Source organism: Sabethes cyaneus, chromosome 3, assembly GCF_943734655.1.
Source record: "Sabethes cyaneus chromosome 3, idSabCyanKW18_F2, whole genome shotgun sequence".
Lineage (NCBI taxonomy): Eukaryota > Metazoa > Arthropoda > Insecta > Diptera > Culicidae > Sabethes > Sabethes cyaneus.
The window spans coordinates 151164706-151308884 of NC_071355.1; the positions used below are offsets into that span (position 1 = coordinate 151164706).

The 144179-nt window shown below is 40.1% G+C and overlaps 1 protein-coding gene and 1 non-coding gene across 2 annotated transcripts; one reads left to right on the plus strand and one right to left on the minus strand.

The window, feature by feature from the left end:
- Nucleotides 1-5688: 5688 nt before the first annotated feature.
- LOC128740273 (prolyl endopeptidase FAP) lies at nucleotides 5689-86472 on the minus strand. The gene is made up of 15 exons (XM_053835812.1): nucleotides 86254-86472; nucleotides 75260-75374; nucleotides 72689-72783; nucleotides 64402-64529; nucleotides 63062-63273; nucleotides 62371-62530; nucleotides 33126-33239; nucleotides 32008-32131; nucleotides 25478-25592; nucleotides 24815-24929; nucleotides 24061-24672; nucleotides 12190-12542; nucleotides 12003-12121; nucleotides 11271-11456; nucleotides 5689-5763 (listed from the first exon to the last, which is right to left on the minus strand). The coding sequence occupies exons 1-15, from the start codon at nucleotides 86470-86472 to the stop codon at nucleotides 5713-5715; spliced, it is 2718 nt and encodes a 905-aa protein (XP_053691787.1). The 3' UTR covers nucleotides 5689-5712.
- Nucleotides 71177-71285, plus strand: LOC128744849 (U6 spliceosomal RNA). The gene has a single exon (XR_008412471.1). It is a non-coding gene; the product is annotated as a U6 spliceosomal RNA (small nuclear RNA).
- Nucleotides 86473-144179: the final 57707 nt, after the last annotated feature.

Below are 144179 nucleotides of genomic sequence, written 5' to 3' on the forward strand. Positions count from 1 at the left end.
ATCACCACGTCGCATCCACGTGAAAATTCATGTAAACTTCTGTACAGCACTTACGTGAACTTCATGTACCAGCTAATGGGAAAATTGATAAAATTTACCGGGATCGTACGTAGACTGGTTAGTATGAGTGCGAGTTACCAACAATTCACGTGAATGTTACATGAAAAGTTTGATGGATGAGAATTACCTATGTTTTCACGTAAACTTGACGTGCTGATTTTTTTGAGTGTAGCAAACTATGCTCGGATAAACTGAAGACCATCGTGGAGGGACTTGTCCCGACACACACCTTTACAGTGTGGTGAAATACGTTACGGTTTGGAAAAGGCGGAAAATGCTGACAGTCTGCAAGTTTCTGACGATGAGATAGTGGCAGTAGCTAGACGACACGCGCGCGGTCCAGATGAAAACCCTAATATGGCCTCGAAAGCAGCAATAAAAGCGTACCCAAATATGTTCTGGACAGTACTGCTTAAATGTCGGGAGGATGGTTATTTCCCGGACAAGTGGAAGACATAGAAGTATAGGCCGATATGACCGAGAAGTTGATGTCGCATCGCTCGCGTGTATTCGTCACTGGAGGCCGTAAAATGTCACTCGCGCTCATGAGCTGTTGGTATTGGCTTGCATCGTAAGTGGGCTGTGCAGAAGGACGCTACGAGATTGTGCGCTCGCAACTGGTTGTTTATCCTACCTCGCTTCTCACGTTGGATACCTCGCTTCTCACACTCGCTTGCGTAAGAGTGGGTATCGTTTGCTTCTCGCTCAATTTGCAACTTTGGTTGCAATATGCATGCGCTCAAAACTCTCAATGGTTAAAACATGACATCACCCAGCTAGCATTTTTATATGTATATAAAAGTTGAAACTAACCATTTAGTACATATATACATGCTAATAAATCGTATTTGATGCGCAAAATTGGCATATCCGTGGTATTTTGGAGGCGATATACGTGATGAGGAATAAACATACGCGTTTCATCGATATAAGTAATTATATACGATAATATCCAATTAAGCCCGACCCGCTTCGTACTGCTATACGATTCTGTGCTGAATATCGCATGTATGTCAGCTAATATCATTATATACGACTGAAAACCAACTTTGGCGGCCTTTATTCAGCTTTAGTTACGATTCTGAATTTGTGAAGAGTTATTTACGATAATTTTCGGTTATTGGTGTACGATTTGGTGCTAGCTGGGCAAGTCGAAAGTCACGACCTAACACTAAGCATCTGCGGGGCATCGCCGTTGCCATAGTATACCCGTAGCGGCTGGAGATAGTGAAGAAACTGTGAAGATGCATTTAAGCAAGAAATCGTACTCGAGTAAAATTCAACGCACCATGAAGTTGACCATCCTCAAAACACTAATAAGACATAAGAGGTTATGCTTACGGTGAATCAGCGCGCCTTTACTGTCTTTGAATGGAAGGAGTTGCGCATCATCTACTGTGGACTGCAGGCAGATAATGAAACAAGGAAAAGGTGAATGAAAATTGACCGGCTACAGTAGGCTTGCCACAATGTAACGACGTCGGATGACAGCCTACTGAAAATAATTTCTGGACAACGACCGGGCTGGAACGTGAAGACAAGGCGCACATCGGGCAGGATGGCTAGACCAACGCAGATTGTCAGTCTGACGACGAACAGCCATGAATCGCATTGAATGGAGACGTCTTCTGTGTACAGGACAGGCCACTCAGGCAGAGCCGTAGCGTGACATTATGGCGCCCTTGGCGAAGACGTAATTTGGTGCCCCTTCGTATGCTTAATCAGTATTCCTTCCAAATTTATCGGTTTTCGAGTTGTACAATCGTGCACAATTCGTAGAATGATCCTTATACAGGAGGCTATACTTAACGTATGCATCATACAAAATAAGCTGATTTTAACGATTTTCCATGCGGTTATCCTGCCACCTGGTGGTAAATTCACCTACGCATTGTCAAATGCCAATCGTAGCAAACCGGTTGTGTACAGAAAAAAAAATTGACAGCGTTATCAGTTGATTTGCAATTGCACTGGCGACAATTATCAAGCAACTACGCTCGATGCTTTATTCGTACTGCTAGCTTCACTCCGGAGCGAAGAAGTTGGATATCGTATGGCACTTCGTGTCCGCCGAATATAACCGATCAGCTATTTACAACATCCCCTCCTACTGGAGAAAGGCGAGAGCGTACCACGAAAGTTTGGTTCCGGCCGCTCAACGCTGAAAGGTGATAGTAAAGTGCAGCCGAAGCTTAATAGATAGATTAAGAGCAAAGTGGCTAAACAAAACGGACATTTTTATGCGAAGTGTCAGTCGAGGTCGGCCGTTTTTGAGCAGCAAGCAGTCACCCAGAAGGAGCGGCGTAAGCGTCAAACATGTCCTACGATGAGCCGATGTAGACGATGACATCAAATATATCTCGCACACCAAATTCTCGACGAAAGTCCTTCTTTAACTGACGATCTGTAAGAAGGGAAAGTGTAAGCCACTATTCTATCCTTTGGGGCTTGCGATGAACGGAAAGATGAACCTGCTGGAAGTTGCCGGTAAGGATACGACCATTTGGGGAAAATTTAATCTGTTGCATTCTATTTTGCAATATTTTTTATCACCATCTGAAATTAATCCGTTTTAAAGCATACGTTACTGTAGTTCAGACCTTTTTCGGTGCCCTCAAGGGCTAGCGCCCCTGGCGGGTGCCAGTCTGGCCAAACGCACGATACGGCGCGGTTGTCACGGAAATTTACCTTAGGCAAGAAACAATTTTCTGCTGTTGTCTACAAAACCATCTGCAATACTTTAACATGAGTATTAGTTTAAACAGATTCCTAAGACAAACCATATAATTGATATTAAATATCTTGATATAGTTGTAAGATGATAGTTATCAGTCCAACCGGTACCTATATTGTGCATATTCAAACAATCCATTGTTTGAGTCTACTGAACAAACAAGTGGACAATTTCATTGCGACATTTTTATTTTCGAGGAATGTGTTGAAATTTAAACATCAACACTGCCGGGCGTTATCAGCTGTGGCTGAAAACCAGAGAAATTCTCTTGCGAGACGCATATTTTTTTTCATAATCTCCTTTACAGCTCTGTAGGATTTAGAATTAATTTATGGTTTCGCATTAATGCTCCGAGGAAATTAGTATGCTTTAGGTTTTACCGTCGCTGCTGCGTCGCAGGGGCGCGATATTGAAGCCCCAATTGCTGTGGTTCATTAAGAAAGTCTCACCCGACGGTGAATTTTTATCGACGTTTTTATTCCGATTTGCTGCAGTGCAAAAACCATCAACTGGTTGCGATTTTGACCGTGGCATAAAATTTATTGCCCACAAATCGCTAGCTTGTTCTACAGATGCTGTTGAATGTTGCATCGCGAGCATTCACAAGCTGCTTCACAATCCATTGAAAATTGTGGCATTACACACCGCCGAGTATGAAATAGTGCTCTTTGACAAAAGCGTACCCTCGTTCGATTGCGCGCTGCAAACGTGGTGCTCGAATAATGGGCGAGACGTGTCCTTTGATGCTGTGTAGGGGAGATTTATGTTCGCTGAAAGCGTCGGTCGTTCGTACCTGCTTCACCCCCATGAGAGGTTATTTCTACTTGAAAATGGATAGTGAAGATATCAGTGGTTTCATATTGGACTACCGAGAATAGTGTATTGCAAATTCAATGCAAAGAAAAAAGGTTAGAATCTTTTATTTAATTTACTTAATATGAACGACGTAACTACTCATCACTAAAGTCATTACTGTCTTTGTCTTTATTTTGTCGATCAACTAATGGAAAAACTTCTTATGAATCAATAGGGGTGAGTCGATAAACAATCCAATTGGAGATTATATTTAAAACTTAGAAAAATTGAAAAATAAGTAAATTGGTTTTTTAAGAATTGCTTTCCATTAATTTTATATTCGAACATAATACGCTTTTCGTATTATTTCAATGATTTTCCTGATATCCGACACCTCGCCGCAAAAGTTAAATATGATGCTCCAAATGGTAAATACATTAGCTAAGCAAATGTACATTCGCACAATAAATATTACCCGACCACCTTTACAATTGCTTCGTTGAATAGAAATTACACGGAGTATTGTTTTCGGTCTTCCTGGTTTGCTTCAACGGAGCAAACCTCCCCACTCGGTTATCGCTCCGGCACTTGTTTGAACTGGCCTGCCCAAAGGCCAAACGAATGCATCCTTTCTAAACGATTTTATCACACCTCAAATTAACCGGGTAAGGCGAGAAAACTCCCACTCAAGCTCCCACACCCCGCCACACCAGGAATGAATCTGCTGTAGGTAGCCCACCGAAGAAGCGGGTTTAAAGAAAATAACAGCGTTAATTAGTCGACATTCCCTGGACTCTGCCGTGGGACGTGGGCATGAGCATCTATCGGTATTAGCTTTGTTTGAAAATGAGTATAAAATATTCAGGACTTGATGGTTGTTTTCGTTAAACAGTCATTATACGCATGATGGCCACGAAAGTCGGTAGAATATTGTCGCGGTTTATTAGTTTCCAAAATTTTAATACCTCTTGTTATACCACAACGAATGCGATTACTTTTGTGTTCAAAATTTCTTACCATTTTTTTGCTCAAAAATGTCTGGGCGGATATATGGAGCTGCTATTAAATGATACTAGTACGTACTAAATCATAGATAATGCTGAAAGAATAAATAACAGTGAATATTTTCCTGTCACATAACAAATGGGGGCCGCGATTGCTTTAAACCTATTCGATCCTCTTGAGCCTTTGTTCATGATGTCTAACGTACATGTTACTGTTCCGTAAATATTAAATCTCTCAATGGTTTCGTGGTATGGGGGCGGTCTTTATTATGAAAATATAAATTGATTTATGCAAATAGCGAAGAAATCGTTTAAGGATTTGCATTATTTGCATAGATGTCGTTTTTTTTACACAAGACAGTCTATACCAGAACGAATGCTAACAACAATGAAAACTGAAAAGGATTTGCTCAATTCGGTAAGATCTAGATTACTGCTAAATGCGAAACAGCCTATACAGAGATAATACACAAATCAGTTCGTTAAGCATTGCCAAAAGAACTAAGCACCTTAATGTCGCATTTTACTCCTTAACATGGTTTGCTTTAAATAATCCATGCTAAAGTTAAGTATTGCATTCATTTATCGCTAAATTGCAACCAGCCCGCAATGCACCGTCAATTCGGAAGTAAGTCACAACCATATTTTCCCGGACTTCATTTCACTTGCATACTGTCAGGGAAGGAGTACCTAAACAGTGTGTTTTTTGCATCCTATAATTTAATAAGAAAGCTCTCTTCTTTGCTTTCGGTCCTACTACTACGCGACCACCAGCTACAAGTTTACAGTCTAAAGTTTTTCCTACTGAAGTGATTCGTTATGATGATGTTCAACGAGATATTTGTTTTGTTGTTGTTGTTGTCTTCTCAAGGCTATTAGAGGCAGCACCAACTGTTTCTGCTACGGTTAAACGGTGTGAAACGTAGGGAAAACACTAAATGTAAGGCGGCTCCGTCTGCATCGAACGGTGGAGCCACGCTGCCGCTAGTAAATGCCTACCTTTAGAGCAGTTTCAGATCATACTGCTCTGCTGTGCTACGAGATGCTCGAAGAAGTAGGAAGAAACTTTTACATGAAACTTGACGCTGGGTCAATGTCGCCGAAGTAGTCCAGCAAATATTAATCGCTGGAGCCACCGTTACCGAGGCCAGCTTTCACTTCCTGGGGCACCTGTTGGAAAATATAGAAATAATTGGTTAGTTTCCATAAACTTGAAAGTTGATCTTAGATTAAGGTTCAACTGAAGGCTGAAAACATAATTTATGTTGGATCCACGCTGTTCTATTCGGTTATTTTGAATCGTTTTTTTCTGGAGTTTAGCATTTCGTTTTCGTTTTCAATAATCTGAAATACTACCACATGTCACAATCCACAAAAACTAATTCTCGGGTAATTTTTCAAATAGACCTATGTGACAATGAGAGATTCTCTTCCTGTCTCCTTTATTTCGCTTTTTACGGCGATACTAATGCATTTTAACACATCAGCTTTGCATGAATCGGTTCCCGGTGTCACTAGTTAGTTTATTGTTTTGAAAATTTTCTGCTCCATGCATTTATGTAGCCATGAAAAGCGAAGGAGACGAGACGCGAAGAGAATCTCTCATTGTCACATAGGTCTATTTGAAAAATTACCCGAGAATTAGATTAAAATTTTGACAACAAACGTTTCTCTGAATTACGGAGTGTGGTTACAAACTTCGGGTTTTCAACAAAAAGAATATAGTTTTGTTCATTTGCAAATTTGCCAACTTTTAGCAAGACAACCTGCTACTAGTTCATGGTTTCCCTCAAAGCACCTAAAGCACTTTTTTGTCGAATTGAAAAGAAATTCTTTATATATAGGTTTCTCAGTGCCGCGCGTGGGCTTCAAACTTTTATAGACCACTTTTGCTCTATTTTATTAGAGAAAGATGAAACTTTTTCTTTCTCAATTTTCGGCTTCTGTTAACATGTTCAACAAAGGAACTTTATTTTATTAGCTGCTAGCTGACCCGTTAAACTTCGTACTGCTACAGATCGAACCGAAGATTGTGTTCATTTCTATTTGAAATAGTTGATCTAAAAATAACTAAAAGGTGTTACTTCGTCAAACAAGAATGCGTGAAACTGATTAAAATTTCTAGTTCTATACAGTAAACTTGCCCACTTTATTCATTGTACAACGCCAATTTACCCTAAACTGTATCTGGTTTCCAACAGTTTATTGGGTTTCTTAGGGTTCCGCTTAACGATAACCCAACTTTTCTCGATTTGCTGAAGCTCTGGCCCATTGGACGGGATTTTGTCCTTGGGCATCACCTGCACCCTGCACGTAGTTGGCGCCATACAACTCCGTTGTCTTTGTTCCATAATGGCAGGATGTCAAATCCGACCAAAACAACATGGAACAATCGTATTGCTTCAGGAAAAGCACTGGCAGTTTTTTCTGACGCTTATTCACATAAACTTTTTGATTGACAGTACCGGCTACAATGAAAACGTTGAAAAGTCAGTGGTACCAACACAGCCTGTCAAGCTAGAGATATCGTAGCGAAGTTCGACAGTTTCATATACGTAAAAATGTCTGCCAGTGTTCCCCTACCGGTTGCCTCATAGCATTTCTATTGGACGTCTGCCGTAGGTTTCGTCCTCTGTCACCACGCAATCTATCTTCGTCACATACTGCTTCCGGGATTCAGTTTGCCCGTCTTATTTTGTTTAATGTCGGGATTTGGAGTCCCTATACCTTCTGACGTAAAATCCGCATCCACGCCGAACCGGGATGGATTGTGTTGATTCAAACAGTCTTGTATGGGAGCCCCCCCCCCTCCTAAAAAGGTAAGCGGTTCTGATTCACCATGGAAATTCTTGCCTCCAAAAACACCCACACGCCAAATATGCTTCCATTTGATTGATTAGTTCTCGAGTTATGAAGAAATTTGTATTTCATTTGTATAGGAGCTCCCCGCCCCTCCTAAAGTGGGGGGCTAATTCACCATAGAAAAAATTCTTGCCTCCAAAAACCTTCATATGCCAAATTTGGTTTCATTTGCTTGATTAGTTCTCGTGTTATGAGGAAATTTGTATTTCATTTGTATGGAAGCCGCCCCCCCCTCTCTGAATCGCCGTGAAAATTTGCATGCACGGGTTTTTGGGAGCAGAGAAGGTTCTTATAATAGTTAGAGACTTCTCCCATCGCTAAGAGGGGGGCTCCCATACAAATGAAACACAAATTTCTGCATAATTAGAGAACTAATCAAGCGAATGGAACCAAATTTGGCATGTGGGTGGTTTTGGAGACAAGAAATTTTTTCTATGGTGATTGATGACCCCTTCCCTCTTTAGGAGGGGAATTATGACCCCCAGCTAGCATTTTCATATGTATAAAAAAGGTAAAAATCAGTATTACGTACAGATATACATGCTAAATAAATCGTATTTCATGCGCAAAATTGGCATATTCGTACTATTTTGGAAGCGATATACGTGATTACGAATAATTTTGAGCGTTACGACTATATAAGTATTTATATACGATAATATACGATTAAGCGCGAGTCGCTCTGTACTACTCTACGATATTGTGCTGAAAATCGTAAATATGTCAGTCATTATCATTATATACGATAGAAAATCAACTTGATCCCACTTTATCCAGATTTAGTCACGATTTCGAGTTTATTAGGAGATATTTACGATTGTTTTCGTACATTGATATACGAGTTGGTGCTAGCTCCGTTGGAGGGAGGCTCCCATACAAATGAAATACAAATTTCCTCTATAGTATATCACTATTCACTATTTGTTGTCAGCAATAGCCCGTGGTAGATCAACGGATCTCGGGGTTGCTCGAAGGACTTATTTCTTCAGTCGGCGATAGCCCGATTGGGGTCGCATTGAATACACTAAGTCTGAAGTCGAAATGGCTTGCTTTATTAGTCAAAGGGTTTGCTTTTACAGTTGAATTTTGGTGGAAAATATCGGTAATGCATATCGATATTTTCCCTATTCTAAATGCATTCTTAAAGCTAAAAAGAGATAGACTACTGGGACAGAAAGATTCTTTGTTCGATACATTTGGTTCTGGAGCTGTAATTTGAATCCTTACTGAACACCGAGTCATATCGGCCACCGACGGGTCGGAGAAACAGCTCAGCAGAATGCGTGCACTTGTGAAGTGTACGCATGACGCTGGCGCTTGCGTTCGGTGCCCGCCGTGTGTCTCAATACGGTCGGAGTTTTGTCTGTTTTGTTTTGACCTGTTGCATAATATTTGTTTACATGGTGATGTGTATGGCTAGGGTTGAGTACGGATAGTACACCTCCTATCTCGAGAACCAACCAAGCAAATGGAACCAAATTTGGCATGTGGGGGTTTTCGGAGGCAAGAATTTTTTCTATGATGAATCAGGACCCCTCCCCTCTTTAGCAGGGGGGGCTCCCATACAAATGAAATATAAATTTCCTCATAACTCGAGAACTAATCAAGCAAATGGAACCAAATTTTGCATGTGGGGGAGGCGGCAAGAATTCTTTCAATGATGAATTGGGACCCATCCCCTGTTTAAGAGGGGGCCCCCATACAAATGAAATACAAATTTCCTCATAACTCGAGAACTAATTAAGCAAATGCATCCAAATTTGGCATGTAGGGGATTTTAGAGGCATGAATTTATTTTATGGTGGTTTGAGACCCCTCACCCCTGTAGTAGTGGGATAAGGACTCTCAAACAAATAAAATAGATATTTTTGAGTAACTGAAAAACTAATCGAACTCAAGAAATTTCAAACTCTTCCATAAAACATTAGTCAATAAGGCTACTATAAATATTTTATCAAGTTGTTGTCCTTCCAGTGTTGGGCAACTGAACGGAAAGAGAATTTTTTAATCGAGCAAAACTAACGTATTTTTACCTAAAGTTTAAACGTGAAAACCAAATCTGTTCTTGCTTTTCATATACATGATATTGTTTTCCATGCAAAAACCTACGAAAAGAAAAAAATGGCGATTTTTGCAAATTCTATTGTTTGAATTTCCATTTCTGTCTGGTGTTAGACGCGTTAACATGAGTGTCTGGAGTCATTTTTCGAGTTCTTTTAGGCTGTAGAGCCCACAGACAATTAATTTTATTAAAAAAAATTCGACTTACATCCCACAAATTATTTTTTGCCTTCCGATTTTTAAAACCAATTTCAAAAACTAAAATTTGCTCCGCTTTATCAGCCGCTTTCTGGCTAAGCAATGGGAGGAGTTGTTTTCTACTTTACTGTGAGGAAAAAATTCAAATTTGTATATTAAACTACCCATGCTTTCATAGTTACGTAACTGCCAAAATGAATCATCTAAGGTTGACCTCCTCAGAAACTTGCAAGACTCGAGATTGTGACAAAGATCATTCGAGATTCACGATTTATGTACAACACAGTTTAATTTGTGGCAATACGAAGTTTGTCGAGTCAGCTAGTGATATATAAATATAAATATGAGAACGGATGGTACTGTTGTCTCCGTTTCTTCTTCCCCTGTAGATTCGAAAATGTATCATTCATCAAATTATATTTCATCTAGATACATTTTAAGAATCATCTCTGCGGCAAATGTTGCTCAGTGGGTCTGGCAGATTTAATATTTATTTTGTATAAACATATACCCGGTATATAGAATTATACATGGTAAATATTAATACAAGAAGACAAGATGTGCGTTTGAGATTAACTCTAACAAACACCAGGATCAAACTGGCTGGGTATACATTAGATTAATTGATTGATTGATTGATTAAAACTCAATGCAAAGCTTGTTGCTCTACTATCTATCTTTATATCGAGAAAAATATAAAGCTAATCTATCGACAACCGCGGCGGTTTCGGTCTGTTAGCAAAAAGTATTCGTGGAGTTCAGTCGGTATGTTTAGTGTTAATCATAGAAACGTTTTATTCACAGGATGGTATAACCGCGTTTCGAGTCATATAACATGGCACTTTGCCAAGCTAGAAATATCTGCAACTAATTTTGCAACTGACCACTGTAATTATTAAAATACATTAGGTCCTTTTACAATTCGGATGTCTTTTTATGATATTTTCCACTAACTTCGAATAAATAGATATAAAATAAAACAGAAATAAAGTTGCACAAAATAGATAAGATGTCATGTTTAGCTGTTTTACTAAAAACGGTAAATCTATACTAATAATTTTGAGGTAGTGGAGAGATTTATTGTCATATTTTTTGAACAATGTATCTCGAGTATTTTCTTATTGCATTAATATAGTAATTTACTGAATAGTTTGGGAAATTAACCATTACATTAAAAAAACTGCGGTATTAATAATAAGCAATGATGTGCGTCTACCTAAAAGTTATTAAATTCAATGTCTTATTTCGTCATTTACTTATATAGCTTAAAATTACGTGATTCGCTAAATCATTTAAAAAAGGTTTATTGTCATAATCGTATAAGAAGCGAGTTCGTTCACAAAAAAATATCTCCTCACACCTAGGCTTACCACTGAACGCCACCGGCAACGAAACGATTAAGCCTCCGAGATTGAGTCGAAAACAAACTGTTACGAGCTTTCCAGAAGCATATGGGTAGTAAAGTAATTCGTTCCAGCCTTTTCTTCGAAATGGCAATTCACTTAACCCTCTATGTAGTGTTAATGGTTTGCTCGGAAAATACACTCTGCACTTACCAGCTTCCGGAAGCAATCCTCGAAGAACAGCGTCATCGATCGGTACAGATGCCGCTTCACGCCGGCCAAGTTGTGACCCTCGTCTGGGTATATCAGCTGCTTGAAGAGGGCTCCTTTGGCCGACAGTGTCTTAGAGAATACCATGCTCTGTTGAAAGTGCACATTATCGTCTGCCGTGCCATGGATCTTTCATGGGTAGCCATGGAAAAAGGAAAGTGTGGAAACGGATAGATTAAATACAGGAGAATTTAATTTTCGAAACATTCACTACACAAATTGCATATTTTGTGGTGAGCGGAGGCAGTAAGTTAGGCCAGAACCTTCCAACCAGTCCACTGGTGGTTGTTCTATGTAGCGTAAAATTGAATGATTAATGACCGTGTAGCGTACTCTACGCCCATCGAGAAGTATGCTTTATGCTTGACTGGAGTTTGCTCTATTCTGATGAACAGTTGCGCTTAGATTAACATTTACTCGCAGCATGCTACGGAAGGGAAACTTCCGAGTTTTTGATCAATATTTTCTGTCAAACATTAATGAAAAACACTAGCAGGTACTTACTGTTTCGCTCTTAATTAAATTAAATTATAAGGTCTAAGCGAAAACTAAAGGGCAGTCTGCAAATATTTCATATTGTGTGACAATATAGCGTATGTAGATTTTGCGCTTGCATAAAACAGCCTGAATTGAATATAGAGCAAACAGAAACTGCTTGCTGAATGCTAAACTCACCATTAGAAACTGTTTATCGCGCAGCTTTTCAGCATGTTTAGATAAATCACTATCATCGTAGCCTTTGTAATTGTCGGTAACGTTCGGCAGGCCCATGTAGCGTTCCGTGTACGCCGAGTCTGTGCAAAGAGATTGAGTCGGAAATAATTTTGTCAGATGGCTTCATGGAGTGTGCAGGTCAATTTACCGTAAAGTTTCCAGTTAGTGACAGGAGCAACGCTGATGCCACACTGGAATAGCGTTGTCGGGCTGGCCATTGCCAGGGTGGCCGTGTAACCACCGTAGCTCCAGCCCCAGATGCCAACTCGTCGCTTGTCAACAAAGTGTAAACTATCGCGCAGGTATTCCGCCACTTCAAGCTGATCGGACACCTCCACGGTACCTAAACGGCGGTACACCTCATGCAGCAGCTGATAGCCCTGTCCACTGGAACCCCGGCCATCGATTTGTGTGATGATATAGTCTTTCGTTCCAGCTAGATATGTGTTCCAATCGAAGCGCCACTTGTCGGTAACGAGCTGTGTCCCAGGACCGGAGTAGCTGCGGGATGGAGTAAAAGTTCACTTGTTGGTTGGAAATTCTTTCAGGGTTGTTCATACGTTATGCTTATATCATTGTAAAGTGAGACATCATACGTATATTTTAGTCGTGGTGCATGGTTTTGAACCGCTACGTTGTTTAGAAATAGGATTTCCGTCAGTTTTAGATTTTAAGAGAAGGTGCGGAATTTTCTTTGGCTCGAAGGCGAGTAAATAATACACAATCTGTGTCACTGCTTTTATCTGGCACATTGTGTTAAAGATAAATTGTTAACATTTCCAGATGTTTCATAAATATTTTAGCATTTCTAGCAATATGTTAGCAAATGTAATAAATGTGATGCAACGTAGTTAGTTAACTATTGACTAATATTTTTGCAAGTAACATATTTTGTTATAAACTGATACTTAGCATGTATAGTGGTGGAACCTATATTGCTTATTTATAATTAAATGAGTTACAGTTGTCAGAATCTGTTATTGCGGAGATTCCACTTATTTAGATTCCCACGCGAAAATTATTAGCGTGGTTATTTGGTGCGTGTCCCACACATGCTTGCAACTTAGCAATTTGAACCATTAGTTTTTTGTTATTGCTTCCCCACCTCACCATTCCTTGCTTGACAAGCATTTTTCAATGTACCGTGGACCCCCGTTCATTTGAACGTTTTTAATCTGAACACTTTTTAATTTGAACCCCGTTGGCACGACGTGCAAATTAAAAATGGTTCAAACGTCATTCTCAATATGACATCATTTGCTTATGCAGACAATGCACATAAACACGATTTGTTTGTGCTGATCTAGCGTGTTTAATCTGTTTCACATACCACAATAGATCAAAATAATGGTCGTAGTGGTCAAATCTTCCGACAGAAAAAAATCTGTTTCACATTGCGTTTTCCCAACGATTATGGTAGAAATCCGATCGGAGAATGAAATATTCGTTGCTTGCAACTACCAACTGAATCAAACCACCAAGACAATAACAAAGAGCAGGGCAGCCAGGTCACATATATTTAGGGTTACCAGTAGTTCAAATTAAAAACTGACCCCGTTAGTTTGTATGAGGAATCGTTCAAATGAACGGGGGATCACAGTATTTGGTAAGTACATGATAATTATTATTAAAACATGCTTTTGCATAGGACTCGTAAAATTGCTGCAAGGCCCAATACAAACTCTCCTTTTTTTATTATTATTACTCATATTGCTATAACATTATTATTTAAGAGTTTGTAGAAATTTTTTAGCTATTATTTCAGCTATTTTACCTCTTATGTCAAGCTCGTCAATACCAAATTCAGATATGCAGTTATTCACCAAAAAATATCTGGATCAGGTATCCTTCAGTAATTTTCTCTTGCTCGGGAATGGACGATAGATATAATAGACGATTACTGGCGTGCCCAGACCAACACAGAAAGTGAGGAACTGACCTTTCAGTAAACATGTTATGCCCTGAAGAAATCAAGTAATCGTAGGATAGCGAATCTATTTTTACCCAATCAACTTAGGCTGCAGGATGGATTGATCTATGGCGGGTCTTCGTCTACTTTCCCGACATAGAGACGAAAAAACACCATTAGATGCCAATTGCATTTGAACTATTGCTTGACATTAATGTTTATGGAACACTCCTTCGTTATCGACGAAAAGATAATATTGAAAAAAATACAATTTTTCCCTATGATTTTTAAAAAAAGTCCACTTGGGTTTCCTACCTGCTTTGAATATGACGAAGAGAATTTGTTGATCACCCGTAGTTACTTGAAATGTTGAGCTGTAATTCAAAATATTTCTTTTTTTGCGGGAGTTGGATAGCGCTTGCACACGGTTTAAACAATTCGTGCATAAATTTTGGCAAACAAATGCTGTCTGTCCATGATAGACGAAAGAAATGTTACGTATGACGATGTGCAGTTTTCTTATGACAAACTTCCGCTGCAGCGTGAAAAATTGTTTCACTAAGAAATGTAAGTTTCGAAATATTTTATCTGCCTAAATAAATGGTGTACATGCCATGCCAGTAAGAAGTGTCAGATTAATCTCGTGTGAAAAACTTGAGTACTTTAGAATATAATTCTTTTAAAAACTCCGAATAAATTATAATAAATTAAAGCTCCGGAATTGTAGGTTGCGCTATGAAGATTTTTTACCTTAAATTTCATAAAGAAGACTGGAAACGTTCCCCAGCCCGGTAGACTTGATCAAAAAATTGCATTTGGACTCAAAGTGGCACTTGAATTTCGGCTTAAAATAGATATGAAATTGAACATAAAATTGAACTTCAATTTTGGGCCAATTGAGACGTAAAGACAGACCTGAAATTTAGATGAAAACTAGGCTTTGAATTGAACTCAAACTTGAACTTGAATATGGACTTTTGATTCGATTCGAAATCAGACCTAAGACAAGAATGGACGTGATACTTGAAATTTAACTTGCACTTGAAATTAATTTTAAAATTAAAGCTGAAATCGTACTTGATCACTAGACACAATCGTGGACAAGACACTTCTAACTCTTACAAAATGTTAAAATAAAACAAATTACTTTCACTTACTTACTTACTTCAGGACGAGAGCCGATGTCCAACCTATTTGTTTTATTTTAACATTTTGTAAGAGTTAGAAGTGTCTTGTCCGCGATTGTGTCTAGTGATTGTGGTGCTCTTACGTTGCACGAAAAATTTATTTGTTAAATCGTACTTGAATTTAGACAAAAAATTTACTTAAAATTGAACTTGAAGTTAGATTTGATATTGAACTCAAATTGGCTTTGGCATTAAATTTATCTTTGGGCCAATTTGGATTGGAACTTTATTGAATTATTAAAATTGAACTTGGTATTTTATTTGAAACTAGACATTATTTGAACGTGAAATTGGATTTGAAATTGCACTTGAAATTTGACTTCAAATTGAACCTGAAACTAAACATGAAATTGGAGTCAAGTGGACTTAAAATTGAATCGAAATTGGACTTGAAATATGATTTAAATTTGAATTTTAACTTCGACTGGAGAAGGTGCACATTGGGACCTCAGTGTGGGCACGTCAGTATGGACGATAGGTATAATGGATGACAGGCATAATGTGTGGCAGGCATAACCCAAGTAAAAAGTTTAAAGTCGATTGATTTTTTTTTAAATTTTCTAAAGGTTTTATTGCGGCATGAATCATTATCTCTAATTTTATCATGGTGCTGCGCAATACCACGATAATACAAGTCATAAACTACATATAACTAGCTATAAAACCATAAAAAACTGTTAATAAAACAACTGTATTGTGGTTGCTTATATTACCACTATAAAACTGGTAGGCTGTGACACATCTGTTATAAACTTACTATAAGTGGGGCGTAGCAATAAAATATGGCGCACCATTCAAAGTTGATCTTATTACGGTTGCAATAAAACTGTTAGTTTTATGGTGCTATTAATATGGCAACATCCTGGCCAATCAGATATATTGCTGCTATTTGTAGAATATTATGTAGAATATTAGAGGTCAACACCGAAATCATTTTTTAGGCGAGGCCATATTGCCGTTTTCTAGCAATTTTTTTTCACCAAACAACAATTGATCTAAGCAAACTATAACTTGCAGAAAGGAAGTTATTATTAGTCGGTTTTCATGTCAGAATGCAACTAGAATAATTTTGCCAAACTAAGATTTTATTTATTTATTTACTATTTGATGGGGCTTTCAACCGTTGGTTGGTTCGCCCCAAGTCAAACTAAGATTGACTAATCGAATATATTTATTCTGTTTAAACAACAGGTTTTCAAAAATAATTTTGATGACGCGTTAATTTCAGTTACTTATTATTCCAATATGCACGATAAAATTTAATGCGCATATGCTGCACAACAACGGAAATTGTTGAAAATTTATTGTATATGCTTTTGGATATTTTATTACGATAATGGTGCTGTAAATCAATTCGATCATGATGATCCGACAGTAAAACTTCACTGATTTAGTTTTTTGGGAAGCTTTGTTGGCCAAAGCGAAAAGCTTCGTTAGATTATGGCGGTTGCCGTCAAGCAGCGAAAGCATAATCGGTTTTGTTTATGCTTTCAGCAGAGCGTAATAAACTTAGGTACTTGAACTTATGACCTGACTCGTCAAAAGGTTATGAAAATCTGCCTCTTGGCCGAAAGGACGTTTTATAGCGGCCATCAGAAGGTTTTAGTGGAGCTCATAGTTTTATTAGCGATTTTATGAAATGGGTCATGAACGCCTCTAGAGGAACGAAATAAAGCTTAAATTGCTGCTTGGGAGTGGACGTAAGGCACTCTGCCGTTAGCTAGTAAATGGAGCTGGTATCGAATGGCCAAAACACAAATGGCCGAATCACAAATGGTCGAAACACACATGACCGAATCGCGAATGGTCGAATGTCATAGGAAATATTTGTAGCTTTCGACCTGCTCAAATCTTGGGTAAATACAGTCCTTACTTGCTGCCGCTCGAATAGACTTTATGGTTAGTTGCGAGTAAACACCCACGGCATGCGGCCTTTGCATCCTGAATCATCTAGGAAACGTTTGCTACTGACACGGTAAATAGACCTCGGATCTTATAATGAGTGTAACTCACTTGCGCTTAAGGGAAAGAAAGAAGTATCAATCATCTATAATGTACTGATTGTACTCCAAATGATCGCTAAAATAAAAATTAAGGTGCATTGTGTTTGTCTTTTTTCCGAGACTGAGATACCAGAATATTACAAAATGGTTTTTCTTCATATTGTACTATCCGTACTCTACCCTAGCCATGCACAACATCATGTAAATAAATATTATGCAACAAGCAAAACAAAACAGACAACTCCGATCGTATTGAGACACACGGCGGGCACCGAACGCAAGCACCAGCGCCATGCATACACTTCACAAGTGCACGCATTTCGCTGAGCTGGCTCTCCGACCGCTCGGTGGCATATGTGACTCGGTGTAAGGACTCGAATTACAAATTCCAGAACCCAATGTATCGAACAATGAATCTTTCTGTCCCAGTAGTCTATCTCTTTTTAGCTTTAAGAATGCATTTAGAATAAGGAAAATATCGATATGCATTACCGATATTTTCCACCAAAATTTAACTATAAAAGCTAACCTTTCAAACAATAAAGCGAGCCATTCTGACTTCAGACTTAGAGTACTCAATGCGACCCCAATCGGGCTATCGCCTACGGAAGAAATAAGTCCCTTGAGCAACCCCGAGATCCGTTGATCTACCACGGGCTATTGCTGAAAGTCGAATAGTTATAGTAAATCTCGGCAAACCGTCCGCGTCGATAAACCTAAACAAATAGTGAACAGTGACGTTACATGGCGACACGTGACGCCTAACTTGCAACCCTCTGAAGTGCGGGATGTTACCTGATTCGCCGGCGGAACCGCCACAGGAACATTACATTGCCACCCCACTGGTGGAAGTGATCTCCATCGATAACATTGTCATAGATCACAGCGGCAAACCGTGGCCGGCACCAAAGTGGTCGGCGCCAGAAGCGGCGTAGTGTTATGTTCGAAATTTCAAAGTGACAATTTAAAAAAAAAAAAAAGAAAAACAGTAACCAAAAACACACAAGAAAAAAAAAAACAAAAAAAAAAACTTTTAGTGAAGTGCACAACAAATAATGGCCAACAAACACCGACCTACACTTCGAAAACGGGTTGAAAGTAAGACATACATTTCAGATAGTCCCGGAGAACTTTCCCATCCCAACGGACGGAATTTTAGGACGAGATTTTTTTACGGCAAACAGATGTGTCATTAACTACGACACTTGGATGCTACAATTTAATATAGGAAACGCAACCATAGAGGTCCCTATAGAAGAAAACTACATGAACGGTTTCATTCTCCCACAGAGAAGCGAAGCAATTCGAAAATTGAACAAAACTTTTAAACATGACATGGTCGTGCATGCACAAGAAATCCAACCCGGAATTTTTTGCAGCAACACAATCATCGCACAAAACGACCCACGAATAAAATTTATTAATACCACAAATAAAACCGTATACATACCTTACGACCAAATAAAGACAACAATAGAACCACTCGACAACTACCACATACTTCAAACGACAACTAAAATAGAACCACACCACAAAAAAAATGTACTGCAGGAAATAGATCTAAAGGATACCCCAAAATTCATCCATCATGAAATTGAACAATTGATAAAAAATTACTCAGATATCTTTTGCACCAAAGATGAACGCCTAACAACAAATAACTTCTATACTCAAGATATCCACCTAACAGATAACAGACCAAGCTACATTCCAAACTACAAACAAATACACTCCCAAACGCACGAAATCCAAACACAGGTAAATAAAATGCTGAAGGACGGCGTTATAGAACACTCAGTCTCAGCATACAATTCACCCATCCTATTAGTACCGAAAAAATCAGACGCACAAGACAAAAAATGGAGACTGGTAGTCGATTTCCGCCAACTAAATAAAAAAATCCTACCGGATAAATACCCCTTACCCCGTATAGACACAATACTAGACCAACTTGGCAGAGCCAAATATTTCAGTACACTTGACCTTCAGTCGGGTTTCCACCAAATACCCCTAGAAAAAGAATCCCGCAAATACACAGCCTTCTCCACTCAGTCAGGCCATTACCAATTCACACGAATGCCGTTTGGACTTAACATATGCCCAAACAGTTTCCAGCGCATGATGACAATAGCCATGGCTGGACTAACACCAGAAAACGCATTTATTTACATAGACGATATTATTGTAACAGGATGCTCGACCAAGCACCATCTGACAAACCTCAACAAAGTTTTCGAACGACTTAGACATTACAATTTGAAACTCAACCCTAGCAAATGCAAATTTTTTCAGACAGAGGTAATTTACTTGGGACACAAATGCACTGACAAAGGAATATACCCAGACGAATCAAAATATTCAGCCATCAAAAACTTCCCGTTACCAAAAAACCCAGACGACATCCGTAGATTTGTCGCATTTTGCAACTACTATAGAAAATTCGTCCCAAACTTCGCAGGAACAGCTAAGCCACTTAACGACTTACTAAAGAAAAATGCAAAATTCGAATGGACTAACAAATGTCAACAGGCCTTCGATAAACTAAAAAATCACTTACTCTCCCCACAAATACTGAAATACCCAGATTTTACTAAGGAATTTATCATAACTACAGACGCATCAAATGTTGCATGCGGAGCTGTACTTTCACAAAATTTTGACGGGAACGACCTCCCAATCGCATATGCAAGCAAAACTTTTAACCAAGCTGAAGCCAGAAAACACACAATACATCAAGAAATGATCGCCATTCACTGGGCGATAAATCATTTCAAACAATATATATACGGCAGAAAATTTAAAATCAGAACGGATCATAGACCGTTAGTATACCTTTTCGGCATGAAAGAACCAACTAAAAAACTCACACAAATGCGATTAGACTTAGAAGATTACGATTTCGAAATCGAATATATAAAAGGAAAAAGTAATGTCGGGGCAGATGCACTTTCAAGAGTAGCAATCACCTCAGACGAACTAAAACAAATGACAATATTAACGGTTAGCACTAGAGCTATGACCAGAAATAAAAATACAAAGGAGCCGGAACACGTAAATCAATCAGCGAATCAACCGCTGATCTACGAAACGGACTATCCTTCAAAAATTTGCAACCTGCCAGAGCTACAAATTAGTTTGAACTCAAGGAACAGGATAGAAATACAAATAAAAGATAATAAAAAAGAAAAAAATTTATATGAATGTACTACCGATGGAATCCAGACTCTAGCGTCTGCCTGTCTAAGGTTAAATACGATATTAAAGCAAATGCAGATAACAAAGTTAGCTATGTCAAAGCAAAATGAAATATTCACGATTCTACCAGTAGAATCGTTCAAAGAAATCGCAGTGAGCAATTTTAAAAACATGGAAATTATTTTATATAAACCACGAAGGAAAATAACCCAACAAGCCGAAATAGAGAATATACTACACGACTACCATGATTCCCCAATCGGAGGACACTTAGGCCAATACAGATTATATAAAAAACTAAAAGAAATATATGAATGGAAAGCAATGAAGAAAACAATTGCCAGATTCATTAACAACTGCCATCGCTGCAAGAGAAACAAGGTGTATAAACATACTAAAGAACCACTAATCATAACCACCACACCCACTAAACCATTCGACGTCATATCAATTGACACAGTGGGCCCGCTGCCCAAAACGAAAAATCAAAATCGTTATTGCATTACGATACAATGCGATTTAACGAAATTCATAGTTATTATACCTGTACATAACAAAGAAGCCCCAACCATAGCAAGGGCTTTAGTAGATAATTTCATTTTAGTCTATGGAAATTTCCTTGAACTAAAATCAGACCAGGGAACCGAGTACAATAATGACGTACTGAAACAAATTTCAAAAATCCTAAATTTCAAACAAACGTTCGGAACGGCTTATCATCCACAGACCATCGGAGCCTTGGAAAGGAATCACAGATGTCTTAACGAATATCTGCGATCATTTTCTAACGAGCACCATGACGACTGGGATGAATGGATAAAATTTTACTCTTTTATTTACAACACATCCACCCATACCGATACAGATTTCACACCATACGAATTAGTCTATGGAAGAAAGGCAAACTTACCACAAGACATGTGCAAGAGCAAGGTAGAACCAGTATACAACATTGACCAGTACTACAATGAGCTAAAATTTAGATTACAAAAATCCAGCATCATAGCAAGAGATAACCTACTAAAGGAAAAACAAAACCGAGTGCAACAATGTAATAAGAATACTAATCCAATTAAGTTAGAAACAGATGATCTGGTATACATAACTAATGAAAATAGAAAAAAATTAGACGCTCATTACATAGGACCGTTTAAAGTAATAGAAATCCAAGAGCAAAATTGTACAATAAAGGACCTTGCCTCAAAGAAAACCATTACAGTGCATAAAAATAGGTTAATTAAAATGTGAATAATAACAACTACTTTTATATAGTGACATCATACCTAATCAAATTGTTTTTTAGTAAATTTTTTTTTAAATACCTTATAATATTTTTTTTTTATCAATTACATTTATCTCATAGTGACAAGCAAAACATATTATAAAAACAAAAAAAATCAAGAACAAAAAAAAAAACATTTCAAAAATCACAAATTTGTAAAGGCATCTGGGACAGCTATATTTTTGGTTTTTCCTGAATAATTACGTTTCACTTCATTATTCAAAAAAGGGGGGAGGTGTACTATCCGTACTCTACCCTAGCCATGCACAACATCATGTAAATAAATATTATGCAACAAGCAAAACAAAACAGACAACTCCGATCGTATTGAGACACACGGCGGGCACCGAACGCAAGCACCAGCGCCATGCATACACTTCACAAGTGCATATGTGACTCGGTGTAAGGAATCGAATTACAAATTCCAGAACCCAATGTATCGAACAATGAATCTTTCTGTCCCAGTAGTCTATCTCTTTTTAGCTTTAAGAATGCATTTAGAATAAGGAAAATATCGATATGCATTACCGATATTTTCCACCAAAATTTAACTATAAAAGCTAACCTTTCAAACAATAAAGCGAGCCATTCTGACTTCAGACTTAGAGTACTCAATGCGACCCCAATCGGGCTATCGCCTACGGAAGAAATAAGTCCCTTGAGCAACCCCGAGATCCGTTGATCTACCACGGGCTATTGCTGAAAGTCGAATAGTTATAGTAAATCTCGGCAAACCGTCCGCGTCGATAAACCTAAACAAATAGTGAACAGTGACGTTACAATATGTTTCTAAATTGCACGAAAATATTTTTCAATTATTTTGATGATAACTTAATCATCGATCTTCAAAACATTCTTATCAATATTATAAATCTAAAAAGAAGTTTTCGACGAGATTCAGGCAAGTAGAGATTAAGTCTTTCGTATTTCGGTTTTTGTGACTTGACTAAATAAGGGTTCGGCCTTTTCTGTGACAGTTGTTGAAATGAGTAAATGAATAAACCTAGATAGTTGTGATTTCTGTTGGAGGGTTGCCTCTCCTCCCGGCAGTGGCTGGTGCCACCGACATTACTCGCGGTTTGCGAGCCTGAATCTTCTATGAAAAGTCATAAAATAGTTTTTAAGGAATTATGCCAAATGACCCCTTATGATTACGCCAATGTTTTTTAGGCAAATGAACTTATGCCAAACAGCCTTCCGCCAAAAGACTGTATGCTAAATGGAAGCAAGCGCGTATTCATTCGAAAGAGAAGTTTTGTAAATTATGCCTATCGTCCATTAGACCTACCGTCCATTATGCCAAACATCAATTATACATATCGCTCTGTGAGAGTAACGCCCATTATGCCTACAGTTCACATGAATAACATTTTTATGCCTATCGTCCGTATGCCTGACGTCCGCACCCATTTTACAGACGCTTTATGTGGTAATTTGCTAAATATTTACGATTCGCGCTTTTCCCGTACACCAGAAAACAAATTTGTCTGTTGCGGCTGTTTTAATTGTTCATTAGAAGTACCTATTAAAATGTTTTACTACACATACCCCAAACTCTTTTAAAGATGAATGTTTCAGCTAAAGTTTAATCGGATGCAACAAGAAGGAAAGCATTCGCCGCCGGTTGCTCAGAATTTCTCGTTTGGCCTGTGGGAAACTTTAGTAAAGTGAAAATTCATGAGGTAACTTTCGAACAAACTTTTTCTTCCTGCTGAGCAACGGTAACCCGAAAGTATAAGTACATATCTCATGTTGTAGCTCAAGCGTTAGGTAAGACCGGTGCGGTGCTCATTAGGAGACAGCTCCGGGATTGAGACATCATGTTTCAGTTTGCAGGATTTTGTCGTGCTTCAAATTAGGTCGGCGTGATAAATTCGACACTGAAATGAAATGTACTTTTTCTACATTTTAAAGAAAAGGTCATTTGAAATGTATGCGCAGCGCAGCCTCTTAAATGTTGGCTTGAAAAAAAGACTAGGATTTTCTGATAATAATAAAATCAACCTCCAACATGAAAAGAAAATCAAACATGATGAGATTATAGCAAATATCAAAATGAAAAACGACGGAGTAATATTATTTGAGTAAAAACAATGATCAGTTTTTTAAGGCTTTTTATACAAGCTTGGATAATATTAAACTATTTGAAATGATGTATGCCCGATTAAAATTTCATTTTACAGTCATAGCCAATTATAATAATACTTAATTGCTACAGTCATCTTGATAACAAAATAAATGTGTCCTGCTTTCTGCACAGGGCAACTTTGGACTGCTGCCAAAATCAACGTCATGCTGTGATACCTACGAAATTAATTCAATTCGAGCAGTTTGGTGCGACATCACGGCTATGCGAAAACAGTTCAAACTAATAAACGTTTCGCTTGCTACCAGACTGAAAAGCATTTCGTAATGAGCGTCGTATGCAATGCAATATACTTACACATGCACAATCATCGGATACCGTGTGATTTCGTCCTCTCGCAGTCCGGGTGGCAGGAATAGGCGCACCTGTGCATGATAGCCTCCTGAAATCATTACCGGGAACGATTTAACCTGTGGCAGTGCAACTCTGGATACACGTTCCACCAGTGCAGTATTGTTCTGCAGGAAGAATAGAACCTGTGTGGGGCTTTTGCTCGGATCCAGCAGAATTCGGTAAATGGCACTGAATGGCACTACTGGGCCGAGGCACTCTATTAGTGCAAACTCGTTGCTGTTGGGCGCGAATGTGGCCGTAAAGAACTGGCAAGGGGCCTGCGGAACTATCGCAGGTTCCTCTGCTTTTCGTTTCTTTTTTGGCGAGGCCGTTATCACTGGGATTTCAATGTATTCCTCCCCGTCTTCTCCGTCGTCTTCCCAGTCGTCGTTCCATTGCTGTTGTACCCGGTTAGAAGCCTTCACTGTGGTCGCCTGATGCGGATGGCCACTGTGTTGATGCGAACAGGTGAGACACCGAGGTGAACGGGGTGACGTGCCCTGTTTCGGAGGCAGTGATGATGCCCGGTATAAATGTTGCTGTCCGGGTGAGTGCTCTGGGACGCCCAAATAATAGCTGTTAAAGAGTGACGGGTATAGTGTAAAAATCGTATAAAATCGAATCTCTCGACAGCAGCGGTGTCCACTGTCAGGTTTAACCGATCTTTGGACAGCGGGACTATAAAGCCGTCATACAGTAGTAAGCCACATATACTCACACAAAATTGTTGGTCTGGTCCCAGTGGAGTATTTTGTTCACCTCGAAGCGACCATGTGTCAAAGGAATGATACGTTTTTTACCGATGTGTACATGCACCAGATGTCGGAAGTGTCCTGTAGGAGAGGATAAAATACAATGAAAATGGGCAAAAACTCCGCTCAGCCGAATCCGTGAAGCCCTGAAGGCTCGAATGGATAGTATTGAGAATAGAGCAAACATGAAACGAACAAACTCGAGTAGCAACTGAACCGACGGGAAGAGATATAAGCAATACAACCAATTGTTTTATTAATCTTGTATGCTAGTTGTTTATGCACTAGGTTGTGGAGTTAAGTTTTGGATTCCCATTGAAGTATCCATTATTCATTTGAGATTACGGGGATAAATTTGGTATTTTATCCGACGCAAAATAATTTCAATACACCCGAATTACAACTTTTAGCAATTATTCCATTACGTTTTTCAAACTCTGGAAGCTTGTGCATTCAATCCAAAACGAATCAATCATTTTTTGAACTCGAAATTTATGTTCTGTTCTGAATTACCGGTCTAATCGTAGCTACAAACAAACAAACGTCAAGTGAGGAGACGGCTGCACAACAAAAGAGCTGTGAACGCCTACACCGGATCGTCTACACGGTCCCTATTATTCATCACTTACCTGCCGCTCCATCTCGTAACGGTGAAATGGCAATGTATGAACTACCGTTCTGGCTGAAGAACGGGACAGACATCTCATCCACCCATCCGCGCCCGTCACCGCTAATCCGATGGGTCTGGGCGATGGCAACGTGTGGAAAAGTAGAAAAGAAAAATATATATATTACAATGCATATAAAAGAAATCCAGTGCCCATCAACAATCATCCTTTCGAGAAAAAAAAAATATTTATCTTTTACAAACGAATGATTTTTGATTGAGAATAATGCACGGCTCAGTTACAGAGCTGATTTTAGGCAATAAAAAGGAAACGATTACGTCCGCAGCATACTGATTGATAAATGATGAGGCTGGCTGGGGCGTTATTTTTGAGGCCTTACAGCACACGATAAGATTGATGTTCTTTTTATTGTTAGGTTCGGTACAAGTTAAAAATAAAACCACAGTTTGATGTTTAATATATTTGAAAAACACTAAGAATTTTCTTTTGTGGATAAAACACTCAAATCTATTAGGTTTGTACGACATTTTCAAAATATTTTGAACAAAATGCATACGAATGTCATGCTCTAATGAGCGAACTACTAAATATAACTTTAGGTCGTTGGCATACACCAGCTTACAGCCAACTCGAAACATCGAAATAATATCGTTGAAAAACTACACGAACTGGAGGGGTCCTATGTTGCTACCTTCAGGAACACCCGAGAAGTTAGCAAATTGTGAGCTGCACTGCACACGTAGGACACACGTGGCTGGTGAATGATTGGATAATGCGTAAAACAGACCCCATAGTGGTCCTTAGCTTAAGCCCTGGTACGGCTACCTATCTAAACTCACTACTTACTTTACTTTACTTTTTCGGCGACAATCCTCTTATCAAATCCATGCCGAATTCAGGAGCCGTCTCCACAATACTTGGTCGTGGGCTTCCGCTCTCCAATTACCCCTATCACCCGCTGTAGTAGCAGCCTCGTCAACAGCGCTCATCCAACGGGTACGGGTCTGTCTCGAAGTCGTCGGCCTCTGTCGGGTTCTCTGCTAAATATTGTTTTCGTTAGTCTCTCATCCGGCATCCTTGCTACGTGGCCAGCCCTTTATAGCCTGCCGCATACCAATCGCTCCACAATATCCGCATCTTTGTATACTTGGTACATTTCATGATTCATGCGCCTGCGCCACACTCCTTCGTCTAATATGCCGCCAATAATTGATCACAGGCTCTTACGCTCGAAAACGCCAAGAGCTCGTCGGTCGCCTTCTTTCAAAGTCCACGCTTCGTGGCCGTAGAGTACCACCGGGAGAATTAGCGTCTTATAGAGCGCGAGTTTTGTACGGAGTTGTAGGCTACGGGACCTCAGCAGGCTACGTAATCCGTAGAAGGTCCTGTTGGCAGTCGCTATCCGCCTTTTTACTTCACGACTCACATCGTTGTCACATGTCACTAACGTACCAAGGTTAACAAATTTGTCGACCACTACAAATGTATCTCCCTCTATCATCACCGCAGTTCCAACACCCGAAGGGCTACCACGCTCTTTATCAGCCACCATATTCTTTGTTTTGGTAGAATTTATGATAAGCCGTATCCTCGCAGCTTCCTCCTTAAGATGCGTGTACGCTTCTTCCACAGCTCTGTGGTTAACACCGATGATATCGATGTCGTTCGCGTACCCTAGGAGCATATGAAATTCCGTGATGATGGTACCGCTTTTCTGCTCGCCTGTCCTTCGAATAGCACCTTCCAATGCAATATTGAACAGTAAACTCGATAGTCCGTCACCTTGCTTCAAACCATCTATCGTCACAAACGAGTCCGATGTCTCATCTCCTGTCGATGTCGCTATCCTGATGCTTGTTTTTGAACCATCAAGGGTGGCACGTAGCAGCCTAATCAGTTTGGTTGGAAAACCATGTTCAAGCATAATCTGCCACAGCTCATTTCGTTTAACTGAATCGTACGCCGCCTTGAAGTCTATAAACAGATGATGAGTCTGCAAGTTGAATTCTCGGAATTTATCGAGGATCTGTCGAATATCTTTAGTATAACCTGATGGATTGCCCAATACAGCCGTTCGCTCCCGACTTTCAAAATTTCGGCGGGAATGCCGTACTTTCCAGCTGCTTTGTCATTTATCAGCTCTCTCGCTGCTTTCCTAACCTCGTCCAAAGTTGGTGGATCCACAGCTTGTTCATCATCCTCAATCGTTATCCTGTTTCTGTTGACCGCTCCATGTTGTTCACCATTCAACAATGCATCGAAATGTTGTTTCCAACGCCTAGCCACCTCCGATCTTTCGGTAATCAGGTTACCCTTCTTGTCGCTGCACACAACAGAAGTTGGTACGGTCCGGTTCCTGATTCCGTTGATCGTATTAAAGAAGCTTCTAGTATCGTGCCTCTCGAAGCAATTCTTCGCCTCCGCAAGAACACGATCCCAGTGCTGATGTTTCTTACGACGGTGAAGTCTTTTTTCGGCAGCTCTAGCATCTCGGTATCTCTCTCTCTGCTCTAGTGTGTCACAGTTGCATCCAATATGTGACTTCTGGCCTGATTCTTCTGTCTGGCTGCAGCAGTATTACCCAACACTTCTCGCGCTGTAGTGCTGATCGCGTCGTGGATGTGTCTCCACTGTTCATTCAGGTTTTCTCCGAGATGTTCACCGATCCGCTCATCAGTCTTCCGAGAGTACTCCGCAGCAACTCCTTCCGCTGATAACCATCGAACGTTCAGTCGTATCTTCATCGTTGGTTTCGATTTAAATACGTTGGAAACCGGGCGCGGATACCACGCTTACCACGAGAAACTAAACTAAACTCATTAAACTAAAACTAAAAAGAGTCAAGAAAATTCTACTCGGAACATTCTGCATGGACAACGGCGACGAAATAAGGACATGGAATGGAGGCTTGGTACCTGGAATTGCAGATCGCTGATTTTCCTTGGTAGCGACAGGGTGCTGCTCGATCAGTTAGAACCCCGAAAGTTTAGCATCGTGGCACTGCAGGAGATCTGTCGCAAAGGCGAAAAGGTGTGGAGGAACCGTGGCAATGTCCAATTTTTCCAGCGCGTTGGAGCGACCAACGAGCTGGGAACGGGCTTCGTAGTTTTGGGCAAAATGCAGGATCGCGTAATGGGCTGGAAAGTGATCCGTGAGAGAATGTGCGTGTTGAGGATAAAAGGCCGTTTCTTCAACTACAACATCATAAACGTCCACATGAAGATAGACCCGACGACGAGAAGCAAGTGTTCTATGCGCAGCTGGAGGCAGCGTATGAAAGCTGCTCACGACGGGACATCAAGATCGTCATCTGGGATATGAACGAGGAACGACCAGGTCGGCAGGGAAGCAATGTATAGACCGGTGATCAGGCCCCATAGCCAGCACACCGACGCGAACGATAACGGCCAGCGATGCATCAACTTTACAGCTTCCGGAGGCTTGGTGATCAGAAGCACTTTCTTTCCCCACAAAGATGTTCTCAAAGCCACCTGAAGATCACCTTACTAACGAACTTCGAACCAATCGACCATATTCTCATTGAGGGTCGGTTTTTCTCGAACATCACCAACGTACGCTCGCTACGGGGTGCGGATATCGACTCGGACCATTACCTAGTAACAGTACACGTGCGCTCAAAATTATCGACGGTTTATACCTCGCGACAAAGCCGCCCTCCTCGGTTAAACATTCGGCAACTGAACAACCCGCCAGTTGCCGAAAACTACACGCGCGTACTGGATGTAGCTCTGCCTTCCTCTGTGGAGCTAGTTGCTTCGACCTCGAAAACGGATGGAGTACGATACGCTCGGCCGTCAATGAGGCCGCAAGCGCGGTACTAGGAGTGGAAGCTATTCCGAGCCAATAACACGCGCAAGTTTTACGAGAAGGTGAACCAAACTCGTAAGTGCTACACACCCAAACTTGACATGTGCAGGGACGAGGGAGGGGATCTAATCACAAACGAGCGCGAGGTGGTCGACAGCTGGAAGGCGTTATAGCAGCGGGAGGCGCAACGGAACTTAACCTCGGACTGACTACAAATGACAACAGTGTGTCGGCTCCTGATCTCGAAGAGATCCGGCGAGAAATTCGCCAGCTGAAGAATAATAGAGCCGCTGGGAAGGACAGACTCTCGGCAGAGCTCTACAAAAATGACCATGAACCGCTAGCAACGGCATTTCATTGGATAATTTCTAGGATTTGGGAGGAGGAGTGGATGGAAAGTGTAGTCTGCCCCATCTCAAAAAGGGCGACCGGCTTATTTTTCGAGTAAGGAAATCTGCTGAGCACTTTAGAAGATACGGTACTGGAAACTACTAGAATATATAACTACTACTACTGGACTATGGTAGCTATAGGCTGTTTATTCGCCATTGATCGGCTCTCCAGCGGTTTTGTAGCTCAAGTACAATCTGGGTAGCAGCCGCATTGACCGCTACCCAGTCATCCGAGCTGAAACAGAACCTTTGGACTAAGTTATCCGGAGTAGTGTCCTGTCCGCTCACTGGCATCATGTTGCTTCAAGCGCCTGCGAAACGAGGGCATATGAAGAAAGCATATTCGACAGTTTCCTCAACATCCACGCATTCGGTTACGCGGGGGACTCTCCGATCAAATTTCTACCCTCCGACAAATCCTCCAGAAATGTCGAGAGTACAACCCATGAATCACATTTGCGTGGATTTCAGTACAGCATACGATACAGTTGAACGAGAACAGCTATGACAGATAATGCACGAGTACTGTTTTCCGGACAATCTGACGCGGCTGCTCAAAGCTACGCTGGAGCAAGTGATGTGCCACGTGCGCGTTTCGGGGACACTTTCAAGTCCTTTCGAATCGTGCAGAGGGTTGCAGCAAGGGAATGGAATGTCCTGTATGTTATTCAATAACCATTGAAGGTGTGAGCGGGCATCGAAACGAAAGGAACGATCTTCAGCAAGAGTAGCCAACTCCTAGTCTTATGCTCACTTGCCATATTTCAACGAAAGGTGTTGCGGATTATTTTTGGCGGTTAGCGGAGAGTGGCGTACGCGTATGAACCACAAGTTGCCGGCACTACTTGGAGAGATTCCCAGCGTTCACCTGGTGAAATTTGGGAATTGGGGCTGGTTGGGGATACCGGACGACTGCGCAGTGCAATCCGTTCTTTTCAAGAACCCCACCGGCACCAGGAATAGAGGGGCCCAACAACTAGATGACTCGACTAGGTTGAAGCCGACTTGCGTGTGTCGAGACGCGCAACGAATTGGCGAGGAGTAGCCCAGGACTAAGTACAGTGGAGAAGATTCTTGATACGGCAAGAGCCACCTCGGCTCTCGGCTGGTAGAAGAAGAAGATGATGAGCGAAAGTAGTTCGAAACGTCTGGACAAATTGGTATTTAAAAATTTCTATAATTAATTCGCCGAAAAATGTCGATTAAATCGAGCAACCATATTTTTCTGGAGTGAAAGCATTGAACCTCAGTGGGATAGAAATGCGCTATTGTGGTAATCTCAAAATTTATAGTTATGACATTTAGAAATAATGTTACATTATTTTCATTTTTTCGTATGTTTTATGTAGAGCTTCTTCTTGAAGATTGGAAACAGAAACCAAGCACTAAAGTATAAACATAATTTATACCTTTGCACGGACAGATTCAATAATCGAACATTAATATTCCGGTGGTTCAAACTACGCTATACCTAATTGAAAAGAAACAGGTTACTGTTTAGCTCAATTCTCAAGTGAACCGCTGCCAGTAACTGAGAGGGAAATTCAGTCGAAGTGCTAGATTATCCTCCGACAGGCTCGCCGTTCAAATGATTCTGTCGTTTGGCTGTGTTAAAATGAAGATTTATTGCTTCAATTTCACAGCTGGTAGGACTCCGTTTCGTTCCGATGGTGCAAGTTTTTTATCCTCACTTGGTTCAGGCATGAGACTCGGTCGAGCCTGAGCAGAAGTTTTGAGAGCTGTACCATTGGGTACCATTTAGTGTATAGGGTTAGATGTTTCGAAAGTGGGAAATTACAAAATGAAAGCATTCCCAGTTGTCCTTACACGAACACTGTTTATCGGGACTAATTGGGCTGGCCCTAAGTACATTGTGGTTTGCGTAATTTTAGCAATAATTTATGCATGTGCGTTTTCTGTTTAAATATGTGAATATGATTGGCACGTCTGTTTGACTGTGGAGGTTCCGCAATACTTGTGTGTTGTGTAAGAGTGGAAAGTAATGGGTTTGGAGTTTTCCACTGGGATGGTGGATGTATGGTGAATGGTGGAAAATGGTTACTGACATGCGATGTAAAGTTGAGTGTTGAAGTTAGAGCATGTACTTGGAACTTTTGGCAGCAAAATTGAATTATTTTGCGATTGATGCAAATTCATCGCAAACAGCTTGACAAGGGAACGTACATTCGAAACAATCGATTGTTGGAAAGTGAAACTTTATTTTTCAAGTTATTAATTGGACGGCAAGGGAATATTCGTTTTTTTCTGGAAAATAAGTTTTACCATTACGCAAATTGTTAGACTAGTTACCTCTTGGCAGTACCACATCGGACTTTTGCACAACGTTACCACCGACAGATTCTGGGGTCGGTTCATCCATACTACACTGACTTCAGTCTGCGATACCCAAGCGGCGCTTGTGAAATAGTGTTCCCTGTAAGAATAGTGCAGAGCAAAAGCAAAGAAAAATATTACTATGTATGTTCGTCTTAACTGGACGATATTCCATTGAAAGTTAGTCTCAACAAAGAAATGGAAAGTCGAATGTTATGATGGGAAAAGACTGCATAAACTTTGTTCGAAGTATTCGATAACATTTTTGATGATGCGTTTTCTCTATCTGAAAGGAAAAGTTATGATCATTGTAATGGTGATATGATTTGTTTCCTGGATTTATTGTGAAAGCTGAGTTGGGAATATGGCTATAGGGCAAAGCTGGCACATTTTATTCTGTTTCGATGAAGACCGTGGTCGTTAGAAAGTATATCCAATGAATAAATCTACAATGACAGATTTCGATACTATTAGGCAACATCGAAGAATTATTTTAGACGTAATAAACTTAACGTTACTAATGGAAGTTCTTATGAATATTGCAGTGTTGAAAGAAAAGGATTCTAGATTGAATCTTTCACGCCGTATCTCCCTGAGGAACGACCTGATCCGTCTAACACAAATATTTTGAAAGCATTCCGTTATGCCAATAAGATATCATTTCTTTTATTGACAGAAGGATTAAATTCGTCTAACAAACAGAGAAAAACTGATTCACTGCATCAAATCCAATTCGGCACAGTATGCATATATCCAAATCAAGCAGCTTTTCCTTGATTCAAAAGAACCAGAAGTGATTCAGTACATCACATAAATAAAAATAGCTTTTCCGCCTTTTACAGCCAATGAATCTCTTCTCTATTGCAGTGTAATTTCATAGACTTCCGGCCAAATTAAGTTTGCAGCTTTTAATTTGTAACCTTAGCGAATGTTCTTGGCTGACCATGAATCACCGTGATTGGTCTTAATTCGGTTTAAAACACCGCAAAATCTTTTCAGGTACATAGTCTTGTTTAAGCGGATGAGATCGCAAACCGGAAGCTTCGGGGCGAAGGAAAAAAACATCGTTGGTCGTGCAAAAAGAATTCACTTACTGATTTAACAAGATCGGCGGCGGCGTTAGTTCGCGCGTTCGTATGCTCTTGGGGTCTGCCAAGTCGGCAACTTTTAGCGTGATGGTGGGATTTTTCGTGCCCGGTTTCGGGTATCTGCAAAGAGAGAAGAACAAACAAAAACAGGAAGTAAGATATCACTTTCAGACAGTTTCCAACGCAAGCAACTTTGATGGGCGGGCAGCGATGCAGAAGATTGTTTTTTTTGCTACAAAATGGCAATCGACACCCTGCGCGAGAGGTAGCGTTTTCACTACAAAAGCGCGATGAGTGAACAATGCTGCAGTTTGTAGTAGCAAAAAAAAGTTTCAAGTTTTCATTTTAATTTCCACTGCCTTCCATAAGAGCGCCTTGATAGGTGGAAACGAGGTTTTGCAGTGAATTGTGAAGAACAAAGTTTCCGGCCTAGCTGGGGAGTATTTGTGTTAACATGAAAATACGGTACCTAGATGTTATGAGGAAGCTCCAAACAATTGCGAAACATTAAAGTTCATTCATCAACTTGCCAGAACACAGTTTTCTGTTTTCACTAAAATCATGTCATGTCTAGTTTTGCTAGTTTCTTTTGTTGTATTCAAACATATTTGAACGTAATTCGTCTGAGGTAATGATTCAGCACAAAACATAGATGTTTTAACATCATTTAATATTATATTTTAATTAGGGTAGGCGTACCAGTAATAGTGGAAACTCGAATTATTTCATAATTTTGGCGGATTTTGAATTAATTTCGAGGAAATTTCAATTTTTTATTGTTTCTTTATTTCTTTATTTATTTTATATCATCTGACAAAATTTGTCTTAATGAACTAACATATAACAATCAAAATAAACGGGATCTAGTGAATTCTGTGAAATGTAATTGCCACGCATTTAGCCGTGCTTATTATTAACGAATTTAGTTTACAGCACGTCACAATTAAATAAAAACTGGAGACGATAAAAATCCTCGATGCAAGGAATGGTTAGATAGATCTTTCAGTCATCGGCCTAAACTAGTCGGCAACTTCCTATGGCATTTACTGCGTCATTGAAGGAAATGATGAAAAGGTAGGTGATGAATCCGATCCAAGCTTAAGTTGCAGAATTCTATCACACAGGAATGATTTTAGCCACATAACAAACCACTGTGAGGTTCCTAGACGTAATATTTTTTAAGCAGGATGTGATGATTAATTCGGTTGAATGCAGCTTTCAGGACATCGACATCGACTTGCGCTTCATGTTTAATATCCCGAATGCAGTTTGACGTAAAATCGAGGAGTTTCGTTGTAACGGAACGACCAGGGACGAATCAATACTGATCGGAGGATATGAAGTTCCTCGTGCTACTCAACATAACACAATTATTTCGTACAACTTGGATGCAGTTGATAAACTGATAATCCCACGGTAGTTTCGTACAACGGTAAACCACTATTGTAGGAACATTTCCCACTATTACAGGAACATTATCACTATTGTAGAAGAGCAGACTAATGTCAGGAAAAACAACATTTTAGATATATTAACAAATAGAATGGTATAATTTTGGTATGTTTTTGAATCCAACATTATGGTATACCATATTATCATATAGTTCAATTTGAAATTGATAAATTGAGTATTACCCCGGACATAATCCCACTATTACTAGAGCATTTACTCTATGTTTAATTATATTTAATTATGTTTCAAGTAATATTAAAACGAATATGATTTATAATTTTCTAGATTTGAAGTTTTGATGATAATAATACACAATGTGTTAATTCTGTTGGAATTCATAAGCAACGGTGGTCGTTCGACAATCCATTTCAATACAAACCATTTATCAGAACAAAGTGTTTCTCTGTAGATTCTTTCCCCTAAAGCAATTCCATGAATGGCATCTACATAGACATCATCGACGCTTATTAGACCGGTTGTTCTCTACGGGCATGAAACATGGACAATGCTGGACCTGTGAGTGCTCGGAGTTTTCGAACGACGAGTACTAAGAACGATCTTCGGTGGCCTACAAGAGAACGGAGTATGGAGGCGGAGGAAGAACCATGACCTCTGGCGGACCTAGTATATAAAAGATGGTTAAGGCTGGACAGATACGATGGCCTGCCTGTTGCAAGAATGCTGGACAACTACCCTGCAAAGATGGTGTTTGCCTCAAACCCGGTAGGAACAACACGACCAGGATCGCTGCGAGCCAGTTAGTTAGACCAGGTTGAGCTAGATCTGGCGGTGAGTACTCGGTGTTCGAAGAATTGGAGAGCGATAGCCCACAACCGCATAAATTGGAGAAGTCTTGTTAACGAAGCTTTGTCTTAGGACGAAAAGTCACTTAAGTAAGTAAGTAAGGTCCCAAGTGCTCCATAGCCTCTTATCCAGCAACTCCTAACCCTACCTCCTCGCGGTACCAGCTGGAATACGAGTAACTTTAGCAAAGATCGGCTAACCCACCCCGGTGGAAACCAAGGTCGTATACCGAAAGAGAAGCTGGAACAACTATTCCGGGTTAGTGACTCGCGCAAGTTTTACGAGAAGGTGAACCAAATTCGTAATGGCTACACACCTAAACCTGACATGTGTAGGAATGAAGAAAGGGATTTGATCACAAACGAGTGCGAGGTAGTCGACTGCTGGAAGCAGTTCTTCGATGAGCATCTCAACGGTGATAGAGCAGAAGGCGACGTAACGGAATCTAGGACCAAGGAGTGCATATAATCAACAACAACGTGCCGGCTCGCGATCTCGAAGAGATTCGGCGAGAAATCGGGCAGCTGAAGAACAATAGAGCCGCCGGACAGGACCGACTCCAGGCAGAACTCCAAAAAAAAATGGCCAAAAGCCGCAAGCAAGCACTTCACTGGATAATTTGGGATTTGGGAGGAGGAGAAGTAGATGGAAGGTGTAGTCTGTCCCATCTACAAAAAGGGCGACCGGCTAGATTGCTGTAACTAATGCCGTATTACGCTGGTCAACGCCGCCTACAAGCTGCTCTCTCAGATTTTATTTCGTCGTCTATCCCCAATAGCAAGAGAATTCGTAAGGCAGTATCAGGCGGGCTTTATGGAGGCCCGTACGGGCTGGTACCGAATGGCCGAAATCCAAACGGTCGAATTCCAACAACAGTCACAGAAGGCCGAATCGCGAAAGGCCGAATCACGAATGGCCGAATCTCGAAAGGCTGAATCACGAATGGCCGAAACACGAAAGGCCGAATTTCCCCGGAATGCTCAAATCAACAAAATTTTTATTGCTCATTTTGTTAGATCTTATACATTATGAATAATTTTTTACATCTATTTCACTCCACGAATCTGAAACTTCCCCTCGAAAAACTTTTAAAATTTTCCCCTCTATTGCCTTTTGTTCCACTCGCAGCTCTGTGATGATCAGCGTCAATGATAGGTGAAGGAAAAAAGTTTTTCCTAAAATTCTGCACCTTAGTTTCAGAAAAACAAGACATACTCTGCGTCTTATTTTTTATTTTGATAGATATAGTATAGATGATTGATCGTTGTTTCTTTCCCTAAACGCGAATGATTTACGTTTATTATAGAGTGCGAGGCCTATTGATCGTGTTAGTAGCAAATATTTCCTAGATGATTCAGGGCGAGACGGCCGCCGGCCGCGAGTGTGCGCCGGTGACCCGCCGTCGGAAGCGTCGGCCACCGGGGGGCAGCCCTTCCGCAGAAATCACTACTATTTAGGTGCATGCATTTTCCTAGGTTTATTGACTAGTAGGGATTATTCCTTAGTTAAGTCCGAACGAGCGGCAGCGAGTAAGGACAGCATATACCCAACATTTGTGCAGGCTGAAGGTCGTGATTATTTTCGGCGGAATATGACGTTCAGCCATTCGTGTTTCAGCCTTTTGTGATTCGGCCATTCGTGATTCGGCCATTCGTGATTCGGCCATTAGATATATTATGCCATTTGTTATTTCGGCCATTCGTGATTCGGCCATTTGTGTTTCGGCCATTCGTAGGTAATCCGCCCGTACTATTACGGATTAAAGTTTCACTCTCCGACCAGTTTTCCAGAAATTTAGGGAGTACAACGTGCCCACGCATCATATTTTTGTGGATTTTAAGGGCAGCATGCGATACAGTCGAGCGAGCGAACAGCTATGGTTTTCCGGATAAACTGACGCGGCTGATCAAAGCTACCCTGAACCGAGTGATGTGCTACGTGCGTGTTTCGGGGCACTTTCGAATCGCTCTGCGGGTTGCGGCAAGGGGATGACTGTCCTGTATGTTATTCGACATCCCTTTTGAAGGTGAGATCCGGCGAGCGAACATCGAAACGAGAGGAACGACCATTAGCAAAAGTAGCCAACTCATAGCCTTCGCAGACGACCTCGATATCAGTACTAGAAACCTTGGGATGGCGGAGGCAATCAACACCAAATTGAAAACGGAGTTTAGGTGGTTTGGGCTACAAATTAATGCGTCTAAAGTCTAAATCTAAATATATGGTTCGGAAGAGACTCTAGAGTAAGCAATGTTGGCCTTCCGTACGGTGACTTAACGACGATGAACTGGAAGTGATTGATGACCTCATATATTTGAGATCTCCGGTCACCGATGACAATAATATGAGTAAGCAGATTCAACGACGCATTCAAGCTGGAAATCATAACATTGCTTAACGGACAATATACTTGAATGCATTAGAACGAAATTTTTTGCGGGCCATTTTTGGCGCAGTGCAAACGGAGAGCAGAGAGTGGCGAAGGCGTAAGAGCTACGAGCTGCAGGCACTACAGGAGAGATCCCAGCTAGCACCAACTCGTATATCAATGTATGAAAACTATCGTAAATATCTCCTAACAAGCTCGAAATCGTTACTAAAGTTGGATAACGTGGGATCAAGTTGATTTTTTGTTGAATATAATGATAATGACTGACATACATACGATTTTCAGCTCAAAATTGTAGAGTAGTACGGAGCGACTCGCGCTTAATCGGATATTATCGTATATAAATACTTATATAGTCGTAACGCTCAAAATTATTCGGAGTCACGTATATCGCCTCCAAAATAGTACGGATATGCCAATTTTGCGCATGAAATACGATTTATTTAGCATGTATATCTGTACGTAATGCTGATTTTTACCTTTTTTACCTTTGTTATACAATATAACAAAGGTTTAGGAATTGGTCGAAAAACACGAAGTCGATCTGAGGCCCGGAGGGCCGTGTCACATATACCAATCGATCAGGTTCGACGAATGAGCAATGTCTGTGTGTGTGTGTGTGTGTGTGTGTATGTGTGTATGTGTGTGCGCTTCAATTTTCAATCGCCTATTTCTCGGAGATGGATGAACCGATCCGTCTGCTATAACTTTTATTTGAAAGGTATTTTTACCTAGTATATCACCATTAAATGGTTTCGTGGTCTGACTTTTAGTTTAAAAGTTATAAGCAAAAATGTGAAAATTACGTGACACGATTTTCTCCGGAACCACATAACCGATTTCATCGATCTTAGTACCAAATAAAAGCTCTTACTATTGCTAAACTTCACGCCAATTTTTATTGAAAACAAACAAGTGGTTTAAAAGTTATGCTTAAAAAACCAGTTTTGACAAGGTTCAAATGATCGCCTGTTTCTCAGAGATGGCCAAACCGATTTACGTGCTATTAGTTTCATTTGGCAGGTAATATAGCCGGATAGATCACTATTGAATGGTTTTTTGATTGGATGTTTAATTTGAAAGTTATGAGTAATTCAATACACCACACCAAAATAACCAATAATTTATAATGATTTTAACCAAGAAAAATAACCTAATTTCAATTATTTTAAGGGGCCATCCATATACCACGTGGACAGCTTTGAGGGGGCTATGGGGTACGTGAATGTCCACGCTTGTCCACGGAAGGGGGGGAGGGGGCATAGAAAATTTCCACGTGGACAAGCGACATTTTTTGCAATAAATAGAACTTTCATTTGTGCCTTTTGAATTAACTAAAATTAGGTCACGACGCGTATTGTATTTTGCCTTACAATCAAATGCAGCTCGCCACGAAAAAGAAAATCCATTGACAACGTATTTGAAAAATAACTCGTCTTCCTAAAATTTCACGAACCACAACGGAGAGGTCTTGTGATGTGTTAAAGTCAGCGACCAAGCTAAGGTACTCTTGTTGAACAGGGGTTGAAGCAGATGAATCTTCAAGCGAATATCAAGCTGGAACAGACTTTCCTGTAGTCCATCATTTATTTGTAGTGGACAAGATCAGCATGGATAGAAGAACTAGATCTAGATAACATGCCTAGTTTAGCTTGCTTTTTTTAAATTTTTTTATATTACAGAATAACGCAAATGGAAACAGAATTGAGCACAGAATTTCACATAAGAAAAAAAATGTCCACGTGGACAAACAATGGAGGGGGGTGGGGGTTGAGTCGATGTCCACGGTTGTCCACGGAGGGGCAGGGGGGTGTTGAAAATTAGCATTTTTGTGTCCACGTGGTATCTGAATGGCCCCTAATATCAAACGAGAGGTTTTCACACTACGAATATATATGCAAAATTTCATAAGAATTGGTTTTGCCGGTCAAAATATATTAACCCTCGAACACTCGCGCCAACTTTTATAACACAGTTACTCGCGCGCACAATAGCCCAAAACCAAAGAAAACGTGCGCACTAGAGTTTTGACTAGGAAAACCTGGTTTTAAGTTTATCGAACCTTTGAAAGAGTTTCTTGAAATTGAAAGCTCTATCGTCTGGTAGAATTTGAATTTTGATTAATCCCCCTAAAAGTGAAATAAAAAAATTATTTTCCTTCAGTTTCAATATAACACATTGATGTGTTCTGCAAAGTTTTAGAGCATATTATTACAAGAAATTTTGCTGAAGACAGTAACCTTCTATCTCTTCAACGAAGAGATCTTATTTATTGTATATGAATTTGAAAAATCAGTTTTTCTATTTTAGCTCTTTTTGTAATTGTTGTATGACTTTTTCATGTATTACAAAGTTGTATAAATAATAAAAATACACAACTTTGCTGAACATAGTATACCTCTATGTTTCCTTGTTTACGAACTGTAGAACTTTGATTATAAAAAATACCCTGATTTTGACCCCGAATTACTCGACTACCAACAGACGGATACATTTTAAACATTTTACATTTGCTGGTAGTTTTGCTGCACACAGACTCCATTTTTCCATATGAAGAAACGAAAGAGAATTCCAGTTGTGGCCAATTGCGGTACACCTCACATGCTACTTGCTTCGTTTCTGTGATGTCGGTTTATGCTAATCTGTTTTCCTAACAATTTAAAGTGATAATGCATTGAATAATTCTGACATTTTGCTCATAACAAGTTTATTGAAGAATATACGTTAGTATATACGTAATATACGATTTTTAACTATATAACAATATGGCATTCAAAAACCTACATATGGTGTACAAAATACAACAACGTGAGTAACCAAAGGTCCATAAAAATTGATGAAATTTATTCAAGAGAACTTTATTGTTGTGAATCAAATAGAATGGCGTTACAGGAAATTATGCATAGTTCAAAAACCTTTTAACTAGACCTTTACTACGCAATGTATATGTTAAAGAATAATATTTCATCTTACAACTTACTTTTACTTGCACTTACCCTCATTAGTAACAACTTACTCAGCAATTTCATGAGAAAAGGAACTATAAAAATTTATAAGTGCTTCTATTTGGTTCAAATTTTGTACAAACTTATTCAATTTCCAAAAATTTCATGTAATCCAAACGTGTCGATTTCTATCTCAAATTGCAAGTAAGACGGTATAACAAAGGTTCCTTTCACCACTAGGTGGATTAAATCAGGTTTTATACATATGAAAATGCTAGCTGGGATACCTATGGTGCACTTGGCGAAAGTTGGGAGACTACGGTGGGCCACGTCACAAGGATACTGGACGATTGTGTAGAGAAACCCGGTCATCTTCTAGAACCACTGAAGTTTCTGGAGCGTCTTAGGTTCTAGAACCACACCGGCATCAAGAATAGGGTAGCCCAACGTGCTAGATGGCTTTACCAGGTTGAAACCGACTTGCGTTTGTTGAGGCGCTCAACGAATTGGTGACGAGCCCAGAAATCCTTGATACGGCCGCTCCGCCTCTATGCTGCCCTTTTTTTCAATTTGACGCCTAGGAGTCCCGTTTTTCCCAGTCACAAAAATCATCGTTTTTGCTAATATTTCTTTGAAAATTCATAACTTTTGAACGACTGAACCGATTTTGGTACCAAATGAGAGGCATTTCAATAAACTTTTCATAACATAGGGCTGAAGCGCAACGTTGTCTATGATCGCAAATATTTTGAAACCTGGCTTAAACCCGCTGGGTTAAAACTACTTTTTTAAAAAAATATGCATTTTGTGGTGTTTTAATGGAGTGCAGACTAAAAAGCTTCCCATTTTTATATTTTTTTCTGGAATGCTGAGAATTCTTTACGTAACACATCGTGCACTTTTAAATTTTAGTATAATTAAGCATAATTTCTAAATTATTAGATGTATTTTTTTAAACAAATTGCGTTGCGAGAATGCAATGTAGACGCATAGTGTTTTGTATTTGTCTACAATAAACCGGATAGTTTTGGCGAAGACGAAACAAGAATATGCGTTTCTTTCAATACGTTAGTATAACATACTTATGAATTTTGGTCGTCATTTGTGGGAATATAAAAACACTCGGAATTCGTATTTTATTCATTCTTTATTCATTTTTAATATTTTGTTTTATTTTTATTTTGTTACGTCACGGCTTATAGTCTGAATGACAGATGGTGAGACAATAAATAATGAAATTGAGTACAATAAATCCATTAAAAATCAATCTCAACATACATAAATGGATGTCGATCAAGTCGGTATCGTTTGCATTATTATTATCATCGCCATTTCATTCACTATTGTCAATGCTTGCGCTAGCGTAAACATGCAGGATTGTTAATTTCAGAGCTCGGACTTGTGTCATTTACGTTCAAAGGATGAACAATAATATTTCCAACCATGAAAGGCACTGCCTGCAGTGCTCATGAGTGGTGGTTTGTTTACGTTAAGGATATTAAATCAGAAGTCGAAAAGAATTATCGTTTGTTTGCTAACTTCCTCTTTCTTTTGTCAGGCAATTTTTCTTTCGGAACCATTAAAAAATGGAACTGCTTTTATTTATCCATTCTCTAGATTTATAACACCGATGGCAATTTTGCAGCAACTTGTTTGAAATGATGGGATGTTTTTCAAGAAAACTTCATTGCTAGTCACGCAACATGCTAGAGGCTTTTGAATGCGGATAAAAACAGAATTAACTCTCCCATCACTATTCCCGTCCCGTTGAGTTGAACGTTAATCTTTGCGATTCACTTTTATTGGTGAACCGATGAAAGATAAGGATAAACGATTCTTTATTATGTACGGTGCGGTGTCTTCTGTCCATTATTGGTATGCCAATAATGGACAGCGCTTAATGGTTGACGATCAGATTTGACTTTCTTGATACGTCCGGGAAAATTGACACTTAGTCGAAATGAACTGCTGCTGTCGTTTATTAATGAGGGCATTAGCAAAGTTTTCACAGCTGTATTAACGATCATCAAATGTTTTGTTTAGGATAGTAAGATTTAATCTGCGGTAACTCTAAGTATAGTAGGGTACGGGATGGTATTTTCAGCAGTTTTCTAAATTCAGCCTATTTGCCTTTTCTTTCGCCAATAAAAATACTTTGCCGACATACAATTTTAATATGTTATAACTATTTTCTTAAGACTGCTATTTTTTGTTCATAGCATCTATGGCTCAATATTCTATTTATCTATTTAGATCAAATATCCGGACTTTTTCTTCTTTTATTTTCTCTTCTTTTTAGTTTCGAATCAAGTTACCCAATCATCCGCTGATTTTCGGTATATCATTTTCATATTAATTTTATACATTCCTCACAGTTATATCGATCACTGGCCAGATCGCACCATTTATAACGTTCATTTATTCAAACTTCCCAGCGCTGAACAATTTTCGTTTACCCTGCGGAGGACATTCTCGGTATCCGTCGTAATTTGCGATAATTTGCACCCGGCCAATAACCCGCGCTCGCTCTATAATCAGCTGTTCGGGCCCCTCGGAGCATAAATCGTGCAATTCTCTTTCGGTACCGATTCCATGGGCTTTGATCTGTAATATTTCATTTCAGTGCTCGAGCACTTTCCATATTCAGTGCAGCTTTCATACCAATATTGATCTGCAATTGACACCAGCACCACCGAACACGACAGATGACTGCATTTGCAATTTCAATAACAGTCAAAGGCCTTAAAGCTTGGCAATTAAGCCACGTGCGAAAAGGGACCGGCTTGTGATAAATTTTGCCAGACGGGCGACGGAAAATGCTGCCACCGAGAACAGGCATAATGGCGGTAAGTGGACAGGGATTTGGTTATATTTTTACTGTTTCTATATGATTGCGACGGCATAAAATTTGATAAAAAACGCGAAATCGATCCGAGCCCGATATAACTCATATACATGTGTATGGATGCATGTTTGTGTCTGTTATATTAGTGTGCAATAAATTATTAGTAGATAGTGAGAGTTAAATAGTGAACGGATCTATCGAAGCATTGTAAGTGATACATCGCTCCGTCTGGTTTGCTAATCAATACAAATAAATGTATTAAATAAACAAATTCTATGTTGAAGCACAATAAATTATTTTTCAACATTTGGTCCACTTGAAATTAAAAGTATGATGTACTTTTATTTTTTTTATTGATTAAAGAGATTTTAAATTTTATATTCATTCATCTCTTATATGTACTTTTATGATAATTGCTAGATATTAGCAATTTGTAAATATTTTATTAACAGTAGCGAAACACAACGAAACACTATAACCAAATGCTCGCTGAAAATCTCCCAGGGAAGTCACCATAGCCTACAATCGAATATGACAACTTAGCAAAGGTGTTTATCGCCATTTGGTGGATTGAATCAGATCGTTATCAGCAGCAGAGACTGTGCATGGCGATTGAAATTGGAAAGCTGATGAACCGATGAGCGGAAAATTGAAATTGATGGAATTAAAAAAAAAAAAAACACTACTTGGTCCTAGCGCTGCTCACGCTGAAGTGTGATTAATGATATTTGAATTGAATTTCAGTTAAATACAGATGTGTGTACATTACTACATTACTCGTAGCTGTGTAATAATAAGCAAACGTACTCGCTAAAATTGGCGGGATTTTTCTTTGAATGGAAATGATGCAATAAAATAAATTCCGATGGAATCGAAAATAACCTGAAAGGAAAAAGGCGGCAAATAATTACACTTGATTGTACTGACATTCATTATGATGAATATAAGTGGACAGAGGAATTCACGGCTGCGGCTGGATATTGCGTAAAGCAAACCCCATAGTTGAGAACCACCAATCCAGCAATTTCTACCTCCTCGATAGCTGCCCAAGACATGACGGCTCGGGTTGGCCAGGAGGAGGGATTCAGACCGGTTATTGGAAAGTTCAACGCACACCCGCTTACGAACGAAAACGACCATGGACTCATCGCTATCCCCGCCTCCAAAAATATGGTCATACGAAGTACCTATTTCCGACCTCTCATATCGGTACACCTGGAGATCACCACAACGCAATTGGACCACTGGACTGTGCTGCCGGGTGAGGGAGAGCTAACCATTTCAATTCGAAGAAATTAAATTTCGTGACATGGACGCAATAAGTAAAAACGATGTTTACCAACTATTTGTTGGTTCAGGTGTCAAACGTTATATTGCCTTTAACGATAAACACGAAATAAACTGAAAAGCACGGGAGAGTGATGTTGCCACGCTGAGTAAATTTATTGTTGCGCAAAATTGGGTTGTCTTCAATATGTACAGTATGCGTTACAAGTAACGATATCTGTTGCATTTAATAGGGAAACATTGATTGTCTCAAGCATACTCTCACGCATGGCGCATGATGAAACAGTAGCGCCAACTGCTGTTTTTTATTATAAGAAACTAGAGGCGGTGTCTTATAATTAACTTCTCCCAAAAATATCGAACGATCAGACTAAAACCTCTGGATTTCTAGGATACACCATGAACATTTTGACGTAGGACTACGTCTTATGGTAAGTTTTGAGATAGGGTGTCATTCCAAAAAATCGAAAAATGCGAGCGTCACGAAAAATGAAAGGTTTTGAGCGCTAATAGCTCAGCGGTTTTCCGATCGATTTTCAATATTTTTACACCAATCGTTTGGAAAATCTTCTAAGAATTGCCCCAAATGAAGAAAAGTATGGATTCTTGTTGAACTATTGAAAAATTGAAAATGATGAACCTATGTTTTACCAGAATTCTCGCTTCATGATTGGTTAGAGGATTCTTTAGGATGATCTAAACCTATACCAATTTGATAGCTGTGCTTGGGAAGTAAGCCAGAACAAGTGATAAAGTTTCCTCATTTCAACAAGATTTCTTAACACCGCGATTAAACCTAGACCATTTTGATGTCCTTGCTTGGGAAGTACGCCAGAAAGAGTGACAAAGCCTCCTCGAAGCGTGCCAGAAAAAATGACACAAGTTCGTTGTCCCAGCAGATCGCAAATTCTTTACTGCGAGACGAATCAACTTAGGCGAATTTGATATCTGTGTTGGAAAAATGTGCTACAGCTGTAGTGTTCGGTTATAATATGACTCTGTATGAATACGCATGCTGGCCGTTTCATTAGAAGTGTAGTGAAAAGATGTGCTGTTGATAAAATAGGATTGATTTGGTAAAATCCCTTCAACGTGGGTAACCATGGGTAATAAAAACAATCTTTAATTTCTGTAAGGTAGCAGGAAAGCAATAGTTTGTGTTCTTGATTTTGTTAAATTGTTTCCATATGCACATTGAAATAACTCTGAAATCTTTTGAGGATTGAACGTATGCAATGTTACTACTTTGATAAATGTTACATACAACGCATGTAGCATGTATATATGTTGCATATAGCATGGATACATGAAGAAATGAATGATTACAAGCATGGATACATGCTACTATCACTACAAAGAGACTTACGTAGTCCTGCGTCACCTATATATGCGGTCGTATCTTGTACACAACCCCTCTGTTTTTTTACATTAAATTTTATAGAGAAGACAGGACCCGTGCCCCAATTTGGGCCCTCAATGGAAAACTAGAATTGAAAATAAACATCAAATGGGACTTAACATTAGATTAGAGATTAGAGTGGATATATAATTTGGATTGGCACTAGAACTTGGACTTGAAATTGGAAGTTAAATTGGACTCAAAACTGAACTTGAATTTGCACTTCAAATTATGTATTATTTTCAAGAAGGGCGATAAACGTAATGTAGAGCAGTATCGTGGGATCTCCTGTTTGTGCGCCTGTTCGAAAGTGTTCGAAGCGATTGTTTATGTTCATCTAATGTTCAGCATAAAAAATTACATCTCTACTGCACAGCACGGCTCTTTCCCAGGAAGGTCTGTGACTACAAATTTACTTGAATTCACTTCTTTTTGCTTACGTGGTATGGACCGATGCCTTCAGGTTGACGCTATCTACACCGACCTGAAGGCTGCATTTGACCGTGTGGATCGTGGAATACTTTGTGCTAAATTTAATAAACTAGGCGTCTCTGTTGTGTTGGTAGCTTGGTTAGAATCGTATCTACGCAGCCGGAAAATTGCTGTAAAGCTGGGCTTATCCCAGTCTAGCTGGTTTACTAACAATTCTGGAGTTCCCCAAGGCAGTATTTTGGGACCCTTCCTGTTTTCGCTATTTATCAACGATATTACAAAACTATTACCACCCGGCACACGACTATTGTATGCGGATGACACCAAAATTTATCAGCTTATTACTTCTTATGACGACTGCACTAGACTTCAGATGCTGATCAATTTGTTTTCTGACTGGTGCTGCCGCAACTACATGAGTTTGAGTATTGCGAAGTGTACTGCAATCAGCTTCCATCGTAAAAAACAGCCCTTAATGTTTGACTATTGTATTAATGGGATAGCGGTTGAACGCTGTGATGTGATCTCTGATCTCGGAGTTGTGCTGGACACACTATTCAATGATCGTAAACAAAGCAAATCGACAACTTGGTTTAATCCTGAGAGTCGGTAAGGAATTCGAGGACCCTGCGACTCTACGCATCCTCTATTGCTCTTTGGTGCGTTCAATTTTGGAGACAGCTTGCGCTGTGTGGGACCCGTATTACGACAACTGGGTAAAACGCATCGAGCGCGTGCAAAAACAGTTTGTCCGTAGGATATGCCGTACACTGCCATGGAGAGACCCTGACAATATGCCACCATACACTAATCTCTGCCTCCTGCTTGGTATTACTACACTTGAACAACGACGAAAGGAAATAATGGGTCAAACGGCTCACAAAATTTTAACTGGCAGCTATGACTGTCCAAACATCCTCTCAATGCTACAACTACACTGCCCTCTGCGCCCACAACGCCATCAACGTTTGCTATGGTTAAATACTCATCGCACAAACTATGGCCAACAGGAACCTATCCGTCGCCTTGCTTCATCATACAACAGTGCTGCACACAACTTCAATTTTTGATTTTTCGTTATCTGTTGCCTGTAATGTGAATTGTTTGTAGTGAGTAAGTTATATCTATGTATTATTTATGTCAAAAAGATGCTGGGTTTTTGTGCCGGCTTGAAAATTGTCATCCATGATTTTCAAGGTGGCTTTTCCCAGCCATATTCATTAAGACACTCCAGTCGGATGAATTTAATAAATAAATAACAAATAACAAATTAAATGGGTTGAAATTAAATTGGGTCAATTTAGCTTGCAGCTTAATCCTAAATTAAACCAGAAATAAGAATTTAAGTTCAACTCAAAATTGGACTTGCATTTGGACTTAAAATTCGAATTGAAATCAGGCATAAAACAGAATTTGAAATAGGACAAAAATTGCTCTTGATATTGATCTTAAAATTGGACCTGCAGTTAGAGTTGAAGTGTAAGGTTACAAGATTGATATTATTCGTCGGAAATTTTAAATTTACCGGCAAAAATACAATGATTGAAAATACATAAACTATGTTCTGTCTTAAACTTTGTGAAATGGTTTACAGCAACAGATACAAAATGACACCTTCACATTTGTGCAGTTGATTAGAACATTTCAAGTTGAAGAATCTAGATGGTAGTTTTTATGAAAACATTTTTGGATTTTGAATTTTTAAAAAGTTAAGTATTACTGTAAACGTTTTTAAGAATTTGCTAACTCAATCCACAATAATCTTGTTTGTTTTCGCTAAAAATTTATTGAAAATCGAACTCTTTTATTTTTTCAGAAATTCTTCGACCAACTTTTTTTTTGGTTTCAAACTCAAAGAAATTAATAGAGTACAGGAGGGTATTTTCAGCAGTTTTCTAAATTCAACCTATTTGCCTTTTCTTTCGCCAATAAAAATACTTTGCCGACATACTTTTAATATGTTGTACATTTTAATATATCATAACTATTTTCTCAAGACTGTAAGTAATCTACTATTTTTTATTTAAAGCATGTCAAAACCACCTGTTCTTCGACTAGAACTAGGCCATAGGCCGAAAACACCCTCCCGCGCCCTTCATAAAATCATCTATTTATATAAGAGGCTTATGTCTGTACCGAAAACCAGGTTTCTGACAGGACGTCATAAGAGGCTTATCGGTAACTAAAAACAGGTCCCTGACAGGATGTCATGTTTTCGTAGCAATGGGTTGTATTCTCAGTCACCTCACTGATCGACTGCTGGACTGCTTAACTGGTTGAATAGACTGCTCGACTGGACTGGTTGATAAGATTGCTCGATTTGATTACTCGACTGGACTGCTTAACTGAACTGCTCGACTGAACGAGAGATCGACTTGACTGCTTGGCTGAACAGCTCGATTTAACTGCTCGAGTGGACTACTCGACATAACTACTCGATTCGACTGCTTGACACAATTGCTTGATTTACTACTCGACCCGACTGCTCGACTGAACTGCACGATTGAACAGCACGACTGGATTGTTCGATTTGATTGCTTGACTGGACTACTTGACTGGACTTTACTCGACTTAACTGCTCGATTCAACTGCTTGATTCCATTGCTCGATTGCACTACTCGACTCAACTGCTCGATTCGACTTCTCGAATGAACTGCTTCACTCAACTACTCGATATAACTATTCGAATCGGCTGCTCGACACAACTGCTTAGCCCGATTGCTCGATTCAACTGCTCGACTAGACTACTTTATTTGATTGCTCAACTCAACTGACAGCTTGATTCAACAACTCGACTAGACTGTTCGACTTAGTCACTCAACCCGACTGCTCAACTCAACTGCTTGACTTAACTGTTTGATTCTACAGCTCGACTTAGCTGCTCGACTGGACTACTCGACTCGACTACTTGACTGAACTGCTCGACTCAACTGTTCGACTTTACTGCTCGACTGAACCACTTGACCCAACTGCCCGACTAGACTGCTTGACTAAACTGTTCGACTCGGGTGCTCGACTAGACTACCCGATTCAACTGCTCGACTGGACTACTTGACTTAACTGTTCGATTAAACTGCTCGATTGGACTGCTCTATTAAACTGCTTGACTCGACTGCTTGATGTGACTGCTCGACTCAATTGATTGACTTCTGTTTAATTCGATAGCTCGACTTAACTACTCGATTTAACTGCTCGACTGCTCAACTCAGCTGCTCTACTGGACCACGGGTGTTAACACCCGTTGGACTTAACACCGACCATATGAATCGGTTTGCGGCAGACAATAGACGGTTCAGAGCCACTCACACAAAAGAGCCATATTGTCCGCCTATAGTATCAGCACAGTGGAGATAATGTTTTTATTCTGTTAGATAAAATTCAATACGACCATAAAAACTAATTGTTTCAGTTTCCGGCTATGACTCTTTTATGAACAACATCTTAGAGCTATATTATGCAAAATAAGAACTCAAAGAACTAATACAAAGATTAAACATCTTCGCAAACACCGGTCAATGGAATGTATCCGCAGTTTTCTGAATTCTGAACAGACATTTATATGTTCCGGATCGTAAGATTCGGGCTCAACTACTTTTTAATAAGGCGTGAAATTCAAAAAAAAAAAAAAAAGATTCATCGTATCTTTTTTTCTAATTAATCTTTTTCGTTAAAATGTGTTATAATTAGATGCAAAAACATTTCAGGACACCCTTCTAAAACAGTAGTCGTTAAGAGGGTAATCAGAAGTACGACAGAAGCGATTTTATGTTGCGTTGACGTAAGTGATCAATACTAAAGTACGCTGGCCTGGCAGACACGCTGTTGAAAAAGATTTTGTTATGGGTAAAAGTTTTGATAGACCGATTTTTCCTGTGGTTGGTGAGTAGAAGCAGGTAAGGACAACACTGATTTATTAGTTTGAAGTTTAATTTTGCAACAATTTTGCTGAAAACCCATGAGTGAGGAATGTTATTATTATCGCATGTATTGACCATACAACCAACACTCACTATATTGTGCATAGTGTGAATGATGGTTGTTAATACTGATATTAACAGAATGCATTGTTCACCCGATCGTGAATATAGGTAAAGCTATAAATCACTTCCCTGCAAATAGGCGAAAAATACTTTATGCGGTTGAAGTTTCGGTCGGTATGCGTCACGTAGAGTACAAAAACAGTGAAAACCGAAAATAGTTCTTCCGGCCATCGGAAAATAGTTGGAAGACCGAATGCCTAGTGCAGTGCGCGGAATACATGCGGGCAAAGTTTTTCTCGACTGTGAACTGGAATGGTATTTCCGCCCATTCTAAACATTAAATTCAGCCGTAAAGTGAAAGTTGTGCTGAAAGCATCAACTAACAACAGTATGTCGTCGAGATTGGTATTAGGATCCGAGGCAAACTTTAACAGTTTGAGGACGAAACAAAAGGGCATATGTTTGGCAAGTAAATTTGAATAGCAGAGAATTGCTAAGCTTTTTACGATTATTGTTTTTGCTAGTTCATACATCGATTCTCTTTCCTACTATAAGGCTTTAAAGCTAAAGACTGTAGACAGGAAACTAAACATGCTAGAACAAGGCTAGACGTACCGAATAGAATGAATGGTTTTGGGATTTCAAAAAAAAGAAAGCATGATTTAAAAGTAATCTTTATTAGTGAAGTAGTGTTTGGATAATATTTTTAAACCAGAGCTTTGCGCAAAATACAAATTTCAGAAGTTTGTGCATTTAATTTCTTTAAAATTTACATGAACTCAATAAAAAATTTCTCTCTTTATATTTTCGGACCACAAAAAACAAATGAACATTGTTTGTGCACCTCTAACAGTTCCATTAGCAATAAATCTTAATGAAAAAGCTGCAGAAAAAAAACGTTTACTTTCCTTCGCTTTCACTCAACCTTCTTGACAGGAAAACATTCGTTTTCGTAACACAACGTTTTCTCAAAGTATTGTTTCGTGCGTCACTGTTGTTCAAGCGTTTCCTTCAGGATAAGCTCCTACTTGACCTACACGGTGACAATAACAACTAACCGTAGATCCCATTCAGACTTCAGTCCGTCGAGTGGTTCCGTACTGTGCTGGTCGTGAAATGGCAATGGCTTTGTAAGTGGGAAATGAACAACTGTGAGTGAGTTCCGCCTACACTTCCTTTCCGCTTCCCGCTTCCCGAAGCGGTTGGGTGACCAAATCGGGAAGGCTAAAATGTTTTGTTTATACGTCAGTCTGGAGCACAATTGCAAATCGTAGCTAGTCGTCACCACAATAGCTTACTTGTGGCGTAGGCGTACAAGACTATAGTTGACTAGCTTTTCGGTTTGCGGTTTTGCACGAAATTCTGCTTGCTTCCGTAAGCGGCACGGTTTTTGTATTTGCTTAGATTCACGGTTTCCCGAGAGAAACACGTAGCAATTGTTTTGATATACATAAATATCACAGAAACAGGGAGGCTTGTTTCGTTGGTACTAATGGCTGTTGACTGTTTCATTAATTTGTCGGTTGCAGAAAACATCTTATTTATGTTTGGTTAATTATACTCGGATCTAGTGATTATGGGAAAGTCGCAGATGATTCACTATACCTAATAAATTTGAAAAAGTCAGAATCAATGTTGATATCTTTGTGATAGAGTACTGATAGTTTCATGTCGTTGACAACAACTTTGGTTAATATTCTCTATGGTTAGACCATGTTTATGTGAATTAAATTAACGAATAAGCATCCTAAGTAGCCACACGACGCACGAATGCGATAAAAAACGTAGTCGACTAATCGGTAAACCGATTTGAATACCAATAGCAGCTCTGGCTTTATTCTGAATTAATGCAGGAGATTGAGTTTATCTGTCACGGTCAGATGCCACATAGACGCAAGAATATGCACATAGTCTTTATAGGATGTTACTTACTATTCTCAACATATTGCTGTTAAATTGTTGTCATTAGTTTCTTGCTAATATAATTCAGTAGTACCGAATAATTTAATAATACAAAATCAACAAAAAAAATTACTGACTGAAGATGGCCGAGTTTGAACCATCCTAGTCAAAAAATTGATATTCCGATTGTGACCAACGCTGAATATAGACCGTGGCGCTGCCAGAAAAACTCCTATTAGGCTCTCTATCCCATTCCCGAACGTGCTTCTGTATGGTAAAGTTTTTTTTCTCGACAAGCGCTGTGTACCAGAATCAGTTTTGTGTATATTGACCGATGAAAAACCGCTGCCCATACGAGTTTCATCCAAAATCCGCTCAAAACTGACGGCTACGGATGGCGTATAAAAAAAATACAGTTGCGTGGAGCTTTGATATGCGTGTTGACGGCAATCGTTTATCAGCTGGTGTAGGAAATTGGCATTCGAATTCGTAACGATTTGTGGTGTGATTGATTTCTCAACGTGCTTTATTTGACGGTTTGAGTTGTATCGAAATATGCGTTACTGGTAGATATATTGAAATGGAAATGTGGAATTTTTTAAAAAGTATGAGCTGCCTATTAAAATTGCATAGAAAGATATTCTGATTTTTCAGTGCTAGCTTTTAATCTCGATAGTTTTAAATCATGCTAAACGGATTTTAATTTTGAGTGCATTTTAAATTTGATTTTAATTTTGATAAAGTTTTAGTTACAAGCCTGTAGCATTGAATCTTGAAATTTTATCATTAATATTTCGTCTGGTTTCGTTCCTCTTTTATTTTTCATTTTTCATTTTTCATCTTTCATCTTTCATCTTTCATCTTTCATCTTTCATCTTTCATCTTTCATCTTTCATCTTTCATCTTTCATCTTTCATCTTTCATCTTTCATCTTTCATCTTTCATCTTTCATCTTTCATCTTTCATCTTTCATCTTTCATCTTTCATCTTTCATCTTTCATCTTTCATCTTTCATCTTTCATCTTTCATCTTTCATCTTTCATCTTTCATCTTTCATCTTTCATCTTTCATCTTTCATCTTTCATCTTTCATCTTTCATCTTTCATCTTTCATCTTTCATCTTTCATCTTTCATCTTTCATCTTTCATCTTTCATCTTTCATCTTTCATCTTTCATCTTTCATCTTTCATCTGTCATCTTCTATCGTTTTCTATTCTCCAGTTTATGGCAACTAAAATCTATTTTTGTTCATTTGTGTTTTTCTATAAACTGCACAGTGGTAAAAAAGCTTTGAAAAAGTAGCTTGGCATTGCCATTAGGTGGAACTTGGTCAAATACCGACGAGCGTCGAACTAATTGACTATGAAATTCAGAAGGGAAAAATGCCAGATTCCTTCCTATTGATACGCACAGATTTTACAAGAAGGTGAATTCTTATCGTAAGAGAATGGAAGGTAAACTCACTAGGGGAGCCCATGGGGGATGGTAATGTTCCAGCATCAGAACTACAAGAGCTTATAAGAAAATTCGGGTGCACATGCACCAACAAACCGACAGACCCGCCAGTAACGAGCCAAGTCAAGGACCAATAACAACAGAGCTTTACAAAAGTGAGGAGGAGACGTCAGCGAAAAAGTGGATTGGTTTGACCGTTGCAACTATCGCGTCATAATGCCGATAAACGCCGCTTACAAAAAGCTCTCTCAGATCTTGTTACGCTGGCTGTCACCGATAGCCCAAGGGTCGTTAAAAAATTACCAATTATCAAATTACCGCTGCCACATTTTCACTAGCTCGAATTGGATCTCTTTGCGAGATGTTACAATCAAGAGGTGTTGTGGACGATCTTTGCGGAATACAAACTGAAAACGGAGAGTGTGGAAGCGGATGAATCACGAGCTACAGGCGCCGCTCAGTAAGAATCATACACCTGCCGAAAGTGGGGAGGCTATAGTGGATCGAACAAATCGTGAGGATGTTGGAGGATTCTGTGGTGAAACCTGGAATATACTGGAAAGCGGGAAGATAAACGGCTGAATAATGTGTACCACCGGTGCTTTGCGCACCTGTAGGCATAACATATACCCTACAGTGATTCACAGCCTCTTATTCAGTAACTCTCCCTACCTCCTCGTGGTACCAGCCGGGATACGAGTAATCTCAGTGGAGATCGGGTAACTAACCCTGCTGGAAGCCAAGGTCGTATGCTAACAAGGAAGGAGGGCTCTTCCGAGCTTCGATGGTCCTCCGGTGAGACACAGGGTTGGGGCTTACGCCTTGTAAGCCGTCACCACAAAAAAACTGAAGCAATAAATGGAGAACAAGGAAATTTGGACTGGAACAATCGGAATAGACCCACGCGACGAAAAAGAACTATGGATTGGAAACTCGGGACGTGGAATTGTTCAAATCTCAACTGCCAAGGGAGCACTCGAGTGCTCTCCGACGTGTTGAAGAGCCGCAAGTTTGACGTCGTAGCGCTGCAAGAGGTGTGCTGGAAGAGCTTAGAGAATCAAGGACCGGTTCCTCAACATAAACGGTGTCCCACATCAAATTGCACCACGGAAGAAACGCGATAGAAAATTATTCATAGGGTATTTTCTCTTGAAAATTTGGGTAGAAGTAGTTTAGAGTGTATTGTGCATTGTATTTTTATCACTGTCAGTTTTACGAAAATTGAAAAAAAATAGCGTCACCCGAAAACGAACGTCGCGAATTGATTTTGCGCAAGAACCTGCAAAATCCTCAACTATCTCATCGGGACGTCGGAAAACAACTCGGATCGTGCATTCAACTGTGAGTTGTGTGGTTGAACATAACTACGAAACTCTGAGTATCGAACTGAAGGAGCGGTCAGAATGGACGTTCTACTAGTGATCAAGATCACAAGCGCCGTGGAAGCGTTTATGGAGAATCCCAATGTTTCGATCGGGGATGTGACTAAAAAGCTGAATCTGTCCAAGTCTTTCGTTCATGGAACCAAGAAATGGGAGGGACTGCATACGTACAAAGTGCAGAAGGCTCCAAATCGTGACGAATGGCAAAATACGATGAGAAACGGAAATTGCAAACCCAGATGATGACGAAGCCTCATTGTCCCATCATGAATGATGAGAAAGTTTGCAAAGTTTGCCAAGAAATACATGATTTGGCAAGCGATTTACTCATGTAGCAAACGGAGTTCGCCGTTCGTGACTACTGGGACCCCAAACGGGTAGATCAACCTCAAGGAGTGTCTACAGAAGCATCTGTTTCCTCTGTTGAAGCAACACGAGGGCCCTACGATCTTCTGGCCGGATCTAGCTTCGTGCCATTATTCAAAGTATGTCCTGGAGTGGTACGAAGCCAACGGGGTTACTTTCGTACCCTAGGGCATGAACCTCCTAAATGCACCGGGACTAAGGTCCATCGGAAAATACTGGGCTATTATGAAGCAGGCACTATGGAAGTATCCCAAGGAGGTCAAATCTGAGGAGACATAAAGAAAAAGTGGGTTTCCGTACAGGAGAAGCTGCAGCCAGGTGTTGTACAGAACCCTATGAGTGGAGTTAAGCGTAAGGTGCGAGTATACGGTTATGGTATTGAAGCTGAATGAAATCAATATGCCAAAAGTTTACTAATGGGTCATATTTTATTGTCTGAAAGTTTGAAAAGGATCGGTCAGTTAGGTCATGTTCTACAGCGTTTCTTCCGTGGTGCAATTTGATGTGGGGCACACTTTAAGCATCATCAACGTGCACAGCCCTCACCTCAGAACGATGACGAGAAGGATGAATCTACGCGCAGTTGGAGAGTGAATACGACCGCTGCCTTAAATATGATAAAAAGATCATCATCGGGGACTTGAGCATTAAAGTCGGCCAGGAGGAGGAACACACACCGGTGATTGGAGGGTTCAGCGACTACCAGCTGACCAATGAAATGGTCCTAAGACTTATTGACTTTGCAACCTCCAAGAACATGGCCGTATGATAGTACCTTCTTCCAGCACATAGTCCTACATAAGTACACCTGGAGGTTACCAAATTAGACAGAATCACAGATCGACCACATTTTGATCGATTCTCGGCACTTCTCAGGCATTATCGACGTCAGGTCCTATCCAAGATGCGCTCAAAACTCTACGTCGTGAACAACTTTTAGTACCGACTGAAGCAGCCAGATGTCGTCGCAAACTATACGCACTCACTCGAAGCTGCGCTGCCACAGGGCGCCGAGCTGGACGAAGTTCCTCTCGAGGACTGTTGGAACACCATCAAAACACTCATCAGCAGCGGAGCGGAGCGAAGTGTAGCGGAGAGATCCATCGGGCATGTAGCACGGAATCAGCGGAACGATTGATTTGACGATGAATGTAGGAGGGTGATGGATAAGGAGAACGCTGCGCGGGCGGTCACGATGCGCAGTACCACACGTCAGATATAAACGAATACAAAAGATGCAAACAGAAGAATTTGCAGCGAAGCCAAATCTTCCGGGCGAAAAGCGCTACCTGGAAGAGCAGGACTCTCCAAAGTTGGAGCGGCTGCATAGTTCTCAGAAACCGCGAAAGTTCTACCAGAAACTGAAAAGATCCCGCAAAGGCTTTGTGCCGCGAGCCGCAATGTGTCGGGATAAGAATGGCAGTATTGTGACAGACGATCGTGTGGTGACCGACAGGTGGATAGGCGCACTTTGATTAACACCTGAATGGCGGCCAGGCGTAGAATCCGGGCGGCGGGGAAAGCGATTTTGACGGTCCAACAAACGGGAAAGTGGTGTCAGCCCTAACAATAGCTGAAGTTAAGGAAACCATCATGCAATAAATGATAAATGGAGCCTAGTAAAATGGTAGCAGAAAAAGCTCACTGTTTGAATGCACCGGATAATTGTTAGAATTTGGTATATGGAGAAGTGGAAAGATGGGATTATCTGCCCAATCTACGAAAACGGCGACAAGTTGGACTGTGAGAAGTATTGAGCGACCACCATTCTCAATGCAGCCTAAGTGCTGTCCCTAATCATTTTCCGTCGACTACCACCAATTGCGAACAGATTTGTGGGAACTTTTCAAGCCAGCTTCTTCGTGGATCGGTTAACGGATCAAATATTTACACTGCGGCCGATACTCCAAAAGAACCGTAAGAACCGCACGCACAATTTGTTCGTTGACTTCAAGGCTGCAGATGATATCCTCGACCGGAAAAAGCTATAGAAAATCATTGACGAGAACAGCTTCCCCGCATTGCACGACCTTCAACCAATCTAGTCAATTCATCTGTTTTGCCGATGACATGGGTATTATCGGCAGAACATCTGTAGCGGTGATTGAGCAGTACACCTGACTAAAGCACGAAGTAGAAAAGATTGGGTTAATGGTAAACACGTCTAAAACAAAGTACATGCTGGCCAGTGGAACCGAGGCCGATCGACGCCGCTTGGGCAGTAGTATAATAATCGACGGTGATAAGTTTTAAGTAGTCGACTAATTTGTCTACCTTGGCTCACTCTCGTACATAGTGTACCCAGTTCATGACGCTCATAAGACCAGTTGTTCTCTACGGGCACGTTACATGGACCGTGCTTGAGCAGGATGAGAGTGCTCGAAGTTTTCGAAAGACGAGTGCTAAGAACGGTCTTCGGCGGCGTGCAGGCGACTGGAGTATGGAGGCGGCGGATGAACCATGAACTCGCACTCTATTGCAGCTCTATGGCGAACCCAGAATCCAAAAGGTGGCTAATGCTGGACGGATACGATGGGTAGGGTATGTTGCAAAAATGCCGCATAACTACCCTGCAAAGATGGTGTTTGCCTCATGTTGAAGATTAAAGGTCGTTCCTCATGACCAACGAACTTTGAACCTTAACTATATTCTCATCGCTGACCGGGTTCTCTCGGTAGGAACATCGACTAAGACCATTACCTAGTAGCCGAACGTGTGCGCTCAATACTGTGGTCTGTACATCGCGACAAAGCCGCCTTCTTCGATTACATTCGGCAATTAGACAACTTAGAAATACGTGCGCGTACTGGAAGAACCTTCCTTTGTCCACAGCGGTGGAGACGGATGGAGCAGGTTACGCTCGACCGTCATTGAGGCCGGTCGGGTTTGACGGGAAATGTTAATACGCGATAGAGAGGAATGAAAGAGCTTGAAAACCTATCTATAGCCACCTAAGTATAGCCACGAGGGAGAATTTGGCCAAGTATCGACGAGCGCGGATTGAGTTGACCACGATCCTGACAAGGAAAAAGCAGCAGAAAGAGGACAGAGATCGTGCGAAGATCTAGAACAATAATTTCGGATTAATGAGACGTGCAAGTTCTATTAGAAAGTGAACCAGTCTTTTAAAGGATACACACCGAAGCCTGACAGGGACGAGGAGGGAAACTTGGTTAAGAACGAACGCCAGGTGATAGACAGGTGGAAGCAGTTCTTCCTAGGAATGCTTAAAAACGATAACAGTGTTCTCAAACCTGAATGACCAAAAATGATTAAAAGGTCTCAATTATGAACAAACAACCAAACATACCGGTGGATAAGTAACAATTTTTGTTTTATTTCACTCTTATGATGGCATTTATGATCAAAATGGGTCATGAAAACCACCATAAAAGTATAATAAAACTCACATTGCTTCTTGGGTGTGCCTGATCCCGATCTTGATAAGATCCGATGTTACGTCGTCTTTCCCTAATAGCAAGAGAATTCATAAGGCAGCATCATGTGTTAATCAGCTCCAGGCCGTGGTTTCCTCTGCTGTACGAAGAAGTCGTCTCCATTCTACTCGGTCCATGGCCGCAATTCGCCAGCCACGTAGTCTACGTAGGGTCCGCAGGTCGCCTTCCACTTGATCGATCCATCTTGCTCGCTGCGCGCCCCGCCGTCTCGTTCCAGTCGGATCGTTATTGAGAACTTTTTTAACCGGGCAGTCGTCCAACATCCTCACGACATGCCCAGCCCATCGCAGGCGACCGATTTTTGCGGTGGCAGCGATGGGTGGTTCTAGGGAAAGCAGCTGATGCAATTCATGGTTCATTCGCCTCCTCCACGTTCCGTCTTCCATCTGCACTCCGCCGTAGATGGTGCGCAACACCTTCCGTTCGAAAACACGCGTTGGTCCTCCACGAGCATAGTCCATGTCTCATGGCCGTAAAGGACTACCGGTCTAATCAGCGTCTTGTAGATTGTTAACTTCGTGCGGTGGCGAATTTTGTTCGATCGCAGCGTCCTACGGAGTCCAAAGTAGGCACGATTTCCTGCCATAATGCGTCTTTGTATTTCTCTGCTGGTGTCGTTGTCTGCGGTAACCAGTGAGCCCAGATACACGAACTCTTCTACCACCTCGATTTCATCACCGTCTAAATGAATCCGGGGAGGGAGGTCAGCATTCCCTTCTTTAGAACCTCTTCCTTTCATGTATTTTGTTTTCGATACATTAATGACAAGTCCTATCCGTTTGGCTTCAGCTTTCAGTCCGATGTACGTTTCCGCCATCCTCTCAAAGGTACGTGTAATGATGTCAACGTCGTCAGCGAAACCAAGAAGCTGGACGGACTTCGTGAATATCGTGCCACTCGTGTCTATACCCGCTCTTCTTATCACACCCTCCAAAGCGATGTTAAACAGCAAACATGAAAGCCCATCACCTTGCCGTAACCCTCTTCGAGATCCAAAGGGACTCGAGACTGCCCCTGATACTCGAACAACACACATTACTCGATCCATCGTCGCCTTGACCAATCGCGCTAGTTTATCCGGAAATCCGTAATAGTGCATAATCTGCCATAGCTGATCTCGATCGATCGTGTCGTACGCCGATTTGAAGTCGATGAATAAATGATGCGTGGGCACGTTGTATTCGCGACATTTCTGCAACACTTGCCGAAGCGCGAAAATCTGGTCCGTGGTGGCACGGGCACCCATGAATCCCGCTTGATATTGCCCCACGAACTCCTTTGCAAATGGTGATAGTCGACGACATAAAAGTTGGGAGAGTACCTTGTAGGCGGCGTTCAACAGTGTGATTGCGCGGTAGTTGCAACAATCCAACTTGTCGCCCTTTTTGTAGATCGGACACACGATGCCTTCCGTCCACTCCTCCGGTAGTAGCTCATCCTCCCAAATCTTGACAATGACCCAGTGCAGCGCTCTAGCCAGTGCGTCACCACCGTATTTCAGCAGCTCGCCGGCAAGGCAGCATCAGGCGGGCTTTACTAAACAGGCGAGTGATATGTTACGTACGTGTTTCGTAGAGGGTGGCGGTAAAGGGATGCACTGTCCTGTATATTATTCAACATAGCTATTGAAGATGTGATCTGACGAGCGGGCTTCGAAACGAGAGGAACTATCTTCGGCAAGAGTAACTAACTCCTAGCCTTCGCAGACGACCTCGACATCATTACTGCAAGCCTTGAGACAGCGGAGGTCAGACTAAAAACTGATGCTAGGAGGATTGGGTTACAAATCAATGCGTCGAAAACCATATATATGGTAGCAAGAGGCTCCAGAGAAAACAACGTTCGCCTCTTACAGACAGTGATTATTGACGGCGATGAACTGGAAGCGGTTGATGAACTCGTATATTTGGGATCTCTGGTCACCGCCGACAATAATACGAGTAAGGAGATCCAGCGACGCATTCAAGCTTGAAAGCGAGCCTACCTTTACCTCCGCAAGACGCTTCAATAAAGAGGCATACGCCGCCGCACAAAGCTGACGATATACAAAACGCTAACCAGACCGGTAGTTCTCTTCCAACTCGAGACTGTAACTTTGCTTACTGAGGACATGTGAGCACTTGCCGTATTTGAACGAAAGGTGTCTCGACTATTTTGGCGGAGTACAAACGAAAAACAGAGAATGGCGGAGGCGTATGAATCACAACCTACAGGTACTGCTTGGAGAGATTCCCATTGTACACCTGGCGAAAGGGAGACTATGGTGGGCCGGCCACGTCGCAAGGATGTCGGACGACTGTGCAGTGAAATCCGTTCTCTTCAAGAACCTCACCGGCACCAGAAATAGAGGGGCTCATCGTGCTGGATGGCTCGACTAGGTTGAAGACGAATGCGTGTGTCGAAATGCGCAACGAATTGGCGACGAGTAGCCCAGCACTGAGTACAATAGAGAGGAATTCTTGATACGGCAAGAATCAGCCCGGCTCTCAGCTGGTAAAATAAATTATAAATAATAATCGCCTCTATTCTACATACCAATCGGAGCCGGATCCGATCAAAAATTGCGCTTCGATCGGAATACATCGTATGCTATGACACACGTCGATCGGGACGTTTCTGATCGGAACGAGCTCGATCGGATTGCAGAATCGAGGCGAATGTCCCCTTAAGAGTGATTTAAATATGTGCATTGTTTTATGGAAAAAGTACGCAATGATGTTTTTATGCATTTCAGTGTGAGCATAACGTGAGTTTCATTCTTTTTAGTCTGTGATGTTGGAAACATTATGTTATAACTTTGTCATATCATTCTGATTGGTCACACACCATTTCTTTCAATAAACTTGAGCTCATTTTCGCTGACCTCGTTATTGTCAGAAAACTTACCGAACCAAATCGTACTCTAGTATTTGGGAAAATGGAAGTCAGAAGCAAAAGTTGAATGAATCGTGCATAAAGTAGAGCGTGAGTGTGTCGGTAAAAGTTTCTCGGTTTTGTTTCTTATGAAAGCGAAGTCATATTATGTATCTTTCCCATTACAAGAATACGCATTTAGCGAGAAAGGTTTCCAGACAGCTGGTTTACCGGTCCGGAACTTACGTACACACATACATATTATTATGGCAACGGAGAAGCAACTATTCAGCAGCACTCACCTCAGCGAACGGATCTCCGGGTAGAGATTAATGTCTCCGCCGGTCATTCCATACCAGGAAAACTGCTGCTCTTGCACCATCGAATCGTTGAAGGTACCGTACAGCATCAGGTGGCCATCGTTCGAGAGCCAGATAGCCTTGTTGCTTTGCAGGATTTCTTCTGTAGTTTTTTGTTTTTTTTTTAGCACGGATGTTAAAGGCAGTTTCACGGCAGCCAAGTGTAAGAAAACGGAAGGAAAGAAGGATGTTAATTAGTATGTAATTATGCTGGGTATTTTAATGTTGAACTGAAAGTTTCGAGTAACCTATTGTGAGTTCTCAAATGTTGGCTTGTTTTTTTTCTCGCTAAGAATTCACACTTTCAAGAAAATGACTGGTATTTTACAAGTCCTTAATATTTCCTGGAAACCTATTGCACAATTTGGCATAATCAAGCAAGCCTGGGAGAATTATGTTGAAATCCAGTAGAACCATTCATTATCTACTCTACAGTCTAAGTTTTCATTGAAGTAGCGGTAATCATTATCGCAAAACACTTTTCTGTCAGAATGGCGCCTTGTACTACCTATTTCCAAAAAGTTTTGCGATAACGGCGCTAACACAAAACGGAAAATCATCAGCAAAAAGCTGTGATAAGCCAGCTCGAGTGAGAACTAATTCAATTTTTCATTTCTGCCGCTTTATAAATTACCCTCGTATAGCCAATCCGGCACGCCATTGTAAATAATTCCCGGGATGGCACTTCTCGTGAGTCGATAGGTTTGGGTGGCTCGCGCCGACGGTTTGTAGTAGATGTCGTACATGTGCACCAGCACTATGGACTGTCCTTTCGGGGTGAACTCGGCATGCAACAGGAACGACCATTCATCATCATCGGCTTTTAGCGTTAACGGAATCGTTTCACTGGAAATGAACAAAAGTAAAGCTTTAATTGCAACGAAGACCAATTAGGTGTGGAGCAATAGATTAATTATTCAAGCATTCTTTTGAGTTTTGTTGAAATTGTACAGCTGGTTGGTTGAGTTAGTTTTCAAGCATATCTTTAAAGCCAAGAAACGTTATAGAATAGAACTTTAATTCTAAAAACCTTTCATTTTTATCGCCCAGCAGTCAATGCCAATGAGCCATTAAATATATAGCAACGGGTGTTTTACTTTATCCGCTAATTCCGCCGCTAAATTGTGCCCGTTAGATTTCGCCTGGAAGAACATCTGTTCAGCGGAAATTTCATTGAGATGCCAATCAACTACAATATTGGCAAACACAGTACACAGAGCGATGGTTTCCGGCAGAAGGATGCTGAGTGGATTGAGAGTGGGGAGACTTAAAGTTTGAACAGGCGGAATTCGCTTCGATTTTATAAAAGTATGTGCAAAGTTTATGACTATTCTCCAATGGATTCCACTTTTGGAATGGCATTTTATCGGAATGTCCTCAAACTGCAACTTCTACAGATGCAACCGAAAGTGATCGTAAAGTGATTGATCGAAACAATAAACTATCCACAAAGCAAGCTTGTCCAGTATAGTATTTTATAAGAATTGCGCTATATTGTTAGAAGCAAGTCTTTATTCTTATTCAACTATTTGCAAAAATAAAATGAAGTGAACCTTAAGAAGTGATCCATAGATAAGTCAACTATCATCAAAATCGTGGCGCATTGCATTAGTTAAACAATTAGTTAATATCGAAAATCTTAATAGGTTTCAACTAATGTAGTATAGAATTGATGCGAAAATATCAATCTCATTCGCCTGATTATATCATTTTTGTTATTTTCGGTATATTTTAACCTTCATTGCGTAATATTTTTAAATGGTATAACGGGAATAATTGTTGTTCGGGAGCGTAGCTCCCGTTAATTAATTAAAGAAATCTGTTCAACGAAATAACACGTTGAAAGATAAGATGTGCAATTTGTTTTTATTTTGGCTAAGCAATTAATATTGTGTTTCATGCGGTCAAAGTTCGGCTTGGTCGAGAAGGATTCTAATGAAGGCATTAATTATTTACGAAATGTACGGTACTTACCTCGTTGTAATATCGTAGACGGTGTATTGAGCAAGGAAGGAATGGCGAAATAGTTTCTTCACGTTTTGCGCCAGCAGAAGAAACTTTCGGTCGGCTGAGATGGAAAATTTGGCTGGAGCGAGCGTTTTCTGGAAGAAGAAAATGAAGAAAATATTATGAATGGTAAAGTATTATATTTGCTGAGCTATCATTGAGTCTTGTAACGGATGAATCGTCCGAATGATGTTTGGAGAACAATGTAGTTTTAAGAAAACAACAGAGTTCAGCGTTGCGAAAACTGTTTGTAAAGTTCTGATTTGAAAATTTAAACCTGAATCATGAATTGCGGAAGAATGTTGAACAACCTGAAACCTGACTGATCTTTTGTTAACCAAACAACCATTACAACTTTAATGCTTTAAAACCTATGCTTCACAATTTTACAGGTCAAATCTGAACAAAAGTTTTTCCGCTCAATTACTTTTACTAATTTATACATCAAAATCTTCATTACATGCTATTAACTCTAATAAGGCGTTTCCTTGTTATTTTTAGAGCGAAATAAACCACAAGGGTGGCAAATCGGAAACGTTTTCATTTAACTATTATGGTATTCAATATATACGAGTAGATGCAGAAAGTGTCATTAGACTGGGCAATTAAATTTATGACCGCCATAACTTGCTTCGTTGCATCCAGCAGGGCTAACGCTATGGTTTGCAATCGAAAATGCATTAGGTGAAAACGATGTAGTCGTGTAGGAAATTTGGTGAAGTATCTCTGGAAATTTTCCATTGTCCTCCTTTGAGTTATGATTTTTAAATTCTTTTTTAGAGAATCGGTGAAATTAAAACATGTTTTCAGTCCTAAAATTAACCGTGAACCAAGGCGTCAGCCCTGGTATTGTGTTTAGTACGTGTTAAAGGGCATTGTTTTGTAAATATAAACTAGGCGGAAATGGTCGTAATTCTTACCCACCGGCTAGAGAAATTTTCAATTTTCTTTTACCGGTATCCATCAGGAGAAAAGGCCTTAATTTAAAAGTGTGCATTATTTATGTAGATATGTAATGTCAGTATAATTATAAATAAACATCCTACAAACTTACAGTTTCAATTCAAGGTGTCATTTATAGTACTAATTACTCTCATTTAGAACATGTAATATTTTTGAAACCACAGTGCTAAAATTATTGGGCACGTCTGCTATAGCCACATCTAGAGAGATTCAGGATTTCACCAGGAACTGTACAAGAAGCTCCACGATTCACAAAATCGAGAACAGGATCGTACCGGATCACGAAAATAAAATTCGATCTTCAAAATACAAAAACTCATTCTAGTGTATCATTTAGGACATTCATATGAATAATAATCATTATATCATTGACTTTTTGCAGTACAAAAATGAGGAGAAAAAAGACTCATAGTTTCAGGATTTTAGTGTCTACTGAGTGTGGCGTGCCTTATTTACAAAAAGGGCCATTGACTCGAATGCAGTAATTATTGGAGCATCACTCTCCTCAATTCTGCATACAAAATTCTGTCCCGCATCCTGTTTCTCAGATCGAGGCCGTTGCAGGAAACCTTCGTTGGCGAATACCAGTGCGGTTTTCGAGAGGAACGCTCCAAGACGGATCAAATGTTCACCTGGAGACAATTCCTCGAAAAATTCTGGGAATTCAACTTGCAGACTCACCATTTGTTTGTAGACATTAAGGCAGTGTACGATTCAGTTTAACTAAATGAGCTGTGGCAGATTTTACTTGAACATGCTTTTCCAACAAAACTAATTAGGCCGATACATGCCACTCTTGATGGTACAAAATCAAGCGTCAGGATAGCGGGTGAGACGTCGAACTCGTTTGTGATGTTAGACGGTTTGAAGCAGGGCGCGGGCAATCGAATTTGCTATTCAACATGACATTAGAAGGTGCTATTCGAACGGCAGGCGTGCAAGGAAGCGGTACCATGGTCATGAAATCTCATATGTTTCCAGGGTTTGCGGGCGACATCGGTATCATCGGTGTTAACCGTAGAGCTGTGGAAGAAGCGTACATGCATCCTAAGGAGGAATCTGCGAGGATAGATGGAGATACTTTTAGAGAAGTCGACGAATTTGTTTCGTGACGACATGTGTCCACGATGTGAGCCCTGAAGTAAAAAGGCAGATAGCGGCTACCAACAGGGCCTTCTACGAATTATGTAGCCAGCTAAGGTACCGTAGCCTGCTGCTCCATACAAAACTCACGCTCTGTAAGACGCTAACTCTCTCGGTGATACTCTACAGGTACGAAACAAAGGCATTGAAAGAGAGCGACTAACGAGGTCATGTCGTTTTTGAGCGTATGATCCTACGATTAATTCTTGGCGGCATATTAGATGAAGGATTTTGGCACAGGCGCGTCAACCACAAAATTTACCAAGTATGCAAATATGTGGATATTGTGAATCGAATAAACCACAGCAGGCTACAGTGGGCTGAACACGGATAAGAGACCAGCGAAAACAATATTTAGCAGAGAAGCCACAGAGATCGACGACTTCGAGGCCGACTCCGTATTCGTTGGATGAGCGCTGGTGACGTGGAGCAGCGGATGTTAAAGGCGACTGGAGAGCGGCAAACCAAGCTCGAGAAACGTGGAGATGGCTCCCGAATTCGGCACGGATTCTTCAGGCGGTTTCGGTTGAACTGTTCATCGCCGTCTCGGATCACATGGGATGAATAACAAAGTTGTGCGAAAGCAAGGCAAACTAAGCCAAAAAAGCTGAAGTGTGCTAAGTCGCATGCTGGTAGGGAGGGAGGGAGCTTTGGAAAACGGTTCTCTGAACGAACAAATTCGAGCTGATTAACTGAAAGCGGTGTATTCGTTTACGATGGAGCATGGGTGAGAAGCTTCAGGAGCGTCGTATCCCAGGCACGGTGAAGCATGGAGAAAGAAATGTGATGGTCTGGAGGAGTTTTACGTGGGGTTGAGTGAGAAGCCTCGCGAAAATCAATGACGGATAATGACGACAGATTTCTACACCAACATCCGGCGGAAAAATCTAGAGGTTTCGCTCATCTAGATGCTAATCGGACATCTACGGGAGAAATCTTCATTTATTTCAGCAAAACAACATCCGAAGCATACCGCCAAGAAGACCAAGTCTTTTTGCCGGTCTTGTCCGATCAAACCTTCACAAAGCCCGCACCTTAACCTCATCGAGAATTGATGTTACGATTAAAAATAACTGGTAGCCGGCTTGGTAATGTGTAATACAGATCCTATAATGGCCCATAGCCTCTTATACAGCAACTCCTATCCTTATTTCCTTTTAGTACCAGCCAGAATACGAGTAACCTTAGCGTGGATCGGGTAACCAACCCCGGTGAAAACTAAGGTCGTGTATGGACAGGGAACGAGGCACAGGTTGTCTTGGCACTATAAAATGGCAGCCCCATCTCGAGACTCGGTAGCGTAGTATTCAATCCAATTCGAATTGAAATATTCGGCATCAACCGAGGCAACGAAACAATGACGACCAATGGATGCTCGGCACTTGGAACTGCAGATCGCTAAACTTTGCTGATGGCGAACGGATGCTGCTCAAACAGCTTGAATGCCGTAAACTCGGCATCGTAGCTCTGTAGTTAATCTGCCGCAAAGGAGAGATTGTAAGATTCGCTGCGGAAAGGCTTAGTTTATTCTGAGCGGTGGTACTACCAACGAACTTCAAACGGGATTTTTATGTTGGACAGAAGGCAGGATCGCGTGATAGATTGAAAGACGATCAACGAGGGCGTTTTACGCGAGGCTGGAGGCAACGTACACTGCACAGCTGCACGCCACGGGACATCAAGATCGTCATCGGGGATATGAACACCTAGGTTGATGGGGAAGAATTGTAAAACCGGTGATAGAAACCAATAGTCTGTACGCCTTCATGAACGATAACAGCCAACGGTATATGAACTTCGCAGTTTTCCGAGGCCATATACCAGACACGTCAAAGCTGTCCTCTTCGGCTGAAGATCAGGCAGTTAGATAACCCGCAATCTGCCGAAAACTACGCGTAAATACTGGATGAGGCACTACCTTTTTCCGAAAAGTTAGGTACTTCAAACCTCGAAGACAGGCAGAATATGCTCGGCCAACAAAGATGCCGCTACCGCGGTAGTACGTGCAGACCTTTGGAGAATACAACAACGGTTTGTCCCATCTACAACAACGGTGATTGGTTCGACTGCTGCAACTACCGCGGCATAACGCTGGTACATGACAAGGTCTACAAGGTACTCTACCAGATCCTGTTACGCCGTGTGTCACCGATAGCACAAGGTTTCGCAGGCAATTATCCGGAAAGCTTCATGGGAGCTCGCACCACTGCGGACCAAATTTTCACCATCCGATAGGTCTTGCAGAAATGTCGGTAATCCCGACGGGCCCGCGCATCACATATTTATTGATTTCAAAGCAGCATACGATACAGTCGATCGAGGCTAGCTATGGCAGATAATGGATGAACACGATTTTTCGGATAAATTGACGCGATGGATTAGATCTACATTGGATCGAGTTATGTGTTTCGTGCGCATCACGGGGACACTCTCGAGTTCCTTTGAGACGCGGTGAGGATTGAGGTAAGGTGATAACGATAACGATATATCGCGATATGCTGTTCAACATCGAGGGGGAGATCCGACGAGCGGACATCGAAACGAGAGGCAGTCAGCGACGCATTCACGCCAGAAATCGGGCCTACTTTGCTCTTCACAAAACGCTACGATCAAGAAGCATACGTTGCCGTACGAAGCTGAGAATGTACAAAACCCTTGTTAGATCGGTAATTCATTATGGACTTGAGGCTGCGACGCTGCTCACGGATGACATACGCACCCTTGTCGTATTCGACCGGAAGGTGCTGCGGACGCTATTTATGTATTTGTCGAAATACAAACTGAAAGCGGAGAGTGGCAAAGGCGGATGAATTACGAGCTACAAGTACTGCTTGGCGAGATTTACATCGTACATCTGGCGAAAGTCGGTAGACTACGGTGGGCTGGACACGTCGTAAGGATGCCGGACGACACTACGGCGAAAATAGTACTTTCCAACAACCCCAATGGTATCAAGAGCAAAGGAGCACAACGTGTATAATGGCTCGACCTGGTCGAAAGCGATTTGCGCCTTCTGAGACGACTGGGAAATTGGCGACGAGTAGCCCCAGATCGAGTTGAATGGAGACGACTGCTTGAAACAGCACGAGCCACGTCGGTTCTATGCTGCTGACGACGACGGCGACTTGTGAATTCATATTTTCGGTTATCTCTGTAAAGTGAGACAAAGCCTGCCTCTTGTTAATGGCCACCCTATTCCCCTTTCCAGAAACCCCCTCTTGCCATACAGTCACTTGTACAACTGCTATCGGTCAAAATGAAGAACTTTTTTGCTAGTTTGAACCTTCCTACTCCCTTGTTAGAGACCGGCCTCTTTTGTCAATCCTCTTGCGCTGATTCTTTTATGTTAAAGAATATGTGTGCCAAGTTTGATGAAGAACTGTAATGCTTTCCGGAGTTATGGCGGAACATACATTCCTACTCGCGTTCCCTTCTATTGGCTCCTTCACAGTCAGCTCCTCCTTCTGTCACGTAGCCAATTTTACATCTGTTTGCTCTCTGAAAATCCCCATAACGGAAGGGGAAAAAAGTATTTTTTTCCAGTACAAAAATGCATCATCTGGATAAAAAATCGAGAAAGATTACCTTACTTTATCGGTTCTCATGTGCAAAATATAATCTAATTCAGTATTGTTAATTACTAAGGTTAACATTTACTGAAATCGATATTATTATGAATATATAAGAAACGATTTCCTATCCACTACGGTATCGATTTTCATTGCAACGCTCCGTTACGCTTTCCTCATACGTGATTCGTAAAGCGCGCTTTATGCCTTGTTCTCCATGCTTCGTGCTCAACAGGACTTTTATTGAGTCGCCTTCTGCCCTGTGAAGCAATGATAAAGAATTTATGATGCTCGTATTGGTCTTATATTACATCTATCAAGTACGCAATGCGATGGCAAACCGATACGGAAAAGATAGTGAAAATGCGGTTCCTCCCTCGGTCACGCAGAAAGCAGTTGCCACTAGTGTGCAATGAGGTTGCTTAATTGAATGGGTAGACTAGACATAGACACATATGGAGTACGATCGTGCATTACTTGTGGTAACGATACGTGCTGGCAATTCTAGATGGTATAAAACAGCAGTAAATGGATTGGAATTCAACTTCGACAATTAGCAGTAGCGAATTGAATTACTACATATAGAAAATATGTGAAATAAAATTCCATAGTGAACTAAGCTTTTTTTCTAGTTTGGAAACATCTTTGATTTAATTAACTATTCAAGTCAAACATTTAATGAAATATATAATAAGGTTTTGGGACAGCATCGTTCAGATTAACTTTGACTGCTAAATATGTGTACCTACAAAGTTGTAAATTTAAGCTTGCAAATTCGTTCTTGACGCTCTTGAGACGTTTGTTTTGGTAAACTAATTTTGACTCACCCAGCTCTGGTCTGGGACCGCATTAAAACAAGCGCATCTGCAATAAAATCGTCCAAGAACAGGTTTAGTCTTAATTCTGCTTTAATTTCTGCTCAATTTTATTTGAATTGATCGTGCCTTGATATGTCACATTTATTTATAAATTTATTTTTATCCGATTACGATGTTCCGATAAACATTTTGGTATTGCCTCAGAGCCATCTGAATGTCAAGTGGTTATATTTTCAAAGTTTATGGCATGTCCTAGCTTCGGCTGGACATATACTAAAATTGGAACGATACAGAGAAGATTAGCATGGCCCTTGTGCAAGGATATGTTTACAGCAAATGTTAAATTTAGTAAAATTATTAACTGAATGATAATGATTTCTCAAGCCCAGCCTTCTTCTTGCGGTGTCCGCAACCAATCAAAACTTTATATAAATTTTAAATCACCATGAGTTTTTACCAGTTACCCTATGTTATTTTGTGTTGTGTTGTTATTAGTGTCGACAGTTCAAAGCAAAAAAAAACTTCAAAGTTTTTGCGTGCCACATAGCTTTACCGATTCAATCTAAGGTGACGCATTTTACCGGAACGGTTAAATCCGACCTGAATTTGTTTCGATCCATTTTCCCAAATCGTTCGAATCCGATTAGGTGGTATTCAATTTCACCCGGAAAATTTGTTACGCCCCAGGCGTGGGAGGGCTGAGTAAGAGTAAGGCAAACGAGTAAGTCAAGCTAACGATTTTAATACCGTTCAGAAGGTCCCTGGCCAGGAGAAGTGTCAGTGATTTGTATATCTAAGAATGTACACGGTTGCCAACGGCAGCTTTTCCGTGTTCAAGCAAGTGTCACCGTTATCATCGTTTTGTCATCGCCTTCGAGGCGGTAAACAGGCATCGTTGATGTTCGCGTTAAATAAAATCCTTGCGGGAACAACAATCTATCCGGTTTCGGAATAATGATGACAAGGTAATTTTCCATCGTGAGTCAATGGTTGTTTGCACTGTCTGTATTGGATATATTGCAAGGGAGGATTGAAGATTCATGCAAAACGGTATTGTATGTCCCATATTGATGATAGTAAAGCTTATTAGTTTCATATGCCGTTGCATTTTATAATTTAATTTTATGTGCTCATATTATAAGATACGTTAACAACATAATGTTATACTATATGTCTTTTGATGTAATATTTCTAAATTATTTTCAAGCGGTTCGAATAAACGAGAAATTCTATTTATTTCTACTACTTTCTTAAAATAAGTAGAAGTAAATGAAGTTTCTCCTAAATTTTTCTCATTTAGTCTTTGGCTGGTTTGTCAGTTGGGGACGTTATTTTTTCTAGAATGCAATTTTTTTTCGCATGACGCTTTAATAATTCAGAAATGAACGTTTTTGAAAACAACTTTTAAAGAAATAAGGCTGCGAAAATGTAATGGAGACGCATGGTTATGGAATCCAGCTTGGCATATTTCATCATAAATTTACTGAATTAATTTAGACTTTTCAATTAAAAAAACAACCATATGTTATGTAACAAGATGATAAAAGTAAATACAAATTTCCATATGCAAAAAAGACTTTTTTTATTGGTAACATACATAACAATCCGTCATATTCTACCATAAGAATTTTACAAAATCATGAAGATTATGGTGTACAACAATAAGTTTGATAGTCAGAAAAGAGACAATAAAAATCATTGTTTTTTCAATAGGTATCTCTTATCCTACTGTTTTCCGGCAGGTAAGCTTCTAATACTTACCACAGTCGTATTGGACATCAGAATTCGTTCCGAGAGATTTTTCAGGTTGAGCAAACTGATTTCACCCCAGTGGTTTTGGTAAAGAAATTCATCCGCTGAAATATTTAAGAGAAATCAATTAAAAAGTATAATGATTTAATGTATCTATAATATTTATTTGTTAACGCGAACTAGTTGGAAATGGATTCCTTTTAGTTCTACTATAATTTTTCTTAGTAAAGTAGAACTAAAAGGAATTAATTCGTGTTAATTCATGAGTTCTACTAAGACGCTCCAAAATAATTTTTAATTATTCTGATTTATTTGTTGTCAAACGTTGTAATTGTCTAGCATCCCACAGTTTGCTTTTTTGTCATGTAGTGGTGACTTTATCGGAAAAAGAGGTCTTGACTATGTAGCGTGCAATAAAATCGGTTAAACTACTTATAGCTACCAACAATTTTTGATTATTCTTTAGATTCTGTTTGATGAGGGCCTAATATTTCTCGATTGGGCAGAGCTTTGGGATGTTGGTTGTTGACGGCATACTAATCCACTGACCTTTGCTCCGTAATGGCAGAATGTCAAATCTGGCCAAAACAGCGCGAAACAATCGTGTTGCTTCAGACGTGTTTTAAATAGCTTACCATACGAGATATCGAAATTCGAGTTTCATAAGTTTGAAAATGTCTGCCATCCTTCCAGTTTTGGTTGGCCTATAAAATGCTAATAGGAAAGCTGTTTGAGGTCTACCTTGACGTAGATTTTGTTGGTCGAACTATCGAATTTCGTTAGAGATTCCGGGATCAAATTTGATCATCTTGTTTTGTTTATCGTCGCGATTTGGAGTCCCTACCATCGTAAAAGTTGACAATTCGATTCATTTTTTAGTTCGATGCATGGTTATAACTGCCTAGTTAACTTCGAGGTGGTCATCGTCCTCGTCAGCAGCATAGAGCCGAGGTGGTACGTACTGTTTCAAGCATTTGTCTCCATTTAACTCGATTTTGGACCACTCGTCGCCAATTTTTCAGTCGTCTCAGAAGTCGCAAATTACTTTCGACCTGGTCGAACCATCTTGCACGTTGAACCCTTCTGTTCCTAGTACCGGTGGGGTTGTTGAAGATAACTGTTTTCGTCGTAGTGTCGTCCGGTATCCGACGTGTCCGGCTCTCCGTAGCCTACGGAGTTTCGCCCGACGTACGATGGAAATCTCTCTATATTTGGCTGGGCGGTACTGCTTGAGTTAGTAGGATCGTCGCACTACCCCGTAATTGAACTTACTTTAGGATTTCACATGCATAACAATGTTCCGCCAACAAACTCGGTCCATGGCTGTCGGTCTCCAATTTCTCGAATGTCCCAAACTTATCAGGTCTCGCTCCACTTGGTCTAACAATCGAGCACGGTGCGCACTGCTGCGTCTGGTACCTCACTCTTGCGGGGTGTTGTCCGGCATTCTTGCAACATGTCCCGCCCATTGTACCCTTCCAACTTTATCAACTTTTTGGATACTGGGTTCGCCGAAGAACTGCACCAACTTGTACTAATCATTCTCCATCATACACTGTTCTCACATTCACCGCCGTAGACGGTCCTAAGCACACGACGTTCAAAAACGGCCAGTACTTTCCAGTCCCCGTCGAGCATTGTCTACGTTTCATGCCCGTAAAGAACTACCGGACTGATTAGCATTTTGTGCATGGTTTTGTAAATATGGTACGGGGGTGAAGCTTACCAGACCTTAGGAACTTGTAGAGTTCATAGTAAGCACGACTTCTTGCAACAGTACGTCTGGGTATTTCTCTGCTGCCGTTGTTATCCGACGTCATTGACGACCCGAGGTACACAAATTCGTACACGTATCTCGAACTTATCCCCGTTAACTACCACATTATTGCCTATGCGAGTACACACACATTATTGCCCGGCTGGTATCATGAGGAGGATAGGAGCTCCTGGATAAGAGGCTGAGAACCACTATGGTGTTTATTTTACACAACCCCGGAATTGTCGTGTACTCTAATTTCCGGCTGCCGATAAAGACGGGTATATCTAAGATTTTGCTTTGCATGGTTGTAGACAGCTCTCCAAACTTTTTTGGCGACATATCGGATCACCGTGGTCCAAAATCGCTTAAGAACGGACATTATTAATTGGGTAAAAATTATTAATTTTTCAAGGGTCCTCCAAAAAGTTGTAAAACATACTAAAATAAGCAACTTTTTGGAGGAAAAATTTTATTTTGAAAAAAATTTATTTAAAAAAAACAAAAACTTGCATTCTTTCGGCCATCTTCGGACGCCTGCGGAAGTGTAGAATTTAATTTTTAATATTTTATTATACAATTACGCAATGATTTTTTTTACAAATAATAAGGAGCATCTTGTCACTTGTCCCGTTCTTGTCGACGGGAGGTACTTAAACTTCTCGTCCGAATCACCCTTTTCACATTTATTTAGGCATTACGCACAGCTAAAAGTATGCTGGAATCGAATAATTATCCACAATGGTTAATCAACCGGCTTACTAAGCAACGAACCAACAAACATTAGATTCATTCCTAATATTACAAACTTAAAATAGACTCACGTCCGATCCAGCTACCATTCAATTTTTTAGGAGCGTACTCGCCGTCTATAATATCCTGCAGTTTTATTCGCTGTCCTTTCACACGTGGGCCTTCGTCCGGTGGAGTGAGCAAGACCTGTTGAATGTAAAGAAAAAAGGAAACTATTATATATAGTTGACCATATGGCAGACCACATATTTTATATTATATGAATGTCAGGAGGTTTGTGGCAATAAAACTGATGATAAACGACTGAGTAATTTATTTATACTTTCGTAGGTTGGCTTTCTCATACTAAATTCATTGCTACGTTTTATAAAAAACGCTGCGTTGGGGATAAAAAAAAATTCAATCGCCCTGTAGTATTCGACAAAACTTTAAACGAAATTAACAAATTTTTGAAATAAAGTTAAGCATTTGAAGACAGAAATTTATCAATAAAACACATTGTGAAAGGAACGGCTTACTACAGGATGTATTCACAGAAGAATGTGTGAAGTGGAGAAGTTTACTGTTGAAGTTACTCTCAACGATCAGCAATTTGGGTAAGTGGTCTCTTCATTGTGTCGTCATATCCGTTCTACTAGCAGCGCCTGAGAAAAGTTACTGCTAGCGGCGCTGTAGCACCCAAAAGTTGCACTCTTCCCAAAGAGGAAATTAAACACTTCTGGTTGTAGCTGCTGTGGTTGTTCTATGATGATTCGGCAAACCAACAACCGATGAAAGAGCTGCATCAGAACACACACACATACACAGGTCGGTGCTCTTGCTAATGAGCCACTCGAGAACGCAATAACGAGAACTTGCCAGTTTTAAAAGAGCCAGGTTGGTGTGACACTGTGGGAAGTGACTTCCGTCGGTTGATTGTGAGCCAAAAGTAATGAGGTGAAATTTTCATTCCATTTAATATATGCTTTGCAGGTGTGGTAATTTGAATTGTTGACATTCATAAATGTGATGGCATCAAAAGTTGTATTCGGCGAATGTGACATAATAAAAATATTCAGACCAAAAACTTGCGATTGAAGTTATATAACTGTATTGAAAAGTAAATGATTTCTCAATACACCTATATGGAGAAATATAACGAACTTTTGCAAATACAGTATGGTAAATAAAATGCGATTCTTAATTCACTATTGAGTGAACTGAACAGGCTTACGTAGGTACCTACTAACACAATATCATGTGGCTAGCATATCATCTGTTTCAACTTCGGCAGTTTCAAAAGGTGACGAAGGGAAAAGTTTAATAATCCGTTCGCATGAGCAGTATCGCCATCCAGCGAGTTTTGAGGTTACATCGAATGATACCGTTCAGCAATGGTGATGCGGTGAAAATGAAAAGGAACTCAGAGCATAAGGTGTTAACTATCGTTTTACTTAGTGCTAATGAAATCCATAAAGTATGGTGCAAGTTTCACCGAAAGGCATTGCCTGTTACGATAAAGGTAATGAGAATCGTGCCTGCATGTTTATTATTGTCGAATGTTTGCTTCCTACGTTCCTACTTAGCAGGTGTTAAACAAAACATAAACAACAATTGAAAATTTACTCGAACAAATCTCAGTACAATAATTAATTTAAGAGTAGTCAGAGACACGAAAATTGAATCTCTTTTCAAGATAATCTAGAAACAGAATAATCCCGACAAAGGATTGCCCTATATTACGCTATAGTTCGTGCTACGGTCAACAAGCGTGGTAAATAATTGCGGGTCTCATTGAAACCAGCGAGGGCAGTATAAATGGAGAGATATAATCGCTCGACAGTCATAAATGTCACCTAAAACTTACGACCCGTTTTAACCGCATCATATCCTTTCGACTTTGCTTTAAGCCCAATCAGTAAACAAAGATTTTCATGAGGTGATAAGTTGTCGGAACTTACCCGTAGCAAACGGAAAACGGTTCCTGCAAACAAACCGTTTTTCTACACGTTATAGGTAATGGTTTCATACGACATTTAACTTTGTAAACTTGTAGTGGGAAAAAGGTAGCGTTTTGATGTTGCTGACATTTTTAAGTACAACGTTGTCAGTACCTATGCCAGTAAATCTTTGTTAAAACTGGGGAGTATTTCAGAAATGAGTTTACGCTAAAGTAAAATAAACATATCGAAATTTATGAAAAAAATCAATAATGGCGCAGTACTTTAAAAATGCCAGGACTTCAAAAACAATTAAAAAATGAAAATTATACTTTCGTTTCAATCTTCATTATCTTTCACGTACTAGGCACATGCATGCAACTCTTTTCGGCGATAAAATCACATATTCCGTATGACTGACGGTACATTGTCAATTTATTTATGCTTTCCAATTGCAGATACGGTGGCTCAAATTCCTCGTAGATCTCATCTATTCTGTAGCCAAAACCAGGTCTCTGACAGGACGTCATAAGAGGCTTATCGGAAATTAAAAACAGGCCCCTGACAGGACGTCATGTTTTCGTATTAATGAGTTCCATTCTCAGTCACCTGTTCGATTGCTCAACTAGTTGACTGGACTGGTCGATTAGACTACTCAATTCGATTGCTCGACTGGACTGCTCGACTGAACTGTTAGATTCGACGGCTCGACTCAACTGCTTGATTGTACAGATCGACTTGACTGCTTGACTGAACAGCTCGATACAACTGCTCGAGTGAACTACTCGACTTACCTGCTCGATTCGGCTGCTTGACTTAGCTGCACGATTGAACTGCTCGACTGGACTGTTCGATTCGACTGCTCGACTTGATAAGCTGTTGACTGGACTGGTTGACTCGACAGCTTGATTTTATTTTTGTGAATATTATCACTACGACCAGCATTTTGATCTAATGTGATTTTATCCAGGTGTTGTTCTGCACTTCGTTGTTATTGCAGTATCGCTATAGAGTGAGCGAACCGCTGATTCTCCGTGCTTAAAGTGTCGATGTGTTTCCACCCCTTTTTTTCTTCTACGTTTCTTAGTACTTTTCAACCAATCTAGCTCTAGAGCCAGGAAGTCCGGAGACTAGTTATAATTTGTCCTTGGATAAGAAGCAACCCCGGCTAAAAGTAACCGAAAATGAAAGAAAAAATCTCTCTGGATTATTGGCAACGACCTTTAGCATGAAAACACGGACACGAATCGGAACATGGAATATACTTCGTGTTCACATTCCCCGCCAATTCTGGAAGGTTTAAGGGGGAAGTATTGTGGCGGACTCGACCGTTCGCTGCGATCTATAATCTGCACTCACGCAGCATCTTTGTGACCTACCATACACACAGAAATTCTCGATCATCATCTCAAATCGATGTACTGTAAATAAAGTTTAGTTCTTAGCCAACCATCGTTTGATGTTATACTTTATTATTGGGAGATTTATTGCCATACGAAAGTAGGCCCAAAATCCCCGTCGTCGTCGTTGTCGTTGTCGTTGGGGGATTTTGGGCTTTCTTTCGTATGGCAATAAATCTCCCAATAATAGAGTAGAACATCAAATCATGGTTGGCTAAGAACTAAACTTTATTTACAGTACATCGATTTATATAACTGGATTGCGTAGGAGAGTAAATTAGCCGATGATCATTATCTTCGGTGTGGGTTAGATCGGCCTATGATCGTTTATCGGGTACTCGATTGATCGGAGATGATCGGGAATTTCTGTGTGTATGGTAGGTCACAAAGATGCTGCGTGAGTGCAGGTTATAGATCGCAGCGAACGGTCGAGTCCGCCACAATACTTCCCCCTTAAACCTTCCAGAATTGGCGGGGAATGTGAAGACGACGACCCAGCAGGGCAAGCTGGCCCAACTTGCAAGGGAAGCTAGCCGCCTGAAGCTTGAAATCCTGCGGCTGAGCGAGGTCCGCTGGCCGAGTACTGGCGAACACAGGACATCATCCGGGCAAGTCTTGCTCTACTCTGGCATACGAGGTGAAAATGCTACTCGAGAAAGAGGAGTTGGATTCCTACTGAACCCAGGGGCACATGCGGCCCTGATGAAGTGGGAACCGATAAATGAGCGAATAATCGTTGCCAGATTCAAAACACGGGTTAGGAACCTTACAGCAATCCAGTGCTATGCGCCAACAGATGCTGCCGATCTGCAGGAGAAAGAGAGTTGAGCCAGCTGAAGCGTGGTTGAGAAAATCCCGAAGGGGGATATCCAAATCCACATGGGCGACTTCAACGCGAAGATTGGCTCAAACAACGCGGACCTTGAACGCGTCATGGGACGCCATAGCCTACGAGAGATGAGCGAAAACGGGGAGGTGTTTACAGAATTCTGTGGTGATAACTGGTGATAAGCTATTCAAGGTTATCCGTTCAGCTGCTGATTGCGAAGATCTGCAAAAGCTCATTAATATTTTTTCGAGTTGGTGCGTCAACAACAGGCTTAACATTAGTGTCGCAAAGTGTTCAGTAGTAAGTTTCACCAGACGGAAATCTCCAATTGAGCATCGTTACCTGATAAACAGTCAACCAATTCAACGGGAGTATCTTGTGAAGGATCTGGGAGTTTTTTTGGATGCCAAGCTAACGTTTCAGGTGCACTATAGCCACGTAATCAGTAAAGCGTATCGTAATCTTGGCTTCATCATGCGAGTTGCCAAAGAGTTTCGAGACCCTTATTGCCTGAGAGCACTATACTATGCGTTAGTGCGCTCGATACTGGAAACAGCTGCAGTAGTTTGGAGCCCCTACACCGCAATCTGGTCCAATAGAATTGAGGCCATACAACGAAAATTTATACGGTATGCCTTAAGGCGTTTACCGTGGGTCAATCCACTCGAACTTCCCCCATACGAAGACCGTTGCAAGCTTCTGGACATGGAAACTTTGGCGAAAAGGAGAAGAGACTTGCGAGCAATGTTTATTGCGAAGCTGCTTTGTGGTGAAATTGATGCTCCGAACATCTTGGCGAAATTAAGCATCACTGCTACATCAAGGTTTCTGCGTTCAACAGATTTTCTACGCCTGCCCTATCATCGGACAATGTATGGACAAAACGAACCTATTCGTGCAATGTGTGTTTGTTTTAACAATGTGTATCATCTGTTTGATTTTTCGATTAGTTGTGAAGTTTTTAAGTGTCGTTTGCGTAATTTAATGTAAAGTGAATTTATCATGTAGACCAAGTAGTCCGATGATGTTAGGGAATAAATAAATAAATAAATAAATAAATAAATAAATAAATAACAACATGGTCATTGGTGGATCGCTCTTCCCCCATAGACCAGTTCATAAAGTCACGTGGGTTTCCCGCGACGGCCGAACAGAAAACCAAATCGACCACATCTGCATCAGCCGGAAATGGCGAAGGAGCCTTCTTGATGTACGCAACAAACGCAGCGCTGATATTGCATCCGACCATCATCTTGTTATCGCTGAGATCCAAGAATCCAAGAGTGTCCAACGATGGGAGGAGAAAGTTGGATGCCGCTACGACGTCCGCCGATTGGAGAATCCTGAGGTGAAAAGAACCTTTGTCGAACAACTTGAATCCCGAGCCTCAAAGCTGCCACCTGGTGGAACCGTCGAAGAGCAATGGACCGGCATCAAGAACGCCTTCATCAAGACCAGTAATGAAACCCTCGGCAAAGCGCGCAGCGGGCGGAGGGAGTGGATTTCGGATGAAACTTGGAGGAAGATCGACGAGCGGAGAGAGGCGAAAGCCGGCATTGAGCGAGCGCGGACCAGATCGGCTAAGACAGCTACCCGCCAACGATATGCCTAACTGGAGAGGGCTGTTAAACGTACTTGTAGGCGGGACACGAGAGCCTGGACTAACTTCCTAGCCGAACAAGGAGAAACCGCCTCCGCCAATGGTGATATCCGTTTGTTGAACGATATTTCTCGCCGCCTTAGTAGTACCAGGATGAATACAAAGAAGCCGCTAAAGAACAGAGCTGGTCAGCTATTGATTGACCGTACAGAACAGTTTAAATGATGGACTGAACATTTTGAACGACTCTTCCGAGTTTCAAATGACAGATACTAACAAAACCAGCAGCGTATGGCGCCTACAGTTCGTCGAGTTAATCGTGTCAACTCGGAGGCGCCATCGCTGGATGAAATTGTAGCAGCCATCAAGAGTATGAAATCCAATAGAGTGCCAGGGATAGACTGTATTTCAGCCGAAATGCTCAAAGCTGACCCATCTTTGTCAGCCCAGCTGGTGCATCAGCTTTTCAGCAATATATGGGAAACCGCAACTTTTCCGGTGGACTGGATGCAGGACATATTGGTCAAAGTCTCTAAGAAAGGAGACCTAACTGAATGCGGTAACTGGCGTGGCATCACGTGGCTCTGCATTACTCTCAAAGTACTCTGTAAGGTAATCCTCAACCGGATCCAGGAGAAGATCGACGCTACTCTCCGGAGGCAGCAAGCTGGATTCCGTGCTGGCTGATCATGTGTAGACCATATCACAACGCTCTGCATTATATTGGAGCAGATCAATGAATTCCAGGACTCTCTTCTGCTGGTGTTCGTTGACTTCGAAAAGGCGTTTGACCGACTCAACCACGAAAACATCTGGGGCGCACTAAGGCGTAGAGGAGTTACAGATAAGCTAGTCCATCTCATCGAGGCTCAGTACGAGGCGTTCTCGTGGAAGGTTTTGCACGACGGCGTCTTGTTCGACCCCATAAGGGTTACTGCTGGCGTGAGACAGGGCTGCATTTTATTACCGCTTCTGTTTCTCATCGTTATGGATGAGATATTAGTTGGAGCAATTGACAGTAGACCAAATCAAGGATTGCCTTGGAATCCTCTAACGATGGAGCAGCTAAATGACCTCGACCTAGCCGACGACATTGTCTTGCTCGCAAAACGCCGAAACGATATTTACTCTGCATATGACCTCTCCGAGAGCTCCCAGGCAGCAGTGGGACCAGCAAGGCCGGGGGTGCCATTTGGCGCTCAAACCAGATCACTCTACGTACGAAAACCCGAATCTTTAATTCAAACGTTAAATCCGTACTGCTGTATGCCTGCGAAACGTGGTGCGTCTCAGCGGAGACAACGCAAACGCAACGCAGGTATTCATCAACCGGTGCCTGCGATACATCATTCGTGCCTGGTGGCCTGATAACTGGATATCCAATGAGGAATTACATCGTCGGTGTCATCAACGGCCGATAGCCACAGAAATTCGTGAACGTAGGTGGAAGTGGATCGGACACACCTTGAGGAAAGGAGCGAACGAGTTTTGCAGAGAAGCACTCGACTGGAATCTACAAGGACAGCGTAGAAGAGGCAGACCCAGAGGCTCAAGGCGACGGAGCTTAGCCAACGACATCCGGGCTGTAGACGAGAACCTGTCCTGGCGACAAATAAAAGCCATGGATGGTAACCGTCAGCAGTGGAGATCTCTGATTTCATCCCTTTGTTCTGCCGGACCGGCGACCATGGACACATAAGTAAGTAAGTAAGAGGTTTCATTCGCCACTCAAGCAAGTACCACTCTTATAACTTGCCCTGGACAGCATGATTCGTCTGCTCGACTTAGCCACTCGATCTCAATTGCTTGACTTAACTGCTCGACTCAACTGCTTGATTCTACTGCTCGAGTGGACTACTCGACTGAACTGCTCGGTTTCACTGTGAAACTTAACTGTTCGACTGAATTTGCCTGAACTGCTTGACTGGACTACTTGACTGAACAGCTTGAGTCAACTTTCTTCAGAATCTGCCGTTGTAGATGTTGAACATTTGATCCATACTGACACCAGATTCCATAAAGCTCGCTTAAGAGTTCCCAATCAATCCTAGGGCTATCGGTGACATTCGGTGTAATAAGATCTGGGAGCAGATTCAACTGTCAAGCTGATCGCCCTTTTCGTATATCTACACATATTTCTTTCCATCCACTTTTCCGGAAGCGTCCGGAAGGAGGAATCGTTGCAGATTTTGGAAATTACCTAATGTAATGCCGTTGTCAGTGGTTTTCTGCCGTGTTTGTAGAACTCTGCTGGTAGTCAGCCTTTACCGGCGCCTCTTCAATAATCCGCTTACTCGGTGCTGGAACACTGCTATCTTCCATGGCCACTGCTTGATTAATTTCTGTTCCGCCTTCTTTTGTAACTTCGTCATTGAAGTGTTCATCGAAAAACAGCTTCCACTAGTCGAGCACCACGTACTCTTTTATGATGAGGTTTCCTTCTTCGACCGTCACATATTCGGATTCGGTATGTATCCCTAATGGGATTGATCTACCTTGTCAGGGAATTTGCATATATCATTACGCCGCAATAGTTATGCGAATTCTGCACGATATCTGTTCTTTTTCTGACCCTTTTATAATTCTCAGGATTCTCAGGATCGGCGCAGTGAAATCACGACTAAGGGTCGTCCTTGACATGCAAATATACGCTCAAAGCTAGCAAGGCTATTTCTCGTGCTAACACTCAGTTTTTGCATGAGCGCCCACTTACCTATCTGCATACGACCTTGTTTCCGATTGGGTTGGTTTCTTGATCTCGACTAAGACCGCTGCAGTTGCGGGTGGGATTAATTTGGTTTGATTTGAGGAAGAAACTAATTTTTGCATGTAGATCATGTAAAGTTTGGAACTTCTACAATATTCACCTGCCGATTCTAACATTTTACATTCATTATTTTCATTCATTGTTTTTGGCATTGTTTCGGTAATCCTTGGCAATGGCGTGCGGATTTTTCATTTATTGTTTTTGGTATTGTTTCGGTAATCCTTGGTAATGGCGTGCGGAGTTGCGAAATAATTGAACTTCTCATCAGTCTTATCCATTCTGAAACGATAAATTACGAATTGTGCTCCAAAATCAATTCAACGGTTAGGTATTAGGGCGATGATTCATATTGGCCCCAGGATCGTAACTGGCGAAAGCTGAACACAAAACCACAATTGCACTAACAGTTTTTCCCTCTAAGTCGTCGTCTATTCAATCAGTATCGAAACCCGTAAAAAGGTGAAATTGAATTACCAAAGGATGAATAGCGGTGATTTTTTCTCGCGTCTATCAGCAACGAGCCCCACCGGATATACCCCCGGCGAGAAACGATACTTTTCGTTGATCGGAGCAGAACGGCGTTGTACGAGGAGAGGATGTGAGGTCGGCTGAGGCTAGTTCAATTTGTTGTTGATGGTGAATGGAGTGTATTGAACGAGAATTGTCTGCAATAATAGTGGCGCAATAGGGCTATGAATATATCGCAAGTGAACAACGAATGATTTTATGAAAACGGTTTTATAATTAAAATATGAAAAAATTCGATTGAAGAATGAAATAAAATTTGATCCATCTTATTAATGAAGGTGAGTGAGCCATGCAAGGGAATTTGATGTAGTGAAATAAAGCGTAAACCGGAAGGAAATAAATTGGTTATACTATGCTATGCTAGTTTTTGAAATCCCAATTTCGTATGAAATGCAGATAATATAGGTATCAATTAAATGTAAAGATTGGTGACGCTTTATTTAAAGCTTTTAGATATTATATAAGTTGCTATTTTGGCGCAACACGCGACGTAGTTCGTTCAACACTGGGGTCCGACAAGAACTAACAGAAAATATGGATCAATACCTAAAAAGTTAATTGCAATAACACGTCCCTGTGGTAAGCAATTTTCTTTCCATATGCTTTCCGTTCGTCATCTAGGTATTCATTTTGAGCCATTCGGGTTTAATATTAGATACATATATCGTATATGCGGTCAGTCACCGATCCTCTCGGCGAAAATGGAAAAAGCATGAAAATCCGTCTCTGACGGCCACTACGATGATTTTACTAAAGACGCAAACAACACAGTCTGTGCTAACATTCTTAAATATATTAAAAATAATATCCTTAGTAGGCTCTCTTAGCAGGCATTTTTGTTTATTTGCAAACCACCAGGTAATCAAATTTCAAAATTTTCAGTATTTACAAATGGAAAATTCAGAAAAAGTGTCCAGCTACACTCGGTTGGCTGTAGCTTTGGCATCCAGCCACGAGTGGAGTCGTAAAAAGGTGTTTTATCCAGTGACACGGAAAAAGAGTTTTTAATTTCGCTGTTTTATACTAGGTCAAACAACAGCTAGCGAACCGGGGGTACTACATTGGACAAACCATCGGAGAAGGTTCCTATTCGAAGGTATACTATTCTGAGCTTCGGAAGTCTGGCGAACAATTTCCGGTGCGACAGGCTTGTAAAATCATCAACCGACGAAAGAGTTCGATGCAATCTTCTCAATTTCTGCCGAGGGAAATACGAACGATGGTGGCACTGTCACATCCGAACATAGTATCCGTTTATACGGTTTATGAATTCGGTCCGTACGTGTGCATATTCATGGATTACTGTCGTTGTGGAGATCTGTTGCAGAAAATCCAGGAACAGGGAAAACTCTCTGAAGCGAAAGCGCAACTTTACTTTGGACAGTTGGGATCCGCTGTACAATATATGCATGAAGCAGGATTTTGTCATCGGGATATCAAGTGTGAAAATGTTCTACTGTCCAGTGCGACTCATGTAAAATTGTCGGACTTTACGTTCTCTAAAAAGTGCTGTTGTGAGGATGGAAGTGTAGAGCTTAGCGCTACATACTGTGGATCAGTCGCCTATGCAGCGCCCGAGGTGCTCAAAGGCATTCGCTATGATCCCAAACGATGCGACATGTGGTCTTTAGGATGTGTACTGTTCATCATGGTTACAGGAACAATGCCGTTCGACGAAAGAAACATGCAAGAAACGATTGACAGGCAGGAGCGAAAATGTTATTTTTATCCGGCAGATGTAAAACCGAATCCAACAGTGATTGAGCTGATTGACATGCTTATAGAGCCGGATGTGGAAGCTCGGGCTGCTGTCGAGCAGGTTGTTCGACATCCGTGGCTAGAGGGAGCTAGTTAAGAAGTATGTTATTTTACTTTCTGACAGAAAAATACACCGCCATCGCTGTGGCTTAGTTCTGCCAGAGCATATTTTCGTTGCAGCGAAAGACAGAAAAGCAATAACAATTCAATTGAAAGTTGAAATCATAATAAAATATTTTGCCAGCAGATTTTTATGTCACTTACCACGGACGTTACGATTAGTGCCAGCACTACGATAATAACGAGCAGCGCAATCAAAATTCCGCGCCAGTTCCGTTGGTTTGGGTTTGCCGAAACAAGCTGAAAATTGAAAAATAAAAATTGTATTATTGCGAGATAGAATAATGCAATGGTTTGGTCAAAGAATTGATGGTAAGTTTTATGTATTTTATATATATAAGAATAGGTAGGTATAAAAATCATGACTATTCGCTTATCATTTCCACAGCGTCAGAAGCCGCATTGCATGAGATTTTTTTTGTTGGAAACTTGATTCGTAAAAATGAAAATAATACTTCATGACAGCTTGAAAAAATGGACATGAAGTTAGTAAAAGTTAAAGCTTAGTAGAAAATTGTCAAGAAAAGCAATGATTTAAATATTTCTTTTTGCTGAATCACTAAGAAAATAATACGAGAAAAATTTAATCGTATAAAAACAATTTTAACCTTGCCAAACAATTAATTTGAATGGCAGTTTTTTCAAATTTTGAAATAATACCTACTAACTATGTAAGCATTTGGTAAGTTTGATATAGGAATTTGGTAAGTAAGATAAAATAGGAAATTTCCATTACTATATCTATATGGAACATATACGATTCAAACAAGTGTCTTATACAGCTACTGTAGAAACGCAATGCGGGAACAAATGGCAGGTCTCTGATTTGTATTTTTTCCTGCGTTGTTCATAGAATATCACAGATTCCAAGAGATACCCCTTTCTCATCGACTCCATTTGTCAGACGCTCATGGATATGGTATAATTTTCCTTTGCATCTCATTAGCATGTACAGACACACCAACGCTGAAGATTTCATCACTTAATGGAACGGGAGCTTTTATAGAAGCACTGAAAAACTTTTCCACCGAATCACCTCAGGTTGATCCCGACGCAGAGCAAATTACTGCAGATAAAGTGCCAGTATCATCTCATCTGTGCGATTGTGAAGGATTTGGCTCGGAATATCGGTAAATCCTTCTTCGAAATTCAGTACAATAGAGACGGGTACGTACAGAAGATGCTTCTGACCGGAATGGTATGTGTCAGACCGAAGGAGGGTAAACAATAACAAAAGCAAGGATGAGAAGACATCGAAATTTGTTCACTTCAGAGTTTTGAATTTCAATGCAGATCAATTGACGCTTATTGGACTGAATAGGAAAGTGTTCTTGGGGGATTTTATAAATTTATAACCTTGTGGTTTGCTGCATTGTATAATGGTTATAAAGATGTTAAAACGAGTAGCGTATGCAGAAGGTATATCTTTATGTAACATCGAGAGTATCACATATATGTAACAGTTTGCATCGGATAATCTATTTAACTTTATGAGACGAATATTGATTTATACAATAATGAGAGTCTCTATTAACACAGGGCACAACACGTATCGTTCTTACAAACATGAAAAGTATATAAAAATATATTAACTTTTTACCGACCGGTTTCGGGCAACTAGCCCATCGACGGGGCAATGCCCAACTGATTGCGCTGAAGACAGAATTATATTTTTAAGCCTAGCTGTTAATTTGAATAGAGGAGATATGATGGGAGCCGTGCTGTGCCCCGTGTTAATAGTGTCGTCAGTTCTTACGTTAGCGCAAAAGTGAAGTAAAAGCTAATAATGGGAGTGGCCATAAAAATCTAATTTAATTTTGATTCTTAAATAACATGCTCTCAAAACTTAGTTTGTTCAGTGCTTTAAGGGGTTGAAGTTTCACGAGTGTGTAATCTGAAGACGTTTTGTGAAGATGTATAGGAAGCTATTTGCCTTAATTTTAAAAACTGCCAAAGATTCAGCTATTTTTCCGTCCGAATCGAGAGCAATTACACAGCGAATTAAAACCACACCGAAACCACAGACCGTGGGAAACATGGTGGTTAAAGACAACCAGGAAGGCGCCGCTAAAGTAAGATCGGACGAATTACCTATCATCGAGCTACAACCATATGCGGACCTGTGGTCCGTGCTTGCGGATTAGAGGCAGGTTTGCGTAATCAGCTCAAACAAAGAAATCAGGAGCAAGCAATTCTGAAGGGTACAGTTGAAACTCTTCATGAACAACGCGTAAAGGAGGCGGAGCGGATGCATGCGTATTTGTGAATCCGATTTCCAGAACCAGATCAAACAACAAGACTGCGAGCAAGCAGCCCTAGGAAGCAGGTTGAGACACTCGTCGAGGAAAAGAAGCGGATGCGCACTTCGGAAGCAGATTTGCGGGATCAGCTTACCCGATGTCATCGGGAATGCGAAGCACTTCGGCTTCAGCTGGTAGAACTAGAAAGCGAAGTTCGGGGTATGCGTCTAACGGAACAGCAGCTACAACTCCAGATTGAAGCGGCCGTCAGCGAGAGTACGAAACCGTGCGGTTGCGGAATGAAGCGGTGAAGGAGTATTGGGACTTGCATGATGAGGTATAACAGTTTCGGAACGAAGGTCAGTTATCAGAAGTGGGTTGTTCTCCTCCTCCGGCGTCATGGTTTGATTCAACTAATGTAAATGATGTAAACCCTCCTTTACCCCCTTCTCCTGCTCCGATTTCTGAGAATAGTGGTTTGCCTGGAGTGTCTGCAGGGGGGATTCCTTCCATATCGTACAGGCAAAACACTCATCCGCAGTTGATACCTCAGGGTTTAGTTCCGCCTTATGTAAGCGACTACCGTGGCCCATCCCCTTACCAACTAGGTGCTAGGCAAGTGGTCTCCAAGGAGCTTCCGATTTTCTCCGGAGATCCGATCCGATCGATTGGCCGATGTTTATAAGCAGCTACCAGCATTCAACGGACTCGTGCGGGTATAGTAACGCAGAAAATCTTTTACGTTTGCAGCGAAGCCTAAAAGACAGTGCAAAGGATTCCGTTAGCAGCTTTTTATTCCATCCGTCGACAGTACCCCAAGTCTTGTCTACTCTGCAGCAGTTGTATGGGCGCCCAGAACAAGTCGTGAATAACATGATTGCCAAGGTACGGACAACCCCTGCTCCGAAACCAGATCGGTTGGGGACACTAGTTAGTTTTGGGCTGGTGATTCAAAATTTGTGTGGACATCTGAAAGCAGTGGGACTCGAACGACATCTCGCAAATCCAATCCTCCTCCAAGAACTGGTTGGTAAGCTACCAGCAACGGTGAAGTTCAACTGGGCGCTTTATCAGGAACAAGTCTTGAAATGCGGTCAAGCATATATTAATATTTTTTGAAAATGGTGGTTCTACAATTGATGAAGGGACGGTAGGGAAAGTAATGAAAAGTTTTTGATTGGATGGAAAAGAGCGGAAAGGTGAGATGGGGGGGGGGGGGGGGGGGCTATATTTGTAGCTACGCTTAACAAGTGGTCGTCGGGGCTCCTACCTTTTGTCCAATGCTGGAAGGTGCATGGGTCGAACCAAGCTAAATTCTGAGATTATAACCGGATTCGAATCCACAACACCCACCACGGCATGTGGCTCGCTGGTACTTGTACCTTTGAACCAACCATAGAGGCGCTGGATTAAGATTAAGATGGATTAAGATGCCTCCTTATTAAGATAGCGACATGGGTTGGGTAATTTTTAGAATTTAGACACAAATCGTGCCTCTTCCTCCGTCTACTGTAGAACCCACCCACCGAGAAGCCTCTATGGTTCAAATTTCCCTTCCATTCAAAAAAATAGAAAAGTTATGTTTCGTAACAAATTTATCAAAAAATTTACCGCAATGTGCAGACAATGCAGGTATTTTTTTGTGCAAACAGAAGGTTAAGGAAGTCATACCTTCTTGGAGGGAAATGCGAAATCATAGGGCGACCAACACTCTAACTCATAGTGATGTAACAACCTGATTTTGCATAAATAGCACATAGGATTATATCACAATAGATCTATCTAATAACCGCAATGGTTCAAGGCTCAAAGATTCATATCTCAAGAACCAAGCATCGCAGAGTATATATTTTTATGAAAACTAGAAGACCCAGCAAACTTCGTACTGCCACAAATTGGGCAAAATATACGATATGTAAACTTCAGAAGAACTCCTGCTGCGTTTTAGAAAAAGGGATATTTTCTAGGTATAAGTCAAGTTTTGCCGTTGTCTAAGGAGTTCTACGTTTGGTTTATTAAACGCTGGGATTTCAGAGAATGTCTAAATTTAACAACTGTATTAAGGGGAAACCGAAAGTGGCTCAAAGATGGCTGGATAAATGGCTACCACTCCAAGCATGTATTGTTTTGCGCCTTAAAAATGCATCTGTATTGGCAGAGCACGCTTTCGCCACGTAATCAGTGCTTCCAGCGCTGTTATAATTTCCTAAAACTTGTAATTCAATTTATCGATCTGCTGTGTATCAATAAACGCTCAGCAAAACATAATTGCTAATGGAAAATAAATTTAACTGAACATATCGATCATTACGTGTTCATAAAAGCGACCAATGTATAATTTGGAATTAGTTAATAGATATTTGGTTATGCACATATTTCGTTGAACTAGCGATTTCCGAAAAAGCAGCAACACAGTATCAAACTTTCGTCACATCAATGAGCTTTTAAAGAGCTTTCAATTTTCGCCGCATCGATGAGCTTAGAGTGAAGTAAACAAATAAAACGCAAACGCAGGAATCAAAAACGCAATCCGATGCAAGCGGATTAATTAAACATCCTAGTGATCCTACGCATTATTCAGTTGCTGCTGTTAGTTTTGATTGAATCGGAATGCCTTGATAAAGAAAACAAACCCTTTTTCGGGATGTTTGTAGTCAGTGCGGTTGGCTGCGGATCAGCTGTTTATGTTTGCAAGCTCCGCTATTTGACATATATTACCAATACTAATGCAACATTCAAATAAACGTTTAGGTTTTTAACGAACACATGAGATGTACAATACAGTGTTTGTCGCACTAACACAATAACGTTAGCCACTTTCGGTTCCGCCTTAAGTCATTAGTAAGAAATGCATATCGGTGTAAAAGTTGGGTTGCCAATCCCCGCAATATCAACAGTCGTGTTTGTGGTAGTTGCATTGAGTCTTGTTTTATAAACTCTGCTGGTTAAAAATAGTAATACAGGATGTTAATATATTTGTTGTAAAATTTGGTAAATTTGATAAATGAATGAACGAATGAATGAAATTAACGAATTTTATTGCTGACCCTTTAGGCTTGAGTTTAGGTTGATTAATAAGTTGGACCTATTGATTGGTTATTTTCTGAAATTGTAAACCCCCAAAATGTTTAGGGGAACTGTGGGTAAAATGAACAGGGGGGTAAAATGAACAGGCAGCCAAATTCCCAGGAAACCGATTAAAATCTGTTCCAGATCAATAGTTATCTTCTCCTAGAGATATTTCAAGCTGTTTGAGACAATTTGTGGTGATCATAACCTTTCCAATGCGAAAAAAATTGAAAAAGTAAAAAATATTTGCTGAAATCTGACGCCGATGTTAATTTCCACTATTAGAAAATAAGCTATTTTGGCGAAACAAATTAAACTTCGACCATTGGTATAATTTAGTGTTGTTTGCTTATCACTATCCTGCGGATCTGTCGAAAATTCCAAATATTTTTATCAACTGTTTGTTTATAATAAACATTTGAAAACAATTGGTGTTTTAGGGGTAAAATGAACACCTCACTATGGGGGAAAAATGAACAGTGTGTATAATGATATTTTATTTTCTATTTATCAGCAGCCACGAAATAATTACGATTCAAGCAATAAAAATGAGTCTCTCGAAAAATGACGGAAAATGACCGAGTGCTGGAAAATCATGCGAGTTAAAAGTCAAGCATTGGATGAACGTGGCGAAGATACATTATGTTAACTTTGTGGAGTCCCATTTTAATTCCAATATATTCTGTTGAATATATACGGCCTACGTAGAACAATGATAATGTAAAATAATGTTTATTTTATCCAAACTGCTTTAATTGTAGTTTTCTGTGACATGTTCATTTTGCCCTCACTGCATGTTCATTTTACCCACACGAAAAAAATCAGGCTCGAAGGTGAGGGTTTCGAAAAAAAGAATTTTTTTATGACAAATCGTCCTTTTTCAAACATCTTTATATATTGCTACGTGGAATATGAATCCAGCTTTCAATTCATATAGTGCGTTCAGCATTTGGTTGGTTCCTGGGGGAGAAAATGGCGAAATTGCTAAGGGTGTTCATTTTACCCCCAGTTCCCCTAATAGCATTGTTAGATGTGGCGATTCCAATGAAGGTCACCACGTGTTTGTTTGAATACGACAACGGTGCTGCAAAAAAACGTACGATGATCATAGCAGCCAACGACATGGCGCATACAATGCGTTGCGGGTTTTATATGGAAAACTAATTTTTCGAGTTTTCCTATCTTCCGAGTAAATTTTTCAACTTTTCTCGCCGTAAAAACATGGCGGTGGTGGAAACGAACACAACAAAGAAAAGACGGCTCAAATCGGACGCTCCGTTCTCAAGTGATGCGCGGTCGAACTTTTTCACTTCCATTTTTATATATAAGATGTATATAAATTTGCTTGGTTATCTAGGAAAAAATTATAAAGAAAATTTTTCACCAAATTTTCCATGGTGGTGGGAAAAAACCCGGAAAATTGTGTTGTAATTCTTTCAAATATTTAAAAAAAATCATATGAAAAAATCTTAACATTAACAATACTTAACACACGCATACACTCTTAAGCCCAGGAATGGTTCTTATTTTTGGTTACGAGGTTTTAACCGCTGAACCGTTATTCGCCTCAATCAGGAATGGTTCCGTTTTCACAACTAACATCCATGGTATATGTAAGCCGGATCAAAAAATAAAGTACCACCGGAAAATCACAAACTGAAAATATTCTTCTTCCGGCAGGTTTGAAGCTGGCACGTTTCTTCTGGGTGCTTTCTCGATAAATGTTTACATTTAGCTTAGCTTAGCAGATGTAGGTGAACCGCACGTGCCGCACATACATAGAGTGTCACATTATTTATGCGGTAAACATTGCCGGTGTTAACGTCAATTAATCTTGGCAGCGTGACGCACATATGTAAATCAATCAATTTAATCCTATCAGATCGTGGTATTTGGGCAACTTCTCCTTCACTGGTTTCCGATACGCTTCAAAAATACGCAATCCAGTTAGTGTGTCTCTTTTCTTCGAAACAGGTTAGAAGCAATCAGAAGACTCATTCTAGACGAGTAAATAAAATTTTTTTTAACAAAAGAGATCCACTTAAGCTACGGATCGCTTTTCTTTACATAACTCTGTGCAAAGCTGTGTATTGATGATCGCTAGATTTTGGCAACAAACTCTTTTGTAATGCTGCAAAAATGGTTTATTTATTTTAAGCAAACTTTTATGTGCTCGATACTGGGAAAACATCGAAGTGATCTCGTGCTCGGTATTCATACCTGGTCCTGGAAAAACAAATAATACGTTTAATTTCGTCTTTTGGGATTGTAATCTTGTGTTTCCGTCGGCACCGCAAAACTCCTTCATCGTTCCTTTCTTTACGAACTTTGAATAAACGCTCGTAGCTACCAAGAGGCTCAGTAAAATTGTAAGCAATACCATTTTTATAAGTACATATCTTCACTATTTTCTATTGAGCATTTTTCAATAAGAGAAACAATCGACGTAATCTTTTAAGAGCATTTTGAAAGATGTAAGTTGTATGCTAACTGACACACCCCTATACTATAAGCGCCTTATACAACAAACGACGCAGATTGTACAAATGCACTCAGGCTGAGAGGGCAAACTAAAAAATCTGGCCAAAGAAGCTTCACCTCGTTTCCTTATTCCATATCGTCTAAAGTGGTACACGGATGGTTGGCGCGTCCGCAAGATAAATCAATTTCATGCTCGCGATGCAAGGGGGAAGCCACTTGGCAGTCTCACTCGAAGCCCCCGAAGGGCACGGGTGGTCCCGATAGATAACGGTGGCAGTGAAAATGAAAGCAGTAGAAGGAAAAAAAAACAAAACCAAAAAAAAGAAGAACGAACAGATTTTCAATCTCTTTGTTACTAACGTGCTGTGTCCTCAAGGGGTTTGTCAACCGGAAGGTGTTGTCAGGTAAATGGGAAAATCTTCTCGTTCAACGTCTGCCAGACCATTTTGAAATGCTATTTTTCCGTGTCATCACCGGCGATGACATGGTTTGTGCACACCGCATCCATTGCCGACGCGAACCCAGCTGACAGAATAGTTTAATTTACTGTTATGGCGAGTTTAATGGTTTATCGAAGATTTTGTGGATTTTCTTATCAAGAAGGAAAGGAGTGAATGAAACTTGATAAGGGCTGCGTTCACCTTTCTGTAGGACATGTACCTTTAGTTCATTTAGAGGTTATGAGAATAATTTCGTTAAACATGCTATTTTATTTTAGCAGCCCTTCAAAGCATATTGTGCAAACTCAATTCTTATTCAATGATTCACCTAATAAACATGATTGTCGCTCTAGGGGCAGAGATAATCTTTACATGATTTTTAAACACCAAACCCATTTGAAAACCATTAGCCACTCTTCTTCAGTGCTGTTGAGTGGCGGTCGATTTAGGTCGATGTCAACACATTTTGTGTTACCGAAAATGTTTGAAAAGAAACGGGGAATGGGGAAAGCAACTGGGAAGGAGCGTTTTGCGTTTCAAAATTATGACTTTTTGAGTATTTGACTATTTAATTTTTTGAAGTAACCAATAGCACTTAACGTAGCTCTGGTCATCCGAAGTCCTTCCACGTGAGCATAACCGGAGATAGCCCATTTTTATGATTCAACTAGCTTACTGCTCGATCTTACTCGGGGCCCTTTGTCTCTCAGCCAGGGCTTGAAAAGGGATCGCAAGTTGAATGTGACTGCCGTGAATGCGAACCTTTCGCATTCAAACTCTGCTTTTTGAACGATCATTTGACTGTTTTTCTTATCCAGTCAATCTGCCGCTTGCGCTGCTGCCGTTTTACAATTCATGCGGCATCTCAGCAAAAGCAAACAGTCAATCTCCCGTTTTGCTTTGCGCTTTGAGAATATAAACTGCAAACTGACTGGAAGCATACGGTGACGTATTTTTTCGTTTCTCTTTTTGTCTCCAAATCGGTTGCTCACAGTAATAGTTTGTCACCCGGACGTTGGATCCTACGTCTTAAATGAATCGGATTTTAGGAAACTAAAATTACGAGACATTTTGATGTTCCTTACCGAAAGCGGTATTGAGCTATAAGCTCGTATTTATCATGAGTATACCCCCCAGGGGGTGTACTTTTGATAAGTTAACTACCAAGGATTGCAGTATCCCTTCGGGGGTACAAAAATCTCTCGGTATATATATGTTTGTGTTTGTCCAAATTCCTCATCCACCCCTTCCTATTCCTCCTGTTTTCCTTCCCGTCCTCATCAGGTAAATGATGACACGGGCAAGATGGGCAAGGCACAAATCTTCCACATGATTGTGAGGAACGTGCTGCTCGAGCCAAAGATGCTGATACCTGATACCTGATACCACCCGGACGTCGGTCCGATGCAAGCAAAATATTCGTTTGTATTGGACGGAGTCCGACCGACTTCTTCCATGCACATGTAGTGGTTGTTTTTTTGTAGTATTGAATCATACGATTGTGCGGTTGCTTTTCGTTAGCGTGGTGATTGCCAGTCATTTGACTGTTTTGCAGTCATTCGCTGCTTCAAACGGTAAAGGCAACTTGATCGAAACGAAAATGTCAAAAAGCTTAAGAATGCGTTCATTCTGTTGCGTGCATTCGGCGTTTGACTGAACAAACTGCCAGTTGTGTTATGCATAGCGTTCGTATTCCACCTCTAAACGGACGGTGTGAACTTGAATGCGCGTTGGCGTGACTGCGGTAGAAAAAAAGGATCGGTCGAAGCCCTGCTCTCAGCCCATTTGTACATTATATGTTATTTTAACGTTATTTTAAAATAAATAAATAAAAAAATAAAAATCCTCAGAATGCAAGAAACAAAACCTTTTATCTTCATTTCAATATGTCTACTTCAGTTGTCAGCTCTTCCCAGCTGTTATCCATCAGTCACTTGTAAATCTGTCTTCTTTACGGCAATCCCTATAAACCAAGACAAAGATAAGAGGGGAGGGGGTCGTAACAGGGGGGCGGAGGCCATAACTCCTAAATGCCTGGACGGTTCTTCACCAAACTTGGCACACATGTTCCTTGACATAAGGGAATCAGCACTGATAGGTTGATAAGAAAGGGGGGGGGGGTTGGGATTCATAACAGGGGGTATAGACTCGTAAATCGCTCGACGGATTTTGATGAAACTTAGCATACATATTGCGTATGATGCGAGGAATGTTGTTAGCATGGTTTGAGACCTCTCCTCCTTTAGAAGGGAGGGGTCCCTTCTGAAACACAAATCTCTGCATAACTCGGGAACTAATCAAGCAAATGGAACCAAATTAGCGGCCAGTGCAGATTTCGAATGAATGACAAAATTCTTAAATATTCATAAGTTATAAGCATAGAAGGATTTCATTTTACAATTCCAATTTTTCTGGAAATAGTGTAAGAGTAATTGATACTTCCCGATGACCTAGAACAGAAGACTGCAATAGTTTTAACCGTATTTATTGTTTTCATTTAATTGCGAAATTATTTTTTTTCATACTTCAATACTTCAATTGCGTTAATGGCGTGCTCATTACCCACATAATCGTCATAGCTCATACTTCAAGTGTTGTGAATTTATTATATGGTATTAGCGTGAAATTTTATGGATTGAAAAAATATGACAGGGAGTGCCAATAAGAAAATCGAAAATAGGAGCAGGGTAGAGTTTATCACAATGACATAAGCCAAAATAATGATTTATATTGTATTTTTCGTTTTGTTGAATTTAAAGACAGGTGGCTTTTTAAGATGGTTTTTGGCGTAACCAAACAATAATGTTTATATACTATAATGGCAGGAATGGCAGCTTTTGTGTTTTTCTGACTTTCCGTTAAGGCCTTAAGCAATATTCACTTTCAACATGTTAACCCACGATCCAAGTCCATGTAAACAAACCACTGATAGACGTCAAAAAGCGAGGTTATGCTCGCCCTTGCAAAACCTTATTAGCACAAACAGCGTACAAACTAAGTTTCAGGCATATTCTTTATCTCGTCACACGATGATGAACATCACTTCCGGCATAACGTTGAAAAGTCGAAAAGTGGAAAAGTCGCAGCATAATAAGTTGTTTGGAAAAATGCTGACTTTCCGGTTGCGTATGCCAAGTTTGTGTCCATGTCTTCTTCGCTGGTGGCGATGGCCCTGGGTGTCCATCCTACGTTATTTTCGAACCTGCGATTGTGATTTCCTCGGTCGGGTAATTTTGCCTGCTGTAAGCACGCCATTCACCGTCTGTCAAAATGGACGACACCGGAAAACCATAACGGAGGAGAAAATAATTCAAATCGAATTTATTTGTTTGTTTACTGGATAAAATTTGATAACGTTGTTCTTCCTTCGATGTGCTTGCGTTTTCAAGAAGCCTGTGCAGCGTTGTGCAGTTGAACGTGACTTTCCACGAACGCGATTCGATGCAATTCGTGCAACCATATGGTATCGCATGTCATATGACAATATTATTGTTAGTTTATGTTTTACTAAATGGATAAAATCTATTATAAGAATACGAAAAACAATTTAGGTAGGTTTGGTATCGATCTAAGTTTTGCATTATGCTGATTGCACTCTGAATGAATATGGATGGAAGGCAATGGATTAATTTGTCATTAGACTGCCTAATGACAATCGAATGAGATGTGGCCGGTGTTCCATGTCGAATCTATCTAAAACATCTGTTCGCATAACTTTTGTGTAGTAGTCGATTCGTATCCGTACCAACAATACAGTACTTGAAATCACGTGAAAATAGCGTCAGATTGGCCAATCCAATGTGCTTTTGTAAGTAGAAATTGGTTTATAATCGATTTGGTCAGAACTAGGAAACGAAATTTCGATATAAATATTTCCACTAGCGTGCCGAACCATAAACAGAAGGTGCGGCACCCGATCTTTCAGAAGAATGTTTTGGCGTGAAAAACGCATAAATCGTATAAATATTATTACTTATTACAAAAATACCGGCCGATTAGGTAGAAAATTCTGCACATTCGAGCGCAATAGGATTTGAAATCAAAGTTAAAATTGGACTAGAAATTAGACTTGGAACTGCACTTGAAATTAGAATTGAAATTGGATTTGACAAAGAACATTAAATAAGACCTGAATTCGAACTTATTTGATTATGAAGCTTTACAACTTCATATTTAACTGAAAATTGATTTAAAAATTGGATTTAAATTTATAGTTATTAAGACTAGAGGTTTAACTTGGAATTAGACATTAAATTGGATTTAAAACAGAATTTGAAGTTTTTTGAAATTGGACTTGAAATTTTGTTAGAAATTGGAAGTAAATTAGTTCTGAAATTGGAATTATAGAAATTGGAAATAGAGCATAACAATAGACATTAAATTATTTTGGACTAATTTGAACTTGAAGTTTTACCTCAAACATAATGTGGGCAGGAAATTACACATGAAGTGTTACATACTTGAACTTAAGATTGACATTTTTCGACTGCCTATTTTTGTTACGTTTTCACTCCTTTTGTGTCCCGTTTTCTTGGTTTTCCCTCTCACTTTTCATCTATTTTTCCTCTTTTTCTCTCGTTTTTCTGTTTCCTGTTTCATTGTTCTATTTTTCTTCGTTTCTTTCCCATTTTTTAATTTTCAGGCCTGTTTTTTCCTATGTTTTGAAATCGTTTTTTGTTATTTTTTTCCCGTGTACTGTCTCGTGTTTTCTTCTTTTTCCCTTTATTTGTTTTTAGTTTTCATCATTTTCCAAATCATTTTGTTTCTGTTCCTTCTCGTTTGTCGTCTTCGTTAGCTCCGTTTTCCTCTTTTTGATGCCCAGTCTTTTCATCTTTTCTGACGTGTTTATTCTGCTTTTGGTTCCGTTTCTTTCTTTCCTCTCCGGTTTTCCATTTTTATCTCCCATTCTACGTCTTTTTCTCTTTCGTTTTACCTTTTCCTTTTATATACCTTTAGATCTTTTCCCCGTTTACCTCGTTTCTTTTATCGATTTTCTTTTTATTGTTATTCTTTTTCTCGCTATTCTTCTTTTACCAGTTGATTTCTCTTGTTTTCTACTCCGTGACCATATTTACTTCTTTGTCTCGTTTTCCCTCTTTTTTTCTTAGTTTCTTTTTTTTATTCATTGTTCATGCTCTGTTCCTTTGCATTCTTATCCTGTCCCGTTTTACGCCTTTTTTTCCAATTCCCAATTGTTTTTTTCCGTTTTTTACCTTTACTCTTCCGTTTTTTTTGTTTTTAGGTACGTTTTCCCTCATTTCCTGTCATCTGTTTTTGTCTTTTCTGTCTCGTTTGGACTTTCTATTTTTCGGTTGTCTTTTTTCGCTTCTTATTTATGTTTTTTTTCTTTTCTCTTCTCGTTTGCTGCATTTTAATTTTTTTTTCTTTTTTTATGTCACATTCTCCCTTCCATTCTGTCCGGTTTCGTCGTTCGTTTTTTTTACATTTTTTTCTCTCTCGTGTTTTTTCTCTTTTTGTATTCTGTTTGTCCAGTTTTTGTGACGTTTTCTTTCGTGCTGTTTTCCATTTTGCTTCTTCTGTCTCTCTTTTTCTGCTTTTTTCTAGAGAGCAGCAGGAGACTGACTATCTCTAAATCCATCGGTCGTCCATCAACTTTGACAAACAAGAAAAAAATATTCAAAAAAAAAAAATCTTGGGGAAAAACATAATTTTCCGGTTTATCTTTGGAGTTTTCCATCCATCACTCAACTTAAAATAGGACTTAAAAATGGAAATGGAATTGGTTTTGAATTGGAACTAGCTTTAAAATTGGAATTGCAATCGGATTTTAATTAAACTTGAAATTGAACTTAAACTTAAGTCGAAATTGGACTTGAAATTGAACTTAAAGTAGAATTTGAAAACGAATATAAATTGTATTTAAATTGCACTTGAAATTATTGTGTTTAGATTGGACTTGAAATCGGCGTTGAAATTGGGCATAAAAAATTTCAAATTGAGCTTAAATAAGGAAACTAAACTTGAAACTGGAACTATTTTAACGTAATTAATTTACTTATCGAAAAAACAGTGACCGATTACTTTAAAAATTGCGGACTTCTGGGCTACAGAAATTATTTGGGGCACATGCCCCAGTGTGCCCCAGTCTGGGCACTCCAATGAATATTTTCAGGACGCATTAAGTAGTATAACCTCCCATGACACTCTAGACGAATTTCGTATAGTGCACTAGCGTTCGTTCAACCTTTGATCTCGTTTTTTTTATTTCTTCTTTTGATGGTCGACAACAGTTCGGTGCTGTAGATATTTGTATCAAGTTGCTTTTGTTAGTTGGTGCGAAAATTTTATGTTTCCGGGCTTTATCGTATCGCACGAACCGCAACAATGGAATCCGAGAAGTACAGACGAAAAGCAGAAAAGTTATTTGATTTACGAGGGACGGATTTATTCAGACTCCGAATAGTAGTTTAGCAACCATTACGAGTGTCCTGTTGCATCCTAACTTGTGAATTCAATGAGCGAATATTTGAAAGTCGTTTTTACTATGTATTTTGGACTAAAACGAAAGGTATTAAAATTTGTTAAAAGTCTATACTTTTCTGTTTAAAAAATAAGTTTTGTTTTTTTATACTATTTCAAAATTGTAACACAATGTCATGTCATCTATTGATATAATCTATTTGTATAAGAGGCTTATGTCTGTACCAAAAACCAGGCCCGTGACAGGACGTCATGGTTTCGTAGCAAGAATTGCAGCTTGCCCTTGATGCTTTACACGAAGCTGAAACTAATACATGTGCATCTAAACTATAGATGTCACAAGCACGTAACGAAAATGATCCGAAAAAGATGTTGGTGTTATAAACATAATATTATTCGTGATAAGACGTAGTTGCATCTAGCGTTAGAGGAACATTGAGGTGTTTTGGTCATACATTCCGGTTATCTCCGTGATAGTGAATCTAGATTATCACAGCAAAAATGTGTTTTTTCGTCGAAATTAAAGAAAATTTGGCTGAGTAACACCGATTGGCTCTCAATTAGGCGTCCCAAATATATTGGGAAAAGATATTGTTTGAATGAGCTGGTTTGCCAATCAGCAGAAAATTTTTAAGACGTGCAAATAAATTCGATATATAGACATTTGTTAAAGCATAAAAAGATGTATCAAATGATATATGTGAAAAAGGGACCGAATATTCGATCTCATGCGGAATTCACGTTTTCCAATCGATTTTCTCATAACCTTGTTGTACAAACGAAAGTGGAAATATTAAAATGATTGCCATTTCCTCTACCGGATGCAATGTCTTTGATTCAGTTCGGTGGGAATCCTTTTCTTTCAAGATTTTATTTCTTTATTGTTTTCGTATGCTAAAAAACGTGATCATTGCTTTTCATGCCTCTGCACAAAAAAAAGTCATTCGCTTTGGGCGGCTGAAAAAAGATCCGGAAATCATTGAAATAATGTATATTTATTCGGTTACCGCTTTTCAAGGCTATTGGCAGACGGCCTTGCGTTCGGTTCTATTTTGACGAAGGTTTGCTTCCTTTGACACTGGATGGAACTGCCGACTGATATGGAGAAAAGAAAGAATGTTAAATCGGCATAAAAGAGTGGATTGAATGGAAACTCTAACCAGGGGTGGCGTCAATCCGTGCAAGGTTCCGGTTGTGAAGTTTACTGGAAATCCGATGTAAGGCTTGCAAGCATGAACTTTTAGATCTTTCCCTTTTTGATCAAAGGAACATCACACCAACAATTAATAGTCGTGTGAGCAATTATGTGATCGCGCCTCAGGCCAACCTAAACGATGGCCATGACACTACGGTAAACTCAGAGGATGGTTTTCACACTTCACACGTATAATGCTAATATAGGTAGATTTAATGTAGTTGTTTAGATGGTTAAATCCAATAAGTCAATACTCTATTTGCATAAACGCAACGATTTCTGAATTTAGAATCGTCTAGCATTTTCAAGGACAAATGGAAATTCACAATGTGTAACATTACTATAACATCGACTATGGAGGTATGTCACAACGATTTCAACACATTTAACGGCTATTTGCGGCAACCGGCGGAAACCGCGGGAAAATTGTTGCTCTTATCGATCTGGACAACCGTAACGTATTTTATGCAAATAGTACTTATTTGCGGCACAACCAGTCAAAACGTTTAGCAGCTAGGTTTGGTTAGACACATCCTAGCATGTTTGGATAAATGGTCTGCTTTATTTGACCGCACCAGCCGCTGCGGGCTGAATCGTCATCATCCAATACACATTGCGCTTTACAAGCACAGGAATCCAGTTCATGCCCGTGCATGCACGATAATCCTAATTGGTAATTCACGCACTTTGGCGACCGTTAGTAACGTTATAATCATGTGTGTATATATTTGTTCGCTATATACTGTTGTGTAGTAGCTTATGGTCAGTGTTTCATCGCTACGGTGCATAGTGAGATTATTTTCCACTAAGAGATGTGCATAGCCACAAAATAGAACTGTAAGGAAAACTTTGGGAAAAATATGCTCAAAACAGCTCATGGCGCTTAGAAAAAAAAAGAACGGAATGTGCGGAAGACAGAAAAAACAGCTGGACGATATCACAATAGACCAAAATACTGATCGCAGTGATAATGTCTATACGGAAAAATATTGGCAAATTCTCCTTATACAAAGATTTACTTGCAATAACATTTTATATCTTTGCCTCAGAGAACTAAGAACGAATAATTTTTTATGATTTTATCCATTAACTTACTCAAGGGATAATTGTCAAACCACTTGGTTTTACCTGAAGTTTATAAAGGTGATCAGCGAACGTTCAGCTGCAAGCATTGCAGTATTGTAAATGCAAAAGATACAGCAAAAATGTAGATATTAACTAGTTCTACAAAGGTTCCATTCATAATTTTGCCAAATTTTGCTAGGCTGAGATGGTACAAAGTCATCAAATCATCCCTGGTTCGATGTGATATGTTTAAAAATTCTCGAAACATGCTGCTTTATTTTACCAGTTCATTGCATGGATCGCAGAAAATTGCATAAACTTTTCCAACTGTGCGGTGATGTAATAAATTCGCAAACATACCGAAAATGCCTCAGCATTATCGGCAACCGTGCTACTAATGTGGTTTACCGTCGACCGACGTGATGGTAGTGAATTCATATTATTCGCAAGCATGTCGAAATCCATTTATCGTTCATTCTCGCCAGCCAGCGTCTCACAGTGTACCTTCCGTCTCATGGCGCAGGACATGGCAGTGGCAGGATATGCTGCTGCTGCTGCTGTCTGTACATATACGGCACGGCACTTACCGCACCAGTAAAACGAAACTATTTGAGTAGCGATAATAATTTGTCATCATATCTGCAAGCACCCGGTCGTGGCACTCAGCTGTGAATAATGTTTTCGTCAGTTCAGCTCGACCGGCACAACAGACCGCACACCGAAACCGTCGCGTCGTCCCTACTTCACACCATCGCGTCGTCGCATCGGTTTCCGTGCGGAAGCTTTCGCTGCCGGTCAGTGACGGGAGGACCGAGCAAAAGTTCTCCGAAAACGATGGTTTTTTTTCGGAGTGCTACATTTCTTGTTGTTAGCATGCTGAATTGTTTGTTGGTTGTTACATTTAATGGAAAAAAGACTTTGCTTTATTATTATGTTGTACAGCGCACTCACTATTGTATTGAGTGTCGCGGTCATGATTGATAGCTGAAGCTTTTGTTTCGGATGAGGTTGATCAACCAACTGTGTTTTATAACAATGATGAATGTTCAACTATAAAAAATGTATAACTATGAGAAATGTATAATTGTGATAAATGCGCATTGTGTGCGCAGTTTCGATCGCACAGCCGTTGGTTGTAGCAATTTCAATTGAAAGAAATTCGCTATCGGTCTGATAAGTGACAGCAAGACTGATAAATAAAATGGCTATAGCCCTATAAACTTTGAGGATAATTAATTTCATGGAAACGGTCCGTTATCGATCCTGCACCGAACAAATTAAGTACTGTCGGTTCTGGGCTGTTGTTCTTCAAACCCCTCTAACACCAGCTGAACATGCGGTGTCTGTTCCGAAGTCTACGGCCTCTTCCTGGTTCCCCCCTGAAAATTACTCTTTCGTCGCGCATTCTGGCTACGTGTCCAGTCCACCGCAGCCTGCCACATTGTACTACCTGCACTATGTCAGCATATTTGTATAGTTGACCTAGCGTGGTGAGTCCATTTTTCATTTTGCCACTAAGTATTGATCGCAGAATTTTACGCTCCATGATGTCCACGATGTTCACCAACACCATTTGGACTTCCACGTTCCCTGCCAGCAACCATGTACTTCGTTATGACGGTGTTGATGGTAAGTCCCAATCCCGCCATTTCTCGTTTAAAAGGTCTAAAGGTCTCTTCCAATGTTCTACGGTTGATTGCGATAGTATTGACGTTATCCGCAAAACTGAGAAACATGTGAGATTTCGTGATGATAGTACCGATCCTTTCCACGTTTGCTCTTCGTAGTGCGCTTTAGAGTGTAGAGTTAGAGACTGTATCTCCTTGCTTCAGTCCATCCAACATCACGAAAGCGGCTGAGGTCTCATCCGCTATTCTGAAGCATGATTTTGATCCATCCAGCGTTGCACGAATCAGCATAAATAGTTTCATAGGAAACCCATGTTCGAGCATTTATATAGTTTGAATTATTTTGACATCAGATTAGAGATTTTAATGCTGCAAATATATCTGCAAAATTTCAGAAGAATTGGTTTTGCCGATCAAAAGATATTAACCCTCCAACACTCGCGCCAACTTTTGTAATACGGTTACTCGCACGCACAATGGCCCAAAGCCAAAAAGACATGCGCACTAGAGTTTTGACTGGGAAAACTTGGTTTTAGGATTATGGAACCTTTGGAAGAATTTCTTGCAATTGAAAGTTCTATCGTCTGGTGCAATTTAAATTTTGATTAATCCCCCTAAAAGTGGAATAAAAAAATTGTTTTTCTTCAGTTTCAATATAACACATTGATGTATTCTGCAAAGTTTTAGAGTATATTATTACAAGAAATTTTGCTGAAGACAGTAACCCCCTATCTCTTCAGCGAAGCTAGAAAAATATTATTAATTGTATATGAGTTAGTGAAATCAGTTTTTTATTTTAGCTCTTTTCGTAATTGTTGTATGACGTTTTCATGTATTACAAAGTTGCACAAATAGTAAAAATACACAACTTTGCTGAATATAGTATACCTCTATGTTTGCTTGTTTAGGAACTGTAGAACTTTGATTATAAAAAATACCCTAATTTTGACCCCGAATTACTCGACTACCAACAGACGGATACATTTTAAACATTTTACATTATTGCTGATTGTTTTGATGCATACAGACACCATTTTTCCATATGAAGAAACGAGAGAAAATTCCAGGCCAATTCCGGTACACCTCATATGCTGATTGCTTCATTTCTGTGATGTCAGTTTATGCTGATCAATTTTCCCAACAATTTAAAGTATTAATGCATTGAATAATTTTGACATTTGGCTCATAACAAGTTTATTGAAGAATATACGTTAGTTACACAACGATTTGTAACTTTAAAACAATATGGCGTTCAAAAACCTACACGTGTTATACAAAATACAACAGCGTGAGTAACGGAAGGTTAATAAAAATTGATGAAATTTATTCTAGAAAACTTTATTGGTGTGAATCAAATAGGCATTACAGGATATTATGCATAGTTCAAAAATCTATAAACTAGACCTTTACTACGCAATGTATATGTTAAAGAATAATATTTGCTCTTACAACCTACTTTTACTTGCACTTACTCAAATTATTAACAACTTACTTATCCTTATTCAGCAATTTCATGAAAAAAGGATCTATCAAAATTTATAAGTGGTCATATTTTGTTCAAATTTTGTAAACGTATTCAATTTTCAAAAATTTTATGTAAACCAACGCACTACGCAACGTTAACCAATAGATGGATTATACTCCGAAGACGTGTCGGTTTCTATCTCAAATAGCAACTAAGACCGTATAACAAAGGTTCCTTTCACCACTAGGTGGATTAAATCGGGTTTTTTAAAGTGTACACAATTTTTCATACGCAAATGAAATTACGTATTATTTCAATGCAGACGTTACTTGAAAAGGTATTAAATCGAAATACTTCATGCTATGGGCAACATTTTGGAATTAAACCACACAAAAAGCTTAATTTCGAAGGACATAAAGTTACATCCAGATGCAGAATCATTTCCAATTTTTAGTTTTCCTGTACTTTATCAAAATTTTAAAGTTCTAAATGATGATGGAAACGTTCAGACATCATGATACAGCAAGATGGTTGGATGCCCATCAAAAGATTTACGAATTTTAATGCTTAACTGGTAGAATCAACCACCTGTCCGTCTTACCCACCCTGTTCGTCTTACCCACAGTTCCCCTACATAGTGCGGTGGAATACTGGACGAAAAAGTTCTCGGGTTCTCAGAGGTCTTTTCAGAGGATTTATGTTCAGCATTGATAAAATGTCTGGCGCGTCAATTTCACTTTTTAGCAGTTTGGCAGCGAAAATAGCTCTCGCAGTATCTCTCCTTTTAAGCAAGGTGTCGATATTTGTCAGTTTACACTTATTTACGTACGGTGGAAGATTTGATGGATCAGACCATGGAAGGAATCGTAATGCATGCCTAACAAATCTCCATTGCACAGCTTCAATTTTTGAAATCCAGAGACTACATACAACTGAGGCCGTGTCCAGAATGGATTGTACTAAGGAAAAGTAGAGGGCGCGTTGACACGGTCACGGAAGTCCTTAGCTAAGCGCATAATAAACCCCAAGTTTCGGTTTGCTTTGGATATTATACTGTAATAGTGGTTTTGAAAGGTGAGCTTGGAATCCATTTACACTCCCAGGTCTTTTGCGTTAGCGGCACGTCGAAGAAGAGATTCGTCGATCCTGTAATCATACATGATTGGGGTTTTACTTCTAGTGAAGGTGATCACTGAACATTTGTTGACGCTTATAGTAAGGTTGTTCATGCGACACCAGTCCGCAAATAGGTTAACTAGGTCTTGTAGTTGTTTGCAGTCCTCTACAGATCGTACAGCAAGGAAAATTTTCAGATCATCCGCATATAGTAGTTTGCATCCCGGTGGAATAACGACACAGACGCTATTGAAGTAAATTATGAAAAGTAATGGTCCCAAATTGCTTCCCTGTGGGACGCAGGACTTGTTGCAGAAATTGAACGTTTCGGTAGAACCTAGCTTCAGTGACAGGCTGCGGTTCGTCAGATATGTCTGGAGCTAGCAGATAAATTCGTTGGAAGACCCTAGCCGGTTGAGTTTCCAGTATTTGGTGGTCGATGCGATCGAAGGCAGCCTTAAGTACAGTATATACTGTATCAATTTGAGCAGCACTCTCCATATGACGAAGACAGAACGAGCTAAACTGCAACAAGTTTGTCCAAACCTCGTGCTCGTGATTTTAGTCATGACCTTGAAATGCGGTCAGGCATATATTAATATTTTTTGAAACGATGATTCTACAATTGATGAAGGGACGGTAAGGGAAAGTAATGAAGAAGGATTTTTTTGGGAATGGAGGGGAAAGAGTGGATAGGAAGGAGGGCCGCGCGCTGAGAATCGCGGCTAGCACGCTGACAGACGAACAGCGTTCACATGCAGTACCTTGTAAGTCGCAAGGGCCTGCATAGTGCCGTCGTCCCGCCAGTAAACACAAAGTTAGATTAATATTTCTCACCGAAAAAGTCAACAAGAGTAATATATAAAGTTAGATTAAACTTCTCGGTCGGTGGTCTCTACAGTTGGTGGAGGAAGAGGCTACGAGGCCATGTCGCTACGTTAATAAGGGGGGTTGTGCAGACTCCTTTTGTCCAGCGCCTCTATGGTTCATAAGTACACGTGTACCAACGAGCCACATGCTCTGGCGGGTGTTATGAGTTCAAATCCGGTTATAATCTCAGATTATAGCTTGGTTCGACCCTTGCATCTTCCAGCATTGGACAAAAGGTAGGAGTCACAACGACAACTTGTTAAGCGTGGCTACCTATTACCTCCCCCCCCTTCTTTCCACTCTTTTCCCTCCATTCCCAAAAAAATCCTTCTTCATTACTTTCCCTTACCGTCCCTTCATCAATCGTAGAACCATCGTTTCAAAAAATATTAACAAGCTTGTGTTAACAGAGCGTTTTGGGAAAAAGCCATGTTGTTCCATCGAAATGTATGACTTCACTTTGCTGAATAGAAGGTCATACACAAGAATCTCCAGTAATTTAGAGCCGGTACATAGAGATGTAATTACCCTGTAATTTTCAACGTTGCGTTTTCTCCTTTTTTAAATACTGGAAAATTAAAAGATTTTTTCCAGCACTCTGGGAACTTATTTTGTTTAACAGACATGTTAAACAAAATAATGACATGACAGAGCGCGTCAACACATTTCTTCAAAACTACTGTTGGTATTCCATCAGGACCTGCGCTAGATGATGTTTTTAGCTTCGAAAGACCAGTCATGATGTCTGATTCACAGAATTCAATAGAGCCAATATTAAAAAAATTTTCTGAAACATTACGCATCGCATCATCGATTTGGGAAGGCGTGGCCGTGGTTGAACTAAACACGCTTGAAAAGTGCCTCGCAAACAGGTCAAGGTAGCAAAAACATTCCGTCAAGAAGACTGGCAACTTTGCCAAAAGTCGAGAGACAGTAACAGCAATGCTATCTGCCGAGTTAAAGTTGAACTAATACACACTAGTGTGTGTAAATCAAAATATGGATGTACACAAACACGTATGCAATGCATTGCCACGCTCGCACACACATTTTTCCACTAATACATGTACACACAACTTCACCTTTTGTCGGGTGGGGTGCGCTGTTGCTTCTGTTGCTTGTCATTTGTCTTCTTAATGGGATGTTTTTGCAGGTAGTCTGTTGGTTGCCAGATTCACAATTTCCAAGAAACATATTTGATGGCAGTCCTATATGTTTACGCTTTTCATTCACGAACGACCAGTGATGTTAAAAACTCAAAATCTCAAAACTCATCAAAAATCAAAATCAACTGTGAATCATGTCAGCTTGATCCTATGCATACAAAAATCATGCGTGAGTTTTTCTGTTTTCATAGCAAGAAGCGCAAAACTCACACGTATTTCTTCCCGCTTGATCAAATTCTGCTTTGCTTCAACTGCTGCAACCTGGAGCTATGCACATATACATACAAATTCCTTGTTGAACAGCATAGGCATTCTCTCGTGCGATACGTAGCTGTGAGTGAGCATGAGGGAATGAATCTCTAAATAAATCGAAAATAAATTTATCTAATTCTTATTAGGCTTCTTACTTTCTAGTTAATAAAATGTCGATTCCCGCGAAGGAAAAACGTAAATTTCGCCAATATGTTTGCCATCTTAATTCATGAATGTGTGCTGCATTTCTCGTTGCTGATGTTTTTTTGACGGAAGATTCTCTTTTGCTCTCTGGTTCGTTGCATGAAATGCCAGCTGTGGAACAATTAAACAAAATGCTCACAACTGAATTTGGTTCACACCGCATAGCAACAGAAACATCGCGTATAATAGCGAGAGAAATTCATATGTGAGTTTCTCGCTTGTGCTAAAGGTTGAAATTTCATGTGCTTGAAATCTCATTGAGTTTTTTGCTGCTATGAACTTTTCAACACTGCGAACCAGGGGCGGACTGACCCACCGGGCAACCGGGCAAATGCCCGGTGGGCCCCAGTAAAAATTTCGTCGTTACACAAAATGAGATTTTGCAAAATTTTTATTTCAGTTAAACTCTTTCTGCGACTCACAAATGTTCAATTGCTGGGGCCCCATGATTTATGAAATCAACCGATTTGGTGATTGAAAATTCAGCTTCAAATGGGACTATTGGGGCCCCGAACTTTAAACCAAAGTTTCTCTTTCAATCAAACTTTTTCTATGACTCACGAATATTCGATCGCTGGGGCCCCATGATTCATGAAATCAACCGATTTGATGATTGAAAATTCAGCTTCAAATGGAACTGTTGGAGCCCCGAACTTTAAACCAAAGTTTCTCTTTCAATTGAACTTTTTCTATGACTCACGAATGTTCGATCGCTGGGGCTCCATGATTTATGAAATCAACCGATTTGATGATTGAAAATTCAGCTTCAAATGGGACTATTGGGGCCCCGAACTTTAAACCAAAGTTTCTCTTTCAATTAAACTTTTTCTATGACTCACGAATGTTCGATCGCTGAGGCCCCATGATTCATGAAATGAACCGATTTGATGATTGAAAATTCAGCTTCAAATGGGACTGTTGGGGACCCGAACTTTAAACCAAAATTTCTCTTTCAATTGAACTTTTTCTACGACTCACGAATGTTCAATTGCTGGGGCCCCGTGATTCATGAAACCATTTAAGTTGAGCTGTTGGGGTCCAAGCTCAGAAAATATTACTAGCTTCAATTCTGAGTATTTAAAAGTAGAATTAGTATTTCATCCGCAGTTATTTGACTACTTATAAATATCGAACTGTCGGGTTAAGCTCCATACTTAGTTTACTTCAGTGGCGATGTCTACTCTGAAGTCTACGGTCTCTTCTTGATTCTATGATTAAAATAATTTTGGTTACTCTTTCGTCGGGCATTCTAGACACGTGACCATCCCAGCGCAGACTGTCACACTGTACTATCTTCATTATAACAGCATATTTACATTCTTAATACAGCTCGTGGTTCATGCATCTGCGCTACACGCCATTTTGGATTTTGCTAAACTTTACGCTAAAACCCCAAGCATTCGTCGATCAGCTTCTTTTAGCGTCCATGATTCATGTCCGTAAAGGGCCACCGAGAGGATTAGTGTTCTCTAGAGCGTAAGTTTATGCGAATTTGCAAGCTACAGGACTTCAGCTACAAAATGTAATGCCTCCGTAAAGGCCAATTCGCAGCTGCAATTAGTCGTTTTATTTTGCGACTTACATCGTTGTCACATATCACGAGCATATCAAAATATATTCAGTTCCTCTTCGACATCGACACCAACACCATTTGGATTTCCACGCCATGTACTTCGTTTTGGCGGTGTTAATGGTAAGTCCCAATTTCTCAATAAATGACCTAAAGGCTTCTTTCGCTGCTGTACTTTTGATTTCGGTAATATCGACGTCATCCGCAAAATCAAGAAGCACGTGAGGTCTCATCTGCTATTCTGACTTATAATTTTTACTCATCCAGCGTCACACGAATCAACGTAACTAGTTCTGTGGGAAAACCATGTCCTAGCGTTAACTGTCACAGCTCATTTCGTTTTACTGAATCGTATGCCGCCTTGAAATCCATAAAAATATGATGAATCTGCAAGTTGTATTCCCGGAACTCGTCAGTTACTAGACGCAGGGTAAATACCTGATCCATCGTGAAGCGACCCTCATGAAAACCAGCTTGAAACTCGCCGACGAAGAACTCAGCTAACGGACTCAGCCACACACGATAGGGAGAGCACCTTATAGTCAAAATTGAGCAACGTAATGTCTCGATAGTTTGTACTCTCAAGTCGATGTCCGTTTTTAAAATTATGGGAAATGAGGCCAATCAACCACTCCTCCGATATTTATTTTCGTCCCATATTCTATTCCTGACAATGAGGTGGCGAATTGTTTCGTACAGCTGCTCGCTCCTCGTTTTTAGAAGTACAGCCAGGATACCATCCTTTACAGCAACCTTACCGTTTTTCAGCTCACTGATTGCTTTTTTGACCTCCTCCTGTGTTAATGGCTCCACAGTTTGGCCGTCGCTCAAAATTCTTATCCGGTACCTGCTGATCTTCCTGTTTACTTCTCTATTCAACAGCGTCTGGAAATACTCTTCCACCTGGCTGCTACCGTCGTTTTGTCAGTAAGCAGGTTGCCAGCACTATCATTGCACATCACAGGCATGGCAAAATTCTTGCACCTGACCGCTTTGTAGAAACTCCGTGTGTTGTTGCTGGCGAACCTCTCCTCTGGACTGACGAGCACGTGCTCTTCGTACTGACATTTTTAGACGGTGGGTTCTTTTTTCCGCAGCTCTATCAGGACGAACCAAAAAGATTCGCGCAGAGTATCGGGCATTCCTCACATTGGAATCGTGAGAAGAAATTCTGCAGAGGATTCGCACAGAATACCTTACTTATAGAAGCAAAATTCTTATAGGAGAATCCAAGAGTTTAATCCCAGGGATAGCTATAACTCGGCACGGGAATCGCCTGCACTATGAACTGTTTTGTTCTGATGTGAAGACGCAGTAAGCTACTTATCTATATTGAACTGTTGACATCCTATCATTTATAAAATCCGCTTATTTGGTACTTTGACACTTAATTTGATTTGATACGCTTATTTGAAATATGAATGGGTGATAGATGAGGAAAACGTTGCATTGCTGGCAAAAATGCGCAGTGGCACTTATCAGAATGTGGAAAGTTCTCTTCCGGGTTCGCTGAAGCACGGTCAATAAAGAATCAAATATTCACGCTGCGGCAGATCCTCCAAGAAGTTCATGAATACAGAATTCTACGCACAATTATTTCATTGATTTCAAAGTTGCGTATGTTACCATCGACCGTAAAATCATGGCCATTCTAACCTCGCAGTGGACTTTATTAACGTGATGGTCCCTCAGGTGGGCTGTACAACATGCCGTTACAGGATGTTATGAAAGGAGCAACACACAGGCACAATCGTCAGCATATCTAGTTAGTTCGTCTGCTTTGCCAATGAAATGGATATTGTCGATAGAACAACATCTGTGGTGGTGGCTGCAAAAACTAAAACTCAAAGTAGCGAAGATTGGGTTGAAAAAAAATGCGTCCAAACTAAAGTACCGTGAACCGCTAATATGACGCACACGCTAAAAGCTGATAACTCGGTCCTAATAACGACTGAGTTTGTTTTGTTTCGAGCATCGAGCCGCTATGCTGTCCGTTCTCCCGATACTCGACACTCGACGTGCCTGAGTCGAGTCAAGTTGCACTGGGCCCCTAATCTCAAAGGCCCGGTGGGCCCTTTGGCTCCCAGTCCGCCCCTGCTGCGAACGACCAAAAACGTTTCGGGTTTTTTCTCAGTCCGTCCGAGACAGACGCTGTTTGAGCGGCCCCGCGCCTGTGAAACAGGCTATTTATGCTAGATAAAAATATTCTATTGAACTGCAATATTAAGGGGGCATAGTACTTTGTCAATTCTGAAAAATCGAAATTTTTTTTATTGTTTATATCAAAAGATTAACATTTTTAGCATATATGTTTGAATCCGTTTGGATGAATTCCAAAAATTGACAAAGTTACAGCTATTTGTACTGCGCATGTCTGGAGCGATTACACAGCGAATAAAAACTTCAACGCCGTTTTTCTCGTAACCAGGTTTTGAAAGTCGGTACCATAAATATCTCAAGAACGGCTCAAGCAATTCTCATGATTCTTTTTTTGTTTCAAAGCCAATCAAATTATCTAGTGTTTGACCCATCCTTTTTTTGATATTGTAATTTTTGTATTTTTTATAATGGTTTAAAGTCAATTTTTTCGACTAAAACCCTTACTTTTATGTTTGAATATCCGCCATTTTGTTATGCGTTCGAATTTCAAAAAAAGGATGGGTCAAACACGAGATAATTTAATATACTTTCATGTCGTTTTGGAATTTTACATTTCGGATAAGCCCTCGAGCGCCAATCAATGGTACCGCAATTCATGTTTTTTTTCGAATGAGCATGTTCAAGGAGTCGTAGGGGAGGGGGGAAGAGGTATGTAAACAAAATTGTAAATATTAGTACAAAATAGAATGTTTACAATGCAAAAAACCCGAATCAATTCGCCTTTCGCATTAGCAAGAAAAAAAATATTTGAAATAAGGCCAAAAATATGGTGTAAAAAGTACTATGCCCCCTTAAAAACAATTATTCTACTGGTCTAAATTGAGACAAAAATAAATCAAATAAAATAAGATTCACTACTGGTTTCAAAAAGTTTCTGAAATGAGTTAATATTAGGAAGACACTTTATTCATTATATCAAAATCAAATGTATCTCTTTCAAATTAATTCTCTCCTGCAACTTTACACCAACAGCCAACAATTTTTCCAATGTGGGAAACATTTGATGTGAGCATCTGTTGGCATGTCCTACCGGACGCGCAGCGATTATGTTTTTATCTCGTCTATGGTCCCGAAACGGTTTCCTCTGAGAGGTAATTTTAGTTTTGGGAACAGGAAGTAAGTGCTATATCTCGAACATCGAAGACGTTGGTCGAGTTTTTGACCAAAAAGTCGCTTACAAGGTGTGATGTGTGTGTTCTTGATGTAAAACACGCGACACTCAATGAAAACAGTGAGCAAATCGTTGATTTTCGAGTGATTCATCCTCAACTGCCTTTCGAACTTTATTGAACCGCTTGTACAATTCGCTTGTACAATTTGTCTATCTACTGATTTAAACTCATGTCCAAAAGTCCAATTTCCTGAAATCTTAAAGATAGCAATATATGAGAAATGGAATTACATCCCTGTACTTTACACTCGGTATACTGTCCTTCTAGCTACGGCAACGATGATAAATTTATTATTATAGGCGATGGTTTTACCGCAGGCCTGCGGAAGGAAAATGGGATGTGAACAACATCACTGCAATTTATCTTCCTTCACCTTTGAAGACGAGCTAACACCGGACGAACGAGCAGGAAATGAGCAATTACGATAAGGAAAAATTTACAACTCCAATCTGATAGAAATTCAATCTGATAAAGTGGCAGGCAGGTATGGTTTTGAGATTGGGTGCAGTGCTTCTCAAGTTTCATAATGTAAGTATAGAGCAACTGAGATTTGACCGAGCAGTCTATTGGTGTGTATAAGATTATCTCACAATGCATATCATGTTTTAGTTCTAGTTGAACTTTGATGATTTAGTTTAGGATTTTGAGAATGAAATTCGGATTACTAATCAGGTTATTTCTATTGAAATCACACCTGCAATTCCCGCTGAATTATAACTGAATAATCCATTGTTTCTTCAATCTGAAATCTACGTAAACGCACTATCCACTTTAAAAATTGCAACCGAAGCGGCAACGATCCTGAGCCGCACTTTCAATCAACAGCCGAACCACACTCTACTGCGGTAAATCACTTTTATGCACTTGTTTCTGAGTTAATGAAGCTCGAAACATGACAGTTCACCAATCGTTAACTGCAAACACCAACAGCACAGCCAGTTGCACAACTGGGTTAATGATTTCCGCAGTACAACGTTGTCTCATTGCACGTTCGATATCCGGCTCGAGAAAAAAAGTCGCCCACATAAAGGTTCCGTTTTGAACTAAATGGTCACCGATAGGGAAAAAATGAATGCCTGTTGCACTCAATTTGACCGATGCGACGTTGCGCTTGCATTGGGTGGTTGGTGGAGACTTGATGAAAGAAAAAAAATAAACAACTTCAATCCATCTAGGAGTGGTTGTATACTTTCCTCACATGTCCTCAGCACAGTCTTGTCTGCTGCGGCAAATAATAAGGTAAACTAAAAGCACTGTCACAAGCGCATTTATATGCAGCTTTCTGTATGGTTTTATATAAAAGCTCAATCACACTGCCGGAGCTAAAATGGATTGACGCTCATTCCGACCCATTGGAGCCATGCTTTTCCGTACACGGAAACGTTTGAGAATGTCGTACGTGGTAGATTTGGAAAATTTCAACGACTTTACACGATTTTTAGAGCGGACCGTGTCAGCTCCTCGACGTGGTGTGGATGTGCAAGATCAATTGTTTTCTTTCGTCTTTCATCTTGCATAACCTTAGCAAAACTGTTCTTATGAATCGGAAAGAAACTTTCACCACTAAGAGACGAGTAGTTTCAAAACAGAAAAAAACCGCGAATCAAGTTGGGTGGAACCGCAAGTGGATGTGGAAAAGTTACGTGTTATTTTTTCGTGTTTTCATTGTACATTGTCAACAGTAGTAAACAGTGAGATAGCAGGAATAGTGAACCAATGGGACTAGGTTGGCCATAAAGTATTCAAGATCCATGAAAATTTGCTGTAAAGTATTAAGTAAATAAATAAATAAATAGTAAATAAATAGTAAGTAAATAAATATGACAATTGAATTGTTCACAATCACCACTATTTCACTATTTGTTCATGAACTTCTCTTTATTACTAATATTTTTAAAAGTGTTTCATTTAGGAGAGCTAATGAGTATACCAAAGATTTTAATTTTTATGCTAAGTAATTGGCTCACAATTGGAAACGGTTTCGAAATATTGCGAGTGCTTCTGCTGAAAAATGGCATACCGATGGACCAAGACTTTATTCAATCTAATCCCGGTGACCGGGAGCCTCTAGCATGGTATAGTTTTTCTAATATTCGGCAATTCATAGCTTCATCACGGCTGCACCAACACAAGCCGGATCAACCAATTCTTTCAAAACATTTCCAATACCTGATGATTAACGTCCGAGTGAGTGAGTTAAACGAATATATCTTGTTTGACTAGCGAATAAGCTGTTGGTTAATAAAAATAAATTAAATTTGTACTTGCGACGATGTCGTCCGCGACAGTTATAATTTATCGCAAGGTTTTAATTTTTTTAGCGAACCGAATTTTTTTTAATGAATATCACTGTTTTGCTGCTAGTGTTCAGGCTAAATGTGAGGGACGATAATTTTTTGTTGCTTTTTCTTCCAAGAATTATGTCTGTTTGTCAGTGCCTTTAATAAGGCTATGCGAGATTTCGCGAAATTTCGTGTTTAACGAAATTCAACGAAACTGGGCGATACTTACCATAGCATAAACGATAGTCTAACTACAGACAAACAGACATAACACTCATTTTCCATTTTTCGAATCGGTTAAACCGTCATTTCAAATTTGTTCTTAGTTCTTCGTTTTGGTTAAAGTGGCGCTTTTCGACGAAAGAAGGGGAATTTCCGATAAAAAATATTTGTTACTTCGAGGGATACCCATGTTGCTATTTGATATTTGGGAATGTAGATCATAGATGGTGCTAGTGTTCAGGCTAAATGTGAGAAACGATAATTTTTGTAGATTTTTTTTCCAAGAGTTATGTCTGTTTGTCTGTGGTTTAACGGTGATTTACCATAAAATCTAGGATAAATTTCGTACGATTTCGTTAAATTTCAGTAAACACGGAATTTTGTGAAATCTCGCACAGCCTTAGCCTTTAAGCAATGGGGATGTGTTGGGAACTTTCGTGATGAAACCAAGTTATTGCGAAGCTCTAGAGTTGACAGCAGTATAATGTTGGTTAAACATGAGCATGTTATCCAACAGAACTTCAAAATCGCTGATCTGATCGACGCGTCCGAGAACAGCTCCTTTTATCCGGCAATCAAATGACATGGACGTATTACATCGGTGGAATGTTATAACCACACATTTGCTTGTTTCTATTACACCAATCAGTAAAGGTGTCCAGCAGCGCTTGCAATCGGCAGCAATCAGCGATAGATTTCACAACGAGATAGATCTTTAGATCTTCAGCGATCAAGTGCGCATCCGGAACCAAGCAGAATGGGAATGTCGTTGAAGTACAAGGCGAATCGCAAAGGCTCCACATTGCTGCCTTGTGGAACACCAGAAGTATTACTGAATGCACGTGAAATTGGGGAATCCAACTTGACATGAAAAGTACGGTCTGTAAGATACGAGCTCAACCATGAAGCCAATCTATTAGATCCACCGAGTTTAGAGAGCTTGTACAAAGTATTTGACGATCTACTGTGGCGAAAGCGGCCTTAATATCTGTGTACACAGCGTCAATATAAGTTCCAGCTTCTATCTGTGAGATAGAAGGTACTAGTGAAATCCATCAAGTTCGTCGCCACTGAACGACCTGGAATAATACCATGCTGGTCAACTGATATATGATTTTTGGATATATAGTTAAAGAGCTTTGATCCAGCAGAAAGACTGTTAATGCCTCTGTAGGTAACATCTCGCTTTTCTCGTTTTTTAAATATGGGAAATATGTGGGATTGTTTCCACAGCGTTGGAAACTTCCGTTGCTCAAACGATCCTTGGGTTATAGCCGAAAAACTCGGTTTTTCTGGTTCGAATTGAAAAATTCTCGTGAAATCTTATGAACCAAATTGTACGCTGTACTAGCAAACAGTTTCTAATGAAAATATATTTAAATTGTCTTGCTACATTCACAGATGATCTACTGACGGATCTGAGGTAGTGCTACTCTGCTGCTCCTGGAGAAAAAATTGAAAAAACACGGGAAAAACGTGACAAAAACTAGACAAGCGGGATAGAAAAAGAGGAAAACTGCGTGCGCGCGCCAGAGAGAGAAAGCATGAAAAAAAACAAGAAAAACGAGATGAAAATCGTGACACAACGGTAAGACAGGACGTAAAATGAGACAAAAGTAGAAAAAAGAAAACGAAAGACAAAAAGGAAAAACGGAGCAAACATAGAGGAGGTTGTACAGAAAAGTATAACTTGGAAAACGAGAAAGAATGAGAACTTACAGGACAGAAAAGGAAAAAAAGAAGAACAAGGAAGGAAAACACTGGATAAGAAAAGAGGAGAAGAAAAGGAACAAAATAGCTGGAAAATTGAGAAATGACAAAACGAAAAGAAAATGGAAAAGGAAAAAAACACAAAAAACGAGAATGGAAAAAGGATAAATGGGCCTGAAAAGGAAAAAGAACGGAACGGAACAGAAAAGAGCAAAACAAAAGGAAATTTAAGACTGAAATAGGTGGGAAACGGGACAGGAAAAGAAGAAGAAGAAGAGGAAACCACTGACGAACTGATATGACACAGAAGAAAATCCTTTAAGAACCATCGTCCTACACATTTTGCTTGCACACTAGCACCCTCTGTTATGCATGTTGTGAAGTAGCTTGCATTTGTAGGGGTTTACATACTCTAGGGCTTTTGCATTTGTATGGTTTTATATTGAAAACTCGAAGCAACACTCGGACGCCGCGGTGTTGCGAAACATTCTTTTTTGAAAAATGAGTGGTTTTTGAATGGGAGATGGAATTAACGCGAGTGTCTCGTCTGTTTGTCTGTGAGGAAATAGTGAACAGAAAAAAGAGAGAGAAAAGAAGGGAAAATGAAACAATAGAAATGAAACCGAACAAAAAAGGAGAAAAACATGACAGAAAAACGGGACAGGAAATAGGAGAAACCAAACTGGAAAAGAAGAGAGAGAGAGAGAGAGAGAGAGAGAGAGAGAGAGAGAGAGAGAGAGAGAGAGAGAGAGAGAAGAGACGGTAATAAGAGGTCAAATGGGGGATATAACACGAGAAAAAAAGAGAGAAAAGTAGAGAAAACGGGACACCTAAAGAGAAAAAACGGAAGACGAAGACGAAAAACAACAAGGAGAGGAGAGACGAAAACTGCAAATGAAAAAAGGAAAAAGAGAAGTGAAAAGACGGAACACGGGGAAGACAATTACAAAAAATCTACCAGACACGAAAGCACTATCAAGTGTAAAGTGTCGCTAATGAAAAAATAATAACAACAACAAGTAGAAAAACTGGACTGAAAAAAATGGTACAGACAACAAAGAAAAACGGAACAATAAATGAGAAAACATGGGATAGGAAAAAGAAAAACAAGAGAAAAAGAGGAAAAACGGAAGAAAAGAGAAGGAAAGTGTGAGCAAAAACAAATAAAACGGTTCAGAAAGGAAGAATAAAACGGGACAATAAAATAATTTAAACTCCGATTTGAAGTCCAATTTCTATTAAAATTTGAATTCCAATTTAAAGTCAAGTTTAAAATTCCATTCCAAGTCAAACCTCAAGATCAATTTAAATCCAATGTACGTTCAACTCCAATTTCAACTCTTTAAATCCAATTTCAACTCTAGTTTTAAATCAATGTGAAGTTAATTTTGAGCAAAACTTTGAAATACCTTTTCATCTTTAATTTCAAATTCAACGTCCAACTTTAAGTCCTATTTCAAGAATTCGATTTCAATTTCAAGCAAAATTTCAAATAGTTCTAGTCCAAATTACCCTAAATCCAATTTCAATCCAATTTAAATTCAATTTCAAATCCAATGTTAAACTCAATTTTCTGTTCAATTTGAAATAAAGCACCCTTAAGTCTGGAGTTTTCAACTTAATGGGCCAGTGTTTTTGTTATAAGTAATAATTGATCCGCCATCTTACGTCTGCCTCACCTTTTGTTTATGCCTGGGCGCAATAGTAAGTAGAATAACTGTTTTTGTGACATTATTGATTATTGAAAAACATATTTCTTGATAGCACTTGAATTACACATTAGCATCTCTATAAAATTTTGCAAAAAGTTTTGTGATAATAATAATCTTTCATTTGCTAAAAAGATTGTTTCAATAGGTTGAGTCATTTCGGAGAAATTAAAAATGTTTTACATTTTTCTGTATTCTTGTTTGTATAGAAACTCGCATTTTCACATTAGCTTTCTAATGATTGTCGTTAGATGCCATCACACTCTAGTATGTACGGCTAAGCTCTACGTATGTGAAGTGATGATTCTTTATTAGCTAAGAATGTTAAATTCGATTAAACCGCATGTCGTCAAGAGAGAGCCACAAACACACACACAATTGCTTCGTTTTCAAAACTTAGTTATCGACTGATATACGTGACCGTATTCTGCAAACTTTAATTAAATAACTTAGCTTTGGAAAGAAACTATTGCTTTTCCTTGGCGGGAAACTCGAAACATGGGTGGATGGGCCCGTATTGTTGGAGTAACTCTTTTGCGTTTTGCTGTTTCCCCACAGTAAAAGCATCTGATGTAATTTTTAAAAATAGATTGCCCTGGGACTCATGTACGGGTAACGTTTTTAATTAACGACTACCCTATCTGTTGTTAGTTTCCAGGATAAAGTGGTCCTTTGAACAAGGGTTGCCAGCTATTTTAGATTATCGTTATAAAACATCAACCTACCTCATTCAAAAGATGAAATATTGGGTGTGAAAATATTTGTTTTTGGTTTTTGAGGTTATCAAAATCGATTGTGACAAAATGGGAAGCAGCCGTGCAAGCTTGTTTCATTATATTTCATTATCTTTTGGACTGTGAGTTTTTTTTTTAAAAGAAAAGCAACTGTTAAAGTTATCAGCATTCTTTAAATTTTACTTGACACACTTTAATTAGCGTTTGATTTTTTATTCAACAACTGCTCATCCACAATTTCTTCACTTCGCACGCTTTGCTATCAGATGCAACTGTTTTTTGTTGTTGTTGCTTTTGCGCGAGGGTTGCATTAACCCGTATCGTTCATCCATTAGACACTTCAAGGAAAAGGAATTCCTGTCAGTCGCATCGTAAACTGATAATGTCGTTAGTATCGATCGGGTTGAATGAAGCACAACCACGCACGGGTTGATTCTAGAAAGTGCATAGAAATAACAAAGCTAATGCAAAACGGTTTGAACCGCAGGAACTATGTATTGTCATCCGTAACGGCTTACAGCCGTAAGCTGCAACCTTTATGGAATCCTAATAAGTGTGCAACAGTGCAATATTTAGCAGCTGTCGGTGTGCAATTGTTGTTGCAAAGTTTACTTTTTTCAACTATGCTTTCCAAAATCGATATTCTACATAGTGGTTCGTATCGCGATTCCAAAAGAAGGGTAAGTAAAAGGAAATGCTCCGCACCTGAAAAACTACACATGCCACCCAAGACGACAAAATTAATTTTTATGAGAATAAATAAACATGGTGCATGCGGCTACAGCAATGAAATCACAGCACAATAACACTCTATAATAAATATCCGGCATAACTGTTTACCCTTTGCTCAGGTCTGAGTGATGGTGTGCTGCTGTCCTTGCAAAAAATTCTGACCTTTATCTGGGCACAATGATCAATAACGAACATGTGGAGCAACATTACACGGAAAAGTGCTAGATGGGGATACGTTTTTATCCTGGGCGTGAGAAAAGGGTAATGGCAATTTATTTGAACTGTTCGTACTTTGTGCCAGGACAGGTAGAGGTGCTTTCGGGTTCATTGGTTTGATGGTTACTTGATTTCATGGCGTGATATTTTTTGCCAGAATCTTAAATGGGATAACAGAAGTGCTTAGAAGATTGCTTAGTATTTTAGAGTGAGGGACGGGGTCTATGTAACATAGATGAAAAAATTTAAACAGATTTAAAATAGATTTATGTATTGAAGAATCGGAATAATCGCTAACTTAACTTTGATGTACAATTAAACTTTCACTAAAATTTAAGATTTCACGACTATTAGTCTACTCGTTTGTTTTCTACTAAACTTGCGCTTTAATAATAATAATATCTGATAGAAAATCTGGTCTGTGGTTTGACGGTATTATGTATTTAGCTGCCAATAAGAATTTAAACACAATACGGGTGGTTTCTGACATGTTATGTCAAATTTAGCATGGGCTTATCGAAAAAAGTCGTTCTATTCTTAGCTATTCATTTTGGAGAAGATTGAGATTCAACACTATAAGCTTATAAGGCGGTAATGCTAAAAGCTTCATAATGCTTGACAAAAAGCTTAACATAGCACGCGTACGTAATTGGGTTGACAATTCAAGAGAAGAAAAAATAAGTAAAATAAAATGATTTACAATAAATATTAAATAATTGTCAAACTATAAAAAATTTCACTATATCTATGATTGATTTTAGATTCATGTTTCCTTACATGGCGATAGGAACAATAATTTCAACTTGCCTGCATGTGGTTTCTACCGTTGATTAAAAGATATTTTTGTATTTACTTTTACAACATGGCGCAACTGTTCCATACAAAGCGACATAATTTATTCAAATCAATTTTTTCCGTCCATTCAACAGCGGCAAATTTAGTTTGCACCTTACAAGTGCTTGAACCAGCTAAGCAAGAACAATCAGATTCAGGATTGTGGAAATCCAGACTCTTAAAAAAATTCTCTACGTATGTAAAGCTCTGCAGCACACGAGAGAAGAGACAGTTGAAGTCCTTGAGTATTACATATAAAAGCATAAGGGAATGATTAAATGGTTCGTCTGGCTGTGTGATAGTAAAAGCATTGTTATAAGACAATGGATACTTCCTGTTGTGTTAGAGGTACCTTTGCACGATTCCGGGCCGTCTCGCATTGTGCCAAGCTTGCTATCAGCGGCTTTATTTAGAATTCAATTACGCTTGTTCCATGTGAAGATGATCCAGCAGTGTGCAAGGAAGCCAAAATAGCCACTCAGCATCAGCATCCGTGGAAAATTGGATAGAAATGGCAAAGCAGCCGAACGACTGTCCTGTACCATTTGCAGAGGTAAATCGAAAAAGTTTTTGCTTCTGTTCTTACGTTACAGTTGGGACGATACTAATGGACAAGGTCGGATTTTTTCTTCTTTCAATTGAAAGACATTTCAAAAGATGAAGATTATGATTCTTATGATAAGGATAATTCTTGTTTGAGTTTTCGGTGCTGGAAGTAGAAAGTCCCCTGACACCTATGTAAAGTTCATTAAAAATAGACATGTCTGTGTCCGTCTACATAATAAATTCAGACTGGTGTTCATATGTAACGTATAAACTGAAGAACGGATTGACGGAATCATTGTTTTTTAGATCATTCTGTTTTAATCTGCGTCAGGATATTCGCAAAAATTAATAATAAACAACCTGGGAAAAAGCTTGAAAATCGTGAAAACTCAATATTATTTTTAAACCGCCGTCCGTCGTATAACGTAAGCGCGCCTAATTCTGTCCACCGCATATTTTATTTAACAACAAACATAAATTGAACCATTTTCCAAGTAATAACTACATGAACATATATTTTGCTAGATGCGGTAATTAAGATACCATTTTCGCGGAATATTTCTGTGCTCTCCGTTTTAATTAAAAATTTAATGGTTTTTGATGGGGGATTCCTATACCAGCAAGCGGTAAATATTTACGATTTCAGTTAATGTTGACTGAGCTACTAATGAGCTAGCATTATACTTTTACTTTATTCACCCGAAACGCGCACGTAGCTCATCACTCGTTCCAGAGTAGCTTTGATCAGCCGCGTCAGTTTGTCCGGAAAACCATGCTCGTGCATTATCTGCCATAGCTGTTCACGTTCAACGGTATCGTATGCTGCTCTGTAATCCACGAAAATATGATGCGTGGGCACATTGTACTCTCGACATTTCTGAAGGATTTGTCGGAGAGTAAAAATTTGATCCGTAGTAGCACGGGCCCCCATAAAGCCCACCTGATACTGTCCTATGAATTCTCTTGCTATTGGGGATAGACGACGCAGCAAAATCTGGGAGAGCACCTTGTAGGCGGCGTTGACCAGCGTAATGCCGCGGTAGTTACAGCAATCTAGCCGGTCGCCCTTTTTGTAGATGGGACAGACTACGCCTTCCATCCACTCCTCCGGTAGTTTCTCTTCTTCCCAAATCCTTGAAATCAGCCAGTGAAGTGCCGTTACTAGCGGTTCTTGGCCATTTTTGAAGAGTTCTGCCGGGAGTTGGTCCTTCCCGGCGGCACTATTATTCTTCAGCAGACCGATTTCTCGTCGGATCTCTTCGAGATCGGGAGCCGGTACGCTGTTGTCGTTTGTAGGTACTCCTAGGTTAACTTCCATTGCGTCTCCTGCTACTATATCGCCGTTGAGGTGTTCATCGAAGAACTGCTTCCACCTGTCGACCACCTCGCGCTCGTTTGTGATTAGATCCCCTCCCTCGTCCCTACTCATGTCAGGATTTGGTGTGTGGGCCTTGCGAGTTTGGTTCACCTTCTCGTAAAACTTGCGGGTTTCATTAGCCCGCAATAGTTGTTCAAGCTCCTCACGATCTCTGTCCTCCTTCTGGCGCTTTTTTCTTCTCAGGATCGTGGTCAGCTCATTCCTCGCTCGTCGATACTTGGCCAAATTCTCTCTCGTGGATATGTTCAGATAGTTTTTCCAAGCTCTTTTTTTTCCTCTCTATCGCTTTTTGGCATTCCCAGTCAAACCAATCATTTCGTGCACTCGAGGTTTCCACACCTAGTACCGCGGTTGCGGCCTCGTTGACGGCCGAGCGTATCCTACTCCATCTGTTTTCGAGGTTCGAAGCATCTAGCTCCACAGAGGAAGGCAGAGCTTCATCCAGCACGCGCGCGCGGCAGTTCGCGGGTTGTCTAGTTGCCGAATGTTTAGCCGAGGAGGACTTTGTCGTGAGGTATAAACCGTCGATAGTTTTGAGCGCACATGTACTGCTACTAGGTAGTGGTCCGAGTCAATATCCGCACTCCGTAAGGAGCGTACGTTGGTGATGTTCGAGAAAAACCGTCCCTCTATGAGAATATGGTCGATTTGGTTCGAGGTTCGTTGGTCAGGTGATCTCCAGGTGGCCTTGTGGATATCTTTGTGAGGAAAGAAGGTGCTTTTGATCACCAAGCCTCGGGAATCCGCAAAATTGATGCATCGCTGGCCGTTATCGTTCGTGTCGGTGTGCAGGCTATGGGGCCCGATCACCGGTCTATACATTGCTTCCCTGTCGATTTGGGCGTTCATATCCCCGATGACGATCTTGATGTCCCGTGGTGAGCAGCTGTCGTACGTTGCCTCCAGCTGCGCATAGAATCCTTCCTTCTCGTCGTCGGGTCTACCTTCGTGTGGGCAATGCACGTTTATGATGGTGTAGTTGAAGAAACGGCCTTTTATCCTCAACACGCACATCCTCTCGTTGATCGCTTTCCAATCCATTACGCGATCCTGCATTATGCCCAACACTACGAAGCCCGTTCCCAGCTCGTTGGTCGCTCCACCACTCTGAAAAAATTGGGCTCTGCCGTCACGGATCCTCCACACCTTCTTGCCCTTGCGACAGATCTCCTGCAGTGCCACGATGCCAAACTTTCGGGGTTCTAGCTGATCGAGCAGCACCCTGTCGTCGCCAACGAAATTTAGCTATCTGCAGTTCCAGGTACCAAGTCTCCATTCCATGTCCTTATTTCGTCGCCTTGGTCCATGCCGAATATTCCGAGAAGATATTTCTTGACTCTTGTTGTAAGTTTTTTTTTGTTTAGATAGGTAGCCGTACTAGGGCTTACGCTGCCGAGTCTCGTGATGGGGCTGCCATCTTGCAGTGTCGAGACACACTGTGCATCTTCCCTTGTTGGTATACGACCTTAGTTTCCACCGGGGTTGGTTACCCGATCTCCGCTAAGGTTGCTCTTATTCAAGCTGGTACCACGTGGAGGTAGGGGTAGGAGTTGCTAGATAAGAGGCTAGGGACTACAATGGGGTCTGTTTTACGCGTTATCCAACCATTTACCAACCAATTTGGAGCTAGCATTATAGCATCGTGAATAAAACCAGCAAAACTATTTCAACAAATTTGTAGATAATAACCAATTCTACAAATGCCCCATATATAACATTGTCAAATTTTGCTCGGCTGAGATGGTATTGACAAATTAATTAAAATTGAATCAAAATGATCGAACCATCCCTTTTAAGAGTCAGGCTATTAGCTCAAGAAGTCTTACTACGCTTTGTTAAAAGCAACAATAAAACTGATTATATTTTTCGCTGCTTGACAGACAGCGCCATAATTTAATGAAGCTGCTCGCTTTATTCTACAAAGCTATAAAGCATAAAGCTTGCTTTGGTAAAAAGATAAAACTGTCTGACAGCTTTGTTAATTTGAAAATGTATAGGGTATTGTCGTTATCGTCGGTCGCCACTGTAATGGTCGGGCCATCACGATTTTGATTTTGTTTTAGTAACTCATGATATCTATGATACAACCATTGTAAAACTTCTTAATGTGATAGCTAACTTTTCACAACATTGTGAGGTTCAACCGTGTATTCAAAACACCCGTACTGAATTCAGTGACTAAATCTTACAAAAAAAGTTTTCCAGGCGCAATGAACTTTTCTTCAAGAAATGATACATGAAATGCAATTATCGAGATAAATTTTGAAAATTTATGAAATGTGTTGTGCTGCACACGAAGACTACAGAAAAATCACCTTCAGCAAGGTGTTTGGGAAGGCTAAGGTGAAATACTAGAAAAGTGCTATTTGTAAAGGTCGGGCCACTTGAGTAGTCATGGTTGGGCCAGCATAATTTTAAGCGCACAAGCTCAATAATTGCTAGAGAATATTAGTCACGTAAAATGTGATAAAATAAAGCAAAATTAATACGATTAAAATCTAGATTTTTGTTGTTTTTTTCGTTGTAGTTGTACACTTTAGAAAAGGCAATATTGATTTTACAAGATCGCCAAAATTTCGCAAAAATGAAATTGAAAATAAAGTATTTGTACCTATATGAGCTGTTGCTCACGGAATTCAATCTTTTCATGTCTCTATATAGAATTTCACTACGTATGTCTTAGATTTTCTGCGGCGGCCTAACCTGTACAACATGGCCCGACTATGACTACATTTTTTGTCTTCACGTAAATGCCTATAACTTTTTGCCTTTCTACTATATAAATATATAGTATAAAGGTATAGAAATCACTTGAAAAACCGAAAATGGAAAGAAGGTCCTGCGGGCCGAATGTTATATACCATTCGACTCAGTTTCGAAAACTGAGCATTTTCTGTGTGTGTGTATGTATGTATGTGTGTGTGTGTGTGTGTGTGTGTGTGTGTGTGTGTGTGTGTGTGTGTGTGTGTGTGTGTGTGTGTGTGTGTGTGTGTGTGTGTGTGTGTGTGTGTGTGTGTGTGTGTGTGTGTGTGTGTGTGTGTGTGTGTGTGTGTGTGTGTGTGTGTGTGTGTGTGTGTGTGTGTGTGTGTGTGTGTGTGTGTGTGTGTGTGTGTGTGTGTGTGTGTGTGTGTGTGTGTGTGTGTGTGTGTGTGTGTGTGTGTGTGTGTGTGTGTGTGTGTGTGTGTGTGTGTGTGTGTGTGTGTGTGTGTGTGTGTGTGTGTGTGTTTGTGTGTGTGTGTGTGTTTGTGTGTGTGTGTGTGTGTGTGTGTGTGTGTGTGTGTGTGTGTGTGTGTGTGTGTGTGTGTGTGTGTGTGTGTGTGTGTGTGTGTATGTAACGCTTTCAATCTCACTCACTTTTCTCGGAGATGGCTGGACCGATTTTAATGTTCTTAGTGTCAAATGAAAGGTCTAGGTGTCCCATTGGTCGCTATTGAATTTCATACTGATCAGACTTTTAGTTCAAAAGTTATGTATAAAAATACGAAAAATATGGGACTTCATTATCTCATAGATCCCTTAACCGATTTGAACAAAATTGATTGCATATGAAAGAGGAGCCTTACAAACCCTTAACTTCCAAATTTCATGACGATTGGACTTGTAGTTTGAAAGTTACATAAAGAAATGTGAAAAAATAGTATTTAAAACCTATTTTTGTAACATTTAAGAATTAATTCAATGAAAAACATCACACATTTTATTATTATTTGAAAATTACTGCTGAGATCTATCTAACGAAACCGAGTTATTCAAAATCGGACGGTTCATTCAAAAGTTATTCAAACTTTAACACTTAAGCACCGTATATTAAACCGTTAAAACGTGTGAAATCAAAACATATCAATCAAATGTTGATTGTATTCAATGTGTGCCCTGTGCAATGTATGTATGTATGTATGTATGTATGTATGTATGTATGTATCTATGTATGTATGTATGTATGTATGTATGTATGTATGTATGTGATGACAATTTGCAATGAAATTCAAGAAAAGTGAGAAACATGTCAATAGTCTGTTTTGAAGCCTCTTAGTGGAATACGAACTCTGAAATAAAAGAAAAAAAAAATTTTACCTACTAAACTGCCCATGGATGCATAGTTGACGTAAAAACCAAAATGACCAAAATGTACTTTTTCGGTCCTACGCACTCTTAACTATGTTGTTCACATGCCCAATACTCAAACAACATATGTTTGTTCGAAAATATTCGAGAAATTTAGGAAAATTGAGTTACTCTGTTATTGGTTTCACGTAATGCTAATGGTTGACGTAATTTCCTGCATAATCAATCAGCATAGTAACCTATTTGTTTTTGTAGCTTGACGCCAAGTTATGGGAATAATCGTTCAAAAAACAGTCTGTTTATTCACATAAACTGGCGTTCGCATTTTTTAAACACAATAAATGAGGAATGAATCATGAAACCCCATCAGTCCTCTTTTGATTAATAAACTCTACTAAATAGACAGATTATTCGTTTGAAAAAGTTTATTGCAAAGATTGTATGGCTTTATTTCACGATAAAAATGCGTTTTCTCAACAATCATGGTGCTGGTCGTTACGTCGACTATGCATCCATGGGCAGTAAATTCCACTATTTAATATTTATTCGCGACAAATACGTATACGCTTTGAAATAAGACACTGATGAAGCCTGCACGTCGTAGGCGAACTACGTATCTGTCGAAAATAAATATTAAATAGTGGGATTCAATCGAAAAGTTTTTTCTTTTCTTTTTTAGATTTCAATAGTCATTTTCTTCACTTGCTGTTACTCACAATTGTACAAGAAAAGCAAAAAGCGGAGAAAAGCAGTTAATTTAAGTATATAAGTACATATAGTGGTGTATAGGATCAAAATACTAGTGAGTTGATTTTTCCAAATAAATTTATACAAATTTCATACAAATTTTGCGCATTAATAGATGCTCTTTTCAATCCATAGATACTAGAGCTTAGAAATGTTATATGAAAAATAGGAAGTAAACGTTGCACGGTAGTAACTTTGTAAGATTTGTTTTCGTTAGTGACATTTTAACAGATGTCTTATGTCATGTATCATATTTTATCAATAAATCAAAAATGACAAGCACTGGAAATCATATTGATCATATTTCTCATTCTCAAACATGTTTATGGCGCAGTTTTTGCACTATTTTTCAACCTCATCTTGTTTTCCTAACCCTCTAACATTGTAAAAACGATGTGATCAAGTTCTACTATCTATCTTTTCATGAAAGTACATTCAAAAGAAGCTTAAGTTTTGATTTTCATGCAAAAATAATAATCTGAAGGAGCGCCAGCTAAGAAAAAAGCGAAGTATAATAATAATTTTTCTGAACTCTTGTTTTTTAAAGATGCTAACTTTCGAACGCATGGTATTAATATCAAAATATCAAAAAAAATCTACCCCAAAAAACCGCTAAAAAAACCACTCAAGAAAAAATATCAAAAAATCTGCTATGAACACATATTTCATATTGTCAGTTCGAAACAAGTTTCGTATGTGGCTCTGAAACCCGAAAGTTAAGGCCAACCGATTATAAAACTAAATAAGGTGTTCATCAAATGACATAAATGACGCTTAAAGTATTTACGCACCCAAGGAAAGAAAATATAATTATTCTACGCAATACGTTGTGAATTTTTCTGGCAAATAAGGATTTTGAGGAATACGGAACGGATATTTAAAAATATAGTCAAGTTAATTATAGATGTTCCTGAGAAATTAAATAATGATTATTGTGGCAGTAGAAAGGCTAGGTCACGCCGCTAGGTGGATTAATTCGGGTTTTTATTTTTCAAACAATCATTTCAAAACTTATAACCGCAAATATACCTTATTCTTAGACCTTTGCAACGATGTATTTAGATTTCCAAAATTCCTTTTGAAACGAAGTTATGTGCGAATTCCAAAACGTGGCCCAACCATGACGACACACCTCTATACGTGAGCAGAAAAATTAAAGTTTTACTGTCAAATCAACCTAATCGATTTGGTTTATAGTGACCATAATATTAGTTCCGATAGAACAAATAATGCCTAACGGCGCCCAACTAACCCCGATAGAATTTTTTTGTGTGAAGTTCAAATGGAGGATCTACTCCAATAATTTCGTGGTTAAAACGAAGAAGCAGCTGCTCGCCAAGGCCACGAAAGAGTTGAATAACATGCCGAGGTCTATCTTTTCGTCGGTTACGGCAAAGGTTCCGGCCAAGGCTGTAAGGCAATCCAAACGGGCGCCGACGCATTTTTGTAGAAGGTTTAATAAACGCCTTATAAAGATATGAGGAAAATCGGCCAAAAAACGAAACTTTTTGTTGCCGCTGTTTTAAGGAATAAAAAGGGACTTTTGATATGTAAAATAGCACGAAAAATTAATTGGTAATGATCTGAGCGCGTAGAAATGACGAGAAGTAGCTCATTTTGCCCTATCCACCCCTATTTTCTAATAGTATTGAAAGAATCATGTAGAAACTCTCTCTTATGGTGAGGAAAGAAGAAGAATTTTAGGAAAAAGTTTTATGAACAATTTTATTTTAATACAATTTAATCTAGAAGTCTGTTTTGCCCCATTTTATACAAGGATTTTGTACTACAGGCAAAATGCCAATTCGATACTTTTACTAGAAATTTTCAAGAAGACATGCCGGTTGCGCAGGTTGAAAAAGTCCGAAGATTGAACAACGATCAAGTTTTTCACTAAAATGTAGTGAAAGGGCATGTTTTGCCGTGTTTTACTCCACAACTTGTACTTGAGAAAGTATTGATAGGAAAAGGAGCAACTGTAAAAGTGCTCCGATTTTGTTCAAATATGGTGTGTGCGTTCCTAGTCGAAAAATTTTGGGCCCATATTTTTTTATGGGACGCTTAGGCTGCTTCTTTCTGAGTTCAAGAAACATGCTGATTCATTCGTTTTTTTACTGTGCAGGTTATTCTGAAAAAAAGATTTTATCGGAAGCAGAGAAAAGCAGTGATGTGATACTGTGAAATTTGAAGCTGAATTAAAGTACAGCAATCCAGTGATTTATGGTATTTTTTGTGACACCCCAAGCAACAATGTGAGTTTTATTGTACTCTTATGGCGGTTTTCATTACCAATTTTGGTCTTAACTGCCGTCATAAGAGTGTAATAAAAGTCAAATTATTTCTTGGGACTCCAGTCTCGAATTATAAGTTGTTCTATGCGTCCAGATTAACTTTTAGCCAGACTTTAGGCGTTTGTAAACGTTTCTCAAACGATACTTTGTGACGATTCTTTTAATAACGATATCGGTTTTTAATCGCTGCTTTTTAAAATACTGCGAGTTTGTACAGCCTTCTTTTGAACGTGATACGTGAAGTCGTGCAAAAAAACACTTGAGTATAGGGTAAAGGATCCGTATTTCGCCAGTTGATGAATCCAAAGCCTTTTTGCATATTTTTGGTAGACTTAAAAGAAATTATTTGACGAATTGGTAAAATTGATGTCCTTAATATGGATCCTCTACCCTATGTTACCGATCTTTCCTATACTATTTACTAAATAAGATTATAATCTTTTCCCAGATAAATGTTTATTTTCTACTAGCCTTACTCTCCGTTTCAGTTTTCTCTTTCTCCACTGAAGGCGAATCACTTCCTTTTTGTTTTGATAATTCTTTTAGATTTTATTTTGAATTAACTGAATGAGAAGAAACCTGATGACATTATTGCTGTTCTGATCAACACCAAATTAGTAGTGAAGAAAAGATCTAATTTAGCGATAGGCTCTTGAGAACACTACTGCTAGTAGAATTCAAGCGGATTTACGAAGAAATTCAATTAATTCATATGCCTCTCTTTTAGGGTGCCGCTTTTAGTCGGCAACTAAGAATAAGAGAAGCGAGTGCTTGTCAGTATAGCATTTTCCATTAGTTCGAGTTTAATGCTATCTTTTCACCATCGTATTTGCTCCGACGACGTACAAACAGGACCTCGGTCGAGTAGATTGGATAAGCAACTTTGTTGTTGTGTACGTTCAACTTTAACTTGAATTGCTGCATTACAATCATCATCCTGATCAGAAAAAAGCAAAAATTGTGCACAGAAAGTTGCAAAAACCAGCAGTGATTCAAGTTTGAATTGTTGGCCCAGTGCAATTTTCCGAAAAACTACAGAAATTACAGTTGCTTGTTCATGATTGTGCAATTGCTAATTTAAATCAACTGCGGGATACACTAATCCTCCGAATAAGTTGGTGGGTTGTGTGGATTGGCAGTTTGTCGACTTTTTCCGGTCAATAGAGTTGACTATTGGTAGGTAACTAGTTTATTGCAGGCCCTGACCGTATACAGAAAAACACAAAAATCACCGCCTTTTCCAGGGGACTGCCGTAAAAGGATTAGCAGTGAAGAAAAACCTAACGAAATCGTTGGTAGATGTGATCGGCGACTGTTGTTTGCTTTACCCTCAATTTATATGAAGCTTGTTTCGTAAATCTTGTTAGCGGAGGATACGAGTAACAAGGGAATTAAAGTGGAAGATTGTTTTTACGATTGTTGCAAATTGTGTACATTGTTCGCGGTGGGCATAGTCAGCAACGAAAGAATACGAAAAGGGTTGTACATATTCACAACAAGACGATAGCAATGTGGTAAAAATGAGAATGAGGCTTTCATTAGTTTAGCCAATTTTGATAGTTACTGCTTATTACTGTTATATTATTGCTACCATAACCCTTCTAGATGTGGATTTCATGAATATTTAAATATTGCATCTTAATGAGATAAATTTCAGATAGCATTATTAGTCACTTTGAGGTTTACATAATCCCGCCACTACAATTTAAAAGTTACGACGCTATCAAACTGCTTCGATTTTTCGACTTTAAAGAGTGGACACTAATTGATGGATAAAGGAGTTACCTAGAAATTTGGCTAATACCACGAACCTCATTCAATTATCGTCATCATCAAGGTGCAGCTGCTTCTATGGCACCGGCAATTGACCGAAATATCTAGCCACTGACTGCATCTAATATCATGTGCATGGCTCTGCAGAACCGCTGTATTTCAGATTAAACTGAAGCATCCACCAGAGGCAAACGCACTTCAGTCTGTAACCTGTCACCGGGAGGTACGATGGATGGACCAAGCATACACCAGTCAGTCCTGGTCCTGGCTGATGCTGGCTGCTGAAGAGTGTGAAAGGTGATGCAAAAATAGAACTCAAAGCATTCCGCTGCAGTGCGGCTTTTGCTCCAGCTCAAAACGCTCATTGACGACGTGACGACGGGAGTCTGCTGAATGCAAGTGAACGGAACATCGCCAGGAAGGAAGCGTCGATGCTACAGAGTCAGCTTTGCGGATTGATTGCGCTGGATTAAAATTAGATTGACTGCAGCTGTGGTCGGATGGTGGCATGGGGTTCGTCAGGATTGAGACGGTGCTTTTCAATCAGCCAATATTACGATGATGCTTAGATTGGGGAAAGTGTGGTTGCAAAACGCAACCTGAGTGCATGTTTTAGATCCCAGTTCCCAAGTTGCTGAGGCCAGTTTGTTTGTCTATACAACGGATTTCTCATAGAAGACTGCTTAATCAGAGTTAGTGCACCACCTGTTTACTATCTTGTTCGACAAAAGATAAGATTTACTGCCATGTCATCATTTCAACAGTAAAGATATTCACTTTAGGATGACAAATATTTAGCAATAATTCCTAACCGCCAACGGAGAGCGCCGATGATAATGTGCCACTCCGAGTTATTCGCAGAAGCCAACGAAGATGGGCCGAACAACTGACAGTGATCAATCGTTGTTTACTCTTTCTTGAAGTAAGCAAGTGGAAAATTGATTTGTTTTTGCCCTGCTGGACATCTGGGTAAGGATTACCAATAAATCTTCTCCAACAAGATTTGGGTTCACTAGATGGAATGTGTCCTGATTGCCTTGTAAACAATATTCGTAATTTTTAAAAGATTCAAAACGGATTAAGATGCAAGCGTATAACAATTTAACAATCAACATATATGAATTTCTAGTCTTCATTCCGTTTAAAGCTTCCTTCACAATTGAAGATTTGCAGGTAAAGCATTCCATCAATCACGCTCACGTTGTTTAGGAGAGGGTATTAAAATTTATGCCAGCTGCATGAATAATTTATCCGTCATTGAACAGATTCATATTTCTGTAATTGATAATAGCGTAGGTGCGGGTATGCTGGCTGTTTTGAGATGACATTACCGGTACCGTTTAAAGCTATTCGTGATGAAGTGTCTGCTTCCAGGGATCGGAGTCATTATTCGAGCTATTTTCCTGCAAGCCCCACCTGTTCGGTCGACGCTTGACGCTGGCTGTTTCGAAGACGATGTAGGCGTGTTAAGTTGACACCCGCGATGAGCAGCAGGCGAGAAGCTGTTTTTGTTTTTCTTCAAGAGGGGTACTTTTAGCCGAAGTATGATGAAACTTTAGGGGTCTGGGAGAATATCTTTATAATCAAGCAAGTTTGTTGACGTAGGAATACATCTTACTTTAAGAGCGATAAATTAACGTTCCTCGCATGTAACGTTATTCAAGTAAAGGTTTGAACACCCTTATCTTAGTAGAACTAAAATTAATTCTCATGATCATGATTGTAGATTGAATTTATTCAGGATTATTACCGAATGTAAATAGATTAGAACTTAATAAACGACCAGTTTCATGCTATAGTTTCGAAATCAATCCAAATACAATTCACATTAGACATCTAGCTAACTAAAATGCCGAACGTTGATGTTGTGAAATTTCTCAAGATATTACTAATCAGGAGTCATTCCACAAATCTTCAAATGCATAGACTTCCGTAATGATAAATTTATTACACTTCGGATATATAATAATCATAGCAGGAAAGCATTAAGCTTAAACTGACACATATCAATCATTATTCTGTGTGAGAAAGTGAACAACAAACTAAACAGCACTATAGAATGGGCACCCATAAGTTAACCAAAAGCCCAAAAAATGATGTACAATTTACAGCGCTTTTGAGCGTCGTCTGGTGACAAACTTATAAAATATTATCCCCCAAAGGAAAGGTATTGGCCTACTGATTAACTTTGCTGAAGACAGTAGTTTTCTAAATAGCCAGGATTCCGAGATATTCCGAGATAAAAAGTGTTGTACAAAATACAACGCGCGAGTATCCGTGTTACAAAAGTTGGCGCGAGTAACGGAAGGTTAAATGAATGTTCCTGGGTCGTTTGAGAATATTTATTAGTTTCCCATAACAAGTGAATCTGTATTTCATCATTCAGTATCAGGAAGCGTTTATAAAAAGGCAAGTGCCACCGGCACCGCTACTAAGAGCCACCGGTACCAGGAACAGAAAGCCCCAACGTGCTAGAAGGCTCAACCAGGTCGAAAGCGATTTGCGTCTCCTCGACACCTGGGAAATTATCGATGAGTTGTCCAAAATCAAGACGACGAAAATCGGTTGAGAATTAGTTCTAAAACGCTCTACTCTTACAAGGTCAATATTAGCATGATTTTCAAGCAGGATGATAACTCAACGATGAGTGAAAAATGATGAGTAAAAGAGATAAATGAAATGTGATAGATAAAAAGTAATGGATAGAGAAGTGATAAATTTAGACTAACGAATAAAAATTGATAAGCGAAAAGGGTAGAGAAATGAGTGAAAAATTGATAAGTAAAGAGTAATAAGCAGTGGTTGGAGAATTCGCGAAAAAGTGATCGTTTGAATCGATGAACATCCCTCATGAACACACACTATTCGTCTGCCTCGCCGATAATGTACGCATCAGCTATGAATTTTATCACGAACAGAACCTCAATGTGAACGTCAGAATTCGTTCAAAAATTGAATATTGAACATTGAGTGTGTTCGATTTATCGGATATAGAATGCCCGAGGACGCCGGAAAGTATTCAAAATAATATTACCACGAAAAGGGAATAGTTTAAAGTAGTGTTAGTGGATTTACAAGCAGCAGAAAGCAGTAATTTGCACTTTTGCGTTGCTCACGATATTCGTATATTCAGCGATGCTATGAAGCGTGAGTGTATGTTGCTCATTGTTATAGGCGAATTGAAACACTCGCATAGTTGTTTTATCATGATAAAAACCGTTTGCCGATGCTCGGCTTATCTATTCATTTTGCGAGTTTTCCAACCTCTGGTAATAAGGCATCTAAAAGGCGATATACCAGAAGGGGAAGCAACGCAAGTTAACCTAGGAGTGCCTACAAACGGCAACAGCGTGTTGTCTCCCGATCTCGAAGAAATCCGTCGAGAAATTCGTCAGCTGAAGAATAATAGAGCGGCCGGAAAGGACCGACTGGCGGCAGAACTCTACAAAAATGACCAAGAACCGCTAGCAACGGCACTTCACTGAATAATTTCAAACATTGGGGAGGATGAGAAACTACCGGAGGAGTAAATGGAAGGTGCAGTCTGTCCCTTCTACAAAAAGGACGATCGGCTAGATTGCTGTAATTACCGCGGCATTACGCTGGTCAACGCCGCCTACAAGGTGCTCTCTCAGATTCTATTACGTCGTCTATCCCCAATAGCAAGAGAATTCGAAGGGCAAATTTTTACTCTCTGACAAATCCTCCAGAAATGTCGAAAGTACAACGTGCCCACGCATAATATTTTCGTGGATTCCAGAGCATTATACGATACAGTTGAACACGAACAGCTATGGCAGATAATGCACGAGTACGGTTTTCCGGACAAACCGACGCGGCTGATCAAAGCTACCTTGGAGCGAGTGAGGTGTTACGTGCGCGTTTCAGAAACACCCTCGAGTACTTTTGAATCGCATAGAGGGTTGCAGCAATGGGATAGACTGTCTTGTATATTATTCAATATCGCTATTGAAGGTGTGATCCGGTGAGCGGGCATCAAAACAAGGGGTACGATCTTCAGCAAGAGTAGCCAACTCTTAACCTTTGCAGCCGACCTCGACATCATTACTAGAAACCTTGGGACGGCAGAGGCAATTTACTTACTTACTTACTTACTTACTTATGTGTCCATGTCTGCCGGTCCGGTAGAACAAAGGGAGATCTCCGCTGTTGACGGTTACCCGCCATGGCTTTTACCTGTCGCCAGAACAGGTCTACAGTCTGGATGTCGTTGGGTAAGCTGCGTCGCCATGAGCCTCTGGGTCTGCCTATTATACGCTGTCCTTGCGGATCCTAGTCGAGTGGTTCTCTGCAAATCCCGTTCGCACCTTTTCTCAATGTGACCGATCTACTTCCACCTACGTTTACGAATTACTGTTGCTATCGGCCGTTGATGTTTCGTAGACCTGCAAAGGCACCTCTGGCCTTCCTGATCCATGTGGCTATATCAGGCTTGGTACCACCATCGGGCGTTGTTTGGCTACCAAAATATTGAAAGGCGTCTACCTGCTCAACTTGTTGTCTCGCTACTGTGAAGTTGGTAGAATTGTCAGTGTTCACTACCATAGACTTAGTTTTTGCTACGTTGACTGAGAGACCTTCTGACTGGGAGCTCTCGGAGAGGTCATCTAACTTGCTCTGCATATCGTTTCGGCGTAGTGCGAGCAAGACAATGTCGTCGGCTAGGTCGAGGTCATTTAGCTGCTCCATCGTTACAGGATTCCAAGGCAATCCTGGATTTGGTCTATTGTCAACTGGTCCAAATAATATCTCATCCATATCGATGAGAAACAGAAGCGGTCTACTGTCAATTGCTCCAACTAATATGTCATCCATAACGATGAGAAACAAAAGCGGCGATAAAATGCAACCCTGTCTCACGCCAGCAGTAACCTTTATACGGTCGGATAAGACGCCGTTGTACAAGACCTTGCACGAGAACGCTGCGTACTGAGCCTCGATGAGATGGACTAGCTTATCTGGAACTCCTCTACGCTTAAGTGCACCCCAGATGTTTTCGTAGCTGAGACGGTCGAGGCAATCTACGCCCGACTAAAAACGGAGGCTAGGAGGATAGGGTTACAAATCCATGCGTCGAAAACCAAGTATATGGTAGGAAGAGGCTCCAGGGAATGCAACGTTTGCCTCCCACGGACAGTGACTATTGACGGCGAAGCACTGGTTGATGAATTCGTATATTTGGAATCTCTGATCACCGCCGAAAATAATACGAGTAAGAAGATTCAACGACGCATTCAAGCTAGAAGTCAAGTCTACTTTTTCCACCGCAGGATGCTTCGATCAAGGAGCATTCGCAGCCGCACAACGTTGACAATGTACAAAAAACTAATCACAGCGGTAGTCCTCTACGGATCTGAGACTGTAACTTTGCTTACGGAAGACATACGTGCATTTGCCGTATTTGACCGAAAGGTGTTGCGGACTATCTTTAGGGTAGTATAAACGGATAGCGGACAGTGGCGTAGGCGTATGAACCACGAGTTGCAGGCACTACTTGTAGAGATCCCCATCGTACACCTGGCGAAAGTTGGAAGACTACGGTGGCCGGCCACGTCGCAAGGATGCCGGACGACTGTGCAGTAAAATTCGTTCCGTTCAAGAACCCCACTAGCAGCAGAAATAGAGAGGCCCAACGTGCTAGATGGCTCGACCAGGTTGAAGCCGATTTGCGTGTGTCGAGAGGCGCAACGAATTGGCGACGAGTAGCCCAGGACCGAGAACAATGCAGTGGAATTTTTGATACAGCAAGAGCCACCCCGGTTCTCGGCTGGTAAACCGACCTACTACTGTGTACTATAAAAAGTGTTGAAGGGTTGAAGACGATGAGTATAATATGATTATTAAAAAAATGAGAGAGTGAAGCCAGCACAGTGACAGATTGATTGTTTTCGTTTTCTTCTTCTTCTTCTTTTTATTTTTCAAGCAAAATATTCAAGTACAGTACCATTTAAATCAAGTCAGCTTGCACGGGTTTGGGAGGATTTGAAAGTTTTATCGCAAATAAATACTTCCCCGGTTTTATTCAATCAATGACTGTGACTGCAGTGCAGAAGGAGATGACTAATAAGACCATTGCAAATTATTTTTGAAGTTTTTGTCACCCCAGCCCCCTTTAAAATTGGCTTTAAAAATCGGGGTGTAAGCAACGATGAGTAATAAATAATGAGTATGAAATGACGGGCAAAAAATGAGCAAAAAGTGATGAGTAGAAAGAGCTGAATGAAAAGAGATGAGTAAAAAGAGATGAGTCTTAAAAGACAGGCAAAAACTGATCAGTAAAAAGTGATGAATAAAAAGATAAAAGTTAAAAGCGATAAATAGAAAGTGTTTTGGAAAGGGAGAAATGAAGGGTGGATGAAAATTTTGATAGTGTTGAATTTAGTTTAACGCGACGTTTCCGAAATTATTATTCTCGAATAAAACACAACGATTATGCAGCGAGAGAATATACCATAATGTAGCCATTCACCGCTCAGCTCCATTTGCCGCTCATTTCAAAAAAAATTCTTATATCTTTTTAAAATGGTTCATTATTAAAAACTATTGACAAACAATAATTTTGTATGTTTAATGATACGAATTAAATATAAATTTCCACTATATTCATAAAAGCTCATTTCCAAAATAAATCATCTTTATAGTGAGGAGCGAAACGTGCCATTTTGATCGCGTTTTTATCAAGACCGCGCGCAAATGACTAAATTAATTATTAGCTCAAGTGAACTTGTTGCTTTGGTTATTTACAAGCTATTCTTCTAAATAACATGAAATAAGTCAACAGTATTTATATTAGCGTTCTATTCTGCTATAAATGCCAAACCCAAAACAAGGGACAAGACGCGGGTTTTGTTTATTTATCAACAGTAAAAAATATGAGCGGTAAATGGCACCAATATGGGCGGTGAATGGATCATCATATTTCAAGTGAGCGGTAAAAGGGGTCATGAGATTGCATTACTTTTTTTTTTAAAAAAAAGTCACTATTATGAAATATTAAGAAACCAAGTAAATTTTTCTTGTAAACACAATTGTTGTCTGTATCTTATGACGCAAATTGGGGTTTGATGGATTTCAATTTAGATTTGCTATGGACAAACTAAGCTAGAATCGTTTTTAAATGAGCGGTAGATGGCGTCCATACGGTAATTTTCCTATAATTATGAATAAAAATACACATTTCAGGTTATGCAGCATGAATACGGCTCAGTGATAATTTTGTCTTGAATCACCGGATAGCTTAACGTGGCTTAACTATTCTACTTACGTTTAGTTCGCTTTATAAATTCTTTATCACCTTAATCACGCTAGTAGTTAGCGATTAACGATAGGTCCAGCTGTAACGGTCAATGAATACTGCTTTAAGCACTATCACTAAGTGTTGGTTACCTAGTTTAAGCTCATCTTTTTGTTTAGTTTTATCGTTAAGTTATTTAAGTCTTACCTATTAGAATTAGCGTAGGAATTCTTTAGTGTATAAGCACAGAATAGCTGATTCACAGTTAATAATTTAAGATTAGTTTAAGAATTAGCTCTATGCACTTTTAGATATCAGAATGTAAACAAATATTCTATCAATGGAATGATGCTGACTCACCAGTTGACAGATACTGTCAACAATTCTGCAAGATCTGTGATCAATGAGATGACGGAAGGTGCGGAAAGGCCAGTATGACCAGCAGATAGAGACTAAAAATATATTGGATTGTGCAATGGCAGGTGAGACTCGCACCCACGCTTTTTCGGTTTGTACCCAAATGTTTTACTCGCCTACTGGCTTACTACCGCCCGTTATACAATGATGAGTAGCAATTGATTGGTAAAAGGCGATGAATAGAAAATGATGAGTAATAAGTGATGAGTAGGAAGAAATGCGTTAAGAGTGCAAAGTGCAAAGTGCAAAAGTGCAATGAATAATTTGCGATGAGTGAAAACCGGTAAATAAAAAGTGAAGAATAGAATCCGACGTGAAAAAGCGATAAGTAAAAAATGATTAGTACAAGGTGACGAGGAAAGAGTGAGTTGAAGCCGTTAAAGACGACGAGTCAAAAGTGTGGTGAGTCAGAGCTCAGAGGTGATGAGTCAGTGGTGTTGAGTCAGTGGTGATGAGTCAGAGGTGATGAGTCAGAGGTGATGAGTCAGAGGTGATGAGTCAGAGGTGATGAGTCAGAGGTGATGAGTCAGAGGTGATGAGTCAGAGGTGATGAGTCAGAGGTGATGAGTCAGAGGTGATGAGTCAGAGGTGATGAGTCAGAGGTGATGAGCAGCAAGCGATGAGTAATATGTAATAAGTAATAAGTAATAAGTAATAAGTAATAAGTAATAAGTAATAAGTAATAAGTAATAAGTAATAAGTAATAAGTAATAAGTAATAAGTAATAAGTAATAAGTAATAAGTAATAAGTAATAAGTAATAAGTAATAAGTAATTTTTTTTTTTTTTTTTTTTTTTTTTTTTTTTTTTTACGAGTTGGGAAATCTGCGGAGCACCTTAGAAGATACGGTACTATCAGACACCTGAAAAGATACCTCAGGGAGTGGGGTTTAGGTATCCCGACCCCCCTAATGGGGCGTGAGGATCCCGACCCACTAAAACCCTACTCGAGTCTCCAGCCTCAATCCCCCCTGGCACCACCTTATCGGTATTACTTCAGGGAGGGGCTATTGTGCTTAATGCACTCGCTTAGATAACTACTGGACCATGGTAGTTAGGCTGTTTATTCGGCGTTGATCGGCTCTCCAGTGGTTTTGTAGCTCGAGTACAATCTGGGTAGCAGCCGCATTGACCGCTCCCCAGATGTCCGAGCTGGAACACATCTTTTGGACTAGGTTATCCGGGGTAGTGTCCTGTCCGCTCACTGCCATCATGCTGCTTCTCGCGCCCGCGAAACGAGGGCATATGAAGAAAGCATGTTCTGCCGTTTCCTCGACATCCACGCATTCGGGACACGCGGGGGACTCCGCATGCCCAAACTTATGCAGATACTGTCTGAAGCAACCATGCCCTGACAGAATCTGTGTCAGGTGGAAGTTGACTTCGCCGTGGCGCCTGTTGACCCACCCAGATAGTTCCGGGATAAGTCGATGTGTCCACCGACCTTTTGTGGAATTAGACCATGCCCGCTGCCATGTGGTCATCGAGGCCGATCTTGTGGTACTCCGTATGCCTCTAGTTCCACGTTGGTTGAAGCACTCTACGTCTTCGCTGATGATAATGCCAATAGGCATCATACCTGCTAAGACGCAGATTGCGTCATGTGAAACTGTGCGATACGCACTCGCCACTCTCAAGCACAAGAGACGATAGGTGCTTTCCAGCTTGGCTAGATAGCTTTTGGTACCTAACGCCGATGACCACACCGGTCCGCCATACCTAAGTATAGACTGGACCACGTTGGCTAATAGCCTTCGCTTGCTGCCATATACCGCAGAGCTATTAGACATCATACGAGACAATGCCGAAATAGCTGTGGAAGCCTTCTTGCAGGCATAGTCGACGTGGCTCCCGAACTTGAGCTTGTCGTCGACCATGACTCCCAGAAGTTTTAAGGACCGCGTTGACGAAATAGTGCAGTCCCCGACGCTGATCTTTGCTTGCTGTACCGACTTGCGGTTGTTCACCACGATAACCTCCGTTTTATGATGCGCTAGCTCCAGTTTCCTGGATCGCATCCAATCTTCAACAATGCTTATAGAGTGGGCAGCCGTCAACTCAACCTCTCTGATAGATTCACCATAGACTTCCAGGGTGATATCATCCGCAAAGCCGACAATCACCACCCCTACCGGGAACTTTAGCTTCAACACCTCGTCATACATGACGTTCCACAACACCGGGCCCAGTATGGAACCTTGCGGAACCCCTGCGGTGATTGGAACGCACTTCTGACCCTCCTCCGTGTTGTAGCATAGCACACGATTCTGGAAATAATTTTCCAGGATCCTGTACAGCGACACCGGCACTTGGACGTTCCGAAGCGAGTTGGCTATGGAGTCCCAGCTAGCGCTATTAAACGCATTTCTCACGTCAAGCGTGACAACTGCGCAATAGCGGATACCTGTCCTCTTGCGCTGGATTGCCACCTCGGCTGTCTTAGTGACAGACAAGATTGCATCCACCGTAGATTTGCCTTTTCGGAAGCCGAATTGATTCCTTGACAGACCGCTTGTACCCTCCGTGTACTGTACGAGTCTGTTAAGGATAACCTTCTCCAGCACCTTACCGGCAGTATCGAGCAGACAGATCGGCCTATATGACGAGGGAACACCCGGAGGTTTTC

Excerpts from the sequence above, each read along its gene's own strand:
- LOC128740273 (XM_053835812.1), bottom strand. The coding sequence starts at position 86,472 with ATGATTTTTATACCTACCTATTCTTATATATATAAAATACATAAAACT. Across the intron at positions 12,122-12,189 it reads CACTAACTGGAAACTTTACG|ACTCGGCGTACACGGAACGC; the intron begins GTAAATTGACCT and ends CTCTTTGCACAG. Across the intron at positions 11,457-12,002 it reads GCGATAAACAGTTTCTAATG|ATCCATGGCACGGCAGACGA; the intron begins GTGAGTTTAGCA and ends TACCCATGAAAG.